This window comes from Caloenas nicobarica, chromosome 1 (genome assembly GCF_036013445.1).
Source record: "Caloenas nicobarica isolate bCalNic1 chromosome 1, bCalNic1.hap1, whole genome shotgun sequence".
In the NCBI taxonomy this organism is placed as follows: Eukaryota; Metazoa; Chordata; class Aves; order Columbiformes; family Columbidae; genus Caloenas; species Caloenas nicobarica.
Window position 1 is genome coordinate 74925477 of NC_088245.1, and position 122676 is coordinate 75048152.

The 122676-nt window shown below is 38.8% G+C and overlaps 4 protein-coding genes across 5 annotated transcripts; 1 reads left to right on the top strand and 3 right to left on the bottom strand.

The window, feature by feature from the left end:
* Positions 1–2441: 2441 nt before the first annotated feature.
* On the bottom strand, positions 2442–16845 carry RIBC2 (RIB43A domain with coiled-coils 2). The gene is made up of 7 exons (XM_065658464.1): positions 16729–16845; positions 13061–13142; positions 11146–11490; positions 9857–9975; positions 5263–5490; positions 3486–3652; positions 2442–2523 (listed from the first exon to the last, which is right to left on the bottom strand). Exons 1-7 carry the CDS (start codon positions 16843–16845, stop codon positions 2442–2444), a joined length of 1140 nt encoding a protein of 379 aa, XP_065514536.1.
* A 394-nt stretch (positions 16846–17239) lies between these two features.
* On the top strand, positions 17240–52648 carry SMC1B (structural maintenance of chromosomes 1B). The gene is made up of 25 exons (XM_065643708.1): positions 17240–17348; positions 19114–19302; positions 19848–19960; positions 21089–21292; positions 21678–21916; positions 22381–22639; positions 23650–23790; positions 25986–26068; positions 27056–27263; positions 30159–30344; positions 32680–32859; positions 33906–34052; positions 34666–34803; positions 35308–35424; positions 37125–37231; positions 38859–39000; positions 40408–40553; positions 41762–41915; positions 43353–43451; positions 44340–44496; positions 45242–45396; positions 47959–48110; positions 48355–48424; positions 52157–52267; positions 52538–52648. The coding sequence occupies exons 1-25, from the start codon at positions 17240–17242 to the stop codon at positions 52646–52648; spliced, it is 3717 nt and encodes a 1238-aa protein (XP_065499780.1).
* Positions 36206–69437, bottom strand: FAM118A (family with sequence similarity 118 member A). Of its 2 annotated transcripts, none has more exons than XM_065643718.1 (9): positions 69316–69437; positions 65441–65496; positions 63973–64225; positions 62518–62739; positions 61766–61894; positions 60764–61049; positions 58165–58197; positions 56699–56782; positions 36206–36281 (listed from the first exon to the last, which is right to left on the bottom strand). In XM_065643718.1, the coding sequence occupies exons 2-9, from the start codon at positions 65485–65487 to the stop codon at positions 36235–36237; spliced, it is 1101 nt and encodes a 366-aa protein (XP_065499790.1). In that variant the 5' UTR covers positions 65488–65496; positions 69316–69437; the 3' UTR covers positions 36206–36234. The 2 variants fall into 2 exon arrangements, with proteins under 2 accessions (XP_065499790.1, XP_065499791.1); XM_065643719.1 differs by lacking the exon at positions 69316–69437 and adding an exon at positions 68933–68997.
* A 26678-nt stretch (positions 69438–96115) lies between these two features.
* UPK3A (uroplakin 3A) lies at positions 96116–102458 on the bottom strand. Its single transcript, XM_065658518.1, has 6 exons — positions 102404–102458; positions 101702–101857; positions 99067–99346; positions 97774–97856; positions 97156–97288; positions 96116–96203 (listed from the first exon to the last, which is right to left on the bottom strand). Exons 1-6 carry the CDS (start codon positions 102456–102458, stop codon positions 96116–96118), a joined length of 795 nt encoding a protein of 264 aa, XP_065514590.1.
* Between the last annotated feature and the right edge of the window lie 20218 nt (positions 102459–122676).

The following is a 122676-nucleotide window of genomic DNA, read 5'->3' on the forward strand; positions in this document are numbered from 1 at the left end:
CTACAAAGACATCCAGCCATGTGTGAATCCCAGTCTGATGAATAAACGAATCTCCACAGTTACACACCAGGTACTGAACATCAGGTATATGTTACCACTCCAAATGCTACCACATTAGAATCTCTTGAATCCCACCCCTTCTTACTTCTTTGCAGTCCAGCTCATCATTAGTAGTGCATGCGTGATCTGTTCTCAGCTTTTATCTTCAAACTTTGCTGAACAGCACATTCTTCAATTCCTGTTTTCCAGCGATAATGCATTTCTACCGCGTTTCTACCCACACTCCAATTAGTTCCACTTCTATTAATAAACTAAAACATAGCTTTTGGCTATGGGTTACACTGTCCCAAGACACTTTTTTAGCCATTTTTATACTCTCCTTACTTGATTTGCTTACTCCTCTCCATGTAGAAGGATTAACATGATGGTCTTTTCCAGACTTCTGTTGTTATTACCTTGTTCAAAATGGTAATTAGTCATATCAGCCTGATCCCACAGGGACACTGTTTCAGCTGAGCAAACAGACCTGTTTGAAAGGAGTCCTCTTTCAAGGAATGCAAACAGACCTCTTTGAATAGTGCCCTTTCAAGGAATGCTTCCTTCAAACACCTCAAAATCCTCCTAATAATAACTATCTTGAGAACCATGCATTCTTCATTATTTTCACAAAGATGAGAATAACTCATTAGAGTTTACCTTGGCCTCAGTTTCTTTAAACATCTTTCCTACTTAGCTTGGTGCAGACATCTTCAACCTGTTTCATCAGTACTGAAAGTTATTACTTATCCTGATACAAAGAAAAATCAGAGGACTTCTTGGCAATATCATAAGGAAGTTTTTACCACAAGTTTACATCCCAGATTCTGGCAAGCTACACATACTTATTTCAAGAGATACTCTCATAAACGGCCTTTCCTTTTATTAGGCGTTCACAATCTCTCAGAGGTCTTGGATGTTTAGGTGAATATCTGGTCATCTCTCTCTCATTCTTTTATCTGTTTTATAGCATTAAGTCTTCTAATCCTTCTTCCAGTCCTCTGTATGTCATCTCTTTGTCTTCTGGATATTTCCATCATCCATGTCTCTTGTGCAGTTAGTTTGTTCCATTGCTTCTTTATATTTTCTTCTCATGTGTATCACTTGCCCATTTTTCAAGTATCATTGACTGGCTCTTCCATTGCTAAGTCAATTTTGTAACCATAAGGACAGGAAGCAAACTGTTTCCCTGAATTGCCCCACTCAAACTGAGATGCTTTCTCCTTGATTTTGTTTGGTATATGTCTGTTTCGTGCTCCCTCTTCCATCACATCTGTAAACTCTCCCTACACTCTCTTTCAGAAGCACACTGCCCTTAAATTTTCTGCATTATTTCTACTGAGTGATAGCACATGTAGGAATATTTTCCGCCATACTTTTCCCCACTTACTATAACACATTCCATTTCTATGTCATGCCTCATTGCTATAATCACCTCAGTAAATATCCACATCTTCACAGAAGCATAGAATGGTTTTGGTCAGAAGGGTCATTTGATCATCTAGTTCAACCTCCTTGCAATGGGCAGGGTCACCTTCCACTAGACTAGGTTGCTGAAAGCCCCATCCAGGCTGGCCTTGAACACTTCCAGGGATGGGGCATCCACAACTTCTCTGAGCAGCCTGTTCCAGTGCCTCACCACTCTCATGGTGAAGAATTTCTTCCTTTCATCTAATCTAAGTCTACCCTCTTTTAGTTTACAGCCATTATCCCTTGTCCTGTCACTACATGCCCTTCTTCTCTTCTTATTCCTACTAATCAGGCAATAAAAGTGACACTTCTGAACCAAGCTGTCCATTTCTTCCTCTTTGCTTGCTTCTATGTTCTGGCTTTTTTTTTGCCTTAAAAAAACCAAAACAAACCCACAAAACCCAACAAAACCAACAAAACCAGAACAAACCCCCCCCCCCCCGCCAACAAACACAACAACAAAGAAAGCTCAAAAAAAAACCAAACCCCACGCACAAAACTTCCTGCCTAGGTCATCTTTTTTCCCCTCCTATAGAATCTGCTAAGTGTGGATCACCTGTGATCTATGTCAAGCAGCAGCGCTCTCTGACACCAAGTTGCCTTAAGTAGCATTATATCTTAAATTGTGATTCGTTTCCAAAAATTGATTTCTAAAGGCATGGAAAATGTAAATATTCCATTACGCCTGAGACACAATAGTCAAACAACCTACTACTGAATCTACTAATACTTTTTAGGAAAAAAAACAAAGTTCAAAAACTATTACAGTGTTCCCCTCCTCTTAGCACAGATGTGGCCTAGCAGACTTTTAGTTTGAGTGCACTGTTTGAACAGGGTAGGGAACAGATGAAAATAATAAAACATGGGATTTTTCAATTAAAATATTTAATATGTCTATGTACTTCTGTATATTTCAGATTGATGCATCCAGAATGTCATCGGCTGGTTGTATTAAACTGTGCATAGTACTGGTCTGTTGGAAAGTTTGAATATTCTTCTTCTTTAAGATAAATGTTCCTGGCAATAAATAAAAGAAATCCAGTTAGTAAATGTTTTCTCAGTATAATATGGAAATAACCTGAGAAACCTAAAGAGGTAAGGCATAAGCACTCATAAAATATTTCTGAATTTTATGAACATTTAAATTCGATTAAATATAACTAGATTTTTTTCTCCAAAATGTATGCCATGTCTCAATGTAGCAAACTTCTTCATCCTAAAATAACTTTCCAAAAATCTCACAGTGAAAAACTAAATTAACACAATTCTGAATTTTTGCTTTCATAATAGAAAAACATCAGGTATTGGAAATTCTTTTGCAAAATGTATGTATGTATGCATGATGAAGAAAAAAAAAAAAAAGACCGGAAGACTAAACCACCAAATCTCTTGGTTTTATTTTTTTTTCTTCATATAGTATCTTACTCCTTTTCCCATTAGAGCAGACACAAGACCTGTCCACTGAGACATGTCCAGTGGTCAGGTAAAGAATCCTCTAGTTTTGTCATTGATAACGGAAGAGATCTGTTAGTGCCCTTTGCTTAACCTTGAGCTATCACAAACCGGCACTTCTACTGAAGTCAGCAGACACCCGTCCTCTTTTGTTTCAGAAAACTAAAATAAACTTAAGATATACATACTGTTTTACACCTGATAATATAACTTTCTGCACAGTTAATTGTATTTATTCTCTATATTGCTATCTGTATAAACAGTCTGTTGTCAGTGGAACACTTAAGACTTCCAGCTGCTAATCCATACATGTAAGTCACTACCAATCATAACCTACTCTTTGAATATTGTTTAACTAGTGCTGAAAAACACTTAAGCTGAATTGTTGATTTTTAAGTAAGTATAAACTTGTGACAAATGTATTTTAAAAGTAACAAACAATACAAGTCAAAAAGCTCTTAAAAAGCCAAGCTATTGTGTCAATGGTAAAGATTATTTGAAAAGAAGAAAACTCTTTTGTTACTTACTTAGATTTCTGCTCCTGAGATAGCTCTGCATTTACATTATCTAAAGCTCGGCGGTATTCCCGATTCTGTCGTTCCAGATGCCGCTCTAAAACCAACTGCGCTCTTGCAGCCTGTATACGTTGCCTGTCCCATTCGGCATCTCTTCTGCGTTCTTCCTCGTTTAGTCTCTATAGGAGTGAAAAAAAATTGTTTCATTTTCTCTTTGTTCAAAGATGAAACAGTATATATAAAGTCTGATTGGTAAATTCATCCAAACTTGCTTGCCTTTACTGAACACTAGGGGTAACATTTTAAATAGGGAGAAAAAGTAAGCACTTCCAAACTAGGTAGGAGCCCACGCTTTAGGCAGAAGTGAGATACGGCAGATGAGAAAACTGTCCTTTTCCAGGGAGTAAGACAGACTCCTACCTCTGCACAAGGTAAAAAAATTTGGATCTGCTGCCTGGCAGAAGTTAATAAGTAGATTTCTATTTCTTTCTGACATATTAGCTCTCTCTAAAAACCCAGAGCAGCAAAACAAGTTTGTTTTTTGTCTTTTAAGGTTTTTGGTTTGTTGTTTGGTTTTTTTGTGTGGGTGGGTATTTTTTTTTAAGTTCTTGTTTGCAAGAGTTCTCATTTACTGAGGTTAAAAGTTAGTAACTGTCATCAGTATGCCTTATAGCTAATTCAGTGCAATAACTGAGCCACCAACACCAGACAACTAGAGCCAAATTGTTTTTTCCTCTGCTTCTGTTATACTACCACTTCCTCACTTCTTGTTTGACATCACATTGAACCGATTCAAGAAACCAGGTCTGCAAAAAACTACTTTTCTTAGTGGGGCTCATTTTCTGCCAGCTTAACTAACTGAATAGGTTCAATTTAGGGTCACAGGAGAGCCACGAAACTGACAATTCTATCTCCAGGTTTAATAACAGCAGTAGATAAGACATAGTGTAGCATATGGTACTATAGGGATTAAAAAATAAAACTGAACAGCTATTCATTAGCTGTTATGAATCCAGCCTCTGCACTGAATGAGGTAAGTAGCTTCTTACTTCACAATACCTAGGCCTGTACACTCATGACTGCCTAGGAAGGGTAGATTTCTTCATTTTGACTGCCTGCTTCTATCCACCTTAAGAGCAGCAATTATTGGCAATATTTTGTTTTTCTATCGTAATTCTGTCACAGAGCATGGCTCATAGTTGTGTGGGATGGTAGAAAGGAAACTGTTACATTCATGAACTTGAAATATGACTATGAAATATGCATGAGCAGGAACACTAGACCTGTTCTATTTGTCTTGCTTGAGCACCCCTGAGCACAAGAACAATGCCCTGGCTGCCCTGCTCTCACCCTCAGCCCCTGGCTCTTCTTCCACTATGGAGCAGCACACTCCTCCTCATCCCTTACAGGCAACTCATGCAGTTTTAAGTCCTAAACTGCACCATGAAGCCTGGCTCTCAGGCTGTGACAGGGCTTTGCTCCTTGGCAGGGCCACCATGGACTGTGACCCAAGATCCCCCAGACCCCTTGGCCCTGGGCTCCACAGCAACCTTCCTCCCAGCTGAATGCCAGGGCTCCAGCCCACTCCTGCTGCTCCGTGACATTTCCCAGCTGCTTCAGAGACACTGTGCTCAGTTTGATGATTAAAGTTTGGGTAAAATTCAGATCAACGAAAAGCAAAGTCTTACAATGGGACATGCAGGGCAAACAATAAATGTTTTCTTCTACAAGCATCACCTATAATATTATTACAACCAGCAATACAGAACAAGCATATAAGCTTAAATACCATTTTGTCCAGAACTTGTTGCTTTTGAGAGTAACGGATTGCCATCAGCTGATCCTTACTCATTCCCTTCCATCGATCTGTGATCACACGATGTCTACCAAATGAACTGACTGCTTGTTCAGGGTTTTCAGAAAGTAAGTCTCCTTGAAGTAGGCCGGAAATTTCATCCATGTCATCTTTCATTTTTTGGTGCTTTTCCAACTTCTTTCTCTCAGCTACTTCAGCAGCCTAAATTAAGTGAAAGGAAAGAACTGATAGTTTTCCAAGAGAAAATATTAACTAAGGAGTGCAACAAAGTCAGCACATCATAACAGATCTCTTTCCAACTTGCATACTGTTGTCAATAGCATCACATACAAATATTATGATCATGGCCCTGTAGGCTAAGATCAAAAATCTAATGCTATGCATTTCTTAAATGTTGTCAGATCACATACAGCAAGTAATTTGGGGAAAAATAATTTTGTTTTATAAGAAAAGCCAGAATTAAATAAATAATTTCACATTAGTCCACAAGCAAACACCAGTAGAAATTTGGAAGCCAGACACAATATGGAAGAAATTTATGATAAATATCGATCACTCGATTAATGTCATTCTACTGTGATCTAGCAATAGGTCCAGAAAAGGCACTTCTGAGCTGTCTGGGAGTCTTACTGGACGAAACTCCCAGCTCTGGGCATACGCATGCATGTAGCACTACTATGCAATGATTAATGACACTGCGAAACAAAGATTTTAAATTCAGAAAATGCATTAGATTTAACCTATCAAGCCAAATCCCTAATAAAACATAATTCATTGGCATAGCATGGAAAAAAAAATCAGATGCACAAATACATGCTCCTTCACTTATTTTGACTTGTGATCCAACATTATATATCTTCCCTACGACTAAATGCTTCCTTTCGATGTTGATTCAAGTCATAAGGCACAAGAAGAAATGCACATAGAAGCATTATGAGGCCAGGACTTCACATGCTTAGAATAACACCAAGTTTTGAGTGCATGAGGAACTAACTGCTGCCAATACAGGACTAAAGGAATGCACAGCTCCTAAAGTCACTAAGTCACAAAGCTCACAGGTGACCAGAGTGACCTATCCAGGGTCTTAGGAACTTATGGAAGTTTTCTCAATCTGTATAGTAAACACATTTCCTTTGTCTGTATTGTACAGAGACTTCTCTCACAGTAGAGAATTGCACATCGAGCACACTCAAGCTAGGAACTTGTGCTTAGCAATGTCTGTTAAAAATCAGTACATGCACTGTGTTTCCTCATGCCCGAAAAGATGGTAAAAATGTTGAAATATTAATGATTCTAGACACTGAATATCAGGAATAGGATGTAAGTGATAACAGATATTTGCACAGCACACTTCAAATAATGATAAAAAGTTACCATTTTTCTTCTGTGTTTAGGCACTCAAGTATTTCCTTTCAGGTGAAAAAAAGGCTCCACAGTGAACGCAAATACATCATTTACTCGAAGCCTGAAAAGCTATTTCTCTGAAGTGTCTGCTGGCTCTGAATTTATTAGTAATGGCATAATGTTGCGTGAATAATTAAGTTGAATAATGAAGCAGAATCATGCCATCAAATGTCCACAATAACAATATTATCAGCAAAACTATAAAGCTGTTGTGGTATGCCCAGGAATAAATTCTAACTGCAGCTACCTAAGATCTATAAGATTGTTAATAAATCTATAAATATGAGGTCATTAAATTAGACAGCCTCTGTAATCACATCCTCTCATTTTCTTAGCATTATCTACAAAGTGTCTTGGAAAGGATTCAAGTCCTGTGCTACATAAAGCAAAAAGACTTTCTGATTTCAAGAGCACAGTCAGTATATCTACCACTGTACTGCTAAACTGGGCATTCCCAAGTGTTAGTATCCTTAGTGAGGAAACTCTTTCTGCAGCTGTAAGATTCTGCTATGGAATCACAATCACATCAAAAGAAGTGAAAAATATATACTCTAGTCAGGAGTCTGGGTAGCCTTCATTTCTGTTACCTGGCCTGCCAAATTAAAATGATTACTATGTATGTATGAATGATTCCAGAAGCAATAACTGATACTTTGAGCTGGTAGTGAAAGTCTTCTCTTGCACCAAGGACAAAAGCAATGTTGGCATTCCTGGTTAACACATACTTAAGTGAAAGAAAATCTGAGACAAAGGATAGCATGAATTTTCTAGATACTACACACACTTAAAATGCTTACAGTACAGGATCCTTCACTGCTGGGAAATATGGTACCAAACTTATCATCAATTCATTGTCCTGCTAGTTAATTCCAGGAGAACAAAAAGAACCATTTGCAATTAGCTTGTCAGGAATAAAAGTCATTGGCAATGGTACTATGGTAAGTGGAGGAAGCTGAACCACTGTCACAGGGGGCAGCAACACCAAACCCTGTAATGAAAGCAGGCTGTGATGAACTAAGATACCCTACCTGCTGGGATTCTTTACCAATTGACCAGCAGACTGAACAAAAAATGTTTCTCCTGGAGTACATGACTTAGTGCTTTTTATGGTTTTGTGTCTTTTTTTTTTTTAATACATTATTTTTTACATCCCCTATGGTCAATCTCAAGGACTATAGATGATGGTCATGGAGATAATGATTGATCCAAAGCCAAATTCTAGGAAATGTCTTCCTTTCTGAAGATGCATTCCCATATTACGCTTTACCCAAATTACAATAACTGTGGGTTGCCTTAGGAAGGGTGGGTTTGCTTTTTCCCTTTACCACCTGCGCATTCACTCCTCCCAGTCAGATCTAGCAGTCACTCATTCTAGACCAGAGTTCACTTTCTTTTGGATTTGAGAAATGATTTAACACATCCTGAAGCTCCATGATCATTAGATCCACTACAAGAGACAAAGTAGAAATAAATGAATGAAACTTAGGGAACAGGAAGGAGGAGTTCCTCTTTTGGTAGTCACAGACAGGTAGAGCAGTTGTGGGTGGAGCAAAACACACTGTCAGACTGCACCCTCAAGAGGTTAAAGTCTTCAAACCAGCTAATCAAAATGCTGAAACTGGTGGAAACTTCTGTTTGACACATATGAGGTCAGATACACAGATTTCTTCTGTGAAGTTCATTCTCAGTCCGAATGCCCTAGTTTTTCTCTTGGGAAAAAGACATCATCACTGAAAGGCCAGGCAACCTGAAACCTCTGGCTTGCATGTTTAATAAAGAAAAGCAGCAGCTGTGGCCAGCACATCATTTCAGGGAAATAGAAGGGCTTTTCTCAATCATTCAGCAAAAAAATGAAATGCTGAAAACAGCATTGTGGTCTTAACTAACTACCTCAGAAAGAAAGAGAGGTGCAAGCTATAACTCCAATCTATACAACATAGCAAGGGACAGTAAGAACTAAAATGAGACTATTGCCCCAACCTCTGTTATCATATTATCTATTATATGATAAAAAACCCCAAAGAGCAAGTATTCTTTCTAATTTTTATAAATTTAATATGCACACAAGGCAAGGAGAATGTATATGTCCTAACATTAAAAACCACACCCAACACAAATCTCCCATCCCACTCCATCTCCAAATCCTGTCACAAATTCAGGAATTTTGATGTGGAATCAATTGGTATGACAATAATTATTTGGGATACTACTGCTACCCTAAGTGCACCAGGCACTTAGGGTACTTCCGTGGCTATTCATAAAAAATACTGTTCAGTAGGCATGACTTCAAGCTGTAAAAGCCTTTTCAGTTACCTTGGGCTATCTATAAACAAAATTATACGCCCAATGTGCCGTGAAAGGCTCACGCAACACTTACACAAAGGTCTGTACACTTTAGACTTAAACCAAAAGATAGCATACTTAAAGTAGGTAGTTAAAATGTGATAATTTTGATGTGACTAAATAAATTCAAAGCTAATTCATGCCCAATATAGTTTAACCAAACTAATGGCATCCACGTAGCCCTTTGAGCGGTACATGTAAGCTGAATGGAAAACAAATCTGTGCAGTAAGGTAAAGAACCGAAGTGTGGCAGATAATGGTATTAAGACAGAGAAAGGTTCATGTCATGTTTGAATAGGTTCCAAACCATGCTTGGTGAAGAACTCAGAAACATGTATGCAAATACCAAGGAAGCAGCCAAAGCACCAAAAACAGTGATTGTGAGGAATTAATGTAAGCAATAAAGACAAAAAGCTACTGGTAGTAATGTTCCCACACAGGCAGAAAGAAAAGTAGGCAGACACAGCTAAGATTATTCAATAAGTGACATAAAACCAGAAGAAAGCAAGGGAGGCATTTGCTGTATTCCCATTGACAGACTAAAAGTCCCTGAGAGACCGGGGAGTTGTTGCTATCCTCTAGTGAGCAAGCTGAGGACAAGGAGGGAGAATTTTGACACAGGGTAGCTAGACAGACAATAGCTAGATCCCTGCAGAGGACAAAGTGAATAAACCCTGTCTTCCAATTACTGAAACAACCTTGGAAGTTAGCTGCTAAAAATCCCTCTGAAGACATCATTACTTGCTGTACTTTTGCACATCTTATTTTCCTTCTGTGTCTCCACTTCTTATAAAACAAACCAACCAACCCATTAATTTACCTGGGCTCTATTGAAATCTTTAGTAGCTGCACAAACAGCACGCTTGTTTTCTTCTTCTTTTTGTTGTAGTTCCATAGTCTTTTGGTCAAGTTCAATCCTATATTTATCATGAAGATCATCTAAATTAAATTAAAATGACATTTAATCAATATTCATGGATATGATGTGCCATGTGGTTAAGCCACAATAAGACACAGAGAGAGACAGACAGACAGACGAGCTACAAATACAGTAGGCTGAATTACATAACTATTTCCAGATCCTACCACTGAAGCTTTCCATCTTGGAATTTCAGGTGACTGATTAGATCAGTTTATTATTGTCCTGGTTTTGGCTGGGATAGCATTATTTTTCTTCCTAGTAGCTGGTATAGTGCTGTGTTTTGGATTTAGTATGAGAATAATGTTGATAATACACTGATGTTTTGGTTGTTGCTCAGCAGTCAAGGACTTTTGAGCTTCTCAAGCAGTGTTGGGTGCATGAGAAGCTCAGAGGGGGTACAGCCAGAACAGCTGACCCAAAATGGCCAAAGGAATATTCCATACCATATGACGTCATGATCAGTATATATTTTGGAGGAAGAACAAAGGAAGAGGGGTCATTTGGAGTTATGGTGTCTGTCTTTACGAGTAACTGTTATGCGTGATGGAGTCCTGCTTTCCCGTTTTGCTTTGCTTGCATGCACAGCTTTTGCTTTAATTATTAAACTGTCTTTATCTCAACCCATGATTTTTCTCACTTTTACTCTTCCAATTCTCTTCCCTATCCGATCGGGGTGGGGAGTGAGCAACTGTGCGGTGCCTAGTCACCAGCTGGGGTTAAACCATGATGATTATGTAACCCATGTTTTCTTAACAGTCAGACAAAGTTAAAATGAAAAATTATGTTAAGTACTGCAGAAAAAATGTTTCACGACAAGCTAGAAAAGAAAAATCAGTATTATTTTGTCTACTCTAGAAGAGTAAAGATAGGATAATTTGGTCTGATGAAGTAAACATTAATATCTAGCATGCAAAATAGATGTTTTTTTCAGAATGCTCTGATACTTCATTTGAGGCATAAAACAGAAATGAAATTATCACGTTATTAAATATGGATTTCTAAAATGAAATACTGAATGCATTGGAGCTTGTCAAGTAAAAACTGCTGCAGTATTTCTAAAAGCTGAATATTGAATATACTAAAATACTGCTGTCAGACTCTGACACAATAGGCTATCCCATAGTTTTGTCAGATATACCAGAATTTCAGAAAAAGCAGATTAAAACTTTACTATCTTCTTTTGTTACCTGCAAATTTTTGATCAGCTAATGCATTCTTCAAGTCTTTCTGCTGCTGAAGAGACCACTCTTTTAACTGCTCCTTTTGAAATTTGATCCTTTGATCATAGTTCAAGTCTTCACCCATAAACTTCTGCAAGCCAGATATAGTACACTGAGGATCATCATCTGAAAGTCGAGCAGGTCTATCCTTCTTTAGAGCTTGCGGATCAGACAGGTCAAATTCACGTCTTGTTTCTGGCTTCTGAAAATTCTTCTGAAATTCATTGATAGCCTTATTTATGTTTCTGATGTCATTTTTCTGTCGTTCTTCTAACATACACATGATCTTGTCATTTTGCTTCATTTCATTAGCTAAAAAAAATGAACACAGTGAAAATACAGTTCCTAGAACTGCGCATGTATCATTGAAGTGCACATTTAAGATGGAAAATAAAATTTTGAAGAGGAATAAATAGAATATAAGTCTTCAAACTTTTATACCTTAGGAAAGAGTATTCGATCTAGGAGTACAAGCCCAGTGAACACTCTAATGTTAGTAGTATTTCCTTAAAAAATATTTTCAGTTTTTTAGGAATCAATTCTCTTATTAATGTTACAATGAAATATATGCATGTGAAACACAATCATAAACACTTCTAGAATGTTGAGGTTTCTCTTGATTAAAACTTGCAGTAACACATGAAACAGAATGCATACTAATTCTTCCTATTTACTTTTAGTTTACAGTTACAACTGAAATACATTAAGTTGTTTCATAAGAAAAAAGTAAAAAAAAAAAAATCAGACTCCCAATGAAAGGAATATAGATAGTTTTTTCATAGTTACAATGATTTTTACAACCATAGCACTAAAAGAATTGCCTGGAACTAATCGTTTTTGAAGAGCTTACTAGCTCTTGCCCATTTAATCAAAATGCTGTAATTGATATAATTTTAAAGAAAACCAAGCAAACACCAATAAAACCCCATCCAAAACTACCCGTACTAGCCATTTAAATATAATTCACAAAAAAAGATCATTTCCTCTGCTGCCAGACTACACATTGCTTCTGGCAGTTTCCTAGGAGCCAGAGTCTGACAGGTATTCTGCCAGGAAAATCACAAGCAGCCATAGAAGCACAGCATGGAAGCTGGCAGCTCCATTCCAGCTCTTCTTGAAACCCACAGAGAGCTCAGTCTGTGGGACCTTTTCACATGATACAACAGGAAAGCATTCCAAACACAGAGGGCCACAAAGGGTTTTGAGGTCAGGGCACATGGCTGAAATATTTGTGTGGCTATGTGTTCTGACTCAGCAATGGCTCCTACTTACAGCCCTGTTGTACATGACTCATGCTTCTAGCAAGAATAATCTATAGACAATTCTATAAAATCCATATATTTGACTGAAGAATGGCCAGACAGAACATGGGCTTACCCTACTAGAAAGCAATCAAACAAATTTGCCACTATTATTCTGAAAAGAACAGCATTAAGTAATAAAGGGTTTTTTTATAAAGTGTTCCCATATCTTCAGGTCTTTAAACAATGCTATTTGTCAACATTTATTGAAAGAAAACACAGAAAATTCTGGCCTCTTAGGAAATATATACCAGTTTAATCATGTCAATATAAATCTCCAGATACTGAGGAAAATACATACTGTACCAATGCAAATATATGAACATAAATATGACTACACGTTATAACATTCAGTTCATATGTCTGAATTCAAAGAACAGCTTATAATTGCACTTATATATATCTATCTATCTTGATTGATAGATTTATATAGATAGAGTAATACAGCAAGACTCAAGGAGATAGGCTCCATTAGAAATAAATAGGGCAGTTTGAAATACTTGAAGGGAAAAGAAAACAGGAAACAGATAGTAAATTACATTTAACTTTTCACAGAAATATCAGAGTATCTATAAATATACCAAATTCTTCATTTCGTGCTCTTTCAGCTGCTTCTTGAATTTTCCTCTCCTTGACCTGGGTATCCAGTGCATCTTTATCAACCTATTAAAATTTTTAAAAAGCAGCTCTTTAAGAGATACTATGTTTGAATGATTAAAAACAGGCATTGTCGAGCTACATGGATTCACAGTTGTACAAGACAGATATAAAACCACTACCAACAGGGTATATACACATCACTATTTAATGTAGGTAACATAAAATGAAAATCTAGAAACAGCAAAATTCTTGTTTGTTTGCTACATTTTAATAATGATAGGTATAATCCTCCACCAACTCAAAAAAACCCACCACATATACATGATATATAGAGCTATAAATATAAACATTTTAAGCTGCATTACATAGAGTAAGTTTTCCCCACTATAGATAGCATTTCTACTTAGTTTTTTCTTGCTTTCACTTAAAAAGCAGGTATTTTGACAGTCAAGATGACAGGAAGTTATAATGGTTCAGATTTGAAAAAAAGCATAGATCCTTCCCTATAAGTACGTTGAAGAAATAACAGAGAATGCAAATAAATTTTCCAATCTTATCTGATAGTGAGACTCAGTTGCCAAAATGCAATATTGGGTGCCATTTGAGATACATGCAGACATCTACAATGAGCAGACAGATACAATACATAATATTTCACATCCCTGGAGAGTGATAGCTGAGCAAGGCATAATACTCTAAGGCATTTCTTCAAATCGTAGCAGCCACCTACATTTTAGGCAAAAGAATCGAGTCCCATATTTGTTGACAGAAGGTGGCAAATTAATAGGCAGAAACCTAGATTTTTTTTTTAAACTGGTTGAGTCACTTAATGTCTTTAAAAGATTTAACAAAAAACAATGACAATTCTTCAAGAATCTGGTAAACTACTATGATAGTCTTTGCCTCAAAACTATTCAGATCAAGACACAAAGACCTAAACAGATCATGGCTGAAAATACATAAGAACTACTAACTATACCAATCCAGCAAATAGGCAAATCTGTAAGCAAGGGTGAAACCATACAGAATACTACAGGGTATCATTGTCCAAAAACAATGGTGTTGTGGGCATTACATATCAACTCATTTAGAGGTCTCATTTGGGAAATCAAAGTTTCAGTCTAACTGTAGGAAACACTGTTAAGACAAATTCAATATGTCTCCATCAGTAGTTTCTGGCAATAATACAGGTAAGTCAATGTATTGACTTGTGTGTGCAAATTCAATTACACTACCAGCTCTCTCCCATTAGAACAACTTTCACTTGACAAGTATACATCCCTAAAACAACCATTCCTAGTCACATACAGCTACACATTCAACTTCTAAGCATTAAAATAAGAAATCCCTTACTATGAAACAGTTTGAAGCCACTGTTTTCTAATCTACTTGTATTTATGCATAATAGTTCATCTATAAATGGAAAGTAATTTTTCATTTGGACTGCTCATCTGAACTCTTTTGGGAAATTACTGATTTACTGAGGATAAATTCTTAAACCTATAAGTGAAGAGACTCGTATCTTACTTTTTCATTACTCAGATGAGGAAACAGATACAGAAGTCCAAGTAATAATAAAATCAAGGAAAAAAATAATTAAAATCTCAGTTCCCATTCTGCTTTCCAGTCAGTATATTATCTGTGTATTTTTAAACTACTCAATCCCTGCTTAAGGATTTGTGGTGTCTAAGTAAATAATGCCCTGATTTCTTCAATTTTGTGAGAGACAGCTGCTCTGCTAAACTGGTGACAGAGAGAAAGCAAAGAAACTAAAACCACATTAGAAATACTGATACAGTATATCTTTGTACAGATTTTTTGACTCTTCATGCTTGGCCTAATTTCAAAGAACAAGAATAGCTCCTTCTGTCAGCAGTCATTATTCACCCAATTAATAAGGTACTCTGAATGACATTAATCAAAATATTTACAAAATTCCTCCAATGGGCTCGCCTTCATTTTAGATGTTTGTCTCTTGCAAATTGATCTATCAAAACCTATCCGATAGTTAGTTCTGCAAAAATATTTGAGAGAGACCTTCAGATGCTGTAGTTTGATATTGCTCAATAAAGTACACAAAGACACGCTGATCTCCATTTTACACTTCATTCTTAAGGTTCTAGAAAAGACTTCTTGCAGAGAAATTATGTGTTTCATGACAAAGAAAGTTGATCTCTCTTACTATAGCCATTCCGCATCTAGTAAAAAAGGTTATTGGCTGAGTGTATTGCTGGCTACCATATATGTCAGGATGTTGTATCATGCAGACAACCTGTCCTGATAATTAAGTGGGAACTCTTGCATAAGAGTCACAAGAATAAATCCTAGGTGCTGTCAGCAATAAGGTGAAGACATCCTTCCACTAACATGAGACATGTTTCAGTACCTGAAACATGATGGATTAAATTGACATCTGTTGCATTTCTACCAGTCCAATGAAGTCAACAGACTGGACTTATTTTCACCAACTCTAAATGTGGTTCTACGCTAGGTAATGCTACGGCACTTAGACACGATGTATGTGTCAGCATGAAGTACTCAAAATCCTTTACAAGCAAAATTTAAACTTATTTCACCTTGCAGCACTCTCCCTCCACACACACATCTGGAGTCTTAATACGGTCCTTTGGACACAGGAAAATTAAATGAACTATTGCATGCAAAATTTAAATCGGTAAAAAATACATCATTGACATTCAGGGTGGAAACTGCATAGATGACTCTAGACAAAACCCACCAGATGGAAGCTATCGTCCCCACAGATCTTCACAGACTGAAGGGCATTCACATTCTGAATCTTAGAATCATAAAATCGTTTTGGTTGGAAGAGACCCTTAAGATCATGGAGTCCAACCACCCTGACATCCACTCCAGGAAAAAAAGGACATATCAGTTAATTCCAGATACATAAACATGGCCTGATGGATCCGTCCTATTTTGCCTGGTGCAAAACAGAGACCAACGGCAGGATCCCTTTCAACAATAAATCTCTAACAGATTTTATCTTCTAGTCAGAATCAAGGAGGTAACAGAAGTATCAGCAAAGCGGTGAGGTAAAAGCCACTTATTAGTTTCCATCGCATCGCATGAGCTGACTCTGCAGGCTTCTGGCTTACCCCAAAGCAAAGCATACTACATTAAGTTAACTCCTACAGAGATACTGAAACACAGGCCTTCACCTTTTTTCCCATTAAGGAAAAACGACATGTTGCCCTCGAACCCTACAGCTGGGAGATACAAATCCCCCTCATGCTCCCTCAGAAACACTCCCCAGCGAGAGCTGCCAAAAATAACGCTGTTGACGATACCTTGAGAACCTCAACTCGCTTTCAACAGGAAACTTTTCAAAGGCGCCTCAGCCCTGCAAAAGACGCAACAGGCCGCTTTCCCCCCGTCTCCCGCCGCCCGGAGCCACCCGCGCTCGCGCACACTTACAAGCCGTTGACGGGGCGCGCGCTGCCCGCAGCCGTTGGGGCGGCCGCCTCCCGCGCGCCTAGACGGGTACGGCTCCTCCTCCCCGCCTCTACCTTGCCCCAAGGGTCTCCCCCGCTTTCGACCACTCCCCTCGGGGCACATCGGGGCAGGGAGACGGCGCCATCCCTCCCCGCTGCGCCGCGGCGCGGGCTGGGGGTTTCGGCCGTGCCCTCACCCCTATGGTCCGGAATCTCGCGTTGAAGATGCGGCTCTGCCGCTGCAGCTCCTGCTGCCGCCTCCGCTCCACGGCGGCGGCCTCCTGCAGGTCTCGCTCCGGCCCCAGGCGGCTCATGGCGCCGAGGGATCAACCGGCCGCCGGGGCTGCGCCGGCGATGGACCCGAACCGAAGCTACCGCGCCTGGAGCAAAACACACGGGGTCGCCATGGGAGCGGGAGCCCCGCCCCTTTCCCGTTTGCCCCGCCCCCTCCGCGCGCGCCGCCCAACGTGTTGAGGTCGCGTGGCTGCAAGCACGAGGCCGGTGGCCGTTGACGGCCTGGCAGTGGCGGCGCCGCCTGTTGCGGGGAGAGGCCGGAGGCGGTTGGAGGCCGAGCGGAGGCGGAGGGGAGCCCTCCCCTCTCCCGAAAGGCAAACTGGTGAAACAAACTCATTGATTATTTAAATCTTGGGCGGAGTGAGAAGTTACCGAGCTACCCACCTCAGCCCCTCCCCTCCCAGTGCTGCAGGGATGGGTTACCTGAAGCTGCTGGTGGTGAAGGACTTCAAGTCGTGGAGGGGGCAGCAGGTTATTGGCCCCTTCATGAGGTTCAACTGCATCATTGGGCCCAATGGATCAGGTAGCAGGCTGGGGGGAGGTCAGTGGGCAGCTGGTCACCCTGTTTCTCCACTGTAGTTATCAGCATTGAGGTTTGTTTTGGGGTCTTTGCCAGGTCTTTTTTGTGTGTGCCACAGACCTGATGGGGAGGAAATAGTAGCAGTGCAGGTGCAGGCCCAGGAATAGGGCCAACATGGCTGCACTGGGTGAGCTCGGTGATGGCTTTTCTATTCAGTAGAGTTGCAGGGCTTTGTGGAGGGGAAATAAGGACTCTCATGGGCCTGCTTAAAGTCTCCTCATATGCACCTGAGGGGGTTGCAGCACAAACAAAGTTCTGAAGGCTCCTGATCTGCCATTACTTCTTTAACTGAAAGCAGATTTTTTTTTTCTAGCATGGAAGGACAGAGGTGGGGTGGTTGAAGGCATTTCCATTTCTAGTGTCTTCTCTTTCCAGCCCTTGTAGAATAAATGGTTTGCAAACAGCACACCTTGCCTTTGCCACTCTAGTTAGTAGTTCAGCTTTCCAAGGTCATGTAAAGATGGTTTTACTCTAATAGTCTGGATTGTAAACTGTAGCAGTGGAAAGCTGCATCTTGATTTGAATCTGCAGTCCTTGCCATACAAGTAAATGCCTCTGGGAAAGAGAGAATAGCTTTGCAGGATGGTAGCTGCTTTGTAGTTTAGCCCACAAGAGCCTTTGTTTGTAGATGTGACTCCACATTGTTAGCCTGTGGGTGCTGGAACTTTTTAAAATGTGATTCATTTCTTCTGAAAGCTTCATTCAGAAAATGGGATTTTACCTTCTATTTGCCAGAGAACAATACAATAGGAGGTGAGGGTTGTCCTAACAAAGAAGGGCTTTGCATTTGGTCTTAGTTTCCGCAGTCTGTTAATGATTTAGTTTATGATTTAGATATTTAGATCCTGTTGTTTCTTCATGTATCTAATTGAAGTGAGATCAATGAATGTAAGTAACTATATTTAGGATTATTATCATATTCTTTGTCATACTATCCCCACTGTTCCCTATGGGTAAGTCTCAAAATTATAGATAATTTTTCCAGTTACTCCTCCAGCTAAATCTGAATATATTTTATAAAATAACTGGGGGAGAGAAATGGTGAATATTGTGAAATCTCTATTTTCTCACTAGTATTCCTTTTATGATATTTTGGAGAATAAGTCAAAATACTGCCAAGGTAGCAAGGTTGAAGGCAGAAAATAATTGTTGTCAACAGAAATGCTCAAGACTGAAGGAGAAAAACAGAAATAGGGTTCAATTAAGGCAATATTTGTCTAAGGTGTATGATCAGACAACTTTGTGGTGAATGGGTCTGGGAAAGTACTTGATTTCTTTAGAACACTGGAGTCCTACTGGAGAAGTCCTAGTTATGGTATAGAGTGCTTTCTGCAGCAAACTGCAGTAACTGCATTATACAAAGGAAACTACCAAGTAATAATTATGATGTTGCTTGCTCAGTTTAAGTAATGACCTCTAGAGATTCCTATGTAAGAAAAATCTGTTCAACAAGGCTGAACAAATAACAAATCATTTTTGTGGTGATTTTTGTTACAGACAGGCTTATTATCTGCTGCCAGTGTGTTACACCTCAGAAATTTATTTCTTTACTATGTGCAATATTTTTTCCTGGATGAAAAAATGGAATATAGAATTAGAAATAAAATTAAGAAAGACTTTTCCATTTATGTTTATGTTTTTTATTGAATTGTTTATCAAATGCCTCCTCTACTTTCTGCCATGTCAAAGGATTTTTTTTTTTTTTAAGGAAAATCTAACATAATGGATGCTGTTAGTTTTGTGATGTGTGAAAAGATATCTAATTTGCGAGTTAAAAGTGTTCGAGAACTTATTCATGGAGCACATGTTGGAAAACCAGTTTCTTCTACAGCTAGTGTGAAGATAGTATACTGTGAAGAAGATGGAGAAGAAAAAACATTTTCAAGAGTTATCCGAGGTAGGCAGTAGATTCGGTTGCACATACTTTCTGTTGTCCGATGTATTAAAATGGAGACCAAGAATATTCAATTTTAAATTTCAAATGCCTAATATTCTTTCATATTTGAGTGGATTAAGCTCAAGAGTCTTGCAATACTCTTATAGTCCTTCTGTAGCATTTTGATAGCCAAGTGTTACAACTGAAAAAACATACTGGGGCAAAGTTAAAAAGTTAAACAAGTCATTGATATATGTTCTTTGCACTGTACTTTGATCCATAGATATTCACTTGGAATATATACATGGTGTAGGCTCTGGTAAATGGGGTCTGACACCTTGCTGCAGGCATGAGCACATAAGCATTTGTCAATACCTTTTGGAAGTATGTGAACAGAATTTTCATATGGAAAAGAGAAATTATTTAAATTACTGAGGGAGTAACTGAAATCTGTTTTCTTCTTTGGGGAAATTGGTTAGTTAAATTGTTCCAGTACTTTGAGGTTGTGTTTTCTATGAATTTTGTGTTGTAGCCGTTTTATAGTAATATTTTATTTCCTCCTTTAGGTAGTTGTTCTGAATTTTTTTTCAATGATAAATCTGTCAGCCGATCTGCTTACATATCTGAGCTTGAAAAAGTAGGCATACTTGTCAAAGCAAGGAATTTTCTTATTTTTCAGGTGAGCATTTAAGGTACTTCGTAAAGAAGATAAAAGCTTCTGAGATTACTTCATAGGAATACACAGTTATCTATTAGATAGAAAAGAGAGCACCATTAGCTAATTTCGAGTCAATACACTTTTACCTGACCTCAGCCAAGAATTACGAGACTGCAAAATGGAAATAATGGGGTTTGTGTGTACATGAGTGCACTAGTAGGAAAGAAGCCAATGTGGAAGGAATTGAGTACTTGTGATATTCAGAGTGTATAAGAAAATGTGTGTCTCTTATTTATAAATGTTTAGTGTATTAAATTCTATAGGAAAAGATAATTTCATCTTAAAATACTCCTATTTGTCAAGTTGCATGAAAATCAATAGGATTTTTGTTAAAATCGAAGGATTAAAAATCTTACTGGATTATTAGTTCACAAGTATTAAACGGTATAGGTTAGAAATGCCATATACTTACGATTAATGTATTGCCTTCCTTACAATTGCTGAGGAAAATTCCCAAGAACTGATTTTTCCCTTTTGTAGAAACCCTATACATGGCTTCTTATTGTGGTATTAATTTCTATGATGAGGGCATTTGCCTGCTATACAAATAGAATAAAACCCACAAGGCTCTGCTGAAAATAGTAATTCCTTCAGATCAGTGAAGATTTGAGCAGTTAACACATGAACAAAATCTCTGTGCCCGTTAACTCTGGAAGCCGTGTAATCGTCTAGTGTATTGATTTCAACTGTTTTGCTTTTGAAATACTGTGACGGCGGGAGTTAGTTTATTTTTCTTTGAAAATGAGTTTCAGTTCCTTTACAGAAGCTAAGAAGATTTAATTTCGTCATTGTGATACTGCTCGCTGATTTGTGCAGGTTGATTTAGTTTGAAGGTGTTTTTTGTAGATCATATCTGACATTCTAAAACTTTTAGCGATGTCATTTGATTAAGTGAGGTGGCTAGGTGATACTCTTTTTGCTACTAAACTTTTTCTTGAATTTGAATCTGAAAGTATTTTCATCCAATTCTGTTAACCATAAATATATCTGGTGATTAATCTGTAGTATATGCTCTCAAAGAAATTCAATAGATGACATAATGATCTACAGTGCTGCTTGCTTTTTTTTTTTTTTCCAATTTTGTTATAGGGAACAGTAGAATCAATTGCAATGAAGAAGCCAAAGGAGAGAACTCAGCTTTTTGAGCAAATCAGTAATTCATGGGAATATGCTGAAGACTATGAACGAAAAAAGAAAAAAATGCAGCAAGCAGAACAGGATGCGCAGTTTAATTATAATAAGAAAAAGAGTGTTGCAGCAGAACGTAAACAAGCAAAGATGGAGAAAGAGGAGGTAAATCAGTTATTCCTTTTTTGCATGTTGAGATGTCAGATTTTTCATCTTTTTTGAGCTTAAATACAGGTTTTCTGAAAAAAACTCACAAACTTCTGTTCTTTTTTGTCTAGAGTTTTTTCAGTATGGTATACTATATAATAATTTAGTGTGATGTAAAAGGGTAGAGGAATAACTTATAAAGAAATTTAAATAAATGGAAGTGTAAGTTTGCCAGTATAATTATTTTAAGTGTTGACTTACATGTTTGAGTTTTATGATTAGCGTGCATTACTGACATTACAGCTACTGGTACATCATCTTATATCACTTTCGACTTGAAATTAGACTGCTAGTGATTAAAATTTTATTTAACGTTTCTAAAAAGGATTTTTAATGTTTGTAGGCAGAGCATTACCAGATGCTTCTCAAGGAACTGGATGAAGAAAGGATACAGCGGCAGCTTTTCCGGCTTTATCACAATGAAAAACACATTGATTTTCAGAAAAAAAAATTGGATGAAAAGAATATGGAGGCTAGTATCAAGAAAGAGTCTCTTTCTGCAGCAGAAGATGCATTTAGAGCCAAGAAAAAAGTACTTGGTGTACTAAGCAGAGATCAACAGAACATGGAAAGAGAAATGAAGTAGGTTTTCCAATCAGATTCTCTGATAGTCGAGTTAAAGCATAGTCTGCACAGGGAATTGCTTGGCAGGCGTGCATGACCTGTTAAAGCAGTTGGGTGATAGCCCAACACAATGGAAGTCAGCTTGTAGCAGTTTGCTAAAGTAATATCTAGACATTTATTTCACTTACAACACCATGCTCAGATTGTCAGTCATTTAATTATACTTGTTTGCTATTAAATTTTTTAGAAGGTTGTGCTTCACTTCTTGAATTTTGATTTTCAGTGGATATTAAAAAAAAAAATCACCTGCGGATATGTAACCTTGCAGTTGACAACTGGTTATTTGTTTGCATGTGTAGTTGGGAGGGTGTTCTTTTTCCTTTTGGTATGGTTTTGTTTTGGATGCATTTTGTGGTTGTTGGTTGGTTGGGTTTTTTGTTTCTTTGTTTAGGATTGGTATGTTCATTTTGGGGTTTTTTTAGGACGCTAGAAGCATCACTGATTCAGCAGAGACCCCTCTATATAAAAGCAAAGGAAAACACTTCTTACCAAGTCAAGAAAGTAGAAATGTCTAAAAAATCTCTAAGGGACAAGGAGAAATCATGTGATAAAGAAAAGCAGAACATAAAAGAACTAGAGATAGAATTGGATGATATTGAGAAGGCGTGGAGAGCGTTTGAAAAGAAAACTGAAGAGGAGATGTTGAAGAGAGCAGCACGTATTGAGCTGGGAGACAGTCAGGTGAATTGGGAGGCTAAAAAGTACTATTTATTAGTGAAGTCCAAAAATCCCCACTGATGAAACCATTGTTTCACCAATAACCTGTAATTTCTAATGATCATTTTGTTGTTGTTGTTGTTGTTGGAGCTCAACACGGAAATTATAACTTTTATTTAGAGACTGTTTCATGTGAAAAAGAGAAATAATGATGCATCCTCTTGGGGGAGTGGGTTGTCTCCTTTCTGGGAGGCGCATAAATATGTCTTCAACTAGGAAAAACAAAACAAGACGACAACAAAAATGCAGACAAGACTTGGTAGTATACATACCATCTGCTGTGGGTCAGAATCTAAACAGAAGTAGCTCCCTTGTGAGCTATTCTAAGTTGCTTTAGAAGGAAAGGACTGCATCACTTTACAGTAAATTCACATTTGAAGAAGGTATCTTTGCAACCATATAGCCAGAAACACATAAAACTAAGTGCTAGCTTCTTGTTTCCTCCATCTGTTTGTTAAAATAGCTTCTGATCAACTAATGGAGAACCTGCAGGGTTGTTCTTTTTGTTTGTGAATCTTCTTACTCTGCACTTTAGAGGCATTTGTCCAGTCGTAATTTTGCAGGATTGTTTAATACGTTGTTTTATAAGTTCACCTTAAAAATATGCATATAACATTAGAGTGCTGTAATTATAAATACCAAAACTTGCAGTAATTTTGGACTGTGCAAAAACTTCATGTTAACCATAAGATTAACTGGGATGTACTTTAAACTTTATAAACTTTCCTAAAATATAACAGTCATTTGAAGTTTAAAGGCCATAGGCAAGAACTTTTAAGTGTAAGCTTTGAGTTGAATCTTTCTCTAAAAATTTACAAGTTTTGATAACGCAATCAGTAGCTAGAAAGATCTTATGGAGAATTGGGTGGTTTTCATAAACTTAATTACGATAAAGTAGCAATTACTAATCGAGGCTATAACAACATGAGTCTTCACACTTTCAGTGGAGTGAATTTTTTATGTTATTTGTCCAGTTGGAGCGCTATAAGGAACTAAAGGAAATAGCAAGAAAGAAAGTAGCTACACTAACCCAGCAGCTAGAAAAACATCGTTGGGAGGATAAAGCAGATCAAGAAAGGCTGAAACTTAATCAGCGGAAGAAACAAGAAGTTCAGGTATGTGTATTAAGCTACCGTTATGTTTTCAGGAGAAAAATGTTTCCTTCTTTTATAAATGTCTGTATAAATGCATTAAATGCTTTGACATAAATCCTCAGCAAAGGAGGTACACTGCAAGTGTCTGTTCAGTTTTCATATTGCAACAGGTTTAGCACAATGGCTTCTAAATTTATTCAGGGAATGGTTGTGTGGGCCCACACTGAGGACTTGGTTTTGAAAGCTTTGGCTCTAATATTTGACAGTTACTGAGAACATATGCTTAACTATAATCAGTTCCTGTTTTTGTAAGTGTAGTTTTTCTTTTCTGAGATGTCCTGCTGCTCTTGTATATCTGTACGTTACTCACACCCTTTAAAGGTTCATTTTGATCGCAGCTGCCTTGTTGCTGAGAGGTTTTTAAGGTCAATTTTGTGTATTAGTGTGGTGTAGTTGGAAAAACCTCCTTGGTGTCCACTCTTCTATTGCACTTCAGAGGCAGGGTGTTTACTGTGAATACAGTTCATTGCTGTCATATTGTTTCTGATTTCTTTTATCATTGCAGGTCCCAATATGTAGTAATAACATGCTGGTATTTTTCACTATGACTTGGTCACCATGCCTGATGTTCTCTTTTAGAAAAAATAGTTCCCAGCTCATTGTTCAACTTCACATGATGCTTCTGATAGAAGTAGAAAGGACAGAAGCTCAGCTGACAAAATATTTTGCCAGAAACCTTGCCCTTTTAGGTGTTTTGACTTTTTTACTTTTTTTTCCAAGCTATGCTAACTTGCAGGTTTGCTACCTACTAAGAAGTTAGGGAAGGCAACATGCATTTCTTCACCATTAAGTTATGGAGTCAAGGTCTGGAGGAGACTGTGTTTGGAAAACTTAAAAATCCATCGGATGAGACTTTACCAGTTCTAGAGTTCCTAACACCTCATTCTTGCACATATAAACTTGCTTGCATGGAAAAGCCAGTATTTTACTGTTTAGCTATGAGGATGTGAGGTCATCCTTGCCACGCTAAGTTAATACTTGTACATCTATTTGCTCTTGAAACAATACTACTGCTTCTTTTTGAAGTACCAGTTACCAGGAAAACCTAGTTAGTATCTAGAAGCAAAATAAACTCTGCAAGTCCTATTGTACTGTTGAGAAGGAAATAAGGGATAGTTGAGATTTCATAAAATGTCTGACCATTCAGAGTTGGCGTTACTTATCTGTACTACTGAAATTTGATGATTGCTCCTCACAGTTCACTGTGTATGTGACTACATCTAGCATGCTCTGCCAAGTTCTGGGCTCCCCAGTATAAGAAAGGTACTGGCATCCTGGAGTGAGTCTGGCACAGAGCCATCAAACTGGCTGGGGCTGGAGCACCTGGCTTATGAGAAGAGGCTGAGGCAACTGGATCTGTCCAGCTTGAAGAAGGAGAGGTGAAGGGGAGACCTTATTGCTGTCTGCAGTTAACCTAATGGGAGGGTATGAAGAAGAAAAAGCCACATGCTTTCTAGAGGTGCACAGTGATAGGATGGGAGACAACAGGCTCAACCTAAAATGCATAAAATTCTGAATAGCCATTAGATAAACTATTTCATCTCACAGACAGTCAAACGTTGAAGCAGGTGCGCAGAGAGATTGTGTACTCTTCATCCCTAGAACTATCGAAAAGGTGACAAGGGTTTCAGAAGTTAAATTAAGGCTTAATAAAATGTGTAGGTAACGCTATTTTTTTTTCTTTCATTTCCCTTAGTTCATGTATTTTTATTCCATTTAAGTAATTGAAAGTACTTGTTTCACTGTTGGTTTGCTTTTTAGTACAATGCTTTTTTTTGTCAGGTTGGAAAAGCTGATATCAGTCTTGAGCCAAGAAAAGCACTTTTTTTTTTAACACCTCTAACTTATTAACACTATGTTTAAAGTTGTTTTATTTCATGGTGTCATGATTCTTTATCCTCAAGCGGCTTTTTCTGAACTGTAGCTGAACATTAAAAGTCCACTAATGGCCTTGATAAAGTAACTTCCATTATTATTCATGGTGCAATTTGGCATTTACTATTGAAAAAGAGATGCAACTACTTCAACATCGAATACCGACAAGGCAGGAAAGATCTGTCCCAGTACTTGTTCTGAATTAGGAGCTTTATACCTTGCTATAAAACTGTCATTTTCCTCTGTTTCATTTTTAACATGTTGTGTTTGTGATTGCATAGGAAAACATAAAACGGACTGTGGAACAGATAGAAGAGCATAAAAAACGAATAGAGAAGTTGGAAGAATATGCCAAGATATGCACGTATGTTTAAAAAATTTAAAAGCTAATTGGATTTCTTGTGTATTATATGTTTTCAAATTAACGTAACGGGTTTCTAATTATTTCTAATTCTTCTCCATCAAATCTTTATAAGAATTAGGAATCTTACTAATTCTAGTTAATATTTCAGTTACTTTAGCTGTTAAAATAAACTAGGAAGTATGATGACTCATCTGTATTTTGTTTGAAACCAGTTTTATTATTGCTTCTAACTTCTTGTAGGTTTGCAAATTATGTCACTACAGGTAGGGTACGGGTCTATTAGTGTACAAATTCTGGGTGAGAGAACAGGGCGGTTCTGTAATTGTGCTGCTCTAGGAAACAGTTAAAATTTACATTGGGTATAAGGAGCACAGTTCAGTTCCTGCTTCTTGGGCCTTGTCTTCTACCTTATTTTTACTCTTTATGAAATAAAGTATGAAAGCCCTTCATTGAGCAACCTGAATGAACTTTGACATTAGCCTGTGTTTTTTGCAGGATCTCAGAGTAGGTGATCTCCAGAGATTTTTTTTTTATTCCCAACTTACCTTTTCTTATGCATCTATAATGTGTGCTTTGGCTTAGTGCTGTGTACTGAACAAAGTTCTGCTATTGTGATTGGTGTGATGCAAAATTATTTTAATTAAGTAGCTGTGGTAGAGCCTTAGTGACTTTGGTAAGTGTGTAAAGTGAGTCATAATTTTGCATGAGAATTCTCAGTCCTTCTTAGTTTTAAAATATTAGCCCTTTCCTTGATGGACAATAAAAGAGTATGGTTGAATGTAACAGGCAAAAACTCTCTTGAACTCAATTTAGAAACCTTAAAAATAGCTTATGCTATAGAATACAGCTTGTATAAGAAGTAGCTTCTTATAGATACTTAATCTTTAATGATTTTCATAGTCTGCAACCATAGAATGACTTTATAAGCTAAAAGCTTGTATAAACGAAATGGTAAATTGCTTTCCTATTTTTTGCTTCCATTTAAAGTGAGTCGTTAGCAGAGAAAAAACAGCAAGAGGAAGCGCTGACTAAGGAAACTGAAAATGCAACAAAACGAATGGCTGAAGTGAATGAAGAATTGAACAAAATAGTTGGTGAACTGCAGAATGCCAAAATTGATTACCATGAAGGAAGGCGTCAGCAAATGAAAGCAGAGATCCTGGAAAGTCTGAAAAGACTATATCCAGATTCTGTGGTAATTGAATGGCCTCATTTAAATGCCTTATTGTAGGATTAAGGGTTAGGAGCTATGCCTGAGACTGAGTAAGCAGCTAGAGTAAATTGAACTGTCTTGAATATTATTTTAAACTTTATGCTTGCTTGAGTGTACTCGGTGCGGTAATATTACCAAAAGAATAGTAGCATATACTGTCGTCATTTTTCACGGTTTTCAGAAATAGCTTACTACTTAGGTCAAGGGATAATTTTGATCTCTTGTGTGATGTTTGTGGTGTTTGATTTATTTACTTTTTGTTTTCTCCTGTTCTCAAATAGGACTTATTTTGAACAAATGAATGGGAAGTTTAGCTGTGAGACCATTTATTCCAGAAAGAATGCTTCTTCCAAAGGACAGTTTTTATACATGCATGAGATTTTTTTTTTCTGTTAGCAGATGGTCTGTCTTTGCTAATCAGTTACCATAATTTACTTAAATTACTCTTCAGTAATGTCATTAAGTGTTTTGTATTGATCTGGAATTGTCAGCTGACATTGATTGTTTTATGAGGCATATCTACACCTTTTTATTGACACTTAAAAATATTTACTTGAACATTGGAAGCCATTCCAAATAAAACTTTTTAACAAATCTAGTCAATTGAGTAGTTGGTCTCTGAGTATGTCTCAGTATGATCAGTCTGTTTTGAATGTACATAATCAGTTGAGATGTACACACTGGGAATCCTTTTTTTTAATGTTTAGAAGGTGACATATCTCTGATTCTGAGTGCTGCCATATGAACATAAAAAATAAAATGTTTTCAGTTGTTCTTGGCTTCTTCATCTTTTGCAGAACATCCTCAGAATCTGGCAAGTGTCTGATCCTGTTTTCTTGAGAAACATTAAAATTAATTATTAAAAAATACAAAATTTGCTTTTCAGCTTTTTCTTCAGAATTTTTTCATCCGCCTTAACAAGGTGTTCCAAAAATCAAAAATATGGTTGGTATATCTTTCTTTGCTCACTTTTCGTAAAAGAATCCCTATTTGAAAAGAAGTGGATCAGACTGGTGATAACTTGCTGGCGTAGGGGAGAGCTGGTGTTCAGGATGTTCTGTTGTTTTTCTTCAGGAGCTGCAAACATAAGACTACTTACAGGTGTGATGGCTTCTAACAAATGAAAACTAGATAAGTCAAATCAGTTACATAAATTATCCCATTACAGAATTATTATGTCTTATTGATGTCTTATGTCTTAATGATGTCTGCTTCAACTACCCTTGTTCCTGCAATAATTTTCCTGACACCAGCATATGAGGTAACAGAGTTGCTTCTGAGCTGCACCTTATACTCTGGTGTACTAGTTCCAGATTACTGAATGCAATCCAAGCTAAAGTCTCAGGATGGAAGGGTTGTGACACATTTCATCTTCTGGTAGTCCACTAAGTACTCAGGCAGAACTGGAGGAAATCTTGGTATCAGTCTTCTGGATTTCACTGGCATAAAATGGCATACTGCTTCTAAATGTTTAATTCTTACATCCATTTTAAAGCTTTTGTTCTTCTGTTAAAACATTCTTGTAATGGTAGGTGAGCATTCCAGTTACTGGAATAGCCAGGCAGCAATATGAGTGCCACTGTATGAGTGACGTGTGCATTTTCGTGGATTTGTCTGATCAAAGTTAATTTTGCAGCTGATTACAGTTTTTACAGTTTAATTTTCAAAACGGCATTCCTATGTTGGCAGTTTTAATTGGCAAGATTGCTATTTTTACTGATTCAGTTGGGCAGTCAATATTTGTTTTCACAGAAATCTGGCGTTCCATCTGGACTTAAATGCCTGTGTCTATATATAGTATATAGATCCTCTGTATGGTTTTGCATGTCTGAAACATTGTGTGTCTGAGCTGCAGATAGAAACATCCAAGTAGATGACTTGTGTGAGAAAACCAGAAAACTAAATAAAGACCTCTGTGCGCTTGGGTGTTTTCCTTCTACTGTTTTTCAGAAAAGGGAGAGCATTTGTCAAGAGAAGGGTAGGAAAGTAGATCATAGTGGGCCATGATTTGATCTACTGGCAACTATCTCAATTATATCATTCATGGGATAATACGGTAGATGACCTGTCACACACAGCTCTCACCAGTTGTCTTCCTGTTCTCATTTGTTTAAATTTGATAAAGTTAAACCTGTAGATATGCAATAGGAGACGAGTAGCTATATGTCAACAAGCAGAAAAATTGTTATTGCATAAATTTACAGGTTATAATGTTCAGAATGTACATTACGAGCTTTAATAATTTAGGAAAAGGTCAACTGTACCTACAATTACAAAAATGGAATAAAAGATCTTGAGGGAGTGTGTACAGCAAAGAACTGATTAGTTTTATCTGTGGAGGTATTATTTCAATATATGGCAAACCAGACTTGATTATTTGGACTATGTAGTACAAGGAAAGTGGTTTTTATTCTTTTCATGCTACTGAAGCAAGTAGATACTTCTTTTTTTGGGTTAAAACTGGAGTACTGCCTTTCTTGCTACCATTTTCCAGTTAACAGTTTTATTTATTTAAGACCTACTGTCATTCAAAGATCTTACTCTGTGTTATATACTTTCTTTTGCTTAGCTAACTTTGCTATTGTCATTCTGTCATACTTCTAGAAGTGCATGCTATACATTGTGAGTAAAACATAGAGATATGTAACTGCAACCTCAGGGAAAAAATTAAATATCTTCAGATTTTGGAGGTGTACTTTGCAGTTTGGATTGATGACTGCTACAATTTCTATTTTTTCTGATGCACACCCATTGTAAGAGAGTGCAGCTGGTAGATATGTGACATATTTTCCTCTTACTACTTCAGTATCTTGCATGCAGAAATATTATTTTGTATCTAAAGTAACATATTGCTATATTCTATATTTTTATCTTCAGTTTGGAAGACTGCTCGACCTGTGTCATCCTATTCATAAAAAGTACCAGCTTGCTGTTACAAAGGTATTCAGCAAATATATGACTGCTATTGTTGTTGCCACTGAAAAAACAGCAAAAGATTGTATTCGGTTCCTAAAACAAGAACGAGCTGAACCTGAAACTTTTCTTGCTTTGGATTACCTTGATGTAAGTACATTTTTGTTTTTCCTGTCATCAGCAAGTTAATATGCTTGTAAATCTTGATATTGGCTCATTTAAGCTTAACTAAAATAGGCTTAAGTGTTAAGGCAAAGCACTTACGAGGTGAACTTCATGAGGTTCCTGTTGGCCCATTTCTCTCCAGCCTGCTGAGGTCCCTCTGGAAGGCAGCATGACCGTGTGGCATACCAGCAATTCCTCCCAGTTTTGTGTCATAGCTAAAACTTGCTGAGGGTACACTCTGCCCCATCATCCAGATAATTAATGAAGATGTTAAACAGGATTGGTCCCAGTACTGACATGGCTAGTTACTGGCCTGCAACTGGACTTTGTGCCAGCAATCGCCACTCTGTGGGTCTGTCTGTTCAGCCAGTTTTCAGTCCACCTCATTGTTCATTCCGCCTGTATTTCATCAGCTTCCCTATGAAGATCTCATGAGAGAGTGAAAGACTTACTGAAGTCTAGGTAGACAGTATACACTGCTCTCATCTACCAGGCCAGTCATTTCATTGTAGAAGGCTATCACTTTGCTCAGATATGACTGACTTGGTGAATCTATGCTGACAGCTCCTCCGAGACTTTCAGGTCGTTCGTGTGCCTAGAAATGGTTTCCATCACTTTCTCAGGGACTGTCCTGTAGTTCCCTGGGTCCCCTTTCTTGCCCCCTTTTGAGCATAGGAGTGCCACCTGTTTTTCTCCAGTCATCAGGCACCTCTTTCAGTTGCCATGATTATTCAAAGATTATTGAGAGTGGCCTTGCAATTACATCAGCCAGCTCTCTTCACCACTGGTGGTTGCATCACATTAGAGCCCATGCATTTATGTGTGTCCAGTTCACTTAAGCATTCTCTGACCTTATCCCCTTCCACCAAGGGTACGTCCTCTTTGTTCCAGACTTTCCCCCAGTCTTTGGAACCTGGCAGTCCTGGAGGCCAGTCTCTCTAGTGAAGACTGAGGTGAAGAAGGAATTCAGTACCTCCGTCTCTGCTATATCCTGTGTCACCAGGTCCCCTGCCTCATTCAGCAGCAGGCCCACATTTCCCCTAGTCTTCCTTTTATCACCTATGTAGTTATAGAAGCCATTTCTTTGACATCACTTGCCAGATTCAAGGCCAGTTTGGCTTTCGCTTTCCTAACCCCATATCTGCATGCTTGGACAGTGCCTCTATATTCTTCTCAGGTTACCTGCCCCTGCTTCCACCTTCTGTATGCTTCCTTTTTTGTGTTTGAATTTTGCCAGGAGCACCTTGTTTATCCATGTAGGCCTCCTGGTATTTTTGCCTGCCTTCCTGCTCATTGGTATGATAGCTCTTAAGGCTAGAGGAGGTGGTCCTTGAATATTAATCAGCATTCTTGAGCCCCTGTTCACTCTAGGACCTTATCCCATGGGACTCTACCAAGCAGATGTTTGAAGAGGCTAGAGTCTGTTCTCGTGAAGTCCAGGGTTGTGAGCTTGCCTTTTGTCCTGCTCCCTCCTCTCAGGACCCTGAAATCTGCTATCTCATGCTCACCACAGCCAGGGCTGCGTTTGACCTTCCCATCCCCGGCAAGCCTCTCGTTGCTGGTGAGTACGAGGTCCAGCAGAGGCCCTTTCCTCATTGGCTTCTCTGTCACTTGAGTGAGGAAGTTGTCATGAATGCTTTCCAGGAACCACTTGGATTTCTTACGGCCTGCTGTGTTGCCCGTGTAGCAAATATCAGGGTGGTTCAAGTCGCCTGTGAGGACCAGGGCCTCTGAATGTGATGCTGCTTGTTGCTGTCTGTAAAAAGCCTCATCCACTTGTTCTTCCTAGTCAGTTGGCCTGTAGCAAACACCCACTAAAATGTTACCTTTACGTGTTCTTTCTTCAGTCCTTACCCATGAACTCCAAGTTGATACATCATCCTTCCCCAAGCAGGACTCCATGCATTCCAGCTGTTCCCTCAGGTACAGGGCAACTCCACCTCCTCATCTTCCCAGCCTGTCATTCCTAAAGAGCCCTTACCCCTCCACTGCAGCACTCCAATTGTAGGAACCATCCCTCTATGTCTTCATGATCCCAAGAAGATTGCAGCCCTGCAACTGCACACAGATCTTTAACTCATCTTGTTTATTTCCTGTGCTACGTGCACTAATGTACTTGTATTTCATACACAGTGAAATAGGTTATAAAGATTTAAGGACTATAGTATATGCAGAATATGAAAACTAGATTTGTTCCTAGTCTTGTAGCAACTGAGACTCCCATTCCGTTGATTTGTATGTCCTGTCCCCAGACTACCCGTATTTGGACATGCGTTGTTATTACAACATGGATTCTAAACACTGTTTGTTTGCTTTACAGGTTAGACCAATCAACGAAAAGTTGAGAGAGATAAAAGGAGCTAAAATGTTGGTGGATGTTGTACAAACTCCATTTGCTCCACTGAAAAAAGTGATTCAGTTTGTGAGTGGGAATGGCTTGGTCTGTGAAACAGTTAAAGAAGCAAAACAAATAGCATTTGATGGACCAGTGAGGTTGAAAGTAAGAAGCTGAATTTTGTTGCATATGTTTTTTGTTGCAGTTATATATTTCATGCCATTTAAATAATTCTTCTATAAATATCCCATGAAGTATTGCAGATGAATACAGTGGTACTACACTGTCTAGTCTATTCCCACATAAATAAACCCCCAGATATTTCACATGGTCATACTTTGCTCTGTATGGTAGGATGTATAAGTGATTTCCTGGGAAAAGGAGGCAAATTAGAGTGTAGTTAGTATCCAAATATGTTTCTTGGTATGGTCCTCTTGAGGAGGAGGAAGGAGGGATAATCATGTTCTTTAAATGGTCTGGTTTAAAAATACTTTATCTTTCTAGCTTTTCTATGAAAAAATGCTTTCAAAAATTATCTAAAATATCTGACAGAACCTCTTCAGTTGTAGATGTAGACTGTTGAGGACTGGAAGCTTCTCTCTGTCTCTTCCTGCAGTTCTTTTTTCTTATCCATATCTCTATTGTTGTCATAGTCCATAGAGCCTTTTTATGCACTTAGTAAACCTTTTTAAAATCTTGATTAAAACAGCTTCGTGTTGAAGGTGAGTGTGAAATTGTGTTTATTTGGAACCCAGTTAAATCAGAAAAACACCCTATTTCTTTAATAAAATTTATACTTGTTGTTTATAAATGAGCTGTTTTCCTTCACTCCATTATCCCATTGCTTGGTTCACTCTACAGAGCTAGACATAACCTTCTCAGTTGCCATTGTATTCACAAATGTCTCATAGTAGTTTCCTAAATACAAGGAAATTATATAATTCCACTTCCTTTTCTGATCAGTTGCAATAATACCAAAATGTGACTGGTGCCAAGAAACAACAGATGTTTTTTGTGGCTTTGTGTATGTTATTTTAGCAGGTTTGGAATGGGAGGAAAAAAAACCAAACAAAAAAAAACCTGGAGTCCAATTAAAATGTGGTTGTTGCTTGTTTAACTACCATATCTTGGTGCACTAGTTCATGGGATATTTTGGCTGCTTTGTGTTCAGATTTATTTGGCTTTAAGGTTTTTTTTTTTTTTTCTTCCAGACAGTGGCTCTTGATGGAACATTATTTTTGAAATCTGGAGTGATTTCTGGAGGATCAAGTGATTTAAGATTTAAAGCTAGATGTTGGGATGAGAAAGAGATGAATAAAATTAAAGAAAGAAGAGACAGTTTGATTAATGAGTTAAAGGTACGTCTCTTAAAAAGCACTTAACTGCAAAAGGCATAAAGGCCTGAATGTCATATCTAATTTAATTCAGCTATGGGAAGATGATTTTCTAAAAAGGTGATTTTCAAAACATTTAGAAGATGCAGACAGGACATAATAGCTGTTTATCCTCTTCTAGTTAATAATAATCAACTGTGGGTGTCTGTCCTTAGCTGATGGGTTGGTTCACTTATCACAGAAGCAAAGAACCAGGACAATGCTGTTGATACAAGTGCCTTCAAGGAAATCGAGCTGTTGTTTCAAGTACGTGAAGACTTCTGGTGGAAAAGACGATACATTCCGTTAACATTAAAATATTTGTACAGACCAAAACATGTCAGCGTAAAATGATTTGTCATACCTCTAGTTATTTTGGAGGAGGGATATGGTAGGAATTTAGGAATTTGCAAGCATGTGTTTTCTTTTAATAAATCTGCTATGTTGAATGCAACCAATGCTATCAGCATTTACCTTGAATGGAGCCTATGTCAGTGAAGCTAGCTTTATGTAATGCATGAACCTGAAAAATTAGTCATTTCCAAATAAGTCATCTTTTACTTAAAATGCTTTTTCTCCCATCGTGATATTTTTCTAGGACTTAATGAAGATCAGACGAAAGGAAACTGACTTGAAGCAGTTGTATGCTCAGTGCCATGGAATTCAGACACGCCTTAAATATTCACAGACTGAATTAGAGCTTATTAAAAAGAAACATCTCGCTAATCTCTACATGGTACAGTACTAAGCCTTTATAATTTTCATGTTTAATAATTGTATTTTTTTTACCTAGGCTGTAATTACTGGTGAAGTAAATACTACTTCCTTACATAGTTTTTTTAATTCAGTTTAAGTTTTACCTAGCAGCAATTATGACTGACGAATTAGTAAAATATATTTTTAAAAAGGTTACAAAGTAATTTACATGAGGCCCTTTCTGTTTTAGGTTTTAAATTTAATTTCTGGTAGGCTTGGTTTGTCATTTAATAACCTTCAGAAGTCCGTAAGTCAAAATGCACTGTAAATGATACTTACGTAATTTGCTTTTCTACTCATTACAACTGTAATCATTGCATGCAACTTTGCAATTCTAGTGGGTAAGTGGCATTTGAGAACAAAATATTTAATGGTTTTAATCAGAAAAATACAGTTAATCTGGAACAGCACTGTCTCTATAAAGATTTCTATAAAGTTGACTGTCCTGTTAAGAAAAAATACTATCTTTTTACTTTCTATGTAGGAAAAATCAAAACTGGAAAGTGAACTGGTAAATATTGAGTCTCAGCATGATATGCTGAATGAAGGAGTAGCACAAAGAAAAGAAAAAATGGAAGAATTTCAGAAAAAAATTAATGAGGTAATGCCTTCTGTCATAGTCATATATAACAGCATATGCCGTTGAACTGCAGAAACTTCTTTCTGTTCCTGCTGACTTTTAGAACTTGGACAACATTTAACTTGTGAACTACTTTGTTGACAAGGGTTGTAAGTTAACTCCAGCAATCTTCCCGCATTCCAAGGTAACTGAACAGAAGTGCACTTGAATGCTAATATATGTGTCGCAGCTTTGCAAATCAGTTTCCTTAAAATCAAAATTCTATGACTTTTATGTGTCAAACAGAAACTGAACCAATGAAATCCATGTACTTCTTGAATATTAGATGAAGCTTTGCTTAATATATACACTGTAATGTCATTTGTCATAGGAGAAAATTTTTGAGTTTGAAGAAGATGGGTTGGTTTTCCTCCACCTTTTCCTGCTCTGTTAATAAATACTATTTACTGTCTGTAGTATTGAGCAGGGACAGTCCCTCGAAGTGCACAGCTTTGGAGCTCTCAGTGTGGACTTCTACTGTATATCAAATCACAGAAAAATACTCTCTCTTGGTCTTTCACGGCCTGAGGGTAGGATTTGATAAGTCTCAGCTTATTCTTTCTCAGATTCTAACGCCCAGTTTATTTGTAAGAAACTGTAGTTACAAGATCGTCTCTGTTTGTGGAGAGATAATTATGCAGTGTGACTGCACGAGTGGACTGTAATTTTCTTTCTGGACTTCTGCATCTTTGTGCAGCCAAAACTGCTGCATGTTCTCAATGTCTTGCTTGTGGTACAGGCATGAGGGAGGGCAGAAGTCATCTGCAAGTACTGAGAAGAAAGTAATTGATGTTAGGCTGTAAGAATTCCAAATACAGGGAACTTTTCCTTTGCTTGTTCTACAAAAAAAAAAAAAAAAAAAAAAGGAGGCTGGTCATCAGTTTCCGAAGAATACTGTTACTTGAATAGTGATTTGATGTCATATTTGATATCTGGTTAAACAAGCCTGCATACCAAAAAAATATAAACAATACTGGGTTTTGACCTGTAAAGTTCACTTAAAATTTTGTTCAGTCCATTGAGTTATGTTTTAAATGCTTTAGGCTGTTGCTGTTTCTTTGCTCAGTCATGCCATAGACACTACACCTAATATTTGCTTAAATTTTTTGTTAAGATTTCAGGACTGGTTTTGCCTGAAGCTTTTGTTCATATATTTGTATAATTAGGAAATGAGATATGAAGATTTTGTTAGTATATACTTATAATTAAGAAATTAGAGATTCTGTGCTGTGGCTTAGCTATAAATTGAACAGTCATTAATATTTACGTGTCACTTGGAAAGATTATAATGAAGAACTGAACGACACCCAAAAAACCTGGTGTAGCTGATTAGTGTTGTGTGTACTATTCAGCTATGTCTTATTCAGCTGACTGGGAACCACAGATGAAACCAGGGAAGTTGGTGACACTGTGATGACTTTGACTGTCTTTGGAATGAAGAGGTGCTGTGAAGAAGAGCTTAGAGTTACCTTTTGCACATCATATGCCCTGTGTCTGACATTTGTATTGAAAGTGTTATTTGAAAATGTCAAATACCAATTATTCCTCAGTAGTTCAGTTTGCTGTTTCTTAAAGCACCTTGAAAATCCAGCCCATAGCATTAAGTTATTGTCTAAATGTTTTACTTCTGTAAGTGCCAAAAGAGTATAAACATTTTTTGCTCTATTTCTCTTTATTCAAAGGCTGAAGATGCTGTTTTCCGGGAATTCTGTGAAGAAATTGGTATAGAAAATATTCGTGTATATGAACAAGAACATGTCAGACAACAAGAGGAGATTGATAAGAGAAGGTGGTATTTGTAATTGAAATGTAAAAAAGTGGTTTGTATTAGATTGGGCACACTCGTAAATGAGTAATTTCATCACAGGAAAGGCCACAAAAACGTAGAAGACTGTAAAAGGTTATAATATCACTGCAAAGTTTAGTTAGCAGTTGCACTCCTATGGTTTGGGTTTATTGGAAAGTTATTGACATTTTGCTAGAAACTTGAAAGGTAAAATTTAGTATTTTAGTAGCACTAGTGTAGAAAAATAAAGAATAGTTTTCTAAAATCTGCATTGAAAAATGGCTCTATCACAAATTGAGGATGACATGAAGGCTCTGTGTGTACAATGCACTGATTTAGTATAGGAACATGCTGTTAAGGAAAACAGGATCTTAACTTTCTCATGGGCAACCTCAACTGGCATTCCCTTCAAACAGGCCCATGTCACAGGACCACAAATTTATATCTTAAAGAACGAGAATATTAAAATGTCGTCTTGTACTACAGGCATTTTCAGGCAGATGATAGTTTGTGCATTTGCCGACATTATTTATAGATAATACACCTTTTCTACAAGACTAGTGTAATGGCTAGGACTGAACTCCATTTTCTTTTCAGCTGTCTTCAGCTCCTAAGAGATCCTCTGACTGCTTTTCAGAAACTGGTCCAGATGTATGTTTTTGGCTAGCGCTGCAGTCAGGTAGTAGTGCAGTGCATTCAGTTGCAGTTAAAGCACCTGCTGACTGAAGTGATTTGATCATTTATTTATGTTTGCAAGATCTGAAGTGTAAGAAGTTAGTAATAGGACAATGAAAAGAGGACATTTTTGCGTGGCCTTATGCTACACTGCATGTACAACCTTGGCCTTGCTCGTTCCCTAACTTGCCACCATTAGTCCTGTAACGCTGTACTATGGTGTCTTCTTGCCCTGGTCTAAAGAGCCTGGTGGTGTGCCAGTCCTTTTGCTGGAACAACAGATGCAGCACTAGTACTAAATAATTTGGGAAGCTCAGAGGCAGACAGTAACAGCTGAGAGGAGGCCATCCTGTAAATAGCTGCTTAGTTTTACTTCAGTCCTTTCTCACAGCAGCATGTGAAAAGTTTCTGCCATTGTACCCCCATAAACAAATAACAGGTCTCAATTGAGAGATGATAAGCAAGGCTGAATATGACTTAAAAAGCTCTGGTCTCATGCTTCTTAATTGTCATCTCCCAGCTGAGATAGGTTTGTTATTAATATTCAGAGAGACATACACTCCAACTGACTTAGGCTTCAGAGGCTGAGCAGGGAGTGCTGGTGTTGGATAAATTCAATGTAGCTTTTGCCCAGCTCGTATCTGCGTCATTTACAGGTATATCATTCATACTGAGATACTCGAACTTTTAGCGTTACTTTCTGTATTGAATATGGCCATACTATATATTGTATTTTTTTTAACAATTATCACTGTATTTTTGTAACTTCCAGCATATTCACAGGATGTGGTGTAGTGGAACTGGTGATCCAAATGTATGCAAATTTTTGGGTTCAAGTAGAAGATATAAAAGTGCTATCTGAATAGTCAAAATGAAAATGTATCTTGTAATAACTTAAATTACACTTACTAGCCTGCTTTGTAAGCATTGCTTTGAAATACTGTACTTTGCCTAGACTGGAGTTTGAAAATCAGAAGACACGACTAAACTTTCAGCTGGAATATAATCGTGATCATCTACAAAAATTAACAAATGCAGTTAGCAAGTTGAGGGAGACCATTCGTAAAGATGAAGCTGAGATTCTTGGGCTACAGAAGGTAACTAAAATATATTTTTATATATATATTTGGGGCTGAGAGGAAAGAAAGGATTGAATTACAATTCTGAATAAATGTAGTTGACTCTCAGTAATTCTTCTAGGGCTTAATTCAGTGTTGACTTTGTAAATGTTAGATCAGTGCAGTTGCATATTGTCATTTTAACCTTGGAATAACTTATCATGGTACTTATTAATTATTAAAAATAAGCTTACTAAACATAAAATTTGGGATTACTGTATGTACAATGTTACACTGTGTTTAGTTTATATGAAGAGGCAGCATATGACTACAGATAAAACTAGTAGCTTGTGGCCAAGATGCTTCAGAAGATTTTATGAGTAATAGTAAACAACTCTGGTGCTTTGCATTTTTAAGGTGCTTCGTGGACACTAGTAAGCTTAAAATAATTGTATGAAAACTAATTTAGATTTTTACTTAAAGTAGTATGTATGGGTTCCTCCTTCATAGTGTTCTTTATGAATAAAGTAATTTTTTTTGTGTTAATGTTGCATGTTAAATAAACTGTGCTTGTGCACTGGAAAGTGAAGGAGAAAAGATGTAATAGTGCTGTGAACAAAAAACAAAAGTGAAATATAAAACTGTCCCAAAGTGGGCAAAAACCCCACATGCATTATTTGAAGTCTGTATTTTAACATTAGAAGACACATATTTCTGATACTGAAGAAAAACAATAGATCCTTTCTCAGTCATGCACAAAACCATGTCTGACTTCATGCCAGTGTGCATAATTCTTCTGAAATATGACTTTGAGTAAATTCAGATATTTTTGTCCTGGAGAAGAATTGTGTGTATTAAGTTCTTTAGTTTCTTAAGGACCATGTCTTCATGCGCATAGCGTTAAGTTTGCTATATTCTAGCACCTGATTTCTAGCAGTTTAGCACGGGTGTGGGTTATACGGGAAAGACTCTTGTAGAATACCTCCACAGATTGCTTGTTCTCTGTGGATTACTTCAGGATTTATCTTTAATGAACTGTACTTTTAAAGGATTTTGGGTTACCTTAGCTGTTGCTAATTATGATACACAGCAGATGGGATCTTTTTGTCCAGAACTAAGGGACTAATTGAGGGGAAGGGAGTAACCTACAGATTGTGGATGTCCTGGGGTCCCTGCCTTGTTCGATGGCTTTTTATAGTTTAGTCTGGTACAGTCACAAATCTTGACTTTTGTCAAGATTTTGTCAAGTTGACTGTGTCTATGTATACAAAACAACTGGATCTTTGTATATGTCAGGCTGTTTTCCCAGTGCCTTTCAGATTTTGTGGTGTAACCCATTTGAACATATTGTAACCAATTTAAACTTTAACTCTTTCTTTCTGCATAATAAAGGTTCCATATCAAGCTTTTTGGTGAAAGGTTAAAAATGTAAATATTTCTATGCAGGATGAGGAGAAGTTTCTAAAAAAAGTGAATGAACTTGTGGAGGAACAGGAACATCTTAAGGATAGATTAAATGCTCATAAATCTGAGGTTATAAAAACCCAGAAGGAAGTTGAAGAGTTAAGAAAGACAATGTTGGCCCTTAACAGGTAATTACTAATTGTACTTCTGGGAAAATGATTAATGTGATAATATTTAGAATAGTAATCAGATGTCTGAACTTCTTTTGTTCTGTTTTCTTGTAAAAGATTCATTAGAGACGTGGTAATCTGCATTGACAGTATGTGTTAGTTAAAAAGTGTTTCTAATTCAGGATGTGGTTACCAAAAAGTAATGTGAACCAGATTATTTCATGAGAGCCACCCCATAAACTGTATGGAATAACATTATCATATTATCTACCTAGTGTTAGGTGGTCTTGTGATTTCTGATAAATATGTAATGACTTCTCGTAAGTCTGTGTTGTCTTACAACTTGATGGAGGGGTCATATTAAGCTTGCTGGTAGTTTCATATTTTTGCTTGAGTTGTACAGTTGGTTCAGTTAATGAGAATTTTTTTTTTTTCTGATTCCAGTGCTCTCATTTTCTCCAGGCCTTTCAACTGTTGGATATTAATTTCAGGTCACTATTTTGTCCATACTGTCTTTTTAAATCACTTGCTTTGGGGACTGTTTAGACTTAAGTTTTCTTATGCTTGTTTATTATTGATGTGTTTAATGACTCTTAATCAAGAGTCATCTTTGTTTTTAAAAAGCCCAACATATTGACACAGTATGGCTAGGTAAACTTGTGGAATTTTGTATAAACTCGTACACAGTATGCCTAGTAACTAATTTTGTAGTGTATAATTTTAACGATATAAGACTGTTACATCTCTGCCTTACTTTGCAACTTGATGCTATCAAAGGAATTTGTTGCAAAGAATCAAGGCATATTTGTTTAAATTTTAAAAGGATCGAATCTCCATAACATGTTCAGCAGAGCTGAGCTGAGCAGAGTTTAGTTGTAGTTAGGAAACATGGATATTTGAACATGCTATAGTGTGAACTCACAATGTACTGAAACCACGTCCATGCTACTGTCATTTACCTTGCGACAGAGTTAAGAGTTACTACAGAATAGCAGTGTTAGCTTGTGTGCTAGAACAGTGTGTGGTTCCCAGCTCCCTCTTGAGTAATTCAGGAGAATGAAGGGGATGGAAGAAGTTAAGTACCATTTTCCTTTATGTTTGACAGGGTTTACAGAGGAAAAAGCCCTCTTTGTGATTGCTAACTGTTTTTCGTGCTATGTTGCTGTGGATATTATTGGCAATGATGCTGCTGCTCTTTAATAGTTTTGTGCCTTTTGTGTTTGTAGGGAAGCTACAAAATTACAAAAGGAAGCTACAGCTATAGAAACCTCTCTGGAAGAGAAAAGATTAAGACGACACAATATGCTTCTTGAATGCAAGGTGCAGGACTTGAAAATAAAGCTCCTGTTTGGATCACTGGATGACATCAGTGAAGTAGAGGTACTTAAAATGTTTACAGAAGATAGATCTCATGGACAAGCAATTATTCAATCTTGAATTTAAAGATTTTTCTTTTTCCATACAAGACTGTTTGTCTTGCATAGTAATATTAAATACATAGTTTTCATATGATCAGGCCTCATCCACTCAAGAGAAGGATTTTTGTTTATTTTTGTAGGCAGAACTGTTGTTGCAAGTATTTTTGCTTGTGCTTGAAATGTATTCCTGTGAAATATGTAAAATCACTGTGGTACAAGAAAATTGGTATGACGGAGTATTCTAGATATACATATGTAAGAGGATATATGGGGTCAATTCAGAACCGTAAATAAATATGGAGTGTACGTAGATTGAGGTAGTATTTGGTTAATCATCCATGATGTAAATGCTGTTTAAAATCATGCTTTTGTCTTCAGTAGATACAGATATTCACAGAAATTGGGGATAGGCTAAAATAAAAATACTCCTGCTATTAGAGGATTGACCCTTGTTATTTTTCTCAGTCTTCCCTCTTTTTCCAGCATATCTTTTGTGAGGAGAAATTAAACTTTCTCCACTATTACGAAAGAAAAAAGCTATGGGTTTTGAAGGACTTGTTACAAGTTGTGAATTTGGAAGGAGTCTTATTGAATCCATTCCTTGGAAAAGTACTTTGATTGGAGGGATAGGTGTGAATGGGTGCATGAGAAGACAAAACAAAGGCCATGAGGTAGGCAAGTCTTTTAGGGAAAGGACATGAACTGCTAATCATCAGAGCACAGAGGCAGCTCAGCTCTTCACTGTTTATGAATAAAGAAGAGGTGAAACCAAGGAGGTTGGCAGTATGAACAACAGCTTTGATTCCTAATTAATATCACTGAGAAGTCCAGTAAGATTTGGTTCTGAGAAAGAATCTTGGCAGGAAAGGGACTGATAATGACATGCAGCACTTCATTCAAGGGCAGGTAGCTGTCTGAAATCCAGGCTTACAATGTCAGGAAGATATGGTGCTTGTGTCATACAGAACTGAAGCAACTCATTTCTTGAGGCCAACTGAGTGGAAGAAATGCCTTGACCTAAACACTTCAGAGCCTTTCCTTGAGAGGGGAGTGTATTATCATGGGAACGTAAATCCTTTCCAACCAGGAGATTTACAGAATGCACATTGTTCTAAATAAATTACAAAATATATATATATATATACTGCTGCTTTTGTAGCTTTAAACTGAAATGAGCAGATGTTTTCATCTTGATATAAAACCTGCATTTTTTAAGTAGACTCATAGGATCTTAACTAACTGTTAACTCCATTTTGGCTAGGGCAGGAGCAATGGAAGAAGATTACCTCATACCGTGTTACCACTGTCTCCTCATTTCATATCATTTTAGTGCATTGTTTTAACAGTTTGAAGTTAACTGTGTCATATTTTTGAACTGGAATGTCCTTCGTATTTATAGCTAGGAACTGAAACAGAAGGCACTGAGACTACATCAAGTATCTATGAAAGGGAAGAGGCAATTCAGATAGACTACAGCAGCCTAGCAGAAGACCTGAAGGTAATAATTTTCCTTTAAATTATTAGAGATCACTGTTTTTTATTTTTATTTTTAGTTAAAATATTTTATTGGTTGAAATTATTTATTCTTTGCTAGTCTTTAAATGAAACTTAATAAAACCACTGTTTAAGTGTGTGTGTGTTTTGGTTTTGCAGTCATATACATAGCTCTAATGTATGGGATTTCTCGATAGGTCAGTTTCCCATATAACTAAATTTAATTAAAAGTTTACCTGAACTATAAAAATAGAATGGAGAAATAGTAAATATAACTCTGATTTTTTTCCTTCCTTCTTTACGTTCTGCATTTAAGTTCCAACACTGTAGATTATGACTCAGAACTCTAGAAACCAATGATTGGCTGCTAGGGGGGTTGTACCACCCTCCCTCTGTTGTATTTTCAGAGACTGAGACTTACCAAACTTCCTTCTGTAACACTCCATTAGGTCACATTTTCTTAGCAGATATTTTCTAATTTTATTTTTTTGCTTTTTAATCATAAAGGAAATAATTAAATGTTAGAGGCTAGGTACAGAACAAAGGACGCATCTGTCATCAGTGGAACTTGTCTCAAAGAACTCATCAAGAACCTGTCTTCAAAGGTTTTCTTAAGAAATAGTGAAGTCAGCTAATCCTCCTCCTGTGAAGGGAGGGAAGGAAATTTGTGATCTGTTTTTAAAGGTCTTGTGGAACAGTGCTTAGGACCTAGTAAATTTATTTTGAGAACTGAGACTCTGGGTGGGGTGTTTTGGTTTGTTGTGTTTTCAGTTAAAGCTATTAGGTGAGTGGGATACTTCTTCCAGAAATCATGAATGCTTGCCGTATATGTTGAAATGTCTTGGCCTGAAAGCAAATTTTATTGCTCTACTATTTTTATTTTTTTCTTTAGGAGCTAGAGTCTCATAAAGAGATAGAGGATCATCTAAACCAGATGCAGCAGGAAATAAAAGCTAAGGAGAATACTTTAATGAAGACAGCTGCTCCAAACCTGAGAGCGGGAGAGAAATTACAGATAGCTCGGGACAAGTTCCAAGAATCAATAGATGGTAACACTGAGTCTTTCATAATTATGTCTTTTGTGACTGTGAGAGTTTTCACCCTAATTGAAGTCCCTCTTTCTGGGGTTGGTCTTGCTGGCTTTGCTTCTTTCAGATATTAAGGTACTTTGAAAAATGTTATTGTCTTTAATTATATGTAAACCATTTATTAACATATACTTTGCAGTAGTTTATTGAAATACAGTGTGAATCATTGGAAAGATACTTTGTTGGCCCAGTGACATCATAAAGTATTTTTACTTATTTTCTAAAAATTACTGACTTTAATAGTAAAATTACTTAAATTTTTCTTAAATAATTTAAGGAACATATATATATGTTGTCCAGTACCCAGACAAGAGCATTACTGCAAAATTATCGGTATCCTCAAAGAGCATTGCAGACATTAACATATTAAGAAAGCCAAGGTGCTCTGAAGCTGTAACAGGTAAGTGCTAGTGCTGCTTAGGGCTACCCAGCTTAGAGAAGGAATTAGGAGAAGAATTTTGTTCATTGCTCCAGCTGAATGTGGCATAGAGCAGGTTGAATACATCCCAGCTGTTCAGTTTTTAGGGCCTCCATTTGAAATCTGGAAGGAAACTCATAACACTGGTATGATCCTTGTATGTGCATTAGAATATTTTTTTCTGCAATATGTTTTCGTTTATGTTTGTTATGGTACACAATATATATTTGTTCTGTGTATTTGCTTAGAGACTTGTTATGGAGTAATTTCACAAATTTCTTTTCATAGCTTTTGAGACCAGCAGAAAGGAGGCCCGAACATGCAAGCAAGAATTTGAACAGGTGAAAAAAAGAAGATACGAGCTTTTTAGCCGGTGCTTTGAGCATGCCTCCGTAGCTATTGATCAGATCTACAAGAAACTTTGCAGAAACAGTAGCGCTCAGGTGTGTCATGTTCTTAGGTGCTTGGCTTAAAAGGCCCCACTTGATGCTTTGCTATCTAGAATAAGAGAATTTGGTAACACTTTTTTTAGTTTCCAAAGGTGGTTTCAGTCCTGAAAAAGAAAATTACACAAATAGTAAAGAATTCAGAATTTTTGGGTCAGAGGAGGAATAAGTAATATGCCAAAGCATGCTTGACATTAGGCAGAGAAATGTGATCTAAAGTGTTAACAAAATTGGAAACTACTCAGTTTGGGTTAATTTTACTCTGTGTTTAGCAGACTTGTAGATTATCATGACACAAATGTGAAATATATTTGAGTAATTAATTTACAAATAACATTGTTTTACAGAACTAGTGATACCAATAATAAGTAATTAAAAACACTTAATCATTAGTGTAGATTAATCTAAAAATCATACATCACTGTTTCAGTGCTAGTATTTTGTATGAGGTTTTGAAGCTCCTTATACATAACCCTGCTTAAATAAATATTTTTAAAACATAGACTTAGTATGTTGGGAACTTCTAAGAAATCTGTAGAAAAATTGTGTCACAGCTGTATTAATCTTTGCTAGTGTTCTAGTATTTATGCTGAAAGAGGAGATTCCTGAAGGCTTTGTTTACATCGAATTCTGTAGATGGTTGAATGTTTAAAGGGCTGAGGCTTGACCTTTTTGTCTGTCTTGAACTTCAGGTTTTGTGTTTTCCCTCAGAGTCAGATATTCAGTGAACACCTTAAATATCTTTAAATATATCCTTTCTGCTTGTAGGTTGGACAGGATAATAAAGCATTTCTTTCTTCATGATTAGTAGGCACATACCTTCTTCCCTAGAATAAATGTTGGACACATCTTGACTTTGCATCACTCTGACACAGCCAGTATTTTCCAGATGCATTAAATAATTGCCAAAAATAAGTAGTTGGGTGCTCGCTTTCTGAGGTCTGTGATGCTGCCGCCTTGATTCGAGCTGTAGCGGTAACCTGGCCAACAGATTATTCTGTGATTAGCTGGGAAACTAAAACTACCCACTAGATAACTAACATAGTAGCTGAAGGAACCTGGTCTCATTGCACTGGAAGAGAGAAATGGTTGTTCTGTGTGTGGCAATTTGCTCTGGTTGGCTAAGCAAAGGGTTAGCTCTGAGTTTTGCTATCAGAGGAGGTGGCCTGGGTTGCAGCTTGAACAGATACTTTTTAAGCAGCCTTATCAACTTTTAATATGAACATTTCTTAATGTTAAAATTGATATTTCTTAATATTATTACAGTAATAACAGTTATTAGTAATGCTTTACTATCTAGTCCAAAAAAAGAGCAGCTTTCATAGACTGAGTTAATTTAACTTCCAGAGATTCTGGACTCAGTACATTTGTGCACTGAACATATTGCTCAGTAAAATTTATTTCATCAGCACATTGTTAGAAGTACTTTAAAAGAGATGGCTGCCTAAGAAATTTTCCATACACATATTCACTGCTGGGTTTGCCACCAATTCTTTTCCATTATTCTTCTGTGGAGAGAGAAATGTTGTCCTTTCATGTCTTGATGAGCAAGGAACGTATGTTATCTCAGGAAGCTACAAAATGATTTTTGGTAACAGTGCCCATACATCTGAAAACTTCATCTTGCATAGATATAGAACTGGGAGATGCATTGCAAGATATTCGACATGTTTACAGCCTGCAGGACATTGTAGTAACAATGACAGGCATTCTCTGACCAGAGAAAAAGAGGAAAATATGCATGCCTCCAACAAAACGAAGATACTGCAAGCACTATATCTTATTTCTAGGACTATTTACCACAGAAATTATTTTAAATAGAAAAACATGTAGTAGTTTGTTCTGTTTTTCTTTTTACTGTTATCTATGATCTGAGAGGAGCCATTTGAACTGAGAGTCAACTATGGAAATTTTTCTTTTTTCTGTATCCACTTGTGCGGAGGAGATATTTTATTGTCTCTTCTATTTAATGGGAAAAATAAACCATGTAGCAATTATTTTATCCACTGTATTTTTTTACTGGTTTGGAAAACAGCTATTCTTTTTAAATAATGCTTTTAATTTTTGGACCTGGGAACCAGGATACAAAGTATAGAGAAAGCCTTTCTAGATCAAAATCTTTCTCCAGCTCAAAGCTAGGTTTTGTAAAACTAGCCTATCACAAAAAGTGTCATTTTTGACATATATTAACTTCCAAACAAGAAAGAAAACTGCTTTTGAAGTCTAAAATTTTGATGATAATTTAAAAGAGGCAATTACATAAAAGGTGATAAAATCAAGCTTATTTAGAATTTGAAAGTTTGTAAATAACAAATATGTGGAGCCATTTCCAAAATGGTTTTGTTAATTAGCCTCCTATCTTGTGGTTCATTAACAAAGGTATATTCACTGGGAAATTTTAGAGTGCTGCTCTTCAGCACAGATTGGCAGGTGGTACCTACAAATGAAGCTAACTTACCAGTTTCAACACTAGCTCAGTCAGTTTTTTTAAACCTAAAAAATATCCATCTTAAGAATTTTATAAATGTCACTAGTAACAATGAATGTATGTGTTTCCAGGCATTCCTTAGTCCTGAAAATCCTGAGGAGCCTTATCTGGAAGGCATTGGCTTTAACTGCGTGGCTCCAGGAAAGCGCTTCATGCCAATGGACTGTTTGTCAGGAGGTGAAAAATCTGTGGCAGCTCTGGCTCTTGTGTTTGCTATACACAGGTAAAAGAAATATTATGGTATTACCCAAGTACATGGCTAAGTGGCAGGAAGACAGACAGTGTTAGACTTACTACGTTAAAAAATCTGCTAAGAAGAGTCTCCAAACACTTACTAAAGTCCTTTATTCTTTACCTGTCATTACTTTTTATCAAAATTTTATGATAGAGTGAATCTCAAAAGTAATTAGAAAGTTATTTAACGTTTTTGCATCAAAATGCAAAATATGGTGTATTTTCTTCTACAGTTTTCGGCCAGCGCCTTTTTTCGTTTTAGATGAGATAGATGCTGCCCTGGATAACACAAACATTGATAAAGTAAGTTGATCCCTTCTACTTTACCATTTTATCAAGAAGATGATATCTTTTGTAGAAGGGTGGCTGCTTTCTTTACAGGTTGTTGGAATAAAGAAATTGATTACACTGTCTTAACCTGTTTTCAGCTACATTGGGTTTAGGACTGAAATAATGGTTTTATGAGATGTTAGACTAGGGCTAGGTTTAAATTCCGAAGTCTAAGTGTGTTTTAACCAGTCCCCAAAATGTGAAGTTGAGAGGATAGGTTAGGAGTGTGAATGTATGCGGCATGACCATGTGTGGTACAGCCTGATGCAAAGGTCACTTGTGAATTGTGTGGTTGGAATTTTTAAGGCGTTTGAATTCCCTTACACTCCCTTCTGCTTCTTAGAGGTATCTGTATGTTGAAAATCAAGTCATTCTATCATTGGAGTATCTATTTTATATAACCGGCCCACTAAATATTTTTACATTAACACCAATTAAGAGCTAACACTCCTGTCATTTTAGTCACCTCAGTTCTTTCTTGATGAAAATACCTTCTTGTCCTCCTCTCAGTTTCTCGTTCCCGTTTTTCTAACAAGTATTCACTATAGCAAAAACTTATGATAGAATACAAATAGTAAAGATTGCCAACTGTAGATATCAGTCTCTGAGAGGAGGAGACTCGATAGAAGGAGATTGTACGTAGGAGAGGAATCAAAAAGATTTCCACATGTGCCTGGATTTTCTTCTGTGGAAACACTCTGTTCCACATAAACTAAGACCAAGCTATATTTCCACTTACAATTAATAGTGATGCCAGTATTGGTAGAACCTAACAAGCAAAAGCAGTTTTATAAACACTGAACTTTTCTTTTTTTTTCTTTTAATTTCCTAATGGAGTTAATGATGCGTCAAGTACTCCAGAGTTTGCTTGGAGGGTACCTCTATAGTAGACAGCTGGGGAAGCCCCCACTACTTGTGCCTGCCAGATAGAATTCCTTCTGAGATTACTGATCCCACATAGCATCGTGAGAAGTGTTTTCCTGAACCCAAGTTCCTTAAACATTCCTTGGGATAGAAGTCCATGGAGGGATATCATTATCATGCACTACTTGCAAGCAGATGATGTGCCCTGAATTTGTTTTAACTCAGTCCAGTGTGTTTCAGCAACACCAGATCAGATGTAATGGGACTGTAGTGAAAATAGTTAAGCAAGCTTTCAGTTTTGGCTCTCTATGACGTGATTAGAAACAAGATTACGCATCAAGGGATCACAAAACACCTCTGTGATACAACCTTTTTAATGGCATGCTTCTCTAGTTACTGGTCTTTTCCTGAAGACCACTATGGCTTAAAAGTCGAAGATAGCGTATTCTGGTTAAATACCAGTATTGTGTTTTCTGAATGTTGTTCTTAATTTTGGAGTCAAATGTATCATGGCTGATGACTTAAGAGTTGCCCAGGCTGCCTCCAAGTTCTCCTTTACTGTCTTTCTTGTCTGCTGTTACACTATTTAATGCTAAATTCAACATTTTTGCCTTTCATCAAAGGTGCAGTGTATTAGGTGATTAGTGTTTCCCATCTCTGCAGACTTCTGAGGTGGTCTCTTGGATACAAATGTAAAATTCTCCATAGTTCTGTCTGGAGCTGGGCAAGGGTTCCAGGTCATACCTGACAAAATTGCTCGTCATTACCTGGATGAGTTTAATTTACCCGCATAAGTTCCTGTTGCAGTTGTTACAGATGCACCAGTTGTCAACTGCATACGCTTCCATGATGTTCATGGTATGGTTACCAGCTTTCCTTAGAGACTACAAAGGGTGTATTATCACAGCTGCCAAGAGGCACAGTCATGAGGCACTTTGTTGCAGTTTGCCTTTCTGAGTAGGTGCATTCGGACACATCTGGCAGAAGAGACACCTGCTTTATACCTAAAAATATGCTAAGCACTGTTCTTCTTCAGAACACTATAAACAAAGTATAGCTGATTTTTTTTTTTTTTAATGCAGCTGGGTTTCTCAATTTAAACATATTTCAAATCTGACTGGTTTTCTTCTCTTCAGGTAAAAATCACATTGATAGCCCACTAAGTGTTTTCAAAAGACAGCCCTTGTGACAGTTGTTAGCCAAATTGTTCCTAGGCTTGTAACCTTCGCTGTTGGTAGCATTTTGACAGTTTGAAAGTATCATATTTCATCTAACACATCAGCAACAATAATGTGTGTTTTTAAGATGTGTATTCCAGAAAATAAAGAACACGAATGCAGAGAGTTTTAAGTGTTGCAAGCTCTGGTCTAATGTATATTTATAAAAATAACATCCATAAATACCACTTTATGACCAAAGAGCAATTACATTTGGATCATATTACACTTTAGGGTTAATCCTGAAATTACCTGTAGTCTACATTAAGCCTTTAGTTGAGTCCTTGGAGCCCATCTAATCTGCCTGGGAAGTTCTGCTGAGTTTCCTGCTTCAAAGTTGAATTGGGCTTCTACGCATTTTGTAACCCTCACAGCTAGAGATGCCCATCTCTCCTAAGGCCGGTGTGGGCTGGCTGCGCAGCCCCTGGCCAGAACCTCCCCTTCGGCTTACTGCCCTTCTGCATGGGCTTGAGGCAGAATTACTAAAAGGGCTGCCGTTTTTTTTAACATAAACAACATGAAGCAGGCAACCTGTGATAACAGGCTGTGCTGTATTAATATGCTTGGAGAGCAGCTGCCCATGTAATGGCAGTGGTTTCCTAGAAAGCTATTTAATTGCCTTCAACATCTATCTAGGTATTGTTTTAAGGAGAGTTAGATTATTCTTTAAGCATGTGTGAAAAGTGTCTTAAATTGCAGAATGAGCAGAAGCAAAACTGTGCTGATCTGCAAGTATAATGAACTTTAATGTTTCCCTACTCCCAAGGTCTTTCATATCTCTTTCCTTATTTGTAAGATGCAGTTGTCACTGGAAAGCACCAAAACCTTCAAACAGAGGAATTAAATACCGCAAGTGAGCAAAAATAATATATAGAACATTGTACGTTGCTAGTACTCATTGTTATCCAAGTTTTATCTTAGAACTAAATCTTTTCCTTTCTGTTTTCTCAGTTCAAGGATTTACTAAAGCAGATCTCCAATAATTTACTTGTAATTATTCCATGAAATGAATGTGAATTATGTAAGTCACTGAAGGCAGTTCTTCTATTAAAAAAATTACTTCCATCACATGTACATTTAACTATGCAGACAAAAGCCAAACTAAAAATGTACTGGTTTTCCTTTATTCAGCATTTAATTTATGTTGTGGGATACTGCTTTATTAAGTCACCAATTTGTAACTTAATATTTGTACCTTTATTTTGCAGATCATTGAAAAAATGTTGCTGTCTGCAGTGAACTAATACATATTTAAGATCTTAGTGTACAGCCAGTAACAACATTTTCACACTTTTTTCCCTTATTCAGGAATTTCCACCTTCCTTTGAAGTTATGTTAAGTAATACACTTTTAATTGGCACTGGCCTTTTTCTGTAACTTTGTTCATTGGAGAGAATATATTTTCTTACACGCTTTCAAAAAGCAGCAAATCTGAGGGGTAGTCTTAAGAACATACAAGGTATCTGCCTTAAGACTGTTTTCTCATTTTACTTGCTTATTTCAGAATTGAATGACTGAATTTTGCAGCCAACGTAGTTCAGTTCTTACATCATCATTCCCTAATTGTAACATGGTCTAAGTCTGCCAGAACTAACATGTTGAAATGTTTGGCTTCTTTCCAAAGGTATCGAGTTTCATTAGAGAACAGGCACATGAACGGTTTCAAATGATAGTTATTTCTCTAAAGGAAGAGTTTTACTCCAAAGCAGACGCATTGATTGGAGTATGTCCGGAGGTAACAATTATTGCCAAATTTTGTTAAATAATACATGCTGGTTTTTGCTGAAGTACTGATTTACACCTTAAATGTTACTGCAGTGAATCACGTACAACATTATGTTACTCGATTTTTAACTACTTTGTGTTCAAAAATACGTGCAGGTACTGGCTTGATGAAAAGATCATTTTGGTAACTCAAGTTTGTTATTGTATCTCATAGTCATTTAGAAATGCCTATTTCAAGTAACAGAAATGTTTTAAATTGTATGATACTTCCTCTTCTCAGCGTGATGACTTTATGTTCAGTCAAGTACTGACTTTGGATCTTACCCCGTATCCAGACACTGATGACCAGGAAAGAAAAGAGAAGCACAAGCACAGTTCTGTTTCAGAATAAAGCACGGATGATTTCGGGGCCAAGTGACAAGAAGCGTGTTTACAGCTGACTGTTACAAATCTGAGTTTGAATGTGGCTGTTAGAGGTTGATACATAAATTTTTACCTTTCAAACCAGTAAGTTTTCTAAAATATTGAAGGAAGTAACTGTTATTCATCAATACAGTTTTGTTAACAAATAAGAGAGAGCCAGAGGTGGCTATGCAAGTATGTATACTCAAAGCATATCTTCCAATGTTTTGGGGTTTTTTTTTGCCTTAAGCTGGAGGATTACAGGTTCACATAAGCGCAGAAGAATAAAGCTCTTGCTTTTCTTATGAAAAGTAACATGTTTAGCCATGGCTCCAGTGCACTGTTAAGGTGTGTGCTACCACTGGTCAAGAGCTTTACAATGTCTCTGTTTCATGTTGCTGCTGCATCTATTTCCCTTCAGATGGGATTATTTCCTGTTTTTCTTAAAAGAACAAGATACTGGAATCCACCCACGATCTTTATCTTTTGTGATGCCCAGCATGACTTGAGTCCTTCATTGCAACCTTCTGAAAATATTAGTTAGCTTTACAGAAGCTCATGATGTATCTCTATAGCTATAATGTAACCTGGAAAACTTCCATCTCTGAGGTATTCTACCCCCCACAAAAGTGGAAAGCATAAAACAGGTGTGAGTCAGATGCTATAGAGGCACCAGCCTTAGAAGAAAGTACAGTGGTTTGCAGTTGAGATTGTTACTATGTAGTTGTCCCAGTAAAGTTTATTTTGATGGCCACGCTTCATCTAGGAGAAGTTACTGAAGTTGTTTGCAGAACACTGAGACAGCTTGAATCACTTTGTCTGGCTTCTGTTCCACCTTGGTGTGTGCTGAAGAGCTTTATTTGGTTTATGGTTGTTCATAATAATTACTTCTTATGTTCCTATACTAGCTTCCTTTTGTTTATTATGTTCCTTATACACATCTACCTTGTAATGTGTTGCTAATACTGTGCTTGTTGCACACAACTGAGGGTGTCTGGACATGTGAGGTTACTGCATAAGGAAGGAACAACGTGAGCAGTAGATTGTGTTCCTGTGGGAACATTTCAACAACATAAATGTGTCCACTTGGGCTGTAGGCAGATGTTTATCACATATTTGTTGTTGCCACATGTTATTAAATAAAATTGTTTACTCTGCATTAACATCAGTCCATTAATTCAGAATCCCTTGTCAGATGTGGAGATACTTAGAGTAGTGTGAAGGGCAAATAGAAGAGCAGCCTCTAGTGATTTTCAAAGACCTGCATCAGTCTGTGTATTGCAAACACAGAAGGCATGGTTTTGTTTCTTGAACCATTTGCTAGGAACAGTTGGTTGAGATACAAAAATACAGTAAAGAATTGATCAGTCTGAAGAATGGTGAAAGCTACACCTTTTAGCTACCATACAAGAATGGTCTATTTGGCTTTAAATATTTTATTAAAAGAGTGTATGCCATCAGAGATTTCCTATCACACTCATTATACAGTTTGAGCAAAACAGAATAATAAATGATCAACAAGTTTGTTTTCAGTAACTATCTTACTCTTATTAAAAAAAAATAGTGGAAAAGGAGCCATCTATGGTAGAGTCAGCACACATCATTTAACATGCCAATTTGTACTGTTAGTTCTTTCACAGTGCTCAAGTAGTAATTTGAAGAGGGCTTTAAACAAGTTAATCTTTCACTGAACAGATAAATGGAACAGACAAGTTTAAGTTCTGTCCCTTTTGACTGTACTTTAAACCCTGAGGTAGCTGCAAGGCAATCCCATCCTTAAGATGACTACAAATATTCTGACGGGGAGGTGGGGCATGGAACAAAACCAAAACTAGGCATTTCTACCTTCTTATCGTATATGTTAGGAATTAAAATAACCCCTTCCTTACTCATCTGCTTTTCAGAATAGAAATAAATGGCACTTGAGTCAGGGGAGGCTGTTTTACAAGCTGCACTTCAGCAGTGCCTACAAAACAGAATAATCATTATTGGCAGGTGTAAGCTGGTCCTCACCGGAGGGAGGGGATGTGATTTCCTAATGTAGCTCTGACTTCAGGCACAAAATAAGGTGCTACATGACTTCAGGGTTGGGCTTAAATAATTGCAGTAATCAGGGTCATATATATAGCTCATCTGATTAATTCTGCTGCAGCTTGAAGCAACAGTTTAAGTGGTCTAAGCTGATACATCAGCATCCAAAATAGCATGACTGATCACTTTTTAAAACAGCCACTTCATGCTGACTAGAGAAGCAAATTTTAGAGGTTAGAGACCTACAGATAATGCTATACCTGATGCTAAAAGACATAATTTTCAGAAGTGATGTATGCATAAATACAATCTCTCAAAGGGAGCGGATGAGTATGGTCTATATTCAGGCTGGTTTTGCTTTTGATTTTTACCCTTTAAAAGACACAGCTGAAACTTTGAGAACTGATACTTGAGTTCCTTAGCAATTACACCACATACTAAAACCCAAGTATGCTTTCCAGGCTGTCAATCATTCTATGAAAGACAAGTGGGTGTTTTCTTCTGGGGTAGAAAAGGTAAGAGTCAGTGTGCATGCATTATTTAAGATTGCTTTTCTAGGCAAAATATATTCAGATCTTTACCTACTTCAGAACAGGGACAGACTTCTACACCACAGAAGCTCTACCCCTCTAAGTAGTTACTGGCCTAGAAAGAAGCATGCACTTCACTTTTAAGCTTTTCGTTGTGCACACATACATACTAGAGAACAACGAGAAACTGTTCTTGTGATGATGTGAGAGTAGAGTTGACATACTCCAATTGAGACAGAAAGATCATCTGACAGACCCATCACTTCCACTCCTTGTAAAACCTTATAGTGTGATGGGATTTCAGAAGGCACAACAGATCAAATACACAAGGAACATGAGCAGAGAAACCTGACTGAAACAACCCTCCAGGGTTGCCAGATACAAATGTGCCTGTATCAGAACAAAGAATGGTCCTGAACATGCTCTCCTGCAGACATTGAGGTGAGAGGCAGCTAACTAGAAAATTTCAGAAGATTATCAGTGTTAGCAACTGGATAGGTAATTATGTCAGTTCAGTAGTGAGAGAGTTTGGTGGTAGGTGAAGTAACAGCACCTCAGAAAAAGACAGTTAATGCAGTGCCTAACTGTAATCCTTTGAGTAGTTCAACTCAAACTTGCACACTAGAAATTGTCTACAGATAGATAATTAGATACTGACTGGTTTTAGTTCTGCTGCATTAAGACTATCCATTATCTGCTTGCTGAGATAACTAGCAGCATACTCTACGATTCAAACAACTGCTAAAATATTTCCACAGAAATACACTGCAAATAGGTCTGTAAGCCCTCATGTATATATGGTATGTCCTTGCTGATACATGACTACTACATCCTTTTCTCCCTATGTGATCTCATGCCTTAACAGACTGACAAATGACAACAAACATTCATGCTAAAAGTGTAAAATAGGTAGGTTATCATGATGCAGGTTCCATAAACATGAAACATTTCCTGTTCCTCACAGTGTCAAGATCTGAATCTGAAGCTTGCAAGCAGCCTTATGCTGACAGACCCCTGAAGACTTCAGCCTCCAGCAGCCTACCCACAGTTGAGCTGATGAGAAAATGAAAACCTCTTCATTTTAAAGGCAACTAACAGTCACAGCTATCCCAAAAGTCATTTCTGACAGATTGAAACATGACCTTTGTTGTGGCTTCACCTTGGTAAGAGCTGGGTCCAACTGGCTTGAAGCACAGGCAGAGAAAACTTGCACCTGCTTGTGAATGACCCTGCAGATACAGTGTTAGTTGTATGGAAGTGCCTGGAGAGCAACTGGTATGACTCTCAAGCTTGACATACATTACACATTTAGAGCCCTAGAAAAGACTAAGATATACAATTTCTATTCCACTTAAAACCATGGAAATACTTAGCTCAAAACTTTCTGTGCAGCAGATGTAAAACACCTACTGTTAAAAAGCTTCTGGGTTGGGTTTTGCACCTTTTTTTTTTTTTTTTTCATTAAATAGTGGGTATACCATTATCTGATTGCTTGATTTTCTTAGGGGAGTCAGTGCCATTTTCTCCTAACTTCCTTTTAGCACAGTCCACGCATGAAGTTCCTGTGGAGAGAGAAGGGAAAATTTTTAAAAAATAAATTAAAAAAAGCAGCTACATATTTGTACTTCGTACAATTTTTGTTACAAGCAGCAAATATTAAGATAAACACAATACTGTTCCACTGAGGTTCTTGCATTTGGATTCTGACCTGTAACACTAACCCTACTGAAAGTCTGCACCAGTTCAGTGATCTCAAGCTCTTCCCTAAGTAAAAACAGGAAGTAGCGAGTTATACAGCTGCCTCTTAAAAAAAATAATTCTTGATTTTGTGTGATAATGCCTGTGGAGTTTACAGGTGAGAAGCTTATTTTAAAAGTTCGGAAAAAAACTCCTGGTATGAGCTACTGTTGAAAGTATAAAGAGAATCGCTGGACAGCAAAAATGAATTGAAGGGAAATTCCTTCAAAATCAGGATATCCGTCACTTAAAACTCTAGATAGTTTTTTTTGGAGAGTATTACAAATCTGTGTTAAGCAATAGTTTTTTTTTTCTTGGTATGCCAAAATACAAGTAAATGGCTGCTAAAATTACTTGAGGGTGCTAATAAGTTATTAAAGGAGCTTTATTTTAAGTAGAACTAGAATAAATTCTACTCAAGGTTTTTGTTTCTTCTCCACTGATGCCTGTTTGTACTTTACTAAAAAAAAAAAAAAAAAGACTCATCTGAAAGACACATAAGCTTAAAATCTAATTAGAATTACAAAACTAATCTCTGACTTTACACCTGCCCACAAGTCTCTTGGACCTTGTCTGCTATTCGACTGTGAAAAAGTGGGGTTTTTTTAATCTATCTCCTGCAACGCCAAAGACCCTTATTTGCAACAACGAAATGATACTTTTATACATTTTTATATTATTTGCAGCAGCAGCACGGGTATCTTAGAAGTATAATCTAAGTTGCAGTCTTGTTCCAAAGAGAAATTGTGCTATTTTATACCATAAATTTGAATGTATTAGTTCTCTGCTTATTCACAGCAGTATCACAAAGATGCCTGAACAACACTTAGCCAAAAAGGAACCTTCAGTACTACACATGCTTGAGATTCATGCTTCTAACCTTCATAAGGATGTAATTCAATAAAGCCAAAACATCATGGATGTCAATATTATCTTAGAACACTCTGATCAGCATTAATAATTTTTATATATATTTTCCAGAGATTTTCCATTCTATCATTTGCCATTTTTTTGACAGCTGAAATCCAGCAGTTATCTGCTAATATGTAAAAATAAAGGAGGGTAGAATGAGAATCTGTTAAGCAGACCTCCAGAGCTAAATCAGAGCACTGCACAATAATAATTTAATTACTTTGTAAATAAGAGACTTAGTTTTATCTCTCTAATAGATTATGGAACTTTCTGTGAAAATAAGAACATTACTTACCCAAAAGTGTTGTGCTGTCCACTCTATCAGCATCTGGAGAAGTGTAAGAAAAGCAACAGTACAAGTTAGCATCCAAGAAGTTCTTATACTTTATGCAACATCCCAAAACAGCAAGGTTGTATTCAGAATCGCATAATGGTTTGGGTTGGAAGTGACCTTAAAGATCACCTAGTCCAATCCCCCTGCCATGGGCAGGGACACCTTCTACTACACCAGGTTGCTCCAAGCCCCATCCAACCTGGACTTGAACATTCCAGGGATAGGGCATCCACAGCTGCTCTGGGCAGCCTGTTCCAGTGTCTCACCATCCTCCTAGTTAAGAATTGCTTCCTTGTATCTAATCTAAACCTCCTCTCTTTTAGTTTAAAACCATTACACCTTGTCCTACAGCTACAGGCCCTGCTAAAACTTTGTTCCCATCTTTCTTATAAGCCACTTTTAACTACTGAAAGGCCACAATAAGGTCTCTCCAGAGTTTTCTCCAAGCTGAACAACCCCAACTCTCTCAGCCTGTCTTCATAGGAGAGGTACTCCAGCCCTTTGATCATCTTTGTGGCCCTCCTCTGGTCTTGCTCCAACAGGTCCCTGGCTGCCTTATGTTGGGGGTCCCAGAGCTGGGTGCAGGACTTCAGGTGGGGTCTCACAAGAACAGAGTAGAGGGGGAGAATCACCTCCCTTGACCCGCTGGTCACACTTCTTTTGATGTACTGTTGGCCTTCTGGGCTGCAAGTGCACATTGTCAGGTCATGTTCAGCTTCAACCAACATCCATGAGTCCTTCTCCTCAGGATTGCCCTGACCCATGTGCAGGACCTTGCACTTGGTCTTGTTGAACTTCAGGATGTTTGCATGGGCCCACCTCTCAAGCCTGTCTGGATCCCTCTGGATGGCATCCCTTCCCTCCAGCATGTTGTCACCAAACTTGCTGAGGGTGCATTTGATCCCATTGTCCATGTCCACAAAGACACTAAATAATACTGGTACTAATACTGACCCTTGAGGAACGCCAGTTGTCACTGGTCTCCTCTTAGACATCAAGCCATTGACCATAACTTGAGTGCAACCATCCAGCCAACTCCTTATCTACCAAGTGGTCCACCCATCAAATCCATGTCTCTTCAATTTAGAAACAAGGATGTAGTGTAGGACAGTGTCAAATGCTTTGCACAAGTCCAGGTGGACAACATCATTTGTTCTTCCCTTAACCGCCAACACCGTAACCCCATTGTAGAAGGTGACCAAATTTGTCAGGCATGATTTGCCATTAGCGAAGCTATACTGGCTGTCACCAATCACTTGTTTTTCATATGCCTCAGCATAGTTTCCAGGAAGATCTGCTCCATGGTCTTGCTGGGCACAGAGGTGAAACTGGCCTGTGGTTTCCCAGATCTTCTTTTTTCCTTTTTTAAAAATTGAGGTTGTGTTTCCAGTTTTGCAGTCACTGGGAACTTCACTGGACTGCCACGACTTCTCAAATATGATAGTGGCTTAGCAACTTCATCTGCAGATTTACAATTCTACCAGGCTGTGATGGCTGCAGCCCAGGCTACCTCCAATCTTGACATTTCCAATAATTCTTCTGCATTAGTGAGCAACAAGTCCAGCAGTGCCTCTCCCCTGGTCAGGCTCTCCATCACTTGTACTAGGAAATTGTCCTCAACACACTCCAGTAGCCTCCTGGACTGCTTGCAGTTCACTGTGCTGCATTTCCAGCAGACGTCCATGTGGCTGAATTTCCCATTCTGTGCTTAATCAGATATTGTGGCTGTATGGGAATGTAGCTGAAGATTTGGCGAGGAGGTTAGTTAAATGTAAATACGCTCAAGTGACTTGCACCTGTCTGTAGAAAAAGCACATACATCACACTAATTGTTTTACTGACCTTGTGTGCTTGATGGGTAGAACCTCTGTGTTAGATAACATAGGCCTGTGAGAAACTCTAGGCACCTTATCACTATGTCTGAGATACTTGTTTTGTTGTGAGAAAGAGCAGGAGGCTGCGCCTGCCTGAAGCCTTGAAATACAGGTGAGCTCAGCAGGCCCAGTGATCTTCCAGCAGGGCTGAACTTACCAGCGCCTGCGTCCCCGCTTGTGTCACTTCTGCCTGGGAGCTTAGGTGCGACTTCGGAGATCCCCCAGTAGAGAAAATAAAACTTGCTCTTTGCAATGCATTCGTGGCCTCTGGCTCTTCTTGCGATGTGCCTGCCTATGTGTACACAGTGGCTCAACAGCTTATCCCACCAGTTAATTCCTTCAACTCTTTTAGTCTCTTTTACTGACATGTCATATTTCATATAATGTACTGTAGTAGTTCAAGCCAAAAGAATACACAAAGTAAACATCTTAACCAAATGCAAACAAAAAGAGAAATTCGGAATTAAAGATTAAATTTGCAAGAGTCGGCAGAGCTTACTGAAAGAAGTTTGACTTCAATTTTGTCACATGTTCCAACTCCGCATGCCATTCATAAGGTAAGATGCCGCGCAGGCCTACTGCTAGCTACACACGAGGTCAGCACCTCAGACCAACTGCTGACCGTCCAGACATGGCAGCCCGCTACGTACCTACTCAAAATTTTCTTATTAAAGAGGATACATTACCTGGACTTCTCTGCTTGCAGATTTGAGCAGTCAGATCTTGTACGTACTCTGGGAATTGTTTAAAGCAGTCCCCATAAGACACTACTTTTATTCCGTGCAGCAGCATATCTGCCTGGAGCTTAAAAAAGTGGTCTTCATTTTCTTTCAGCACCAACATATAATGTTCTAAATCCACTTTATTCTTTACAGTATATAGAAAAAGAGCTTGGAATATCTGATCACGCAGAGTCTCTCCGCAGCCCAAAAACAAAAAAGACTTGGTTCGATATAAATCTTGAAGAACCTCCTGTTAAGAAATATAAACACACAAGAGCTATATTTACTTAAGTAGTCAAAAGCCCCAGGTAAAAAGTTTTAAAATATGTCAGACTTTAAAGGAGAAGCAGAGCAGACATTAAAATGGAAATGAATTAAACATATGTTTTCGGATTAGGGCAAACTGACATTTCATTAGCACTGTTTCTGCAAAAAAATTTACATTCAAAAATCAAAGTTACCATACAAAGTTAAGTACACATGCGAATATTTCCAGTAATGGAATTTTAAATTGAAATAATTATGACAGAATATTAGGCTTCCATTAGGTCAATCTATAAATAAGGAAAATTAATAGTCTTGAACAAAATACCTAAGATATGACATTAAGTCCAGGATCCAGAGCTGGTAACAGCTTAAGCCTCTAAAAATGAAACCAGGCAATCAGATGCTGATGAATCCTTTTATTGGTGTCTAATATTTTGGTGCTAATGTTCTTTTGTGAGATAAATACAAAGAACTCTAAAACTACAACATACAGCTGACGGTTTTGACTGTGATTTACAAAGAAGCAGTATACAAGAACATACATTGCCCTAGCTGGTTTTCCGAATAATACTGCCACTTTTCTGGGTCCAAATCATTTAATCTATATGATTTGACAAAACCCTAGCCATAATGTGTATGCAGTGATTACAATAAAATAGTTTCACAAAATATAGTAAAAATTTTAAAGATCACACGAACCATGACTTCAGGATCTTGAGTAACATCTTTATATCCCGAGGGATCCAGCACCATTCCACAGGGATCTGTATATAAGCCATGAATATGAAGAACTCCATATTTTATATGCCCTCTCGCCCACTGAAGAACCTGAAGCAAATCATGCAAGTTACATTCTTTAGTTACACTATCATATGCTATAACTAAGATTCTGCAAAAATACAGAGCTTTCCTAACTTATAAAACTACTTTAAGCAGAAATAACATATTTTGCACTTTTCTGCAGCAAAAGATTATTTTAATTAGTAATTACACAGCTTGCTTTAAATTGTAACAAAGAGATGATTGCTGATACTGAAGATATCTCTGGCTTTTTGGTTTAAACAAGCATTCATCAAGAAGCAAGTTCCAGCAATGCTGATGGAAAAGATATGAACAACAAATCAACTACCAGCTTGGTGAAACCATATAAGTGATTGTAACAGTTACTTCATGTAAGTTAAATAAGTTTGTGGGTTTTTTCCAGGGAGTGAGGGGCAATTGGCTAATAAATGTGTCATTGAAATCTTGCTTGGTAACCATTACCAGATTATTCAGAACAAAAAAGATACAGAATATAAATGTGTGTGCATCTGCTGTTAGCTTATAGACATGCTTTACCAATTAGGAAGTTTTAGCCTTGACTGTCTTTGAACAGGAAAACATCTTTCAATCAAGCTTACAAGCTGTCTTCCCTTACAATAAATCTAAAACTTTTACTGCTCTCATCATACCTTATCCTTATCTTTCAAGTCTAAAGATTCCATAGGTTTACCCTGTTGCTGACCAAAAATTTCAAGTAAATTATCATAGTTTGTAGTCAGAACCATTGTGCCTCTCTCCATGAGTCTCAGGATTGATTGCAGAACAACAGGATTCTGAATGTGTTGCTCTAAGTTATCAAACACCTCCATTAAGCAATCCTGGAAGAAGCTGGGCTTCGTATCCCCAGTACGCTGAAGGGAGAAAAAGATAAACACTTCATAAGGACCATGTGTACCATTATTAATGCCTACAACAGAAAACCCATGTTGTTTGTCTACTTAATGCCAAAGCACTTCCTTAGAAGAGGGCTTGCTTAGTACACCAAGTATAAAGGTACAAAAGGTACAAAACCATCAAAAACAATCTCAAATTATTCCGGTGCTTTTGCCTCCACTTAATGTAACCAGACTATTATTCTGAGCTTTCTCAAGGAAGCTTGTAATACAGGCACAACAAAACTATTTTGCTAATGCTCACTCATCGCTTCTAAACAAACATCAAGGTAGTCCTTCCTAAAAACGCAGGCTGTGTTTGCCCTGAGCATCTGTTGAGACTGACAGGAACATGCAACAATTGCATAAAATACACAGGCTTCCTATTCATTAAATTGTATTACGCACAGAACAAATGCCTGTTAATAAACCAAATATAGTTACTGGCCTAACTACATGGAAACCTCACCTTTCTCAGAATGCTTTTACTGTTTTGAAAATCAGTATACTAAAATTAGCACTCCCTGGATTCAGAGTCTGGGATATACTATTAGAGGGGCTTTTTTTTTTTCCTAGCTGGTTGAGAAAAACATATTCATCATTAAATCTGCTGCAAAGCCTAACCATACATGCAGACTCCTCCCAAAATTTGCCTGTAGAAAAGCTCACTCACCACGTGTTTGAAAATACTCAATACATCCTACAACTGAGCAGTATATATGTCACCCTAAATTTTTTAACTAGAAGATTTGGCAAACCTAAAACCACAATTTGAAAATCTCTGGGACCTAAAAATGAATGGCTGAGGAACAGGGTATGTATGGAGTGTCTTCAGTGAAGTGCAAACTGCAGCAGTGATTACGTTTGTGTGATCTAAGGCTATCAGTAGGGTCAAGGTCTACCGATATTTTCAAGGTCTCTCTAGTTTTAGCCAGCAGAGCTATAAATTCCTCTTTCCGTTTCAAGAAACATTATGGAGAATATTTAATGGTCAGGATTCTTGCTTGCATTAGTTATGATGAAAGCTTACTTACACTAAAAACCAAGGATTTTTTAGCCTCTTCAAAAGAGACAGTGTACTACATGATTACCATGAAAAATTCCATTTTTACCTGAAAAATTTCAACTTTTCAAACGCTGAAAAGAATTTTTCTTGATGACAAAATAAAAGTATGTAATGATTTTAGAAATCGATATTATAAACATACTCACTGGTGACATTTTCCTGATGAGATCATGTGCAACCACAAGCAGGTCTCTATCTTTGATTACTTTTTTACGAAATTCAGCAACATCTCCCGGATGAAGCACCTCCAGCTGTTCAGCTGCTTCAATTACAGCCTCGATGCAGCCCCTCCAGGAGCACAGCGCTGGGATTCCTGGTGCTACTGCAGCACTTACTCCCGTTCCAATTACAAGAAGAAGGTCCCGAGGCTGCTTTCTTATTAGACTTTTTAAGAATTTTCTTTCAAAAAACAAAACAAAAATCTTCATTTATTTTACTGTGCATTTTCTAACTTGTCTGAAGATCTCATGACCAACTCAAGAAGTCCATAAGAACTATTAACGCTTGTGCAAAATACTAACCAACCAAAACAAACTGAGTTCTACATTTCTATGCAGAAGAATGGCATTGGCAGCAGTTCACCGACTTCCCCAGACGGACAATTTACTTTAAGTCTTTTTAGACAAGTAAGCTTGCATAATTAATTTAAGCCAAAAAAATGGCAACAACTTCAAATCACTAATGTCTTTGAGATCTAAATTGACAATTACCAATTTTCAGTCCACTGGGCTAACCAAACACCATTTCAAACGAAATCTTGAAAAAAGTAGTCAAAGGGCCATCCAATTTTTTACTTAACACGTGTGATAGAAAGCAAGTAGAACTATTTCAAAGGGACAAGTCATGGTATTTCAAAGAAACAAATCTTTGTTTTTTTCTGGGAAAAAAAGCAGTATCTTTTCTTCTCACTTTAGGATACATGAACATAAGAACATTCATGCTTGTTCAGATCAAGGGTTCATCTAGCCCACTGTTCAGGTGTTACTAACCACAGATGACTCTCAAAGGGATATTTGGTTCTATGTCAGTATTCACTAGGCAAGCCAGCACAAGACACTGTCGAGGAAGCCTGGCTTTCACGATTACTTTGCAAAGAAGTTAAAATGCATTTAAACCATATGGTGAAATCGCTGTATACAAACAAGGATTTCACTAATACATAACCTTAGAATTCCCTGCACTTTCAAAACTACCTTCACAGATTTTTCATTCCTGTTAATCTGGCAATGTTGATGTTTAACACCTCTTATTTTACAATCCTCTGAAACTATCTAAAGCTATAACGTTTAACTTGAAATGGCCTCAGGCAAAGCAATTAATAAACATATAGATAAGGTTGCTAGCTAATGCCTACAAAGGATATGTTGCTGACAATCTCCATGGCCTCCTGCTACGTTCAGCACAAACTGTTTCCTCTCAACAAGCATATTACTCCTTATAAACAGCTTAACTGAGTATGAAGTACACAGTCAGTGGAAAAACAAGTTTCCGTGATAATTTCAAGTTTTCAAACATGATGTTGTTCTCCTATCAAATTTTCAGCAATGTATTTCCACTGTGTTTTCAGATTTTCATTAAGAGACAGTTTTGTATAAACTTCGCAACACAAGTTACCTGGATTTCTGCTCACTTCTAGTTGTTGATTGTTCTGATGAATCCATCTCTGAGCCCTAAGTAAAACAAAAAGTAAAATAATTCTTACTGCTTCTATCTTTAAAAAAGCCAAAATTAAAACCAGAAGTATTACTAATAGCATTTTCTATTTATTTTTATCAAGTATTTTAAAATCAAGACTCTGTATGTCACATCCCAGGTAAGCAACACACTGACAGAAACAAAGCTGACAAAGTATGAGTGTGAAAACCTGCTACAACTCCATTTAAACTCTGTCAATTGATATTGTGAAGCTAACAGAGGTATGGCTATTCATGCAGCTGAAAAATACTTGTGTCGAAATTTAAGATAAAATTTAGCATACCCACTAAAATGTTAATTCAAGTAAATGAATGCATTTCTTGAATTTATTTTTTTCATAATAATCAGTTGATTCAACCAAGTTTGTGGAAACTGGACTTCTGCAACACATGATCATGAGAGGCCCTCCACCAACCACCTGACTACTTTACCAGACCATATAACATTCAGCAAATGGTCTTCGGACCGATTCTTACAGCCATACATTATTTCCAAAATTTGAATAAAGGAATACCAAGAATTCATTCATCTTTTCTACAATTTCATCAGATTCTGACATGTGAGGCAGAAAGCTGTACTTTTTAGACAACATAAACCAAGGAAAAAAAAACCCAAACTAAAAGGATTATACTTTCAAAAATCGTACAAATCTTACATTATAGAGCACTACAGGATCCCACTGTACTGGTAAATCTATATCTACAGCTATTTCCTACATACTAATAAAGAGATGAAAAACATTTACATTCTTGACAGAAAAATATATTTTCCCAAAACCAAGCTTATATACAAAATAAAACATTAAATTTAACATATCATTAAAAAAAATCCCTTTACAAAACCAATTTTGCACAGGAATCTGAAAGAATTCCATTTTGAGGTATCAGACACTTCTAGTATGGTGTACGGTGTATCCGTCTCATATGGTACCTACATACACAGATTTTAGAGCATTGTGTGTTCTGAAGAACTCAGTTCAGCCTAAAACAAGTACTTCATTTTTATTACCATAAACTAAATTACACATTCCTAACACTCGAACATTGTAGACATGACACAAATAGAAAAAAACCACACTTATTTCCAAAAGACAAGTTCATAATTTACCAGGAGACTAATTAAAACTGTAAAGCCAATTAGCAACTCCTATTTCTACTGTACAGCTAGCTTAACCACGCAAGGTATCTAAGAAAAGTATCAAGGTGGAAGCTACAATCCTCACTGCAAAACCCTGTCAGTTGTCATCTTGTGTGCCCTGTTCATGCTAACAGACCCAGGAGAAACAGAATTAGGAGCAAGGATCTGAACAACTACTTCGCTTTAAACCACAGACTTTAACAAATTTGTAATTCTAACATGTAGCTCATTGAAATTCTACATTTAGAAGGCAGAACAAGTTTGAACTATTCACTCAGTTAAAATGTGTGGTTAAAATAAAGAAAAATTCAGCTCCCAATTGTAAACCTAGAATCGAGACACTGGAATTATTCTAGGTTTTTACTGTTATCGATGTTACAATTGTCTCTAGTACTCTGAAGTCCATGAAACCACAAACATTTGCCCAAGGGTCCATGATATAAACATGATATATCCAATATATAAAACCATAAAAAAACAGTACCTATATAATGAAGAATCCTGGCTCTCTCCCCGTCCTGAAATCCATATGATATAGACATTTATTGGCTTTATTTTGTCTGCATCATCTCTACCCTGGATTTGTGATCTGCTACAAAACTCCTCCTCCTTGCAAGAAGCTCCTTCATGAAGGGTAATATCCAAATTATCATCCTTCTATAACAACCTCAAAGTATAGAAAATTTTCTTTTAGTCTCTCCCTCCAACAACTTTCTCAAGCCAACTTAAATCTAAAGCATAAAAAGGACTGCGTCTTGGCAACAGAATTTGGCTACAGTATCGTCACTTAGAAATCCCCAAGTTTCATTACATTAATTCTTGGTTTTGTTTTTATAAGGATGTATGGGTTTTTTTGGCTTTGAAACACATCTTAGTTTGTGGCTGGGGAGACTGCAGACCTGAATCCCTCAAATAAGCATTCTGCCAGACTCCATGGCTCATAAAGGCTACTTGCCAGCTCTCAGGCTCATATGCTGAAAGCTAATTTGAAGCAAGAGGCCGAAGTTCGGACATCATCTGACAAGAGAAAAAACACCCTACAACAGAGAGAAATCAGCATTGCTGAGGAAAGCACACAGATCTCTTCTGCAAATGCACCCAAGATGTCTTTTCAAGTGGAAAAATCTTGTTGTATTTATTTTCTCCATGCTCCCTTCCTTCACCAACAGTATCCTACAAAGGTGCTATACTACCATCTAAAGAATGTTAGCACATTCAAGATTCAGAACAATAACTTATCTAGAGCAAAACACTTTATATATGGAAAAAAATATTGAGTTCACGATACACAAACCACATACGAAAGAAGCACAACTTATTTCTTCTGGAAAAGATGGTATTATTTTATAACCCCATCCAGCAAAGTATTGGGGAAAGAATCCCCAAGAAAGCTTTAATAGTTACATTAGTAACATACCAAAATTATAAAACATGCATCTCACCACAGGATGCTGTCAGTACCAACATTTTAGACCCCATTGTTTCCTTTTATCCCTCAAAGTTGCTTTCTGGAAGCAAAAGTTGTGTGAATAAGTGGCACCAATTATCATCAACAGATAGTAGCTAAATGGCTGCAAATGATAAAGGTCAAATTTCTCCCCTCTTTTGAGTACTGCGTAATTGTGGATAGTCTTGAATATTATTTTGTTAGATGTAATAAACACTTCTTCAATGAGCATACCTAGAAAAACAGAAGACCTAGGCACTGGCATTCAACACTGGACTCGTTTTAAAAAGACACGTTAGACTAACCAAAGGTGTGCACAGTTGCTTTTCAATAACCTTTCCTTACAGAAGCCTGGACATCAGACCCAGCTATAATGCAAATACACCTGAAAACACTGAAGAGGAGCTGGGTCTTCACCCCAAACACAAGGAGAGTTCATCGGGCCTAATTCTAACTTCGTGTTTTCTTCCTGTTCAACTTAGTTTTATTTAAGGACCTACACATGAAATAAAGAGCTCTATTCACTGACTGAAACTTCAAGTCAACGGTTTGATTGAACCAAACGATTTTTCCAGGCAGTTTAATATAGGAAATCAGCCTAAATTATCCAACACAGAGAAACACCCAGCAAAGAAAGCCTCCTTCCCCTGCCCGCCCCAAGGGCCCGCTGACTCTCCCGCGAATGAAAACAAGCAGCAGGGCTGGGCAGCACAGCAGGTCTTCCTCAAATAAATTCCCTGTCTCCCTCCGGTAACGGAACCGGCGTTACCCAGCGCAGCGAGCGAGTACGGCGAGATGCTGCCGGCGTACACCGGCCCCTCCCTCACCTGCGAGTCAAGAGGAGCCGCTCCGCTCCCCCAGCAACGCTGCCGGCACCAGCGGGGCTGGAAGCCCTGCTGCCGCCTGACCCGCCCGGGCACCACGGCCCCTCAGAGCAGCCCGGCGGCCGTTACGTCGCGGCCGTTACCTCACGCAGCCGGAGCGGCGGTTCGCGCCAGCAGCACGCGCCGCCCCGGCCACCCGCCGCGCAGAGCCCTGCGGCCGCCACCCCCCGCACCCGGCCGCGCCCGGCCTTGTGGCCCCAAAGGGGACGGCTGTGGACAAGGCGGGGGGAGGATGGCGGCGGCGAAACCAGGCGCGGAGCCGAGCGGTGACACCGGTGTACCCCCCCCCCACCCGCCGGCACAGGGCCAGACGCCGGCGCCGTTACCTCATGGGAGCGGCCTCGCTCTGCCGCACCCCCGCCGCGCTCCGCCAGGGCGGGGCCACCGGCACGACGCTCCCGCCGCGGCCACCGCCGCTCCCGCCGGCGGCGTCGTCCCTGCCTCAAAGCCTTCCCCGCCCGCCCGGAAACAGCCGCCCCAGGAGCAACATTCCGCCCGAGGCCCGTTCCGGGCCTGGCCGCACGGCAGCAGCCGCCGCTCTGAAACCTGCGGGAGGAACGCGAACCTTTTCGCTCCCAGCTGTGCAAGGGTGAAGAGATCCGCACCTCCCCGGCAGCGCTGGGCGAGCCGCTCCGTGCTCCTCCGCCTGCGCTCCTCCTGAGGTGGAGACGGGCACCGCTGGCACACCCCTGAGATGCTTGAAACTGTTTACACGCAGAAATACAAACTAGCAGTCTGCAGATCTGTGTGAAGTAGAAGAATCGATTGTCAGTTACAGGAGAAGGGGAACAGGTAAACTTGAAGGTCAATGGGTTTAGTGTGATGAAAACATGTAGATGATCGTAGAATCATAGAATAGTTTGGGTTGGAAGGGACCTTCAAAGGTCATCTCATCCAATCCCCCTGCGACGAGCAGGGACATCTTCAACTAGATCAGGTTGCTCAGAGCCCCGTCCAGCCTGGCCTGGAATGTCTCCAGGGATGGGGCATCTACCACCTCTCTGGATCAGACAGAAGTATTAAAGACTAAAAGTATTAGGGTGAGGACAAATCAACACAAACCAGCAAAAAGAGACTGTAGTATTACCTTTAGTGGTTCTGCTGAAGACTGGGCTTGGCTGCCGGTGCTGGCCGAGGCATCCCCAGATGTGAAGCCTTGGGTGCCGACAGCTGGCGGCTGGGTGACCCAAAGGGTCACCTACAGTTCCCCTACAGCTGGCTTGCCTCAGCTGTTCACAGCTGAAAGCCAACAGCCAAACCTCTCCTCTGCTTCAAATCAAATTGCTTTAATTGCTAGGTTTTTTTCTTTTTTGTAAGTTTTCAGTCTTTTAAAGTCAAAGCCTAAAAACTCAAAAGTTCCTTCACCATTACACTAAGGCAGTCAATTAACAATATTTAGCTGGGTTCCACCACATTTTCTAACAGCAGTGCCCAGTTTTCTTTGGAGTGCTGTAGATTTAGTGAGCCAACCCCAGGAGAGGAGTCAGCTTTGTATGAAAACCAGGCAGTCAGCTGTGAAAAGGCTGATAATTGAGCTTAAGGATACTTACTGCTGAATAGTACTTCCCAAATTCCCATTGCAAAACTGTGTTGAAAATGTGGCATTCTCTGATTTTAATTTCTTAACTGGAGTTTTCAAAACTACTCATGATACACTTTTGCAGACTTTTGAAGACTTGACGTACTTACTGGCATAAGCTTCCCAAACATAGGTCTTAAAAAGTTTTCTTTGTTTCTCTAGTCAGTCACTTCTATTGTTTTGGGGTAGAATTGTGGTTCACAGGTTTTGCATGCCTATATGATGGATTTGAACGTTGTCTTTTGTTTGTTAAATGTAAGCGTTGTATTGATATTTTACTATAGTTTAGGAAGAATTTTGGTAACGATGGCTAGTTTTGCAGATGAAACAGAAACCCACTGTTTTCGCTCTATATCTGGTGTTAACTTTTGGCAAGTATAGTTGTGTTGACTGCACTGACTTCACTTTGAATTTGCATAAGAACATTTTGTCTTTGTGAACTGTCCATGTAATATTCCCTAGACATCACTTCTCACTTTGTCTTTTTTTTTATATTACTACATTGCAGTGTCCCTAGAAAGGCATAACAAATATTTGAAGCATCATATTCATACTGATAAGGAAGATGGAGGATGGGATCAGAGAGAACAGGAAGGGAGAAGAAAGAATGTAACAACAGTCTCACCCGAGCACTGAAGTTTGGTTGAGTTAGAGAAGCTTTGCAATGCTTCTTGCTCTTTGCCTTTCACCTTCGCTACTTCAGGCAGTCAGCAAGGCATTTTAACATGCTGACTCAGTAACCTTGAAGGTCAAATATCTTGTGTTTTAAAAGAACCAGGTGATATTCTGCTCTCTGAACCCCAGTAACTATGTGGGAAGTCCAACTTGGAATGCTGTTTGACACTGCACTGTAATAATGTTGGAATGTGTTACTGAATAATTTGCTGGATATCTTAGAATATTTTGTCAGCTGTTGGAGATGGGAGTCACAAAGGCTTGCTAAATATTTTCGTGAACCTGAGAAGCAAGGTCAGACCCATCATGTACATTTACAATACATAGTATTCTTCTTTGTTTTGCTTTAATTTAAAAATATGAAAGGAAATATTTGTGAAGAAAGGCCCTCAGAAACTTTTCCATTTTTCAGTCTGAATCAGTTCATTTGATAAATATTATTACCTTTTCCTGTAAGTTTTGCTCCCTTTATATCCTTAGGCTACAATAACTGTTATTTAAAAACCCCAACAGTACTCACAACAATAATAAATTATGTAAACTCCAGATTCCTTTGCAAGGGGTTAGGAAAGTCACTAAGGACAAAGAATATCAATACTTTTCAATCCAATATGATCCAAAAGTAGCCATATAAAATACAGTCAAACAGAGGCTTAGTATAGTTTTTCAAATGTATAACAAGAGTCAACAATGTATTATTTTTTATTATATTTCCTTGTTATTATTCAAGCTGTATGAGAGAAGCAAACACCATTACAAGAAAACGGGCATAAAGTTCAGTAGCAAATGTCACAGAAAAGGATGATGAAGCATGTTGAAAACTGTAAGCTTTGAAATAGGAAGGAGTTTCTTTGAAGAAACAACCAAGAGAGGCAAGTACAGTTGCTTACAGACGAGAAACTCTGAGAGGTAGAACACATATTTTAAATGAAATAACTACAGAAGCTTACCACTTGATTCAACCTAAGATTTGTCCCTTGTATTATAGTAAAATCATGTATTTATCTGAGTGTACTAAACAATACATTAATTCAGTTGCTTATGTTGGGCTTTCTTGCAAGACTTTGGAAATATTACTCAAGGTGATGTAATCAGGATAAGAAATGCAGCTGGTTGGCTGTGGCTGGATGAGGCAATGTGTCTGATTATTCAGCTGTGTTTTTATGCACTGAGATGTAATGTTTATTTATTTTTGACATCTTGCTGTTTAATAAGTTATGATAAAGTAAATCCTAGTTCACAATGTGCCAGAACCTGCTGGTTTGAAAGAAAACAAGTGAAACTTGTAATGCAAGTTTATTGAGCTTGCTGAAAAGTAACTTTAAGGCACCAACTAACTTGTGTCTTATTTTTTTTCGTAGCAGGAGGCCAAATTGCCCCTGTTGATTGAGATAGAATCCATTCTATCAATGGAACAATGGAACTCCAAGTTACTCCCTGGTAGGTTATTACTTTTTTCTACCTCGAAGCTTACCGGATCTTACTAGTTTGTCATCTTTGTAAACAGAACGGTTTATAAAGTGCTTTGAAGAAGAAAGATACTATCAGAAATTTAAAGTATGCTTTCAAAAGCCAGTGTCAGTTCACTTAGAGTTTAAATGTGATTGAATATAGAGATTAACTTTCAAAGACAACCTTTTAATTTTTACTCCCATATGTGTATAAGCCTTTCAGAGTGACATGATCTGTAAGATTATTCCGTATGTAACTGCAGGTGTACACTAGAGCTTATTTTTAAAGCTGCCAAGTGATAAGCACATCTTCAGTGACAGATACCAACAAGGTCTCTCTACAGTCAATTTTTACTTAACAGAATGTAACTACGTGCAAGTTCTGCATTACCTTGCACCCACCTCCCACGCTGTCTGAATTGCAGTGGGTATTTCAATGTGTACAATTTGCTGCTGCTGTCCTGTTGAAGAGAAGCTGCCAAATTAATGTATACTATGATTAAATTATAAAAGACATACCCATTATTAACCAATTGACATGAGATAAATGCTTTCTGACTACCTGCAAAACAAGGGGATATTTTTCAAGTTTTAGATCCTTCTGCATGACAGGAGGGAGACAGAAGATTAAGTGATAGATTACTTAGAAGCAGAGTGCTTAGTTTATATTTAACTAATAATTAATAGGTTTATTGTAAGTAAGAAACTAAACAATTATAACTAACATCACCAATTATTTCTTAGCATAGAGGTATTGTATGTCAAAATTTTCAAAAATTTTAATGCATATGTAATAATTATGTGAATATAAGCAACACAAGAGCATCCAGTCTTTGAAGGAGGATGATCCCCAATGTTTCCCCAGCACTTATAAAATAAAGAATGCCGCTTAACAGTATAATTGACTCTGCTGTTAAGTTTATTTCTTTGTTTCGCTATATGTTCAGTAAGACACACCAAAATACACACCAAAATGCCAGAATATAATTTTATAGTATGCTCCCTTTTAAGGTTAAACACAACCCCTTCAATCCATTTACCATGGCCTTTTTTCCAATAATAAATTAATCCAATAATTACCTATTTTAAAATGAATAATTATTGGATTAATAATTAATAATGAATTCCTATAATTTTATAGAGTCCAGTAACATTAGCATCAGTGAGAATGTAATCATTTCAGTATCATATGTGGAAAAGTAGATATTAAAAGAGTAAGTGATGGGGAAGTTGTCAGCTGCAGTCTTTCTGACCTTGAATTTAGTTTGAACTGTTTATAAAGAAGTCTGAATATATGAGTTTGCTTTGAAAAACTAAGGAATGTAACTAAGTGGAATGTCCTCTGATTAGACAGGTTGTCTTTTGCACCTTTCTGACCAAAAGAAAAAAAAAAAGAACAAAGGAGCTTTTCACAAGGCACTTATCTGTTCTGATGTTCTGAACAGCAACAATGTGTGAAGTAGTGTGAAAGGGAGAAAAGCCATTTTGAAGGAGAGGCAGCACTGTAATGGAAAAAAAGAGCAAAAGCGAAACCGAAGAGAAGACAGTACAAGGAAAAAGAAAACATTATAGAGAAAAATAAAACATTATAGAGACTGGAAGGAATGGATTTAAATCAAGCAAATTACTGTAGAGAGTGAGCAGAGAGAAAGCCAAATAGGAAGTTGCAAATACGCAAATTTTGCTTGAATAAGTTGCTGCTTGGTAAAAAAACATAGTTAAGTCAGAGAATGAACCTTGGGAATATTATTGCAAGAACTTGTTGGTGAACAGGCACAAATGTCTCTCTTAGCTATCAAATATCAGATGTTGAAAATGTTTGCCAAATATTTGCAGAAATAATATATATATTAATATAATAGGGATGAAAGGAGAGATGTTACTCTGCTCTGTTAGAACACACCAGGTGCACCAGATGTACTAAGTAATATGGGGTTTTTTCCTGCTTGGCTAGGCTTTTGTGGTCCAGTGCCTACTTCCTCTATCTAGGTATATATTTAACAAACTTAAAAATACAATCAACAGATCAGAAAGCAGTGATCTATAAAGGCGACCAGCACATGGGTCCAGCATGCAGTGCTGAAGTGCGGTAGAGAAACATTGGTTTGATTCTTTGACTTCTCTTGAACTGCTGCAAAAAGAAGCCCTGGGGACAGGAACACCGTGACCCTGCGCAGTGGTGGCGGGTCAGACCGGCTGTCCGATCCAGCCTACTGATCAGCTGGGTGATTGATTGCATAATAATGCTATTGACTGCACAGTTCTCATGTATTTTCTAGTGAGCAAAGCTTTGCTTTGAAGTGGTTGGTAATAAGATCTCTACTGTAGCTTAAGTAGTTGTGCCTGGCTCCTCATTTGGGGGTGTAGCTGAGGTTATCTATAATTGTAATTCCTGTGAAGTCAGGACCAAGTCTACAGGAGAAACTGTGAATGTAGCACTTAAGTTCAAGGGTGTAAGTCGAATGAAATCTTACTTAAGAAGCAAAGTTTTTTTGTGTGCAGCCAGCTGTTGTGCCTTATACCTTGTAGTATGTCTAAAGAGAAATGAAATGTCATACCATGTTTATGTTACACTTGCTTGGATTAACATCACCAACAGATGAGAACCACATTATGTATCATACGTGATTTTCAGTGTGAGATCACAGTTACTAATCTCATTTAACACATGTTGTAACAAAGTGTTTTACCATAACCTGTGCTTTTATTTCAATAAACATTGCAGATCCTGGCCCAGGGATATTTGGACACTTACCTTCCATTCTTTCATTTGAGAATCTGGGCCGTTTGACTGATGGGAGAAAAAATGATGCATGTAGCAATTAAAATAATATTTATTAATTTGGGCCTATTTTTAGATTACTAGAATTTGTTTTGTTCTACTGCTTTGTGTTTTATAGCACCTTCAATATTCAAAGCAGTTTCCATTGACCACAGCGGTAGCTGGGAGTGTTGAGTGTTTGTCCAAATCAGAACTGGATCCTCAAACTTTGCACCCAGATAGCGAAGAACAAAATACTACTGATCATGCTAAAGAATTTTGTTGAGGTGCGTTTGTCCAGATTAGTACAAGAACTCTATGATAGCTGATGAGACTAAATCTACCTCCATAGAAGGGATAGACTACCTGAACTTTGAGATTATAATTTTCTTTCCTTGTTTGATGCAAAGCAGGGGTGTTATCTGGCAAACAGACCCGATTCATCCACAGAGACAGAAGCATGCGGAAGAAATAATCTGTGTATTTCAAGACAGTATACTAACACCTATAAGTAAGATGCTAAATTAATATTGCAGAAATGTCCATAATACAGATTTCCAGTCTTAACTAACATGACTTTGCAGCCATAGTGTTTTTTTAACACTATTATGAGTGTAAGGTTAGTAGTGAAAGACAGACAAAATTCTCTCGTGTGTTTGTTAGGACTAGAGGCTTTAGAAGCAATTCAAGGACCTTTGTCACCTGAGAGAAAAAAGGAACTGATAACAGAAAAGTTAACATGCTCTAAATACATAGATACTTGTGATGGGTGGAGCTCTTTTTCCTGTGTTTCACAGATACCAGGAACAACAGAGGAATGGTGAGATTCAGGAATCCTGGGGTCCTGTTCAGGTTTGCAGGGAAGCATTTTATATTCTGTATTTCCAGTTTAATGCATGCAGCACGACCTCTGTGCTGTTTCTGCCAGTCTGTTAGAGACCTGCCTCTATCCCAAGTTGATCCTTTGTTCCTTAGTTCCTTCTTTGTTTCTCATTCTTTCTATTCCAATCTTGATTCCTTTACCCAGCCTGCTATACTCTCATCTTGAGAAAGAGTCATTGATTCTCAGTACATTCAATATAGTTTCTTTGCCAGGTCACGTTTAGTGTCCTCTTTCCTTATGCCTCAGCACTTACCCTGCTCTTGTCCTTCCTTATCACAATGAGGTGCAGTACTACTTTGTCCCTTTTCTGGTTTGTGCCAAATAACCCACTTTTCCTTGAGCATCTTGACTCCCTGTTAGAGTTGTTTCTTCCCCAGGCTTGATTTGGCATCTGCTTCCCTCACAGTCACAGAATCTCTCCTTCTGTTTGACATACAGATCTAAGCTATCCCCTCTTCTTCTTTTCCTCTGCTACCACACCAGTTCATGGTTTCTTCCCATCGTAGTTACCCGGCACAACACATTTCCATCTCCTTTTCTTCCCATTGCCTAATTCTGTTCTGTTTGCTCCATAAATCCCATTCACAATCACTCTCTGTCCTTCTCTTCACCATAGTTTTACCAATCAATCCCAGTTTTACCACGCTGTACTGCCCTTATCTGCTCCTTCCTCTCCCATTATGCACTTTCCCCCTTGAGACATTTAAACCAAATTGTTTCCTCCCTCCTCTGCAGTCACGTAGCTACTGAGACAAGATCACCCCTAGGAAATCTTGTCAAATCTTAGCCCTTGAGCACCCTTTGCAGGGAAGGGCAGCCTCCCAGCTGTACTCCCGTGGCCAGGCATACTCAATGGCTCACTCAAAACCTACTCAGGGCAGGGAATGGGATGAGACCCACAGACACCCGCTGTGGACAGGACCTGGGCTTTTACAGCTGTGAACCATCTCCCAGTCTAATGGGACAGGGTGCACCACACCTGGGCCACCAAGGTCACCACCACCACCCCTGCCATGGCCTCAGCCAAGCCCTATGGGAAACATCTCATGACCTATCCAAACCTTTCCACACAAACATCTACCAGCAAACCCTGGTCCAGAGCACGGGGAGTGACAGCAAACAAAAGCAGCTACTGCTGCAGCTCATAGGGCCATAAAACACTAGGGAGTGGCTTTTCAATTCACCAAATGAAAATAAATTGCAATAAAGTGCTGCTTAATCAGCAGAACTAATAAATCTGTTCTCCTATGTTTTGGTGTCTTTATAAAGGCTAGTTTTACCAGTGCAGTTGCTGATTTAAAGCCAGATTTCATGCTGCTTCTGCTGCCAAGGGAGAGACAAGAGTTTCTGCCTGCCTCCCCTGGAGCATGGCACTTACCTCCTCTGGCCAGCTGCTGCTAGTTAAGTGGAATCATAATTACCTCTGAGATCACCACACTTCACTCAAATTTGGCTGGCGGTGCCCAGCGGGTTCCAGAGCTGCTGGGGGAGTCGGCATGGCAGTACGTGCCCTGTTTCCCCGGTGGTCAAGCTCAAAAATAAAGGTGCAGTTAAGCTCACGGCCCAGATACTGGCAGACACCATTTGCCCTAGTGGGGCTCAGCTGTTCCCTGGTATGTTTTCAGCTGTGGCGGCCGCTGGCTCCCAGCATAGACAGAGGTAGGCACAGCAGCCAGCTCCTCAGGGTTCAGCCATCTCAGCAAGCTAGAGAGCAGTAAGGGACTGTTTTTTCTTAATGAAGAGAACTGTGTTTTATGAGATTAGTCCCTTCACTGTTCCTGTACTGGTCTGCCTGACAAACGGCACCCACCCCCCAGCCTGCTGCTGGTGTGGCGACAGCCCCGTGGAGCCAACTTACCCTCGCGCAGCCACAGCAGCGCCATCCCTTCTTGCCTCAGCCATCCCTTCTTGCCTCAGCCATCCCTTCTTGCCTGGCAACCAGGGTCCCTGCCAGCCCACCCTGTGGCCCCCAAGCTCATCTTTACCCTCAGTTCTCCAAGAGATAGCTGTATATTCAGCCCTATTTTATCCCAAACACCAGAAAAAGAGCCCCCCCTCTACCCACCATTCCTGTTAAGCGGAAGCTGGGTATGTGACATCCAGGCATGGCGGCATAGAGGAAGGCAGTCTGGAGCTGCCTTGCCTTCAGCCTTGCGGCTGCTGGATTTGTTTGGCCCAGTGCTATAGGTGACAGCCATAGTGCTCCTGCCACCACTTGCCATCGCTGCCCCTCTGGTGTCTCCACCTGGCACGTCTTTCCCTGTTGTGGAGTGGGGGCACTTGGAAGGTGAGAACAAGGTTAGAAGATGGAAGGGGAGACTGCTAGGACTTACTGGGGGCTTGCTTAGCATTCTCCACGTCAATGTTATTTAAATATGCTTTAGCTTGTTATAGTTTACTCTTATGAGAAGAAGGTGAGGCAATTTCTACTCTGCACGTATGCTACACCTTTTCCTCCCCCTTTCTTTCTCACATGGAATTTCAAGCTCCTGACAGAAAACACTGGAGTGCTGCAGGCACTCAAGGAGAAAAAAAATACAGGGACAAACAAAATTATTTTCCTTAGCCTTGCTCTTAGAAAGTGTTGAATTTTTTAAGTCTATTTTCTGGAGTATTTTTTAGCATATTGCGAAATGCCAGCCTAATGGTTAGATGTTGGGAAGATCACAGAGTAGCTAAAGACTGGGTCCTTTTTAATGGAAAGTGGTGGGAAAACTTGACCATATATGTTGTTATCAGTGCTATTATAAAAAAAGCCCACAGAATAGAGACACGGTAGAAATTTCAGATTACTTGTGAAGAAACTTGTGCTAGAATGTGAGATATTTCACTTGAGGCCTATTTTCAGATGATCAGTAATAATACACAGTATTTACTGAAAATAAGTGTGCTTCTGCTGTACATGAGCAAGCTTGGTATAGGTAAAGCATGAAGCTGATGGAGGATATAACTTGCCAAATCAAATGAGAACACTACTAGTAAAAAAAATTTAAATGTCTCCTGGAGTTTTATCTTGTTAACTAAATACATTTAAAAATCTTACTTGGTTGTCTGTTCTCCAACAGTTCAAAAGTGGTTTTTAAATTCTCCCAAAACCAACTGCTTCTCTAGGCACAAATCCAGGATTTGCGGGATGAGTGCCCAAGGGGCATTGCAACTGAAACAACATACATTGGTTCAGCTACAGATGATGCAGTTCTGAGTGTAGATAAGTCTTCGGAAATAATGACGTTAATATTCTGTTTCTTAGAAAGTGGTGCATAACATTGGTAACATTCCAGGCATATGTAATACCCCAGGTTTCAAATACAGTGGAGGGATTAAAAAAAGGAATCTATGGGCTTGAAGTAATAAAATGTATGATATAAATATTTACCTTCAAGCAAGTATGTTTTTCATCTTGGAGTGAAGTATTTTCAATATATGTGAAGTACTATTCAATATATTCATCAACGACTTGGATGAGGGAATTGAGTGCACTATCAGCAAGTTTGCTGATGACACCAAGCTGAGAGGAGTGGCTGACACGCCAGAAGGCTGTGCTGCCATCCAGCGAGATCTGGACAAGCTGGAGAGCTGGGCGGGGAAAAATTTAATGAAATATAACAAGGGAAAATGTAGAGTCTTACATCTGGGCAGGAACAACCCCAGGTTCCAGTATAGGTTGGGGAATGACCTATTAGAGAGCAGCGTACAGGAAAGGGACCTGGGGGTCCTGGTGGACAGCAGGATGACCATGAGCCAGCACTGTGCCCTTGTGGCCAAGAAGGCCAATGGCATCCTGGGGTGTATTAGAAGGGGGGTGGTTAGTAGGTGCAGAGAGGTTCTCCTTCCCCTCTACTCTGCCCTGGTGAGACCTCATCTGGAACATTGTGTCCAGTTCTGGGCCCCTCAGTTCAAGAAGGACAGGGAACTGCTGGAGAGAGTCCAGCGCAGGGCCACAAAGATGATGGAGTGGAGCATCTCCCTTATGAGGAAAGGCTGAGGGAGCTGGGTCTCTTTAGCTTGGAGAAGAGGAGACTGAGGGGTGACCTCATCAATGTTTATAAATATATAAAGGGTGGGTGTCACGAGGATGGAGCCAGGCTCTTCTCGGTGACAACCAACAATAAGACAAGGGGTAATGGGTTCAAGCTGGAACACAAGAGGTTCCACTTAAATTTGAGAAGAAACTTCTTCTCAGTCAGGGTGATGGAACACTGGAACAGGCTGCCCAGGGAGGTTGTGGATTCTCCTTCTCTGGAGACATTCAAAACCCGCCTGGACGCCTTCCTGTGTAACCTCACCTAGGTGTTCCTGCCCTGGCAGGGGGATTGGACTAGGTGATCTTTTGAGGTCCCTTCCAATCCCTAACATTCTGTGATTCTGTGATTTTGAATAATTTAAGGAGAAACCTGCATTCCATTTATGTTAGTTATTTCCACAGTAATAACCTGATGTATGAAAGTCTGCAAAAATCAGTTGATTGTAAAAATCAGTCTTTTCTAGGTATGAGATCTGTAGCTTTTCTCAGCTGTATGGAACAGTTTCTGTGGCACCAAACAAAGCAGCACTGGGCCATGCTACAGTCTGAGCCAGGTTTGCCCTCTGTTTGCAGAACAGATAGCATAACGAGCTCTTGTTTTCACAAGAGATGATCTCTTAAATGTTGCACAATGCAAATAAGGGCATCAGTATACACACAAGTAGTTCAACCTCAATGTCTTGCATATCTTAACAGTTCCTAGGAACCATAAATGTTTACTCAAGCAGAAATAACTCCTTTTAGAGATGAACTCTGTGCAAAGTGGTTTATGACTTCTAGGACATTTTAAGCATTGCTTGGCATAATGCTCTGCAGCTGAGGCATCTGTCAGATGGTCTTCAGAGGAAAGTATCATAAAACCTATCATGTGTTGTGATAATAATCGTTCAGAGGATGCATTTTGTAGTATAGTTTATATGTGTGTGTAACTTTATTTATATGTAGGTGTAACTCTCAGGTATTAAACAGGTCTAGCTGAATTTGGAAAGCGTATAGAAAGTACTAAGTATTTCTTATTAAATATGATGTGGTTTTGTCTTCTTTAATAATTCACCTTCCCAAGCAAATAATTTGAATTTTTTTAAAAAATTAAATAATAGTCTTCCTTTCAACCAAGATTCAGTGTTACTGCAATTTGAAATAGGATGTATTTATGGTTATCTTTAGCTTATGAACATCACTCACTTTTATTCGACACTCAAAGTAATGACCAGAGTAATGGAAAAAACAAAACAAAACAAAACTGGAGTGGGAGAGGTAGGGAAAGAATTAATGTTTGTTGAAAGCCCAAACATCATAATTTATCAAGACCATAAAAAGTAGATTACTCTGCATTTTTCAGCTAAAAATGTGAATGTGAGAATCTGAGTAGTGAAATAGTAAATTGTAAATAAGGATATCAGTAGATACAAGACAACTTTGCTAACAGATCATTGTTAATATGTTTCACCTGAATTTCACATTGTATTTATTGGTTTTTAATCAGTCAGCACATTCCATGGAGTGCTGCAGAGCTCTTTTTCCTCAGTATAGGCTGGAAGGGTAACCTTTCCCTCATTATGGGCTATCTGAGAACTACAGCTACATTTCTGTTATCACAATTCTGTTTCATTTCTTATTGTGTGTTGTCATGCACTTTGAAGATCAGGGCAATTTCTAAAATTTCTACTATTTTATTCACTCAGGCATCACCATAACAACTTTAAACGTTGCTTTCTTTTGCAAAAATTATTTAGCATCTTTCCTCCTTGAGATCACGGCAGAAACTTTTTAGATACAACTGCAACTGTTCTAAAATTAAAATAAATTCTAATCACCAAGATCAGATCTACAACCAGTAAAAACTATTCCAGGTGAAAACTAATCAGTTACACGAGAAGTCGAAGTAGCCTCACCCAAAATATTTCAAGTGGTAATTGGCACAGAATGTTCAGGAGATTAAATGATACTGTAATTTGCACAAGAAGCAGGCAACTCCTCCGGTCATCTCCACCACAGCTTTAAGTCTGGATCTGAAGATGGGCTGAGGCCTCCAGCTCTCAAGTGTTAGTCAGGAGCCTGCAGAGCTGAGTCAGCAGAATAACTGATGTTCAGCTGCTCTGAAGACTGGACACCACTACAGTGTGTTGTAAATTGTCCTACTGATATGAATTATTAGCCTTGAATCTAGGAGGCAGGTGACCTCTGACTCAAGGCTATACATAGAATGTCAAAAGATACATACTCAGAATCGTATGCCCATAGTTGGCTAATACATATCCTACATGTATACGTTGAGATGCAAAGTCCAGTCTGTCTCTGTCAGAAACACTACTTGTCAAAAAATTACAATTTGTGCCTTTTCCCATATTAATATCTCAATTAACAGTGACTTTTCTGTTGTGTGCCAGAGGACATTAAATGTTCATAATAATCATCGCTGTTCATCTCGGGCTTAGAGATTTGCTTTGTCTCATCTCTTCCATGAGGAATCGAGGTAAACCCTGTCACTGTGGACACTTCATAAATTGCACATCTTCACTAACCAGTTTGCATCACTTCTAGTTCTTTATGTTACCTGCATGATACACTGCTCTTTATATTATTTTCAAAATCAGTTCTTCCATATTTGCAGTTCCTAGTGTCTTGAAGGAAATAATTATTTGCCTGCTTTATGGGTTTTTTTAATTTTTTTTTTTTTACTTTCATGAAATGCTGCTACAATTAAGCCAAAAAACAGGAAGCATCTTACAATAAAAAGCAGAACAGCACTCACTGATGTTCTTGCCACATGCCCTTCAAAAGACCCATCTTACGTGAAACTTACTGCTAAAAAGCAAAAAAAAAATCCCCAAACCTTAAAACTACAAGATATTAAAGAAGGTTCAACAGATTTTCAAAGCTGCTTTTTTGTTTTATATCTCAGCATAAGAATATAAACTATTTACAATCTAAATATAAGATTTTATGTGCATTTAAATACTAATACATTCAGACTCATTGCAGTTTAACTGAAGGTATGTCTTTAGATAAAGTACATCAGCTACAGAAATTAAGTTTAGTAAGACTGGACTCAGTCAATGCAGCAAGGACTCAGGGTTATTTTCACAAAATTAGATGTAAATTGATTTAAGACTACTTTCATTAAGATATTACAGTGGATTGACTAAGTCAGTTTTAAAGTCTGTATAATTAAGCCAATGTCATATATTGCCTCAAGGCTTTTAGATGTCTGGGGAAAAATATTAGAATGATAAAGTATTGAACCAAAACTGATTTTTATTGTCTCGAAGACAATTACAGTACAGAGTTCTCAGGGAAGTCTACTGTGATATATAGAAGTTTGTCACATATATATGTATATGTGCTTCTGTGTCTCACAAGCTCAGTCTCTTCATACCAACCCTTTAGAGCAATCTTGCCCAGATGCAGAAGCCATTCAGAACTTTTGTATAATTTCGTCAGTGCTCACCCTGCAGTCCTGCTCTTCACCGTCTTGGCTCTGCAGCTTCCCTGGACACAGGTCAACTCTGAAGCCTGTGAAATTCCCCAGCTCTTACCTTCCTTCTGTGTTGCTCCACAGCTTTTCTCTCTCTGGCTGCATTTGCATCATGAATCACATGTTTTCCAGGACACACTTGTGGTTTCTCATCCCACAGACTGGAGAAGTGGCAAGGCACACTGCAGCCCTCTGATAAGGTTGGGTTTGGTTTTTCTTCCTCCGTAGAAATGAAAGATGGGCAGAATGGATGGATATTGGTTCCACCTCAAAATAGAGCAGGAGGTAGCTGGACCTTACAATTTGAATATAGAGGCTGTTGCCTGTGAACAAAGGCAGCCAGAAAAGAGAAAGTGACTCCATTTGATCTAAGCTGCAGTAGGAGCTGTGGTGCGGGCTGTAAGATGTTGATTTGGCTCATACCAGCTTGGGCAGGCAGGGATCAGTGCTGGGTATCACCAGCTACAGCCTTACTAATAAGCAGGATCGAGTTATGGACCCAACCTTTGACCCATTGTTTTGCATACTGTTGGGCTAGCACTCTCAAAAAAAAAAAAAAGGAAAATCAATGTTCAGACAGAATCTAGGGGACAGCACTAGCCAGGTGTCATTCCCAACATTTAGCCATGTGGAAGTGATCCATGTTGTGTCACTTGCCCTTAAGGTCAGAGAAAAGGCAATTACTCATTTTATTTTACCAGTATGGATGTAACCAGGGATCTGACTCCATTTGTAAAATAAGTATTGCCATTTGGATATAGCACACGTGTAAACAGTTATGCAAAGTGAAGTGTAATAGAGTGGTAGAGATTTTGCAAGGTTTTTGTTTAGAGAAAGTTTTCAGTACTGAGCGTGTTTGTTTAGCAAAAGGTGAGAGCAAATAAAGAGAATTGATGAACACAGCTGAACCGTTACATTATCATATTAACCTGTGTGAGCACTTCTTGTAGTTCCACCCAAAAAGGAGAGCTTAGCCCCAGGAAAGACCAAAGGGAGTAGGAAGAGTAACTTTAATATAGTCCTATGAAATTAGCACATTATATTAGTTTTATTCATTAGCTCTGCATTGTGTTTTTTCTATACATTATGTCACTCCAGTCCAGAGAGTAACAAATATTGTTTTGATAGAGGAGGACTGAAAACAGCAGGATCATGTGGTATTAGTCACTTGAAAAATTCTAGATCAAAGCCCTCCACAGGATTCAATTTGCCATTGTTCAGAGGAAGGAATTTTGGAAACAGAACTTCTGTTAGATTTGTCACTATTTCTTATCCTATTAAGAATGTTTGGTTTTACTTTCAAACTTACCCTAAATCTGTACCCATGCTTTTGAGTCTATCTTAAATATATTCACTCAGTCCATTTTTAGGTTATCCATTTAAATGGAGACCTTTCATCACTCTACCAGCAAGACACTAAGAGTCTGGTCTAAAGTGATCCATCATAAGAAAGACTCCTGTAGACTTTAATGTGTTTGGAATTAGGCTGTAAATCTCACGTGCTTTAAGTTGGAAACTGTTATTTGTGATACTGGGCAAAAGGGAGAGGTTTGTGAAGCTGATGCATTACATTCCAGATAGAATTTATGTTTGAAATGGTGCACCATAAAAACCAATACATATCCTAGCCACATAGTAATACATGAGTATTGAGTCTTCAGATATCGGTTTGTGACTGTAGAGCAAGAAAACACCTTTGATTTTTAAGAACAAACTGACTCTGTTGCTATCAGCTCTGCTATAGTTTTTTTCAAAGTTACTGCCCATGGTCTAGGCATTCCTATAATTTTCTAGTACATCTCCAAGCTCTACATAAGGATCAAATGCAATCAGGAAAAGACGTTTTAGTTTTAGGCAAATAGATAAGCCCGGTCCCTCACAAAACTTTGTAACTTCTTATCATCAGTACTAGCATAAGAGTTATTTTTTTTAGAGGTAAAAGCTTTTAAACAAATTTAATGAAACAATATTATTATTCCATTTGGCTGATGCAATATGTTTAAAATTATGGTGACTTAAGGATGAGATTGTGGAAGACCTCCGTCTAACAACTTATAACAGTCATCACTTTATAGTTCCCATCAATGTCCATTTCCAAAAAAAGATCCCTAGCTGCTATAACACAAGACACAGGGATTCTCCCCAAAAGTATATTTGTATAGCGGAGAAATAATGCACAGATGTGATCTGATTCATCACAGCTTGCAAAGCAGGAAACGGAAGTGTTAAATATGCATTAGAGGAGCACAGCAAAATATCTGTACTATACTATGAAAGCGTTGGCACAGGTTGTAACATGAATTGTAGTAAAGTGTGGCAGGAAAAGGCAGCTATAGGAATAGATCTTTCATGTAGACACTGAGGGTGTCAAAGCGCAAGGGGAAGCAGCATCCCTTGGGATACTTTTTTTCCTCTAAGACATAAACAGAGGCTGTGTGAGCATTGGCCCAGGGAAGGAAGCCAGTGAAGATAGCTGTCATGTGTTATAACCCTCCCCACACAGGGAAAAGCATAAGCTGAATGGTGACTCTGTCAGGATGGTGCTGTCAGGCCTGGGAAGGGCTCCTACACAGCGACAACTAGTTCCTGTCTGTCCCGGGTGCTTCCTTGCTAGCAAGGTTTGGCACCACAGCGCTCTTAGCTGTGGAAGCAGGCTTGACATTAGGCAACATCAGAACAGGTTTGGTTTATTGTCCTGCTCCAAGCTGCAATGGTCAAACATAGTGCTGCCTGTGAGCTACAGCCAGCACCACTTACAGTGTCTGTGTGCCTTATTGATCCTTTTGTGTTTCTTAACCATCCTTTTCTCCAGCTCAGCTCCCTCTTAAATAGTCTCCCTTTTCCCTACTGGTCCTAGTTTTGCTACACACATACCCAAATGTGTAATTGCTGATATTATCTTGGCCTTGTGATATTACTGAGATGGCCTTGCAAGGTTCTGCTCCCCTAAAGGTCTCCAGCACTGCTCTCCAATCACCCATGACGTTTGTCCATTTCTCATATAACTCCCCCTTTAACCACATGTGAAGTCCAGCCTCTCCTCACAGCACTATCTATAACTTTTGTCAGCTTCTCACATCAGTATCTGTCATGCCCCACAATTTCTTATGTCGTGTTCAGTGGTCTCTTGCATCCTGTTGAGTGAGCTTAACCTCAGGCCAGGGACTCATCAGTGATCTAGTCATCTGCTTACAGCTCCAGCAGGCTAAGATGTACAGTCACTGTTCATCTGATAGCATCCATCTGTTCCTTTTTTTCTTTTTTTTATTTTGAAAGATTGCAGGGTGTTAACTTAGTTTAACTCTGCATTTTAATGACAAAAATAAAGAACAGACATATATAGACACATTGTGATCTCAGGATGCAGGGTGACGTGGCTGGTGACCAATGCATTAAAAAGGACTGGGTTAAACATGAAGATAACTGGTGTTGCACCAGTAAATGATTAGCGTTGCCTTTGGCATGATCCCACAGTCTTCCTACACAGTGATTATTTCAGCAGTAGATGCCTCAGAGTAGTACACTGAAGGTGACTGCAGACTGTTGTGGGCACGTTCTTAGCTAAAGATTGCCTGGGAAACAAGTGGAACACACTGATGTCTGAAATTATCTAAATGGTTTTCATTTAGTTTGTGGTAGACTGCAAGCTGTATGCAAGAAAGCTGGTCAAATTATAACTAGTTCTTAAGTCCTTTGAAGCAGCAAGGTATGATGGACACAGACATTGAACTAACCTTCCCATATAGAGGCGATCTGCCAGAAGTCAGAGATGAGGAAGAGATTTTCATTGCCTTGCCTTTCAGTGAAGATCAGAAACGTGTTTGTGATGGTAGCAATACTGTCCCATGTTTCTAACTGATAATGCTCCAGTAAGTTCAAAAACACCTGCGAATCCAAAAATGAACAGGATAAACATGAAGTATGTGGTGCAGGAAGTGATCTGCAAGAATAGCTACTGCTGCCTTGATGGTGTTGGGCATAAACTGAAAAGGGGGGAGGATACTTTTGGGAATATGACCAACATAAGAAATAACCATTCTTGTAGCTACAGTGCTGTTCATAAATGAACAGAAAGGTAATGTTGAAAATAAGAGACAATATTGGAGCAAATTCGTTGCCACACAAATGTGTGATGGACAGAAATCTAGCAAAAGATGAGTATAACATCTCTATTTCAGCTGCTAAGGAAATAATTTCTGCATCCTACTCCCCAAAACACAAAAAACCCCCACAAAACCCCTAAACAAATTGAATAAAGTATTTTGGTGTTCATTGAAACTTTTTCAGGTTTTTTTTCCCTTGTGAAAACACATTTCTAATTAAAACAATATATTTTGCTGCAATTCTGTGTATCGAAAAGTCTTTTTCTAATACTCGCATGCTTAAAAGTAGGTTCAGGCTCAGCCTCTTCATTAAACTGGAGTTTAAAAGTGATACAAGAACATGTAGATTTAGCCCCATAGTATTTTCTTGTAATTACCTCATATGCAATCAGTAATGCACAAATCTTTACTGACATTGAAGCTGAGAATTCCTTTCCCTGAGCCAAATTTCAGATAAACCCTGGGGTTCTCCTGTGGCTGCCAAGAGCAGATCTGCTGTTTCAGCGTGACTGCAGAGTGATGTTCTTCTACGGGACCAGTTCTTGTGCATCCTGGCTGGGCTCTGGCTGGTTGTGCTGATGCCAAGGGGTGGGAGGAGACGTGGGAGGAATCATATATTGATAAACTGATTCCAACTGTGCATAATCTTTCAAACCTTAGGCAAATCTCAGTGGGGATGTTTCCTGAGAAAGGGCTGCAGTCCTGGAATGCATTCTGCTGCTGAGCTGTGCTTGCGTAAATGCAGAGGAGAAGGACAGACTTCAATGGATTTGGCTGGGATTACACTGGCAAGCATGGAACAGAATCTATCCTGAGGTTACTCATGCCATTAAGGAAATAATAACAATCCATTGTATTTAAATAACTCCTTTCATCCAGAAAGGATTTACAATGTTTTGAAGAAAATATATATCATTTTCCAAAGTCATGATACAAGGGCTATTTGGAAAAAAAAAAAAAAAAATCAATGGAAAGACTAACTGATTTCAGCTGGTGCTTCATTTTAGCCATAAAGCACCATATGACTAAGTGCAATAATGAAATGTCATGGATCTTGTTTATGAATACTAACTTGTGGATAAATGAGGAAACAAAGCAATAGCCTCAAAGATATGACATTCCTAGAATATACCACCATCTCTTTCTCATATTAAAATCATTAATAAAACTGTTCAGATGAATTAATTCAGGTGAACAGAAATAGCAAACCTGGGTGCTACACCCATATACCTCTGTACCCAGTTTTACTCTTGAACCTGTTGATGTAGAACAATAGGAGCTTGTAAAGTAAACAGCTTTCCTTTTTGCCTTCTTTCATCATGGGAAAACTAATCCTAGTGCTTTTAAACCTTCAGATCTCTACTGCTGAATTCTGCTTGGACTAAGGAAAATGGTTATATGGCAACATCTGCTTTTTCCAAGCTTACTCTTGCAAGTGACCTCAGAAGAAAGAAGTTCCTGTGTTCAGGCCAATAATTATTGGGAAAATACAAAATTTTTAAAATAATTTCTTTTTAATCACATCTGATGGCATCTCAGTCCTTTTGTGTTCTTCAGTGGGTATGCTATTCTTATGCAGTTTGAAAGATCAATATGCCTTATAGCTGCACATATATGGAATAACTCAATTGAATATTATTAATATTTTTAATACCATTGGAAGCACCCATGAAAATGATTGTACAAGTTACTTTTTAAATACATGCTAGAATTTCTTCTTCAGCTTGCTAGTTAATTTCACATCAGGAGAAATACTTCAGACCTATTTTTTTTAGAATTTTGTTGTATATGGAGTCTATAATGCATACAAACATCTCTTACAAAGAATTATTTTCAATGGAAATAAATTATAGTTTCTAATGCAGATGTCTATACAGCTATAGACAGGCAGAGAACTAGATGTGTAAGAATTACTACAGAATATAAAACTAAGTATTGCTGTTTCCTCCTTCTCTAGATTTTGATTACTCAGTTACAACATACTCTTTAACAAACACCCAAATAGTCATCTGGTGTATATTACGGTATAAAACCCAAATGTTGTTCGTTATTGCTGAGAGGACAAAAGGACACCTACAGACATTCTCTAAACTGAACCTTCTAAACCTTCCTAGTCCAAGGCACAGTGGGGGAAGTCGTTCAGCTAACCTGTCAATTGAGAGAGAGTTCTGGGGCCGTTGAGTTGGCATCACAGGAGAGAGGGACAGATTTGCATTCACTAAATAGAAGCAAAAGAGAAAGATACTAAAAAAGGGAAAGAGAAAATGCTGATGTACGTACTTTTTAAGACCATACTTTTTATCACATGTAGGCATTTAACAAAAAACTTAGTTTTAATATTAAATGCTAAAGATGGTTCCCTTGCTCAGAAATGAATAAACTTTTGTTCAATAGTTCACAGTAAATGATACTTAGATAACAGATCCGTGTCATAGCAGTCAGAATCTCCCTGTTAAAATGAAACTAATTCAGTCTGACAGGATGCATTTGCTTTTAAGATGCCGCATCCGGTTTCAAGAATAAGACCATCAAAAATTCTCAAGTCAAAAATCTCACCAGGAAATGCATTCATGGGGGAAAAAAAAGAAGACAAATATGGGTAAAAGATTCTGCAGTTCCCTGGTTACCGCTTTTTGACTATAGGAAACTTGAACGGAGTGGGTACAGTTTGTAGGGAAAAACTGTAATATTTTACTAGAAGTATGACATCCATTTTCTCTTTCCAAATATTGTGCACTATTTCTATAAAGAAGGGACTGGAAAGAACCATGGTTATTGCAAGATGACTAATAAAATTAGGTCCTTATCAATTAGATATGAGAAAACAACACATTACCCTCTGAGCAGAGTTGTATTCCTTCAATTTTCTTTACCACATGTGGAAGATAGTTATCAATCAGTGGATCAGCCAAAGATATGGCAAAATCCATCTAGTATTCAGGCAGCTTTTTATAAATACAGTACGTTAAAATTTCTAGGGAGACTTCCTACATTATTCTTTGTATCCAGCTTTGGGTTATAGTAGTAATGCAGATAATATAGTCAACTTCATTAGAGAAAACAAGCCGTATTTTCTGGCATCTTTGAATGTTGTTGTATGCTAGAGAGCTTGAGGAATGTAAGTGATAGTAAATAACTTCAGCCTTCAAATACTGAGGATTTCTACAATACAGCTATATGGAAGGAAAACAAAAAATAAAAATCAACATTCCAGACTTATTTATCAACATTACTAGAACTTTTCTAGGTCTAGAGCTGTGCAGACAAAGCATTAGATGAAAATGTTGGTGCTGGAGGTTGAGGAAGCGAATGGTGGTAAATGGTGTGCGATGGTTTGCAGTCACATAGAACATGTCACTGGATGGAAGCATGAAACTAGTGCCCTCACCAAGTTACTCCTAGATACATACATTCTCCTAAGGCAAATTCATCTGGGAGTATTAATACTTGTTGACAGAATTAACAACATTATAGTTACACATCACAGTATGCCCAGTTGGGAAGTGGCAGTATATTGGAAGAAAAGTGTTGGGTTTTTTTGTTTTATTTTGGTTTGGGTTTTGTTTGTGTGTTTGTTTCTTTTTGTTACTTTTTTCTAATGCAAAGCCTTCTATTCAGTATCCCTGAGTGGATGAACTCAGTGAGCCAGCAACTGGTCTGTTTGACAGATCCAGACAGCCACAGTTTATTCTGATTGTTCCCCTTTTCCAGGTAGACTCATCCTCCCAGATTCAGAGCAACTTTTAAGTGTATGGTTCATGTCATATCTCTCAGGAAAGCAAAAAAGTTTATGTAGACATAACATCTGGAATACCATTGACAAAGTTTGTTCATACGTTTTAACTTCAAGATGAGACCATGGCTTAAAATCAACCTTATGATGTCAGACCAGAGGACATCTACAGTAATTGTAATCTCAGTGTGTTGATATTGCCATCCTTTTCCTGTCATTAAATCTTAACTGGCTTAGTAGAGAGGTGCTTGCTGCAAACTTCCTTTTAGAACAAGGCATCAGAACAGGTTCAATTTAACCATTCAGAGGCCTATCCATGTGTTTATATAATATATGAAGGGGGAGGAAACCTACCTAGCATTCAGCATGCACCAAACTGTTATTTTTTGATCCAAACAATTTCAAAAGCTCTTTATACATTGACTCACCTACTGTGAAAGCTGAATCACTCTGTGAGAGACAGCCATATGCGTGAGACGTGATCACTCTTCAGTTATTTTGCTTAGATAGGTGTGTAGCCCCTGCAGGCAAATATGTAAAAGGTCAGAGCATTTCTTCAAGGAGCACTGTCAATATTAGGATTGAAGGTTATCACACTTGACTTTGTCAGGGTCAGAACTGGCAATAAATGCTACATGGAAGCCAGTGCATTTTAGCAAGCATAGCAAAGAAGGTTTGAATGCCATTTAAAAACCAGTTGAAAGTTGGTCATTCTGCTGAGACTTTTGCCAGTGAAAGATGGTACTAACTACAGGAGAGGATGTGTAGTATATGCACACTGGTTCAAATGAGAGTGGCTTGAAACTCAAGCTTGTCTCCCAGAAAAGCAGCCAGGTGATTATAATAATTTTTGTTCACAATCAGCTTCAGTTATACGTGAGCTGTACATGAAAGAATTGCCTGCCTGTTACTATTTTTCGCAGTCAGGTAATATGCAGGATGCTTTTCTCTTCAGGACAGCAAACATTAAACTTACCCCGGCACATATTGTAAGGAAGGACGAGGTGCAGGAAGGGAGAAGAGTGAGAAAACAGTTGCTTACTAGCAGCCAAGACCTCATTTCTACAGTTGATTAGGATTTAGAGTGGGGAATGTTGGTGCCATACTGTTACGCTTTCTCTGAAGCTGCTAGATGTCTTGATCTCTCCCATCAGACTATGACCTCGCAAAGACAGAACTAAACTGTAACCAAGTAGAAAAACTAATGCTAGCAGTTCAGTAGCACACTGTTATAGTTTATTTTGCAACAGCGCTCAGATTTTTTCCAAGAGCTAGGCCCGTGCATCTAAGTAGAAGAAAAATATACCAGGGTCTTTCTGAAGCAACAGGCTATATATGCAGTTATAACTAGAATAACCAAATAATTTCCAAAATTTGAAAAATAATAGAAACACTTAAAATAAATTCCAATAACAGAAATTTAGTAATAAGTTTGTATGTATTGCTGAGACAAATGTCTTCCATCTTAGTCCTGTTTCCAAGCATCAGAGGGCAGGTCAGATCAAAAGGGGAGTTCAGCAGTAGAGTGATGATCCTGAACATTGTGCATGCATGACTACATTGGCCATAGTGATACAGTCATGGACCAAGCAGTAAAAGGAGGAAAATATGTGCAAAGAGCAGCCTAAACAATGAAGATGGCTCAGTGCAGTGACCAGAGTAGCAGAGCTATACTTGGAAGGCAGTACCTTTCTGAGAAAGTACCATATACAAAATGAACAAAACCCAAACCCATGCAAAACCAAACAAAAAGCACAAACTCTGCCCTCCGCCCGCCCCCCCCCCCCGGAAAAAAACAAACACCACACTCAACCACAAGTAGAGGGATTTTTACATTTCATTGGTAAAGCCACAAGGAGATAAGAGCTCCTGAGTGCTCAAACTGCTTCAAAGATCATGCTACCGATTTTCAAACACCTAATTTTAGAGTAAGTTTTCCTCCCACAGGCAAACTTGTACTCTGTTGTCTGATTGGTTTTCTCCTGAACAAGCCTGTAAACTCTTCTAGTAAGAAATGTCAGGGGGAAAAAAAAGGGGGGGGAAAGAGGGTGCGGGGGAGAGAGGGTGGGGAGAAAGGGAAAAAACTCAAAAGAATCCACTCTGAATTTTTCCATAGAGAAATAAATTGAAGACCTTTTACATGAAAGGCCTAAGAGAAGCACAAGAGGAAACACGAGCTATTCAACTTAGGCTCATCAGAAGGAATAAAATCAGTTGTCTGTTGAACGAGAGACAAACTGCTTGATATGAATGTCTTAATCCATACTGGCAGAAGACAGATCGGATTATTCTAGTGCTGTGTGTTTTAAATGATAGCTGTACATGCTGACATACAGGCTCAAGCAACTCATTTAAACAAAATGAAGGAGAACTTATTCCAGTAATAGAACTAACTAATACAGCATCCAATATAATGTATTGACTGTCTGCAGTTGAAAGGATACTTTTTGGCTTTGCTTATTTTACTGATCCTCCTGTTTCATAGCTTATTTTTCCACTGGATTCAAAGCAAGGAGTTATAGCTCTCTGTAGCAATGAAGTACTTTCATACTTTGGCTTTATAATGGGGGCAAACACTCCAACAATCTCTCATGTACTCCAATGTTCAGCATCGCACACGTACAATTCGTACTCCCTTTTTCTTCAGATACCCATTGCTTCCAAGTTAGTAACCAATGAGTGAATGAGAAAGCAACTCAGAATGGTGTTTGGAGTAGCCTGTGTGCAGAAAATTTCTGGGAAGGCATCAACAGTAAAAACCCCCAAACAAAAAAACAACCAAACAAAACAAACCTACAACTAAAACAAAGAAACAAAAACAACAAACCAAAACCAACCAACACAAACAAACAAAACCAGAAAAATATAATTCCAGGTACTTCAGTATTCATTTCTAGTCAGAAAGCACAGCACCCATCTCTTCTTTTATGTGTTTTCTCTCTTATCCCTGCCAGTGTGCTTGTGTAGCTGAAACCAAGAAACCAAGATGGAGTTTTTACATGCTGTAGTTAGAATACCCAAACACTGGGAGCTCATGTACAGATGTACAAATCTCTTGGGCCCAAGTCCTGAAGTATAATCTCAACACCCATCCTGACAATGTTTGACTTTACTCAAAACTTTTAATTTTCATAATCTGAAGAGACAAAGTCCCACTGCCTGAAATAATTATCAGTGAAAGATGATCCAGTCACAATAGTGATAGTGAACTACCTGTGTCAAAACAGAATCCTTATTTATTTATGTAAGACCGTTTAACAAATTTACAGATAAACTAGGAAAACATCAATAATAACCAGTGCCATTTTTGTGCTTCTCACAAGTAAGTGCTCTACAATAGGACAGTTACTTCTATGTACTCAAGAGGTATGAAGTAGGGCTTTGAACTTGGATTTTCATCAAGTCTTTTGTAGGGATGAAGTATATGGAAGTTGGCATCAATGGAAAAAAGCAGTACATAACTCAAACCTGGGGCAAAGATTTATTTCTAATCACCAAGGTCATGAAATGAAGGAAGAGAATTAGCTCAGGAAAACCTCACCAACCTAGATACTAAGAAGTGAAGAGTGCTGGCTTGCTGCTGCCTAAGGTAAAGGTCAGAAATGAGGCTAAGCCTGGCAACAGTGGATATACTCATTTCCCACTAAAGTAGTGTCTCCCCTTTACTTGCCTACAAAGCAATAATGCAGAGCTCAGAAGGAACACACCTTCTTTGAAGCAATTTTGTTAGCTTTCATCCTTGCGAAGCTGTTTGAGTGTATTTAAGTACTTGAGATCAGAATTTATTCTGCTACATAAAGGGCAATTGGAACTTGCTTGCTTTCTTTTAGGGAAGGAGAGTAAAAAGATAAATTCTTATGACACTGTGCAGGTTTGACTGAAAATGAATTAATTTTCTTCATGCAATAGTCACTAAACCCTGAGAAAACAGCAATAGCTCCCAATTGTTTACTTCTTAATCCCTAGTTTTCTCAAAGAACATATTTTTCTAAAGCAGCCTGGTTTTCTTTAATTCCTCATCAGTTACTGTAGAGAAAGGTTGAGACACAAATCACTACATCATGTTCATCTGATCATGAGAACCAGATCAGAGGTCTGCAGTAATGCTTGCCCCAGATGAGATGTATAGACTAGACAACTTCTGATCATACCACTGAAACTGAAGGATCTCGTGAAGATTCTTTCTTCAGTCCAGGCATTTGATTTGTGCTATACAAAGGCAATTAACTAAATCAGATCTCATTAGGACAAGACAGGATATCATGTACTGCAAGACTTCAAAAAAGTTGTCCTTATTTCATCTGTGCCATTCCTCTTCAGTTGCCTGGTTGTATACTGTAGTTTATTTTGGACTAGCGTTGAGTAGAAGAGGCAGTTCTGTAGGTCATGCACATGTGGCAATTCAGATGCATCTCCACCCTGGACTTGAATCAGACTGTTCACTCAGAGCTTAGCTGTGGTCTCAGTTCACTTTGTTGGATAGTCTGAGATGTGTGTTTTGTCTCTGCAGAAGAATCTTCTGGTCTCCTAAGTGGAGAAGTGAAAGGCTTGTTAAGCTCCAGTAAAGACTGAGTGGAGCCTACTGTCACAACATTTTGCAAAGGCTGATTGCTACTTATGTCATTTAGGATCAAAGAAGCCCATAGATTTTTTTTTAAAATAATAATTCACAATACAGTTTTTGCTTTCCACATCTTTAATCCAGGAGAGCCTGGCACAGCTGACTGAATACAGAGCACTTGCACCCTTTTCAAGTAAGAAGTGGGTGTTAGCAGCCCTGATACCCACCATTTCTAAAAACCAGTTCATTCTCTCAAAATGTTCAGTTTAGGAATCCGTCAGGCTTCATTGATTTCCTGGGGCAGGGGGCATAGAAGACTAGGGAACATGCATAGACTAGTTCAGTTACACAGCTTCAGCAAAGCCCCACTTATTAATTCAAAAAGGTAACTTATTTCTCCTGGGGAGGAGGAAAATAAATTAAAATCAAGGCATTAATTAGGATATTATGTAATCTCTGCAAAAGACTGCAGTCCTTAAGACAGTATCCAAACTCCTGAACAGATGGAAAGCTGCAATATGTAAGAAAGAATATACAGGCTTTAAGCATGTGCAACTCCACTGGGGTTTTTTTGGTTTTGTTTTTTTTTTTTTTGATTGGTTGGTTGTTTTTTTGGTTTTGTTGGTTGGTTGGTTTGGGGTTTGGTTGTTTTGGTTTTTTTTTTTTCCTAGTACTTCATACTAAAATCTGGCAGCTAGTAGGCTTAAGGCTGTGTAATAGTTACAAGAGCTGTTGATTTTAGGGAACATTATGATAAAGTAGTCTTTTTCCATTACCAACTTCAAAATTTGGGGGACACCATTTAGTCTGCCATCTCAAACAAGACCAGCAATAGTGGCTTGGAGCCAAAGGGAAGAAGGCTAGTGCCTGAGGGTTTGGGTACTCTTACTGGAAGCTGTAAGGTGTAGCAGTACTTACATGACAATAGAGGACACAGAAGCAAGAAAGCCAGCAAGCAGAAGGAACACAAGGACGCTTAGGATCGATGTAATGACAATCATGCCTCCGCTCCTTTGACCAGGCCAGGTATCGATTTTCAAGGGAAGTTTAACTAGAAAAGCATGGAAAGAATGTTCCTATGATCTATTTTTGACCATGAACACCCCCAACAGACAGGAGAAAGCTGGTGGTTTCAGAGAAGCAAACTGATTATGCCTATACCTGAACTCTTAGATGATTTATGGGAAACAGGTTTAAAACTCAATGTCAGCATTTAGAGTTTATAAGCTTTCCTCAGCAGGTTAGCCAGTATGACGAGTATCTGTATTACTGAGAAATGTCAACAGCACCAGATAACATGGCATGCATCAAATCTGAAACCACATGTACAAACTTAATCTTTACTAAAAGAATTGTTTCAAAGTACCCAAAAGAAGCAGAGAATTATTGTATATTTAAGTCTGCTACTCCAATATTGAAAGGCTGACAAAACTGTTAAAACTGCAGGAAAGGACTAGGTGGTGTTCACTGGGAGAGCAGTAGTGTCCAAAGGGAAGTAAGGCTACTCAGAAGACCTGAGCAAAGCCACAGACTTACCTCTTCTGGTTTTAATTGGATCAGACCAGAGCGTTTGTTCTTTCATGATGCCTGCAGTGCTGTCTACCAATACGTATTTAAACCTGTGGGGAAAGAAGTGTTAAACCTGGCATCTCAAATCTGAGCTTCTTTAGTAGCATTTTTAAGCTACTGGATCAGCTGGTCAGACTTCACGTCTTGTCAAAGCATTAGATGGAGACAGTCAAAGGTAAATGACTATTTCCAGAGACCTTGTAAAGAACAAATAAATCATGGAAAAATATTCTGTGCTATGTCATGCACACTTTGCATTTCATTCCTGTGAGCCTTGGCAGATGATAGCTTTCCAACAGCACTTTTCCCCAGCTTGCTATTCCCTGTTGTGAGGAGCCTTGTTCAGGACAGCAAGTGGTTTTGATTTCCATATGGAAGTCAAAGATTTTGTCCAACAATAGAGATCTTTGGCACTTTCCCTGCTAGAGGAGAGTATTGAAGAGACAGGCCAACATCAGATTTGGCAAAGAAATTAAGTTTCCATTCCACAATAGTTTGATTTTTCAGAAATGTCCTGTGGAGACAGAGGAGGCAAGAGAGTTTTTGCAAAACTAGGAGCCCACAGGACTTTGTTTCAGAAGCATATTTGGTCTCTGCAGCAGATACAGCTCCATGTGACTGCCATTTTTACTACAACTTTAAAATAGCTGGCAACAGCAAAGCAATTGTTTTGAGTTATAGCTGTCAGGGTGCCTGAATTCACCAGACGGTCAGCTTCCCCAGACCACAGGGGTCAGACAAGTCTGCAAGCCAGCTGGGCCTCACTGTGAAGTCTCTGGTTACATAAGGGGCTTCCTGGAGCTGGAGACCAAGGAGAACTTTGGGTCCCCAGAATCCCATCAAAACAAAGCAAGCAGTGCCAGCTGATGTCTGTAATGTGGCAAAAATCATCTGGCACAAAATGCACAGTGGATAATCTCAACATCATTGTCCAGTCAAAATCTTTTTCTACCAACAGTTTCTAATCAGATGCTGTCACTGGATTGCCTACTCCAACATAGGTATAAATCCAGCAGTTCACACATGGATTTTCATACTGATCCATTAATTTAACCTGATAAAGCTCACCATTGCTAGAACACCATCCATGGAATGCTAGTCCGAAGCCAAGCCATCTTCATAACTACCCTTGCAATAAGGCATTTCAGTTAGGGACTGGTAATTCATATCATACCATTGCAAAGGAACATTACAGACTCAGTTTTGGTTTTTATTATGTGTTAAGAGCAGCAATCATCTTGTAAGAAATAAGAATTATACCTGTATGTTGTATCTGGTGAAAGAGGTGGGTTACAGACAGCTAGGAAGTTTGGGTCATACAAACAAGTCCCATCATTCCCAACTCTGAAGAGGTATTGTTTCAGGACATCAGAAGCTTTGTTGACATCTCCTACATCAGCAAGCTTGGGAGGTGATGCACAGTTGGGTACATTGAACAAGGCAGCTTTGTAAGGCCCAGTCTGTCCCCCGCTTGTTTGTTGGAACGTGCTGTTGAGTGGTTTGCCATTGTTGTCGGTCACCAGGGAGCTTATTGCACTCGCTGCAGGAGAGATGCTTTTTAACAAGGTTGTTAGAGCTAGTTCTGCCCTTTCCATTCGCCTTGTATTAACTGGTCTCTTCTACCCCAAAACACCCAAAAGGGAAACCAAAAATCCATGACCAGTTTGGCTGTGTAGTGATCCTACCCCTTCCTCTTCATTTGTTGATGAAGATTTTTACACTTGTCCCTCAGAAACTGTGAAGGATCCACAGCATATCTCAGAGCGGTATTTTTTAGTAGCCACCCTCTACAAATTCCTCTTTCCCCAGGCTTTTCCAGGGCTGCTCTTCCCCCATGCCACACATGATTCCAATAAATATCCACTAAATCCTGCCATTGCAGATTTGGTAGCCAAGGCAGAGTTCCTGTAGAGTCACAACTCACCTGTGTCCTGCAGCAGAAACCCTTAGAGCTCTGGTCACATAAGAGCTGCACCTTCCAGAACCACACAGTTCAATGCAGACCAGCATGTAGGGTCTGCATGAGCAGATGCAGTATTGACATTTCTGGCCAGCTGGGCATGTCACTGCTCCCAGATAGCATGCCACAGAAAGTCTGAAAGTCCTCACAGCTTCAAGCAAATTGTTATCTGCGCCCAGTCCTACAGCTTAGTCTGGAAGCTCAGTTCCAGCTTTCAAACCTTTCCTGCTGCAAAGCCAAGGCACAAGTCCCAAGAGATGCTCCCAAGTTCTGGAACTGTAGGTTAATTTTTTGAGGGGAGCCCCCTCCAGCTGTTCAGTGCTGTCAACAGCAAAGGAACACCAGTTTTTCCACAGCTGCGATACATTGGGCTCTGTTTCAGTTTGGAAGCATTCTGCTGTGCTTCTGGAGAAGAGTTCCTGCAGCCGTCAGCTTTGTAGTACGCTGACATATTTCCATACCAGGAAAGCTGAACATAGGGTGTTAAGAAAATTAAGTTCTTTTAACTTTCCTTTCTCCCTGCTCTGGGAGTCATCCAAGGGTGAGCTGATGTGCTTCTCTGCAGACCAGATACAAATCCAAACAAAATTCCTCCCATTCTGCCAAGTAGCCAGTTTGCATCTGCTCACATTAAAAGCAGCAGCAGAGACTTCTCCATGTATAACCTATTTCATAGAGATTCGCCCATACGCGTAGGAAGCTTTTCCCACAGAATCTGTAGAAGATGTAGTGGCTAATGTAGTTTCTAACAGAAAACATCAGATACATTTGCATATTTGCAAGTGTAACTAGGCTATCAGGTCCGTGTAGCCTTTCATATAATTGTAATGCCCTTATAATCTGTTTCCGATGCATAAAGACGTGCACTTCAGTTGTGGGATGTCTTAGAAAGCCGTGCATTCACAACTGTCTATGTTACCTGTACGGGGTGACTTCTCTGGTTACAGCTTCTATCCATCCAAGGCCTCTTCCACCTTCTCTAACGTGGCAACAATCAGCAGTGGAAGTTTTAAGACTGTTTTGTGTGTTGGCCAGTATCACTACTGCCTCCCTCGAGATCTCTTTTCTGTGCCTTTCAGACAAGGAGGCTGCATACAGCCTTCAGGTGAGAAGGCATGGTATAAGGAAGTCATTTATTTCTGTCAACTTACAGAGTAGCTCTAACTGGCATGCAAAACAGTCTGCCAGAACAGCAGGGAACAGAGAAGGCAGCTCTTGGTCACTGCCAGCAATGTTTCATTGCCAAGTAGTTATGAAATTCGTTTTATGAATGAACCCATGGCCCAGGCATCTTAGACCACAAGTCTAGCATGACTTGCCTTCGTCTACAAAATAAAACGAACCAAACAAAAAAAACCCCAATCAACACCAACCGAACAAAAAAAACTCCACAAAACCAAAAACAACCCAAAAAACTCAGGGAAACAAAAACACACACACAGAAAAACCAAACCAGCCAAAAACCAAAAAAAAAAAAAAACCCAAACCAACCTAACCCCAAACCACTATGAAAGAAAGAGCAGCAGCTACCCAGTTTCTCTCAGCAGGCTTACTCAGAGGAATTCAGACTTTTATACAAGGCATTAGTGTTTAGACAACAACAAGGTATGGGACTGCAGACCGCTTGGCTTCATTAGCAAGACTTAGGGAAACATTTATAGCTGACGGTGCTGCTCCACCCTTACTGGGAGTCAGCTAGCACAGTACTAACCCTTGCTATTTTTAGTCGGTCCCATTGAAATACTACGGTAATTTTATTATATTTTACAATGACACCCTAGAGAAAACTGAGACCAAAGGCTCGACTTGCACATAACTTACAGCTACGGATTTTTCTCTTTTCCCTCGTTCAGACCCACTCCCATCAAATTGTGAATAATTGCATGCAATAGCCACATCATATAATCTTCCAGAGGCATAATGCTGGATCCTCACCTGATTCCTTCATTACGTACAAGGAGACGATATAAGATTTATTTGGATGCAGTGAGCTGTCAAACATACAGAAAGGTTTTTCTAGAGCAACTGTAGTAAGAGTGGGATTGTTTGTAGCAAGCTGAAGGGCTGCAATCTGAGGCTTCAGGCTTTGATCTAGAAGAGAAAGTTACCAAAAAATTGAATGAAAAAAAATCTTTCTCCTCTCAGCCTGCAAACTCTGACTCCTAATGGAGGATTCTAGCAGTGCTAACAAGCAACATTAAAGCACAAAAGGGGAACATGAACTGCAGCTAGGCAGGAAACAGCCCACCTGCCCTGTGAAAGTTTGAGAGTAAAGGAGTTTGCTTTAATGCAAAATGGAGAACCCAAGGATTTAGGGAGAGAGATAGGAGATGTTGCTCCTCAAACATACAAGTCACATCACCTCAGAAGGACAAAGGCAAAGCCTCATTATAGGAGAGACTTGAACCTCTAGGGTCTCACGTACATGTTCCCCTCTCCAGTGGAAGCACAGCCTTCCAGAATAATACACATTTTAAGCCCTAAACTGCCCTCCAACACAGTTCCTAGAGCAGCATGTTGACACCAAAGACAAAACAAAGCAAAAAAAAAAAAAATAGAGAGAGAAACAGAAAGGGAAGAGATGCAAAGAAAGGAGCAATAAAAAAGGAGAAAAGACTGTCGATAGATGCCTCTTACCTGCATACAGCTGTCCTAAGCAGCAAAAGGCTAACATAACCCAAGGGCTGCACATGCTTCTGCCCTTCAGAAACCTGCTGTGAAAGGAAAAACAATGCTGGTAGAGAGCCCCCATTGAAGAGTTCCTACATCCACTCTCTCCCTGAAGTCAACCACACCTGCTCCTTTCCCCAGAGTCCCTGTGGTTGGGAGCTGCCCACCCCTCTGCACCTCCCTATATGCTTATAGCCCCTCCTGCTCCAGTGTCACCCCACCCCAACTATAATTTGCTCCCAGGTAAGGAAGGGTGTTGCAATTTTGATTTCCACCTGAGATTGGGCACCAGTGTAGCTCTCACCAGTGCTATGTGTGTAAAGAGATTTTTTTTTTTTCCTCCCACCTGTGCCATTGACAGGTGGCTTTGTTCCTTACCTGCTTCTGTCTAAAAACTTTTGAAATCTTTCATGTAGGGAAAATTTGGGACTGAATAGCTGAACACTGCATCGAGTCTGCATCATGGATGGTTCTGATTCAGAGCTCTAAATTTGAGCAGCCTTAACAGAGCTTACAATTGCCTTCTGAATTGTGTTTCCTGGGTTACATCCTGAAAAACATAAGCCTTCTGCAGCTGGCTAACCATAATGTGATTCAGGGCAATAACATGAAGAGCAAAACACTGGGGAATCTTAATCTGACCTGTTTTACTGAATTGTTCAGCTGAGAATATTCTTGATGAGTAATTGCTGTTACAAATGGTCTATTACATAAGAGCTCAGATGACAAAATTATTAATCACCCACTAAAAATAGGCTGAGGGGGAAAAAGTAAGTATCAGCAAGATTTTACAGAATTAATGGGGCCAACATGATGTCAATGTGGCAACTCCGGATTTACACTGATATCACTACAGTTACATTACCAAATCCATCTCCCTTATGGATAAGCAATGGGCCCCAGGAATCTGTTTGAAATATGTAATCAAATGATTACAGTGCAATTTCCTCCCCAGATGTGTCTCATTTTGTTTCAAATTCTGAACGTCATCTTCAGTGTGTTTGGTTTGACTTTTTTCTCATGTGACTTTTGAAGGAGAATATTGAATACAGGACTTATCCTAGATTTGCACTGCTATAGAATAAGAATGAGTTGCATTATTCCTTCTCACTCTACAATGCACTCTAACCCTGTGCTGGCAGAAATACTCAGGTAAATCAGATTAAGCCAGAAAAGATCTTACCCTTCTGTCTTTTACTCCTAGAAATCTGATTTTTGACGTTTACACTAGGGGAGTTAGTCGTACAAACTCGATACTGGCCTGCTCAAGAGTGGTTTTGTCCATTAAAGCAATATAATAATGCACAAAAACTGTAAGGTTTCTTACTCTGCAGTAAAAGCAGAGCTTAAGGTTTCTTTCTCCATCATAAAATCAGTACTTTCTACAAACAGTGATTCCTGGAAAAACAGACCCCAAATTCTTTATAAACAGGTAACCCTTCCAGAGCAATCAGCAGTGGCTTTTTTTCCTTAAGACAGAAAATAGACACATTATTTGCCTAATAATAAAAAAAATAGACTCTAGGACATATTGGAAGGTAGAGAAAAAGAAATATTCTACTTCATAGCATGTAAGCCACTTGCATGTGCTACAAAATACTCTTCCAAGTTTTGTAAGAAAGCACTGCTCCCTCGTTCACTTTCTAAAGCATCAAAACAGACAACAAAAAAGAACGTCAGTCCTGCAAACTGTTAATCAGGCGATTAATTTTGCAACAGCCAGGAGTATGTCAATAGAGCTGCTCATCAGAGAAAGTTAATCACCTTTCAAAGTTGTTACAGGATGACAATTTTAGCCATTATTCTTCATGAGGCTACTTTTTTAAGCCATCATAATTTACTTGAGTACAAGGCTATCTTGTGCTCTGGTATAATTCGCCAGCCACAATAAGGGTGGATAACACTGCTTGTGTTGCGAGATTATAAAATTATTGGATTTGTTCCATGCTCAGAAGAATCTCCAAAAAAGGTAGGAAATTAACGTGAAAATAAACTCTCTCAGCTCCATCTGTGCTGGCAGATGTGCTCTAAATTAGGACCAGATCATATCCTTGCTTACACTTGTATAAATCCATATTAAGTCCACTGAAGTCAGGAGAGTTGGTCTGGATTTAAAGGATGTTACCATGAATAAACTTAACCCAAATATAATTACAGTGTTCCTTGAAGGAAGCACAAGAGAAGAAATAAATGTAAATTCCTATGTCTTTGTTTAGGCAAAAATGCCAATTTTCTTGCTCTATGTTGCATTGTGGGCAATTCTGGAGTGAATTCATAGAAGCCTCCAGAGTAAGTTTGGATTCACAGCTCCATGAGAACAAAACTCACCTATAGTCTTGGCTTTCCAGGGCTGTGTGAAGCCTGTAAGGGTTTGAGGAGGATGAAACCTGAAGTTCTGAAAGGCTGTGAAATCTATGAAACTCCCCAGGATGAGAAGTCCAGACCCTCTTTACATTCTCAGCTGTGGGCGTAGTGGAGATAACCCTCTGTACTCTGCTGTTCTCCATCTTTCTGGTCCACTGTGTGGGCTAAAATTAATGGGCCATTTGAAGCCCAGCTCCATGTAAAGACATTACAGTGTTTAATAAAGAGATTAAAAAATATGGTGGTGACATCTACCAGTCAAGAGATAATCTAATCTGAAGGGTGAGAAAGATGAATAAAATGCAGAATCCATTTTAAAGTGCTTTGATGATCCTTACTAGTTTTCTGCATTGCTATTGTTAGCTTTTAATTTCCTACAGATAGCCTGGTGAGTGTAGACCTTGAGGAATGAGCTGAAAGAGGGGAGGAGTAATGCCTTTGTGGACTAATTTTTGAAAAGCATGCCATGAATATGGGGGATCTGGAAGAGAATCCGGAGATGGTTAAAAGCAGTTGATAAAACAGGTGACCAAGGTTTGGGAGAGTGGTGGAGAGCTGACACAGTTAAAAAACAGGGAAGTACAGAGACGCAGCATTATAAAATATTGTGAGAGTGAGGACAAGTTGGAATGAGAAACAATGGAAAAGTTTTTCCTTCTGGTCAGTCCCTGTACTTAGACAAGATCTGTCAGGAGCTGTAACCACCTCTACTGCTCCTTCTTACTCATCATCTGTCTGCAGAGGTTAACCACAAGGGAAGCAGCTGTGGTACTGGTGTTACAAGAAGAACATCTGTCCATTTGAAAGTGGCACTGAAACAAAAAAATCTATTCAAAGAGGTTACTGGTCCACTGCTACAGACTCCAGAAGTGGTTGTTCTAAGGGCTGGTGTCAGTAGCAGATTGTCATGAACAGTATCTGGAAATCCAAGCTATCCTTGCAACGGGAACTTTCATCTAATGGTAAATAACTTTCAGTCACTAGTGCACTGTATTCATATCATAAGGCTGTGGATAAAATGGAGGAATTTCCCATTTCTCCAGAGAGAAAACTCCTCACTGAAGCAGGTGGTGAAACATCTCTTATGAAATTTCTCTCTCTCAAAGTCTTCCCAGAATATTTCAAGGCAGTAGGAGACTCACATCTCACAGGATCTGCTGCACAGAGGCCACGTGGATGCCTGGTACTGTTGTGCCTTTCTGAAATCTCTTTGATAGATCTTTTGCTTCCTCGGAGAAGTATTTCTGTCCTTTGTTGCTGCCACAATTGGCATTCACTTCTGATCTTAAAATCTACACACCTATTAACATGGCTTCAGGATTCATTTTCAGGGTCTCTCTTCCTCCTTTCATAATAAAATCCCTTTGCATGTAGATTATTAATCTCTGGAAGAGCTCTGCAAACTGCTTTTTAAAAAAGAGACTAGTATGATGGAGATAAGCCCCATCCTACATTCGCTCAGCACAGGAACAGACTTATGTACTGAGTGGGGGTCCCATCTGTGCACAAATCAGACCAGCATGACTCAATGAACCATTGATCTCCTTAAATTAGAAATCTTTCATGTGTCCATGAGGAAACAGGAAGATGGGAACTTGGAACTTATTTTATTTGATTGTCTGGTGACAATTCATTTTGTGCAAACCTGAAAGGTCAAGCAGTGGCAACATCAGGAAGGGAAAAATAGCTTTCTGCATAAGAAATCAGGGTCACACCATTGTCTAATATAAACTGGCATGGCTCCATTGAGGTAAATTTCTTAGGAACAGAAGAACCGGTCCTTCTTGCATTCCTCTCAGAAATCACATGTGAGATCTTATCACCGCAGTAAACCCCAAACAATTGCAGAACACTGAAACATCTGGAGCTTGGAGGGGCCAGGGGTTAAAATGAAAGGCCCCTTTGTTACACAGAAGTTATTGTTTGCTGAGGAAATGTCTTACTATTGACAATTATCTGCTTGAATTTTCATGTCATACTGTTAAGAACCACTAAGAAGTACTTTTAATGAAAGTCCTGGGCTTATGTGATAGAGTAGATGCCCCTAATAAAAGCAAGCACTGTTTGCTGCAGCCTTCTCAGAACTGCACCTTGTGAAGGATCATTTGTGCCAGGCAGGTCAGTTTAGGTTTGTCTCACATTTCTTCACTTACCAAATGATAATATTTTTCTACTTCAGCAAATCCACTGTTGGTTGAGGGGCTTGTTCTAAATATCTATAATAATGAAGAGTCACACTGGTGTAGGAGAGGAAGAAGATAAAGTATCTTTGGTAATTCAGAGTGGTTGGATAATTGTGAGTTATGTCTGAGACCAACATAAAATGGTTTTTGATGAAGAACTAAGCAAAGACGACAGGGAATGGAGTTAATCTTCCTGTCCTGTGAACTGGCTATGTTCCTTGGGCTACAGTTTCTAACTGGCTTCATGCAAAAGTAACTTCACTGTGTTGGCATGACATGGGTCAATGCAAGGAACCTTTCCCTGGCTGATGCAAGGCAGCAGGCCTCCCTAAGTGGTGGGTGTAAGCCCTCACCTTTGTCCTCATGTTGCTCTTCGTTATTTGTATAATGTAGCCCTTTTAATTTAATTTTACCAGGTAAATAAAAATTTAGCTTTCTGGGTTTGCAAGCAAGAGTGAATTTTAATGACATGCAACTTGATTAATATTTGAGCTTTGAGAAGGATTACTCCGTAATGGCTGAAGCGTAGGCTCTTTCCTCACAAAGATTTCATTAGGGCTTGGAATACCTCTCTGAATCTGGAGTCCTAAAATATCACTTCACGGAGCCAGTTTAATACCCTTGAGACCTGGCTCAACTTTGGTGCAATAGCTGTGGTTTTACACAAATTTGAAGTACAACACAACCAGGCTCCTGTACTGCTCAGTGTGCCAAATTCCACTGCAGTCAAACCAGGGTAAAAGTTTTCTAACAAAATGATGAATTAGGTCCATAATGTTGTAATTAAAAATGGAAAAAGCTTTCTGTTAAGACTTCCTTTATTCACTGAATTGTAACCCACTAGCTAATTCTTTTTTCCCAGAAGGACAAAAAGTATACGCTGGTTTTGACTACAGTCTTTATGCTGTGGCTGAAATGCTTTAAGCTAAATTCTGTTAGATGCTGTTTGAAGTTGACCAGATTAAAAAAAAACCTAAACAAGAAGTACCCCCTAAAAAGAGATATATGAATCAGATGTTGCTTAGTCTGGATCCTCATTCTTCAGACAATATCAGAAATGCCCTGTTCATTTGCCTTCCAAGAAGTATAAAAAGGCTTCATGAAACAATTCTGATACGCAGGTCCATGGTTTTCGTATCCCCAGTTCTGGTGCAGACTATGCAGGAAGATGGAGTAAGCTGTAAGCACAGGTACTAAAAGGCCATCTGCTGCTAGTCAAAATTTATGTTCTAATCAACATCTGTATTTCTGATTACTTCTGCTCTTTTTTTTTTGTTGTTTGACAATGTAAACCTCTATAGGATTTTCATATAGGTTTCTGCTGATAAAGCTTAAATGGCTCGGTTTGGTCCCTATTCCTCTTCAGTATTGAAAGGACTGTATTATACAAAATATGCTTCTGAGTAGTGACTCCTTGTTCAACTCTTAATTGAGTGGAAACCATGAGAACCTGTCAAGCAGGAATGCTGCCAGCCCTGTATTTAGTTATCTTTGTAAGTCGATGAGCAGCATCAAAAGATTACTTTTTTAAGAAGTTCATTCTCATGACTTGATAACATGATATTCAACAATTTCTCATGCACAAATACAGTTGGAATATCACAGAACGAGAAATTTGAGGGGGGGAAAGGGATCCTGAAGTAGTAAACTGCTGTGATTCACAATTGCTGTAGGAAAAGGAGAGAAATGCATGACCCAGCTGTGTTTGTATGTTTTGTATTTTAACAAGACATTTATAGAGCTTCAGTTTACAATAGACTGAGATGACTCAGTGTTTTTCTAAGCTTCTTTGAGATCATGTGTATGGTGGACATGCTTGACAGTAAATAGCTTTGGTCACCAATTGGACATGGAAGAGAAGACAATCTGATGCTGTAGAAAGCATTTGCAAGAATACATCCCAGAATGTATTTATTTATTTGGTTGGTTGGTTTATTACATTGAGAAGTGAAACAACTACTCAAGAAACAATATAAGGAAAAGAATTTGTCTCCTGACTCATATGCTTCTGATATTCTAAGCTTTCAGCTGATATTAGTGGCAAATATAAGTTAGTAATTGATCACAGGCAGGATTTGGTGTAAATAGCTGCTGGGGGAGGGATGCAATAGATAAAACAATATTAGAATTTCAGCTATACTCATGTAAGTTTCTCTGCAGTCAACAGAAACCTGTTGTTAAACCTGTAAAATGAGGGAAAACCAAATGAGCAATTCCAGTTATATTGATCATGAAATGGTTATATGAAAAAAATTAAGCATTGCCGTGACCAACATCTAAATGGGGAAACTGATGCACAGTGAATTGCAATGACTTGACTGGGGTGTTAAAGTCTAAGCAAGCCCATGTCTCAACTCTCATGGCCCCTAGTCCAGCATCTAACTGACTGAGCTGGCTCCATTGTAAGCTTATTTCAGTGTTTGCTTTATGGTTAGATGTTTTTACTTAACCTGGTAGGCAGAAACTTGTTTTTCTCATATAAAGCTATTTAAATCATCTCTTTCCTCTCAATGCACTCTTTAAGTGAGACTCAGTAAGAGACATTTTGTTGAAATCTGCTTTCTAAGCAGCTTCAGTTCCAATCAGATATCTCATCCTTGTCTCCAGCCTGCCCACCAACTGCAGTGCACTTGTCTTAGCTCTCAGTTGTTAATTACTCCTTTAAGGAATAATTTTTTTGTGATCAGGACCTGAGATGAGGATCCAAAAGATTATGCATAGTTTGTGACTCCATCTGGAAGCTGCCCACTTGTAAAATAAGAATAAAAATCATTGCTCTCAGCTTTTGGTGTCATCCAGTCAGACTACATGTGTTTGCAGAAAGGTTATTCTTTATTAACTATGTATGTGTATTATTTATTTTAGTCTTTAAAAGAAGAAAAGGGCTTCAGTGTAATACAATTCACTGATCAAGTTTGGGCAGATATAGAATACAACTGTCAAATCCACTTTCAGTGTCCAAGCATTCGTGCACAGAGGTTCTGGACGGGAAGTCCTCGCTATACAGATTTCCATATGTACAAGCTGTCAATATAATTTAGTATATTTGATTTCCAAGAGTGAATTTCTATGGACACAGTCTAAACTGATATTCCTGCTCAGGAGCTGAGACCCAACTGTTTGTTTTATTTTCACATACACAGCATTTTGTTGCATGACAGGGCTTGATTCTTGAGCAATTTGGTTTCAGTATCATCACGTACCAAGAACTCAAACTCTGAAACTCAAGGTTTAAGCTATGTATATATGGATATGCACATCCTCATAGACAAGATGATGAAGAGAAGACCAGAAAACTGGACAGCAAGGTGGAGTGAATGGCTGGGCTCAGAGAGTTGTGATCAGCAGCACAAAGTTCAGCTGGAGCCCAGTCGTTCATGGTGTACCCCAGGAGCCAATACTAGGATCAGTACTGTCTAACATAATCATTAATGACCTAGGTGATGGACCAGAATGCACTTTTAGCAAGTTTGCAGATGCCAAAATACTGGGAGGAGTGGCTGATACACCAGAGGGTTGTGCGGCCATCCAGAGGCACCCAGACATGGTGGAGAATGGACCAACTGGAATCTTGTGAAGTTGAGCAAAGGAAAGTGTGAAGTCCCACATCTGGGAAGGAATAACCTTATACACCAGTACACAGTGGGGCCAGTTGGCTGGAAAGCAGCTTTGAAGAAGAGGAGCTGGGCTCCTGGTGCACAAAAAGTTAACCAGGAGCCAGAAATGTGCCCTTGCGGCAAAGGCGGCCAACAGCACATGGGGCTGCATGAAGATCGTCACCAGCAGGTCGAGGGAGGTGATCGTTCCCCTCTGCTCAGCCCTGGTAGGACCACAGCTGGAGTGCTGTGCTCAGTTATGGGCTTCCCCGTGCAAGAGAGAGATGAAGCTACTGGAGAGAGTTCAGGGAAGGGCAACTAAGTTGGTTAAAGGATTGGAACATCTGACGTAAGAGGGGAGACTGAGCCCATGTGAAGCTATGTGGGCCAGAACTGCTGTAATCTAGACCAGAGTAAAGTAGACTACCTGGTTCACAAAATCAGGAATAGAGCATGTACAATTTTGAGAACACATCTTTGCTCATCCTTGTCCCCTGCGAGACGACAAGAATGAAATCAGATCCTTTGTGCTGCTTTTGGTGACAAAACAAAAGCAGATGACTTCTGCACCTCATTTGCTATGCTGGTTTTGGGATTAATAGCAAACATTCATATGCAGTGCCTGCTAAAGCATATCCCTGGTACAAAAGTCCTGAAAATGAGAATGAAAAGGTACTAAATAGACTTTGTCAAACATGTAAGAGCTTCTCACACCCTCTCAGTCTGGCTGTAATTCTTGCTCTACTAGAAAGGCCAGGATGGTTCGTTGCTGTCTTCTGCATTTTACATTTTTAAGATATTTTACCTTATCTTGGTTGTTAAACATTCAAGAGAAAAGTGCAGGTCCAAGAGGCCATTCCTGTTTCATGGAATTGTTAAATTTCAGCAGAGGTAATTCTAGAAGTCCAGCATCCCAGGTCATTATAAATGTTAAGGAAATATGTGCTATTCCGGCCTCAAATACTTTTAAAACTGGGAATGAAATAGACCAACTTTCTTCTTTTACAACAACTGGTATGACAAATGTATTACGTGGTGACTGCATAGAGGAAATCACAGGTAATCAGTAAGTTGCTGCAATTTACCAGCTTCCAACTGAGCCACATGAGCTGGATGTATGTGATCTCCCAGGCCTTTGCAATTATGGAATAAAATGAGTTAACTTAAACCACTTAACCTGTCATGTTACATTACACATCTGCAGCAGTGTAAGCACATTACATTGCCAATTATTGTGTATTATTATATCATGTGTGGCTTTCTACATTAAGTACTGAAGTACCTCACTAATCAGGACAGCAAAAATACATTTTAAAGTATATAATCCATCTAGCTTTATAATAAGTCATTGACACCATCCCAGCTGTATTACCACACAGCAATACACATCTATCATCCAGGAAAATAGCATCATAAATCCAATGTAATAAATGTGAATACCACTTGCAAAGCCAAAATGAGCTGAACCCAATGCAGCTACATAGCTTTATACCAAGTGTTATATCTGTAGTCTCCTCCAAACAGTAATCCCTCTTAGTTGACTGTGGTCTCTCCTAAGTGTTCTGCAATGAGGGAAAGACACAGGGAAGGGGAAGGCAGAGCTGTATTTCTTCTAAAAAGAAAGGTTTGATGAAAGACATGATACAGCACATACATGAGGGAGACAGATTTCTCAGCCTGCGTAATAAACTTCCATGACAACTAGTGACTGTCAGAAAATGAACCTACTTACATCCAAGAACACAGCATATATACCACCATATCTATAAGAAATGCAAGCAAAGCCTTCCTGAAATAAAGTCTTACTCTACATGCACAAACCTTTCCTTGGGGAAGGGGTGAAAAAGTGAATGAACCACACATGCCAAATGTTCCTCATGCTTCTTGATGCTGCCAGTAATTCTTTTAAAAACACTGTTGAATAGGAGAGGAGACAAGAGGGCACAACTTGCTGGAGAGAACTTGGGCAGAGAAGGTGGTAGAACCAAGATTTTGAAAACACAAAGATGAGACCCAAAGTAAAAAGCTCCATGATACCAGAAACAAAAAAGAGACAAAGCTCTCCATGGCCAACATGAAAAGCAAGCCAGCACATATCAAGTCGAAGATTTTTTCTCTATCTGTTTGTCAATGAAGTGCCTTATGCATCCCAAACACAGGGGTTTGCTCCTGAAGCAACGAGTAGAAGGCAGAGGAGCAACAATGACCTGCTAAGCCACATGCCCGTGGCTGGCACTGCAGTTCCCCTGTGTCCCTTTCCACTGTCAGGGAGCAGAGAGTGGGACACATTGGAGCAGCGCTGAGCCTTTAGGCAGGCTGGAGGAACATGGCACATCTCAGGCCATGTGGAATAAACACAGTTCTGCCATAGGAGGCATTTCAAACTTACAATCTGGTAAGATGGTAAAGAAGAAAGGGCTTTTTTGAAACAGAAAAGGAGAAAGTTGGAATGCTAATCCAGACAGAAGTACTGAGTTATAGAAAATATTTCAGCTCACAGCAAAAGAAGTTGCAAATGCATTCACAGCCAAGGACAAGAGTTTGGAATCACATAAAATTTAGCTTGAAACCACAATCAGTAGTGGAGTAGAAACAAAACCCTTAAAAGTTATTGGATGCTTTATTCCCTGTGCAGTGTTCCCAAATGTTGTACATCATCAAGAGGCATTGCCTGTCCCTTCCATCTGCCACATAGTTCAGAGATGACTTCTAGGTGCCTCATGGCCAACCTCTCTGCTGTCTGCCTGTACTCACACCCCTGTCTCAGCATCTACCCACCAGCTGGCACTGCAGATATGCTCAGAGGGTTGTGACAGGAGTACCCTGGAGGTTGGGCAAGGACAATGCCAATGCTTCTTTCCAAGTCCTCGGCTTTGAGATTGGCTTTAGTTTATCTTAAATGGAGTAATTTGCGAAACAAGTAATAATAAAATAAAATAAAATAAAATAAAATAAAATAAAATAAAATAAAATAAAATAAAATAATAATAATAAAGGTTTCTGGAGAAAAATCTGGGGTTAAAATGGTCTAAAGGAGCACTGATCTCAACCTTAAGTACAAACGGTGGCAGCATCCTGTGATGGTGACAGGAGGGAATGGATTACAAAGTATGAAACTGGTAAGCAGGGTAAAGAACAGTCTTTTCTGCTGTCTGCAAATCATGTTCCAATGAATTTGTAAAAATAGGGATTCAAACTATGTTGTTAATAGTTGAGAAATGATACTACACAATTTTTAATAGAATAATTTACTAACAATAAATGCTTTGTGAGTGCTATTTATCATTATTAGTATAGATCCAGACCTTTTTTCCCCTTGCTTAATCTTACCACAGGCTAAACTATAATACAATCAACTTCAGGCAGACATTTGTTTGAGCAAAAGCTAAGGAAGAATGGTGGGCTCCATTGCATTGTCCATCCTTTAAGCAGATCTTCCCTTTTTCTACACAGTACACATGGAGACATTAAGATGTGCTAATAAAACCTATTCAAAGTAATATTAAATCCTAAGGCACTGTGCAATAACTTGAATTGTTATTCCAACATCTAAATAATTTCATGGAATTATGACTGCTATACTAAATATTTAATTACATTAGAGATCACTAATGAATGTCAAGACAAAGTGTCTGGCAATACTACTCTAGTGAGTTGCATTATATTAGCTGTAAACAGAAATGAACTGGTTTTGAGTCTCTTTTTAAAATTACTTCCTCTCCAGCCACCCTCACCCCGCTTCCTTTTATAACTGTTTGGGAATGCTGGGTTAAATGCATGTGCTTAAGAAGAAACAAGAGTTCTCTGAAATTGGGTATTGGTTTGTAGCTCTTAAATTCTTTGCCTTTTGAAATGAACCCACAGAAATCCACACGTATCAGAATCTCTTCTGAAGTCTAGATTTTATGTGTAGTTTAGTTTACTTAGTTTCCCTAACAGTTGCCCAAAGTGTCTGGCATTGTAGGTGTTTGTGACTTAGTGTGGATGTTGTTAACTGGCATTTGTGCATTAATGTACCGTGCTCTGGTCCAGTGATCTGAGCGGCAGTCTGAAAGTCAAGATTTGGGGAGAATCTCTTTGACATTGGTTAGCTGATAACCAAAGAATACATCTTCAAGGCACTTGGTACTTACAGTTTCATCAGTGTAAGGACAGTTTCATCAGTGTAAGGGTGAATTCAACCTTGCCAGGAATGTAAACTGACATTTTGTAAAACTATGTATCAGAATTTGACCTTTTGCTTCCACATCTCACTCTGCTGGGAAACGGCCCTTGTTTGATACTCTTCTGTCTTATAGACATCCAGGCATATAAAACTAATGAAGAATTTCATGTTTGAATTTACACTATAGCTGCAGAATAGGCTAGTATCTCCAAGGAAAAATCACATATTTTCTTCCAAAAATCTCTTATTTGATTGAAGTAGTGACATCTGATCCAAAGCCTACTAAAATGAAGAGCACCATGCATTTTTAAAGAGATTAGAGTTTATAATGGCTTGAAATAAACGTACTATAAAAGGTGAACTGTAATTCATCTTACCAGCATTTTGAAAAGCCTTACCTAAAGAAAAAGAAAGTCTGAAGAAGCGTAGATTTTTGTTTTTATAGAGCATATTGGCTGCACTGACCTTTAAAAAACATTTTTCATTCACTGAAGTATTTATGACCGAAGTTAACATCTTCATTAACATTTAATATTCTTTTTCCCCCCTTGCACCAAAATACTAGATGATGGATGAAGTGATAGCTTGAAGGCTGAAGACATAAGGCATAGTGATAGCAATCTCTCACCTCTATATAGCATGTTGTCATCCAGATGACACTAGGCACTAAAGCCAACTTGCTTTGCAAGCTAGCTCAGAGTTCTTGGAAGTGGTCAAGGTTACAGTGACTTAAAAAGAATGTTTTCTGTCAGTCCTAATTTAAGAGCATATTCGTGTGTGATCGGGTGTCTACATGCTTATTTGCTCTTCAAGCTGACCTGCAAGAACAGAGTTCTACTGGCTGGTTGTGTAGCTTTCACTCTTCCAGCTCGTTGGCTAAGCTCTAAAGTCATAGAAACCTGGGCTTCTAAATCTATATTTTCTCTATTTTAATGAAATACAATAATTATATTTGTATTGTGAGTTAAATAGGTAAAAAAAATCACTTCACATATAAGGCTTAGTTATCTAAGCCAGAGAATTTTTAATGTGTCTTTACTAAAGTTCTATTTTGGACATTGAATGAGAGTCAGACAAGCCTTGAGTTTTAGGATGAAAGTCTTCCTGGAATGAAACAGTGTTTATGATGTAGACATACAGTACGAAACACAAATACCCTCCATGTAACCTGAATGGAAAAAACCCACATCGAATAAAATAAACTGTATACTCTTCTCTATTGTGTATATCTCAAGTTGCTGCAATTACTATGTCCCTTTTTATTATATTTCAGCTGGACATAGAAATCCCAGGAGGGATGCTGTCTTCACTGTGTGAGTCTCTGTACAAACAAAAAAGTGTAGCCTCCACCTTGAAAAGCTTGCAACAGAAATAGGTAAGTGAGGAAGGAGAGAGAAATGCACGGTGTAGTTGCTACCAACAAGAACATCATTCTTTGAAATACTGCTATCCAGTTAGTGACATTACCAGAAAAGCCCTGGATGTCAGATTTGTTTTCCAGATGACCCCTCAGATTTATAGTTTGCTTTATATAGTGATTTCTGAACAGTTTGACCCCATGCTCCTCCTTCCCCATGGTAGTATGGTCTGTGGGGGAACTGTGCAGGCAGCATGCTTCTCCCTTTGTGCAGTCCGACACCATTATGCCCTACAGCAGGGGTGTCAAACTCATTTTCACCGGGGGCCACTGCTCCTACATTTATACAGTCCTAAAGTTACATTCAGCCCTTTGAAGGCAACCATGAAGCTGATGTGGCCCGCGGTGAAAATCAGTCTGACATCCCTGCCTCACAGGAAGACAAGGTATTTTCTCCTTTTCCCCAGAAATGCTTTCACTCCAGCTCAAGCTTATGAGTTACTCATATTAGCACAGAACAGCTTTACACCACGCACGGAGAAAAACACACAGGGTTCACAGTCTCCTTTTGTGCACAAGAGAAATATTTTATTGACGCAACCTCTGATTTCAGGCCTGACCTTATTAATCTCTCTCTTCCTGAGAACCTGTCTCTTCTGTTCTTCTGAATAAAGTCTGCATATGGCAGTGATCTAGCTTAGAAGGTAGTACTTGCAATTGCTGTTACCACTAAAATATAAAACAAACAACAGACGAAATTAATTATGGTAGCAGGATTCTGAGAACAGGTGTTTCTAAATTGACTTTTTTCCTTCAGTGGTGTCATTTCTGTCCACAGGTACATACTTAAAGCAGCCATACACAGTGACTATGTGGTCACATCTAATGAACAGTCTGCTTGTTAAATTTGCACTTGTGCAAAAAAAACCACTTAATGATTCTTGATGTTCCTTATAGAGTTTCAGACATAAGACATTTAAGAGATGTGGAGCCAAAACTTGGAAGGGTAATTGTCTTCAGCTAACGAATATCTGTTTAAGAACCAGGAAATGTAGCAATAAAAAACATAAATCAGAAGATCCTAACAACTGGGACTGTTCCAGCATTGCCTGATGACTGCACCTAAGTGGCTTACAGTTCTGTCTCTAACTAAATGCAAATCCTGATATAGTTCCTTATTACTAACTAATATTCTACTGTAACTACTATTGTATTTGTGCAACATTTTGTACTATATGATTTATGCTCACCAAAGTCAATGTGTAATTTTTCCATGGCTGGCTGATTTCGCCTATGTGAATATCTTCGAAGATACCCTGCAGTGGAAAAAAAAAAAAAAAAAAAAGAAGAAGGTCATTTGGCTTACTTATGGTTGAAGGAACGTGAGAAATGCAGCACAGGCTCACTCATGCGGTCAGAAAGCTGGGACTGAAACCAATAAAATGTTTACTGACTTTATAAGCACTTTATGAGTAGGATGTCCATGACATTAATAGCACTAGCACTTCTAGAAAGGGAGGACTAAAAATTTATCTATTGAAGATAAAGAAGAAATATAGATAAAGAGCACTGTTACTACCAAAGAACTAACCCATTTTTCTCTGGCTTAGATTTAATCTAACACAAGATGCCTACCTGTACTGTATTTGCACTTTTAAATTGCAATGCCATTGCTGAGTCCATGGTAAAGGAATCTGACATTTTACAGTGGGATTAGGAATGGTTGGCTAAATAAACATTGTGTACAGATCTACATCTGAAAAAGATATTTTGGTACACAGTTTCCAGTATCACTCACCACAAGAACCCACCTGCTGATGTACCCAGCCATACCACCACAGACTATTACTGAAGTCCCAGAGCCAGGGGTGGGTTTATATCCCAGCTCTCTGAGGCTGAAAAGTGCTGTTCCTATTTTACAGCAGTAGAGCTGGAGCAGAGTAAGTTGACAGGTGTACGGGAGGACTGAACAAGAAGGAGGGAGATGGCACAGGAACTGAACACACCTTTCTTCCATTCTTCCTCAGTTGTGCGTTGAGTAGGCTGACAGCTGAGTAAAGGTGACATGCCAGAGTGTATCTTCCTGCCTTGGATGAGTGGCTGGCATGCTCGTGCTGCTAGAAGCCCAGAGGGCCTGCGAGATGCTCCCAAGCTGTTCAGATGAGAGATAACAGCTTGCCTCTGTAGCAGGCAATAACTTCAGCAGAGTTGGAAACTCGAGGCTCACAACCACTAAGTTGCATTGGTACCTCATCTGAGATACTGTAAGTACCTGGTCCTAGGCCTGCAGTGGCCACATGTGGCATCCAAAAGTCAGCCATATGCCCAGTTTGGCACCGAGGCCACTGGAAAGGTGGCACTCTTTCCTGGTTTTAATCTGCATAACTGAGACAGCTGGAGAGAAGGCTGCAGAATCAATGAGAGAGCTGAAGTTTGACGCGAACTGCCATCAGCAGGGTGCCAGAGCGCTGGAACAGGCTGCCCAGAGAGGTTGTGGAGTCTCCTTCTCTGGAGACATTCAAACCCGCCTGGACACATTCCTGTGTGATCTGCTCTGGGTGAACCTGCTTTAGCAGGTGGGTTGGACTAGGTGATCTCCAGAGGTCACTTCCAATCCCAGCCATTCTGCGATTAGTAGCAGATTTCAAAGTGACTTCTGCCACTCATCTCTGCCTCCCAATAGGGGCAGGATGGGTTGCAGCAGGCCTAGGGGCTGTGGGCACTCCCACACCCAACTACCTGTTCTATTCTCACTTGCTTTCACAGTAGCAAACTTTGCACTATCTCTAACTCCAGTCTCCACATCAGGGCACAGCACAGACCATCTGCTCCCTTGGACCAGAAGCCAAGGGGGTACTGCAGCCAGCAGGGCAGGGCCCTCACTGGGCAGGGTCCATGCCACAGCCCCTGGTGAGCGGGGAGGCCTGGGGGTGCAGGGGAAGCAGCCAGGGCCCAGGCCATCGTGCAAGGTTGCGGTAATAAAGCATGTGCAACACCAGGACAGAAAAAAATCAATCCACCAGTCAGGTTCATATCCAGTGATAGTAACCAGGGTCAGACAGACCCCAGTGACTACCAGGCAGATCCCTGCTGACAAGACAGGCATGAAGTCAAGCAGAAAGTCAGCCCACAGGTCCAGATCAACAGGGCTCATGATCAAGCAAATGCACAGCTACAACTAGACTGAAAACCAACACTCCTACCACACAGCTCAAGCCTGGGCTTAAATAAATCCCTTGGCCCATGGGCAGGGGTGTGGTAGAGGCCACAGGTGACTGCTGGTCAGGAACATTCAGGCCTATTTGGGCCCTCAGGGCTTTGACACTTCATTAGAGTTGCCTCCATTTACAAGGAAATGAAGGAGCATTAAATTTGAAAGATGTCATGCTGGTATTACTTTTTTTAGAAATTGCTCACTTTAGAGGTTTACATAGTGGAAGACAAAACTTGTATATTTTATCTGAAAGAAAAATATACATTTTAATTGCATGCCACTTTGTTTACTCACTTAAAGCTGCCATTACTCTAAGAGAACCAGGCAAGAGAAGGCCCATGTCTCCCTTGGAAACCTGTATTTGGTAAAGTGGGAACACTTCAACACGTGTAGTTGATTTATGCTTTTAAAAAATGAATGTTTTTTTTCCCTCCCCACTCTTAAGCTGCTGGATTGGAAGGTAATTGCTCTTCTTTCAGGAGGCAAAGAGAGTTACAGATCCAAGGCTTACGTCAAAGCTGGTAGCCTCAATGCCACATCAAAGTCACACAAAGGTGGCTGCGAGTGAAACCAGATAAAAGTGGTGATGGTCAATCAGCATGAGCACTGGGCAACTGAGACAATATTTATACATCTGCAGGGACTGTATTTTATTTAGTGTTTAGAAGGTGGTCATTTGATCAACCAGAACTTGAGTTTGTTTGGTGTGGATGAAGGGGCAAGGGGGGCTGTGAAGGTCCAACCAGATGTTCTGGTTCAAGACTTTAGTGCTGATTTCTTACTCCATGTTGCCACCTAGTGAATTCAAAGGTTATTTCCTGCCTGCTCTGCATTTTGTGTGTGTATGTGTTTTATGTGGGTTGCTTGTCTATTTGTTTGGTTGGTTTGTTTTCCTCGTTTGAGATTTTTGGTTATTTTGCTTTCTGAGGCAAAAGCAAAATAAAAGAGAAGCCCTGAAAAATGTAACCATTGCAGGGAAGGAGCGGAGAGAGCCTTTTCTTGCACATTTTCAGGTCTGCCATATGGCCAAACACAAGCAAACTCAAGAAAACTCTTATAAGTTCCCAGGCTCATAAATTTTTACTCATGTTCCTCTGTGTGCAGATTCATTGCCTGGTACCTCACCATTACAGTGGGATATATTGTTGCTTCTTATTTTCCCAGTGCAACAACAAGCTTCCTTCTCATCAGCCTCTGCCCCTTGCTCGTTTTGGCTTCTTTCTTCTTCCTCTCCCCTTCTGTTCCCTCTGTCCCTGCAAATCTTGGTCTTCATGCAGCTGCCCTCCTCCTCTCCCTTACTATGAGCAAGACATCTTCTCCATGTAGTGTTTGTGAAGTAAATATCTCCTTCAGTTGCTGTCATATGTTTTGGCAGTGGGAATTAAATTCTCTTTTGATTGGTTCTAATTCTGTCCCCTGTCTTGGCCTCTGAAACATCAGGAAATGGGTGCTAAATTTGGGAACTTAGGAATCCTGAATCTCTTCTAGTTTTTTGTGTGACTTCTGCAAGTCACTTAATTGTGGTGTTCCTCAACTGCTCCATCCTGAGAATGCCCCTGGTCTTTATGCTTTTCATTGTGAGTCTTTTATTACTAAAAAATGTGGCAACATGACAGACATCATGGAACTCCTCAACAGATAGAGAGTATCATTGTATCTGATAAATAACATTAACCCCTCTGCACTAAAACAAAGCTTGGTTGATTTCTCTGTGCCTTTGTTGCCATATGGCTGGCCTTCCCTCATTTATTCCGCTTTTTTCCTTACACTTTAAAGTTCTCAAGGGCAATATGGAGTACAGGGTAAGTAAAAAACCTCTGTATTTCTGCTCCTTAGTAAAGTAAGAGTTCATAGACTCATCATAGTTTGAAAACATTGCTGTTTCAAATAACAACCATATTGATTTGTATCAGCACCTAAGATATTCTTTGAGTGACACTGAATTTTAGACATTGGTAATTTGATCAACAAAAGAAAGACCTCAACAATGTAAAGCCTTATATAAACATCTCTTATTCAACTTAATACTAAATGAAGCAATAAATTACAGGAGTGAAACGCTTGAAAATCTCAGAAGCAAAAATAATCACCCCTTGAAAATGGCAAACAATGATCTAACTGTATCTTTGGAGAGAAAAGTTTTGGCTGCAGATGTGTTTCATTTATAAATTGCAAACAACCTGCTGATTAGAAAAGCCAGTAGAATTAAAAGATCATTTTCCTCCAATAAACCACACATTTCTCTTAGGAGAATAGTCTTTCTGTAATAGTATCTTAAAACCAAGACAATTTGGTGGCTGAGGTCAGAAAATTAATTGGTGTTTTCATACGTTGCAGTTCCAAGGCATTTTACAGCTAAAAATTTCCATACTCAATTCTTACACATTTTTGTGTCACTGCTACATACAAAACATTCTGGAACACCTTCAGCTTCAAAAAAAGGTCTGTAAGGCAAGAACTTACATATTTTTGAGGCACACCAAGGACATCCTATATATAGGCATGTTCCAGTTATGTATAGGCAGTTATTATCAAGAAGTATATAACAGTTCTGTAATTTCATTGTCACATAAGAATTTCTTCCCAGTGACACCTAAGTACTGCTGACAGTGTAAACGGAAGTAGCAGAAAACTGTAATTTATGACAGGGACTGGACACTACTGATAAAATTGCAGGTGACACTAAAATTGGCAAAAAGGTTTATAACAATAGAGGTAAAGCAACACACAAACTGACCTTGAGAGCCTAGTAAAGTGCACAGCCAGATGCAAATGTTACACATCTGAACAAGGAACGTAAACCTTCTATGGGCAGGGGAACACAAAACTTCAAATCAGTAACTCTGAGAAGGACTGAAAAATCACAAGGAGGAATGAATTTACCCCAGAGAGAAAACTACCAGTGGGATGCTGAGGTAAAAATGACTCATGTCATTCTTTGTGAGTGGAAAGTGGGAGATATTTTTACTAAAACTTTAAGACAACATGATGAAGATCATTGGAAGCAATGATGTGTGCATAAAAATCCATAAATTTCTCATGACAAGGATTTCAGTTTGCCCAAAAACGATGCATGAAGAGAGAATATGGTTACAGTACATGAGAGCCTCTGCAGGAAGAAAAGACCAGGTACTCTAATCTCTTAATTTCATGTAAAAGAAAGGCAGGAAGAAGTGAGGAAGGAAAACGAAGCCTGGCAAACACAAAGCCTGGCAAAGCCTTGCCCATGAAAACATGAACTAGTTGAATAAGCCAGGACAAATGATGACCTAAGGAATCATTGGTGCATTCAACTCATTATTGGATAACTGTAAGGTAGAAAGCAGAAGTTACATGGAAAATGCCACAGCAGTTCAAAAGC

Coding starts and splice junctions, on each gene's coding strand:
- SMC1B (XM_065643708.1), top strand. CDS start 17,240: ATGGGTTACCTGAAGCTGCTGGTGGTGAAGGACTTCAAGTCGTGGAGG. Junction 43,452..44,339: donor GCCTAGCAGAAGACCTGAAG/GTAATAATTTTC, acceptor TTTTTTCTTTAG/GAGCTAGAGTCTCATAAAGA. Junction 45,397..47,958: donor GCAGAAACAGTAGCGCTCAG/GTGTGTCATGTT, acceptor ATGTGTTTCCAG/GCATTCCTTAGTCCTGAAAA.
- UPK3A (XM_065658518.1), bottom strand. CDS start 102,458: ATGTGCAGCCCTTGGGTTATGTTAGCCTTTTGCTGCTTAGGACAGCTG. Junction 97,857..99,066: donor TCACCAGATACAACATACAG/GTATAATTCTTA, acceptor CTTTCCCCACAG/GTTTAAATACGTATTGGTAG. Junction 97,289..97,773: donor TCCAATTAAAACCAGAAGAG/GTAAGTCTGTGG, acceptor ATGCTTTTCTAG/TTAAACTTCCCTTGAAAATC.
- RIBC2 (XM_065658464.1), bottom strand. CDS start 16,845: ATGAGCCGCCTGGGGCCGGAGCGAGACCTGCAGGAGGCCGCCGCCGTG. Junction 13,143..16,728: donor CGAGATTCCGGACCATAGGG/GTGAGGGCACGG, acceptor AAATTTTAATAG/GTTGATAAAGATGCACTGGA. Junction 9,976..11,145: donor AGCTGATCAAAAATTTGCAG/GTAACAAAAGAA, acceptor AATTTAATTTAG/ATGATCTTCATGATAAATAT.
- FAM118A (XM_065643718.1), bottom strand. CDS start 65,487: ATGGATTCATCAGAACAATCAACAACTAGAAGTGAGCAGAAATCCAG. Junction 62,740..63,972: donor TCATCAGGAAAATGTCACCA/GTGAGTATGTTT, acceptor TTCTCCCTTCAG/CGTACTGGGGATACGAAGCC. Junction 36,282..56,698: donor AATCAAGCAATCAGATAATG/GTATACCCACTA, acceptor TTTTTTTTGTAG/AACAAGCAAAGGAAAAGTTC.